A 101,779-nucleotide genomic window follows, 5' to 3' on the forward strand; every position below is an offset into this window, starting at 1 on the left:
ATACTTTTATGTTCATTCTCCTCCCATGAGGCTGTTTTCGGAGGCACATAGTTGATCACAAATTTTCTGCTCTTCTTATCTCGGTCTTCCACTTCTATCATAATCATCTCTACTGTATTCTTTCCATATATGACACCTTTCACGTTTATATCCTTCTTTGTCAGGAACATAACTCCACCCCCTTGTTTTTTCTCTCTGTTTCTAATCCAATAATTGTATGTATCATGTCCTACACTGTTGGGTGGTAGTGGGCCTTTTAATTTTGTTTCTACAATTCCCATTATGTCCGGTTCTTTTTCTTTCAAATAATCATTCAGTTCATTCAATCCTGTTATCAATCCATCTATATTTGTGTAAGACACTCTTAGTTTTCTGCCACTTCCATTGTGTTCTCTGTTTCCCTTATGTTTTTCTTTAGTATGTCGAACTGCTTTATTTTCATGTTCACTACTCTCCAATAGAATCTCTCTTTCTCTGACTCCGTTCTTTCCTCGTTTTTTGCCTTAGCTTCAATTCTTTTCTGCTTTTCTGCCTATCTTTCCTCCTTATTCATTTCTCTTTTTATCCATACCTTTTTATATTGATCATTTGTTGCTAGTTTCCCTGTCTTGGATAGAATTTTCTCTGCCGTTGTTTGTGACCTGAATTTAATCTTAATTGGTCTGGTCTTATCTGTACTATATTTTCCGAGTCTGAATTTTTCCTCAATTTCCTTTATAATTTCTGGTTCATCTTCCTGGACTAATTTTAATAAACTGCTTACCCTTTCATTTTCCTCCTTGATTCTTGCGGTTCTATCTGGGTTATGTTTCTCTTCCATTCCTAATATAATTATACATTTCTTTTTGTCAGCTAATTCTCTTACTATATTCTCCTTCTGTCTCATCACTTTAATAACTGAGTCTTCATTATGTTCTTTCAATTGCTGTTTGACTATGTCAGTGAATGAAACCTTATTCCCTTCTTGAGTTATTCTCCAATTTTTAGCTTCTGTAGCTATTTTCTCACTGTTTTCATTACTATTCTTCTTCAATTTCTCATTCTCCTCCTTTACATTTCCTAACTGTCTTTTTAGGTCCTCTACTTCTTCAGTTAAGTTTCTGTTAGCCTTCTCTAGTTGTTCCAATCTTTCAATTCTTTGGAGAATGGAGCCTACATTACCTAACTTACGTTCCAAGTCCTCGATCACCTTATCAACTCTCTCCTCTAGTCTTATCAGTCTGGGGGGGGGTTGTGTCCCCCCCACCCTCTTTAAATCCCTGGAACATATTCTCGTCACTTTCTACTGTATTTCTCTTCTCTATACTTCTAATCTTTACATTTTTATTTGCCATTTCGTCATCCGGTGGTCGTTTCATGTTGACCTTCCGCCCGTCTGCCTGGGCCAAGTCCTCCACATCCTCATTACCTTCCATTTCCCCAGTAATCCCTCCCCCTCTCCTCTTTCCTTACTTTCCCACTACCTCACGAGCAATTCCCCCCCCCTGCAAATACAAAAAGGCACTTCTCTTTGCGTTGGTATCCTCAATCTGCACTTTTCTTCAGAGCGTTCGTCAAGCCGTCCGTTCGTTGAAAGTGTGTGTGTGTGTGTGTGTGTGTGTGTGTGTGTGTGTGTGTATTTACCTAGTTGTATTTTACGGGAAGGGGAGCTATGCTCGTGGTGTCCCGTCTTCATATCTCATTTTATCTAAACTGTTTTTAAATTCATATATTGTTTTGCATACACCACTTTCTCATCTAACTTGTTCCAAATGTCTATTACTATGTGGGGAAAGCTGTTCTTTTTCAGATCTCTTCTATAACTGTCTTTCTTGATTTTCTTTCCGTATCCTCTTGTATTTCTATCATTCCATTGTATTAGATCCTCTCTATCAATAGTTTCTGTGCCTTTCATGATTCTATAAATAGTTATCAAATAGCCTCTCTCTCTTCTTTGCTCTAAGTTTGCTCTGAGTTCTTAGCTCAAGTTTTGCTAGTCTCGTCTCTCTTCATATGATAGTTTTGAAAGTATTGGTGCCAATTTTGTAATTGCTCTTTGTATTCTTTCAAGTTTTGTTATACATTTTTTTGTACTTGGTGACCACATCGTTGCTGCATATTCCACCATTTCTTCATCCAGGTATGTAAATGCCACTTTGATTGTTCTTATTAAATTATAAGTTGTGTGTGTGTGTGTGTATGTATCCTGTATCTGAAGTGTATTAACCGAATTATTCGCAAGATATTTGTAACAATGCCTTTCTTATTATATTCTAAACTGTAAATAGAAATGACGGTTCACCTAAGGTCATAAGCATAGATATGCAATGAAAGTAGCATGTCTCGTTAATTAGTCGTTTCTTTTTTAATGTACAGTGTGCGAAGTGTATTGTAGGATTTATGTCACTAACTATACAATGGCTGCATTTCAGACACATGGTTTATATAACATCTTGCTAGTCTTCACACAGAAACACAACTATTATATAATCACACACATCTAGTTAATGCGCACCTTCATTACTATGACAAATTTCAAGAAACCATAAAAACTTTAGTTTGACCATTAAAGAGGAATGTGATCACATACTAATACAAGTATATCAAAGTCCATAATATCAATAACATACTTTAAATCATTTGAATATGCTCTACTGGATTTTACGTTATGATAAACATCGTACTTCTGACAGGTGCATTCATCCGCCATTGCAAGTGCATACAAAAATTTCCTCGTGATCACACATTTTACATATATGTAACACCAAAATAGAAAGGAGAAATAAAAAAGAAGATGAAAATAATATGAGCTATATTTCAGTGGTTTTATTTCTTCAAAAATATCATATTGATAATATTGTAGATCTATGTAATCTTTTTTTCCGTTGTCTCTTTCGGATATATATTATTCAGATTAATTTACATACATTAGATTATATCTTACAAAATTAATATTTTGTATATATTGTAATTAAGTTCCAAATCTTTTGGGAAATATTTTAATTCATACGACAATTTTGTCGCAATGGCGTTACCAAAACATTATCGAATGCTGGAGTAGCTGATACACATACATTGTGATTAGCGTGGGTTATAGTGGAGAAAAGTGTAGGTAATTCGTTCTTTCAAATTAATAAGATACGCTCTGGAATATAGTAAAAGAGTGTTGTTGTTATCTAGACTATATCCTACAGGTGATTATTGGAGGAAGTAAGTGTAGCATGAAAGAATACCTCAAGATTTGACTAGTGAAAAGGAGTAATCAAAATCGTTGTTTTTGAGAAACGTTCGTGCTTAGCAACATAAAAGATACTAGTAAGATGATGTTTGAATGTGATTGTTTGCAGTTGTATGAATAGTCGTCGTACGTTTCTTTCCATGTCCAAACTCTTGCATTATAATTATTTTGTGTAATGTGAGTTTAGTGTTGGCATGACCATGTAGATGCGTTTATCCTACTTGGTTTACTTGGTAATTGGGTAACTTGGAGAGGTTCCGAGGTCAGTCCTTACAGCTGAAGTGATCTACCGCTGCTGCCAGTCCTGCTGTCCCTCCTCTCAAGGGACAATTGGTCTGTTATTATCTTATTAATTGTGTTTGAATATGTAATTGAGAAATTTGCTAATTTAGTTCAGGTAAATTGAAACAATTTGGGTAATCGGGAAGACCATATTAATCAATGGTGTACAGTGAGCAGGTGAATTGAGTTGAAATTGAGGTGCACAAGTCTGTAGGCAAGTGCATATGATTTCAAGACATTCATATTTACTTATTGGCATGATCATGATGTGGTCTATCTTGATACTGGCATTGTTTTACATTTACTTACTTATGTTGTTACTGGATACAGGCCATTAGGTAATTTGGCCTTTATATCCAGATCCTCATTGATAATTTTTCTGGTGACATTGAGAGTTGCTTCAAAATTATACTTGACATCTTGTCCATCCCAGTGCTTGTCCCAACGACGTTATAAGGAAGCCTTAGTAGGAACGTTTACAACTAGAGTAGGCAGGCTGTTCCAGATGTCCACAATCCTATATGTAAAATAGTTCTTATGCAACATTTTTTGGGGCTCTCCTCTTGTACAGCTTGTAATCATGTTCCCTTGCCTTGTCATCAAAAGTGGTGCTGCCACTTCTTCATATTTGCCATGCATCATCTTATATAAGGAATACAAAGGATTACAAAGGCTTAGCATGCCGACAGGAGACCTATTGGTCCGTAATTAGGTTGGATACGGAAAAAGATATTATAATGATAAAACAAAAGAAATATAATAAAATAGATAAGATGATAATTATAATCAGATGATAATAAATAAAATAAATAAATAGGTATAATTAAGTAATAAACAAACCAGTAAATAGTAAATAGTAATAAATTGACAGATAAATAATAACTGATAATCAAGCAAATAATAAACCGACAAATAATAACAAACAAATAAATAGTACAAAATAAATGGCAGGCATTACAGCATCTTGCTTAGGTGATTATCTAAACGAACTGAACTACATTGCACTGCCTCTGCAGGAAGTTTATTCCATTCATTAACTACACGGTAGGCCAAGTTGTTTTTACCCACTTCCAAATTGAATCTATTTCCAGACAGTGTGAGACCATCATTTCTTGTCGGATTCTCTTTCGGCTTGAAAGTTTTGTCACTTTTGATGTTGTTAATTCCCTTTAGAATCTTAAAGATCTGTATCAAGTCACCTCTGAGTCTACACTTTTTATATGCCTCTATCATATCTCCACTGGCTCTTCTATAAACTAATGGTAAATCTACTTTTTCAGTCTTTCCTCGTGTGTTAGGTTCTTTAGACCAGGAATCATCTTTGTGGCTCTTCTCTGGACATATTTTAATTCTGCTTGAATTATGCCTTCTGAACTGTTTTAGGTGATATATCTGTGACCATAATTGTTGTCAGCCTGTTGCCCACTTAAATGCATTATTTTACATTTACTTGGATGTAATTTTAGCAGCCACTTATAAAACCAGTCACAGAGGTGTTTTGTCTTCTTGGAATATGTTAATATCATCTGGACCTGATATAGTTCTGAACAGTTTAGCATCACCAGCAAATAGATAAACATCAGATATTATGGCATCTGACAAGTCATTGATATAGATGGTGAAAAGCACTGGTCCTAAAAAACTTCCTTGTGGTGTCCCACTTAACACTCCTTGCCAGTCAGATTCTCCATTAACAATAATTCTGTCTTCTTCCAAGTAAGAATGTCTCAAGCCACCAGTATACATGTCCAGTTATTCCATACATTTTTAATTTGGTCAATAGGCTGTTGTGGAGGACTGTGTCAATTGCTTTCATTATTATTTTACCAGTATACATGTCATTCTTTTAAGTTTTTCAATGTTGTTATGCTGCTGGACCAGACGACTTCCACCTGCAAATCCTAAAATACTGCAAACACCAAGTAGCCTTGTCACTGAAACTACTGTGGGAATAATCATTGGCAGCCAGTTCAGTGCCACACACACTCAAAATTGGTACCATCACACTAATCTTTAAGGGAGGCATCAAGGGCTTGGCAAAAAACTACAGACCATTGGTGCTAACATCACACATAATAAAAATAATTGAAAGACCAATATGAACCAAAATTGTCAGCAGCATGGAAGACATAGAAGTATTCAATGATGTGCAGCATGTCTTCAGAAAGTAACTTAACCTGCCAGTTATAACGGATGTATTTTCCTTGGGGTAGGACACTGCAATATCTCTAACCCATCCAGACATGAACTGGTTATAAGCCTCCAGGCCTTTGTATGCATGCATCTGTTCAGCTGTGTACATTGGGCTTGGTGCAGCACCAAGTGGTTCACCATTTCGATGTATTGCTTGGCAAAGAGTCGGAATGTTGGCTGAATTGACCTATCTGGATAAGATAGAGATGATTATCATCTACAAATTTCAACTTCTGTTAATAAAAAATTCTGTCTTTATCAGACAGTTGCTTTTGAAAGTCGCTCTTGCTGTCATGTATGCCTGTTACCTCCACCATGTTGTTTGTAATCCAACATAGTGGATGGGGATTCTTAGTGATGTCATTGCAAAGCCTTTATATTGGGTATGTTCACTATTCAATATTGGCTACAACTAACTTCTGTGTCTATAAATTTTCTTTTGGAAACATGGAAGCCATAGTAGGTTTCTCAGTTTCTTAAAATAGTGCTGATATATATATAAAAAAAAAAGGGGGATTACTTATTGGTTATTTCTATTATTTCAGAGTTGAAAGATGGAGAACATCGACAGGACTGCAGAAGGTAAGCATGTTTTAGATTCATCTTATCTGTATGATAGAGAAGTAGGGATCTAGGTATCTAAAGTTCTTACATTTCTTTGATGCCTCCCAACAAATTATGATCTAGTTGTACTGGTAATAGTAACTCAGGATTATTCTGCTGCTGCAGAGAATATGTGACTAAGTTGGGTTTACATTGATTTTTTGTTTTACACCAAATTTTGTGGTGGAAGAACATAGTAGCAAGGATGTAGTTCCTTGGATTGATACAGTGCCTTACTTAAGTGAGTGCTCAGTAACCAATGTTTATCTTTCAATTGATTGCTCTTCATGTGACCACTGTCCAGCCCAAATAAGTTATTTAAGTGGAAGGTACAGGTACCTTGGCTCTATCTATGAAAGATTTGATGTTCCCAAGAATGTTCAGCAGATGCTCCCCTGGAGTTGCAGGATAGGAACGAGTTGTAGTAACAACTTCCTATCACCAAGTAATCCTTCATTTTTTGATAGAATATGTGCCAATAGTAGTTAGCTGCAGCCTGTCACACTGCACTGTGGACAGCACCTTGGGGAACCGGAGAGGAAACCTGAGGGCTGAGGGTATGTTCCCTTTTGCCACATGGGCATGTGTGTGTGTGTGTATTGTCTTTGTAAGACATCAGGCTAGCTTGATAGGATGCAAATGTATGTAATGATTATTGATGAAGCTATGTGGCCAATGACAAGTGTGCCAAATGTAATCCTGCAAGATGTAAGGTAGAGAGAATCCTCACCCTTCCATCCATTTTCAAAATTCATCAGCCCCTTGTCTCTATCTAAAGGTGCAACCTTAAAGAGTTGACTCTGTCTCCAGATTTGGCCCAGGCTCTCTCTCAAGGTCAGCTGTATTTCCTCTACCTTTCCACTCAAGGAGAAGTAACATTAGAGGTGACTATCGATTGCTCCCACCTGCTTTCAGCTAGTGATGGACAGTCCCACACTAATACAACACATATTTTAGTCCAGAGTTTCTTCCAAGATGAGATTGATTGAAGAGCCAACCATACAGAACTGCAGGGTTTTAGTCAATGAAACTCGGGCAACACTTTATTTTTATGAACCCTTTCTTACTGGAAACTGGTGGCCCCTTCATTCTGGCAACTGACCTCTTGCCTTCCTACTCTAAGGGAAGAAACTTGGGACTTGTGTTTGTTGTATTAGTATAGGAGTGTGTGTGACTGGCTAATGGGTATAGCAGTAACTCTTTGTTGGCTCTCCTTGTATAAAAAAGCAGAGGAAGTATAAAGTCATGGGCATAGCCCAGAAACCAGGTGGAGGTGAGGATGTTGAAGGGTTTTGAAAAAGGTGGCAAGGAAATGATTCCATAATGTCTGTTTTATATAACCACCCCTTACAGGTACTCAGTGTTGGTCCCTAATTTGATCTTTTCTATGAAAATTTGTCACAATTGGTTAGCTGTGAGAAAATTGCAAGATTTATTGGTGAGCCACTGTTCCTGTCTTCTTCTAAGGAAGATTCTAAAAAGTTTTTAAGAATACAAAGAAATATGGTAAAATACAGAATGATTAATCATTACTTCACACAAGTGCAATCAACTGAATGAATATAAAGAAAAAGAAATAATAGCATCATTGTACCGGGATTCAAACATCTGCAACAACTTACCACCTGTACCACACTGTACATCTACATTCAGTTCACAAAACAAGCTGTGGATGTTTTGCAAGAGAGACCTAAAATATTGAATTAATTGATTGCTAAGTATTTAATAGAAGAGTGACTGACCTGGATCAAAGACTAGGTGCTGACCCTATGGAGTTGTACATTCTTGAGGAAGTGGGGAGTGTTGTACCCAATTGGCATCAGTAGTGATGCTTGGATGTTAGCTTTCCTTATTCTTTGGGGTGAAGGGGTCTTACTCTACAAAGATTACAAAGTGGGAGCATGCCAACAGGAGACCTTTTGGTCCATATCTAGGTCAGATGCAGAAAAAAATCATAATGATAAATAAATGAATAAATGAAAATTATAATAATGTAAATAATAAGTAGAATAAATAAATAAATACATAGGTATAGTTAAATAATAAACAAACAGGTAAATAGTAAATAATAATAATTTTCTCGTCATCTTGGTGCAGCTGTAGCACTAGCACACTTGTGCTTGGGACTCCATCCAGCATTAAAACCGTACTAACATGGTCTAACTACCGATTCAAACTGCTCCAGATGTAGTCATCTCACATCATACTACAATGCCCCATGCTAACAATCCCTAGACAACAACACTTCAATGAGTGAGTTATGGTTCTGCCATAGACTAATGATGGTTACCTGAAAGCCATAGGTCTAAAAGAGACCAGGGAGAACAGATTGATTGATTGATTAATCAAGTTATGATGTCTGGTAAATGAAAACTCTTGTATACTGGATAGTAAATAAACTTGTAAGCAGGAATTGTGGCATCCTAGTAAATTTTGCTATTTCCTTGCAAGCTAAGCAATTGGACTTAACCTTATCAAGAAGACCTTTTTTTTTAAGAATACACCTGAAGTAGAGTGTATAATTGTAGGTGAAGAGAAAATATATGTACCATGTGTTTATATCGGAAGGCAGTGGAATTAATCCCATGTTTCCTCAATTCTTTAGTATTGTTGGATGGGTTGTTAACCCCCAACATGGGAAGATCCACCATAAATTGAAAAATTAAACCTGCTGAAGTAAGCTGTCTTCTTCCATTAACCCCTCACCATTGTAATATAAATGTAACAAAAAATCTTTGATTCCACAGTGTCAGTGGACTATGACACTGTAGTTGTGGGATTTTGAACAGGAAAACTTTTTTTACAGTGTAAGAACAGGATGGGAGAGGTATGCACTTGATGCATACTCACCTGATGGGTGTTAGCAAAGCATTCTACATAAAAGAATCTTTGCTGTGTTGATTTCTAAGTTGATCATTATGCTGTGTTGATTCATAAGTTTATTTTTATGCAGCGTTGACTTACGAGTTCTGAGACATGCATATTCTGGGAATGTAACCAGTTTTTATCCTGTATTCAAGGATGACATGCAGTGTTGACTTACGAGTTCTGAGACATATGCATATTCTGGGAATGTAACCAGTTTTTATCCTGTATTCAAGGATGACGACCATTTATTCTACCTTCGTTCCACCTCTCGACTGCACATGAGTGCTTATTGGTAATTCAAGAATTGCTTTTCACAGACATTAGATATTACAGGTTTTTGTAGTATTTTGTGTTTGAAGTACCGAACTTGATTAAAAACATTTTAGTAGAAGTGTGAAATGAAAATTTAAAACAACTTCCTCATAAATCGTATTTTGGTGTACTGACTTTGCAGTGGTTCTGATAATGCTTCGTAAAACAATCCAATGACCACCAGAGCATACTACTTGCCCAAGCAGTTGAAGCACATTGGGCATAGATTACTATTGAAGCAAAGTTCCTTGTGGTTCAAGCTTCTCACTCGTATATATTTATAATGGTGTACATACTTCGCAACACCTTGAACCCATAACTCCTATGTGTGGCCCTCCTGGCTAAGGCCTTATCTGCTTTGCAGTTATCCACACCAAACTCCTTAATTCCTTCATGGATTTCCATGTAAACCTGGAAGTAAGCATTGAAATTGCATACAAATGAACCATGACTAGAGAATGCCATGTGACTGAGATGAATTCCAGCAAATGCTACTCAAATATCATCACTTGGTTCGCCTTTATTGGGTTTTGTAAAGAACATTGCACATGCTAAGTGATTGGTAGGACTTGCCACTGTAGTTAAACAACGGGTTTTATGCAATTGAATGAAATTGCATTCCAGAAAAATAACCAATTAATGCTCAGCAGGTTGAGTAGCTGGTAAAGTGTAAGTAGTTGGGTAGTACTTCAACTGAATCAATTTTTCTGTTGCAATTCAGGAAGACAAATATTGAACATGAACTTTCTGGGAAAAGGGGCCTAACATCAATTAGCTGCTAACTGTAATTTGCTTTGAGTGTAATCATCATATGGCATTTAGATAATCAGAAACAACTTGTGAAAGTGGATGTGTAGCACTATGCAATTGTATGTTATAATAGATTAACATTCACAACTGAACCTAAAAGGTTTCATGGTTGTTATAAATGAAGGGAGAAGGAACTGGTGAGAACTTTGTCGAGAGTATATGCAACTTTGGTTTTAAGGAAGATAGATTTATTTTTAATCCCAGAAATAGGTCTAAAAAAAATTCAAGGACATATTCCTCTAGTATATATGACACTTGTTCAGCTTTGAATTGTTTTCTACACCATAAGAATGGGGATTAGATAGGTTTAGTGAAGCTAGATGTATACTGGGTATGATTTTGTTCTAGTTGATACAAAATTGAGGGGCAGCCCTCACTCCAAATTATGTTAGTTGCTTGTAGAGTTTGATAAATGGGGAGAGGAGCAGAAAATATTTTAACATGTTGGAGAAAGGTTTGGTAAGGTAATAGGGATACTCCATGCATTCCTGCCAAAGTACCCTGATGTCTCATGTCCATCCACACTTTTCGTGCACTAAACTGATACGGGAAAAGCTGTCAAGTAATGCATATAATAATTATATTAGTATATGGAACAGGGTAAACATGCCTTGTCCATTTACAAATATATTTTCACTGTACTTTACATGCCACCATACACGTATTCATAAAATCAGGAGAATGGGCCATACAAATTTGTTCTAGAAAATATAGTGATGTGTTAAAGAATAAAAAAGAAACAGCCTAGTTTTGAATCTATTCTGCTAATTGTATTAGTTGAGTTTTCAAAAGCATCAACGATATTTTGAATTATTTCATTGTGATGGAGGCAGATGACATAAAACACTAGCATAGAACTTTTGTTGATTTTTAGCCGTGTTTGGTCTCAGGAATATTCCTCATTGCACTGCAAATCTTTCAATATAGAATGTACCACATTCCATGGTATTGTATCTATATCAAAATTGTTTAGGAAATCTTTTGCTGTGTTCATCACTGACTGTCTTGAGATATACCATGAGAATGAACAAGTTTAGCGGTTGGATTTTATTTTTACTTCATTGTTATCTGGAGGTGTTGGTAGGGTGTTTACATTGTGAAATTATATCTTTCTGTTTTTTTTTTTTTCTCATTTTCATTGGCTCATAAAATTGTTCATCTTGGATTTATCCATATACCAAGAGCTTTTCCCCCCATATAAAGGAGGTAGCCACATCTCAGAGCAGTTTCCTGAATTGCAGTCTGAAAATATCCTTGATTATGGATCAGTTGTTTTTGCAATCATAATAAACTTTATTTTTCTTCTGGAGAAGTTTCCCAACACTAATCTAGATTACAAAAGTTTGTCTTACTGTGCAGACAAATTGTGGATGTTGTTGATTGGATGATTTCTTTGACTTGGCAAATTTGGTTCACTTGAGTAGTGCCGCCTGTCCATGTTGTTGTACTTGGTCTATCTTATCGCTAGACTCATCACTCGTTGTTATGACTTAGGATCTGGGATGGTTTATTCCTGACTGTGAGGCATTGGTCGTTTAGGTAATAAATTATTAGGGTATTGAGCAATGTGCTTGGATTTTTATGTGGGACGAGTTTAGGCTTCAATTCTCCTTCCTCTTCCTCCATTAGAAGAATCTTATTGGTAAAGTATATCATTACCATTTGTAATATGAAGAAGACCAAAAGGATCTTAAGGTCTCTGAACTTTAGGAATGGGAAAAGACATAGTGTGTGAATATTTTGTCCTTGCTGTGAGTAGCCTGACACACGTGACACAAGTATGGGGTGTGTGAAATTACATATACAGTACTACCTCTCATTAACGGACGTTTATTAGCTGTGTTTGTGGTGTTTTCGCTGTGTTTCCGGTGTTTTTGGTGCTGTTATTTAGTGCGTGCAATCACTATGCCACCCAAAAAGCACTCCAAATCAATGGATTATTCACATCAATGGACACCGTTACCCCCCTTTTAGTCCGTTAATGAGAGGTAGTACTTATATTGGGTAACTACAGATGTAGCAAAAATTGTTTTGAATCTACATAATATCTTGGCATTATAATGGAAGATGGCATATTAGCACAACACTGGGATACACAAACCTGCAACATGTCAAAAGAGTGGAAAAGGTAGTCTAGACGTTGAGTTCTAACTTAGGAGTGGACAGCGAGTGTTCCATGCTTAATCTGTAGGCCCTTGTTGGTTTGATTTTTTACTAATGCTTTAAAAAACTATTACTCTTCAGAATCAGTTGATATGGTTATTTAACTTTTTTTTTTTTCAATGCTCTGTAGAGCTTTGGTGTTTTATACACATGATTATGTAATCATATATGAGTATTCTGGAATGAAACTATGGGTGCTGGAGAAATTCAGAGACCATATTTGGATTCAGTGTGCAAATGTACACAAGAAACCTATATTTTTCACAACACACAATATTTGTTGACCCATGCAAAGAAGCCTGCCATTAGAATCTGCATTCCATTTTATTTAGTATTATGTTTCAGGCATAGTAATTCCCAACAAATCTGCCAATGCAGTTTTGGAGTGATGAAGTAAATGATGAAAACCAGTAGTGATTTACTATACATGGAAGACTGCTATATGGTCACTCAGAGAAGATGTTCTTAACAAGTTATGTTCTGCAGGAAAAAAAAAGTTTTACTCTACTTGTGAACTGATTGTGTTTTACAGGAATGAAGTGGTGTTCCATCTTTGATTTGTAATGAATTCATGTATGTTCTGTAGTCATAAACTTGAGTGCATACCATGCAGTGAAGCAGTGGGGATAAACCAGCTCATGCTGTAGAGCCCTGCTGTGGAACAGTGCCGTACTGCATTGCTTTTGACCCAAGCAGTATAGGTGTATGGGGCAACACATCCATCCCCACGGTGCTTAAATGGCGCAGTTGAATAATTTTTTTTAGTGGACATAATGATTTCACTTTGCAACTTGCTTTATAAGGAGGAAAGGGCCTTTGGTAGATACACAGACATTAACACTACTTTGCCTACAGTTTATTATGTAGCTTCCAACAACTATTTGGTGTGCTATACATGCAAATACCATAACCCCTTATTTCATTTACCATTTTACACTTGTTTCCTTACAGCAGAATGAAATGGAATTGATGGAAACTTCATTTATTTACACAGCATGATCTTGTCTTTATCATCACCCAACACAAAAACAGTAAAATCACAAAATTGGCCTTATAACACCGCAAGATACCCCCCTCCCTTCCTCCTCCCCTCATTCTCCCCTTTCCCACTTTCACTCCTTTTCACCCTCTTTTCTCACTACCTTTCTCATCCTCTCATTCCCTCCCATCCTCTCCTTACCTCCCCTCTCCTTCCTTTCCCTCTCTCCCCTTCCCCTCTCTCCCTTTCCCCTCTCTCCTCTCTCCCCTCTCCCCTCTCCTCACTTTCCCTCTCTTCCCATCCCCCACTTCCCTCTCTCCTCTTTCCATCTCTTTCTCTTGTTCTTTCACACTTGTCTTTCTTTCTGTTTCTCAGTCTCTCTCTGTTGCTCTCTCCATCTCTCTCTCTTTCTCTTTTTTCCCCTTACAGTCACATAACTCGCAAATAGTGACCGCAATCTATTTGAATAAACTTGTTTTCTAAGTGACCTCAAGTTAGTTACCCCCAAGAAGATGATTTTTTGATACTTAGATGGAACACTACGACCTGTAAAAAAACAGCAGGGCAGGTAGAGAAAAATACTTTACTCCAGAGCATAGAAAAAATATTTCAAGGTGATAAACAGCTGCCCTCCATGCATACATTCACATGTGTGTGTGTGATGTACCTGCACAGTCTCAACCTCGCTGCAGTGTTGCTTTCACTTAGGGCGGACTTCACTTTGTAAGTATCATAACAGTAGTTGTTTGTCATGTGTACATTTTATGTACTATATATAGTTATACCTGCAATTTTTATCTTAACCTTGGCGTCTCTCTGTAAGTTGGTGTGGGTCCCCAACCCAGCCGCTTTGAGGCGGGTCTTGTTGGCCCCAGGAGAGAGGTAGGGAAGGTGAGGGATGGAGAGAGGGAAGTGATGGATAGAACTCCTTTTCATATTACTAAACAAAACCCATATTTGTTTGTTGATGGTTGATATGCATTATCATAATTTTTGGTTACCATTTTATAAGTCTTAATTTCTGTAGAAAATTGAATTGGTCCTCCTTGTTTATTGTTAAATATTCCTTGTAACATTTTTATTTATTTTCGTTGACCTAAGTAGTTTTGTCTCCATGGTTTCCATTTGTTTTATATTCCTGTACATGGACACTTCTATTTTTACAATTGGCCCTCATTTTTCCTACTCATGATGTGTAAACACTTTAACATTTACTCCATATACACTCGCTATATATTTTTGACATGCATTTACCAAATAGATGTAGTTTCCTGTTAGAGGACCTGTGTTTTGATAATTGGGACTGCAAGAAAGTGTTACTAAGATGGTGACATGGCTGTATGTTCATAAGGGTCTAGTTCAGTGTTTCCCAACCTTTTTTGGCTGCGACCCTAAATCCACACTTAGCCTGGAGTCGCGACCCTAAATCCACTCTTAGCCTGGAGTCGCGACCCTAATTGTAATAATAAATTCAACCATTTCATGTTATATTTCTACGTACTTGCATAATGTTTATAAACTTTCGTTTTTATAGTTCAGTTTATATTTACTAGCACAATGAATTTAAATACATTTGAAACTTGAATGAAAAAAAAGTTAAAAAAGTTCTGGCGACCCTCAAAAACACCCTTGCGACCCTAGTTTGGGTCGCGACCCTGGGGTTGGGAACCACTGGTCTAGTTGGTTCAAAACCATTTTCTTATTGTGTTTTTTATAGAACAAGGATTTGTTCCACAATTCATTACATTTTGAGATAATTAGAATTATTGCCTTTTGCTGTCAAGTGTTGGAAGGGAATATTTTTTTAACCTGCATCTTCTTTAAATTATTCAATATTATTTATAAAACCATTTGCTTTTCATCATTGTAATCATACCCTCCATATGTAATTGAATAATTTTACAGTATGAAACTAGGTACTGGCTTTAGTAAATGTTTTGATCATGCTATTTTCTTGCATACAGACTATTTGTTACAGTAAATATATATTGATAGTACAAATTACCATCATTGATTTCTGATATGTTTGGAAGTAGTGTTGTGCACATATACTCAACCCTCCATTTAATGCTCTAAAGGCAGGTACATATTGGTCTTCTTTACATAAATGTTACTTTACATTATGAACATTATGAATTGTTACCATTCCTTACAGCACTTTCTCTCAACTCTTTGTTAGTGTTACATAGCCTACAAATCTTGCCATTCAATCTTTGTCCTGTGCATATCTATACATGCCTCCTGTTATTTCCACTTAGCTAAACTTGGTACTTTGACTCCTGACCAATACATCTTGACATTTTTCTGTGCATTTTTGTCATGGGTTTGCCAAGTTTCAGTAAATATCTCATGTTAGTCTTCCTTGCATGAATGTAACTTTTCATTGTGAATATGTGATGTGGACAACTTCATCCTTCCCTTAAATGTAATGTTGCTTAGTTGCCACATGATCATGATAGTCATCCATTGGTGTTTACCTGTCCTGTCAGTATATTTCTAGATTGTCTTAGGTTGATTTTATGCTCATTGGTCTCTTTACTTGGAAACATGGGCATAACTTTATCATGAATTAGGAAAATGTGTTCCTGCTGTCAAGTGCTTATCTGGAGGGAGTTTTCTGTTATTCCATATATCCAGGAACCATTGCTAGCTGCCGAAGGTTTTCAGTGGTGAAACCTGAGGTAGCCATTATTATTATTCATTTTACCATCATTCTTTTTGTATCATTTGTTGTTGTTCTTGTTCCCTAGACTGTCTGTCCGAGCAGTCCCATCTATCATTTGTTGATTTGTTCACCTGCCTAACTTGTTTGTTTCTGTTCAGATTCATCCCTCTTGCACATTTCTTAATAATTCTGATTTTGTTATGGCTATGACCTTTTATATTTTTTGTTGTGTGGTGGAGGGGAGGTCCCTAGTTTTCATTAATTCCTATCACTGTTACCAAGGGTTTGGAGATGTACCTGTAAGTGGTGGTCCTTTGAGACTGGTGTTAGAAAGTCATCTACCTGGTGGCAGTCTTCAAAATCAGCCAACACCCTTGCCTCCAATTATGTGCAGCTATATGTCAACATTGACAATACTTCCATCATTGTACACAAATAGAGCTAACAGCTGTCAATTACTCTCTTGCAACTATAAGCCAGTTACTTGGAAACAGTTCACACAAATATAACATAGACAGTAAATCTTAACCTCTTCAATACAACTTAAATTCTCTTGAGCAGGATCAGCTGCCTGATGTATGATGATTTGATGATGGATCACAATCTTGCATTATAAAATGGGAAGTTATGGCTATATTACTCGATTCTCTTTCACTTTGAATATAAATAACAACAGAAAATATGATCAACCCAGTTTGCAGAATATGGGAGTCATTCAGCTATAACTACAAAATAAATACAATCAAAGGTGCCAACAGTGGCATCCCCATATACCAATTGCGCTTCATGACGCATACTCAGGTGTCATCATATGGAAGGGGTTGATGCTCCCATTTCTGAGAGATCTATAGGAGGGAATTAAGGACCATTGCTAGCTGCTATGGGGCAGCAGGTTTCCAGTCCATGGTAACAGTTGTTGTATTGCTTTATCACCAACAATGATTTCTTCACCTGCCTCTTCTTTAGTTGAGTAGTTTTTACCTTTATTTTTCCGTGGGGCTCCCTACTCCTATTCATTCTATTTTCCTTATTTTTCTCCATCCTTTGGTCATTCCAGGTCTTGTTCACTGAATGTCTTGTGCTTTTTATTTTTTTTTTTTTTCCAAGTAGTTTTTGCCCAGCAATATTGTCATCCTGAGTTTTTAATTCATGTTCAGTATGTTTGGTGGTACTAGCTTTTTTCCTCCTGATTTCGCACCTTGCATTTAACCAATTCTCTAAACCTTTTCTCAAGCACTTGTTTTGCACAGTTTTTATGCCAACACTTCCACCCCTCTCAGTGTGACCATCCTTCTCTTCTGTGCCAACAGCCTGGAAGCAAGACTCAAAGATAGTAAAACGTTTCCCACCATCACCTATGAGCACATTTGGACTATCCACATCAATGTTTTACTGGCTGCAGTTAAAAACTTACCACCATTCCCACCACCACCCATTTTTTTTGTACTGGTATTTGTGTTGTTACAACCTCCTATTTTCCCCACCAGTGTATTAAGTACGGGCCAGAACACGTTATTGCCTTTACCTCTTGGATTGGTTACTATACTCTGACTTACATGCATATTTATATTTTGATTTGTTGCATTTTGAATCTTGGAATTCATATAGACCATTATAAATGGACTCTGCCATAATGTCACTGTCCTATTATATATTTGAAGAACAAATATTTTCCCCCCACCCATCTGTCCTAGGTAAACTTGTAGGACAATTAGAATTATTTAAGATAACTTGAAAATAGGTTTTTCATAGACATGAATTAATGTTCTTTTCAACTGGGCAGAGATAACATTATAGAAAAAGTTATTATAGCCAAATAAGTCGCAACTTTGGCAAAATGTACACATTAAAAGGAAAAATATAGAGAATGATTATAAATGGTGAAATCTTGAAAGCACAAATTAAGTGTTTAGGAACATTGGTTGACAGTAAAACATCAAAATAAACAGAGTATAGTCTCAGTTAACCTGTACAGCAATAAGGGTGCTGTGTTATACATAGATTGTTGATATGAGGCAGCCATATTCATGTATTAATTTAAGTTCTTGCTTTTGTGTGAATATATTGTTGAAAAAAATTGCTATTACATTATATATAGTAGGAATTTTATTCAAATGATAAAATAATGTTCTTTAAATTTCCCCCCTTACAGAATCGTCATCGGAGTCCGAGACTGAGGAGAACTCCGAACCTGAAGACATAGGATGTAAGACTGTAAAAAAATGCGTAATTTGTACTAAACCAGCTGAATGAAACTTGTTTTTATAGGGTCAGAAAACTACAGATGTATTCTGAAGGCAGCAATATTGTTGGTTTATGTAAATGGGGTTATATAACCTATAAGTTTTGTTGTAGGACTTCTGTTAAACTGTGCATTGCATCTTATTGCAGTCACATGTACATTAATGAGACTTGATAATAGTGTTTAGATTATAGCTGAATTCCTCCTATTTGGTATATTGTGGATTGCAGTCTGCTTGGCTTCCACTTCTGAGGTTTGAGATTGGTAATGTTTTACGTCAGTGTTTATAAAAAGTGTATGTTATAAAGAATGGAATTTAGTTGCTTCTTTTGTGGTCTGTAAGAATGTGTTCTTATTTCCTTCTACATATTTAAGGCTACTTAAGAGCAACTTCAGGTTGAAGGTTGTAATTTAGGAATGGGAAAGGAAATATACAGAAAAGATAATGCAAGTGTCTGTTTCAAAGTGTGACACATTATGGGCAGGTAAGTGCACTTAGTGGTAATTGTATAGCATTGAGAAACTAAAACTACTTTTTCTTCTGGAGATGTGTTGAACTCCACCACTAGGCTCTTCTGATGTTATATTTCTTGGGTTAATGTAATACTTTGATTGGTCAATGTTGTACCATGCGGTTTTAGGTACAGAGTTGTGATACAAATGGCATGATTTTCATGTAGTTACACATGGTGCATGAAGGAAATATTTAAGAACTTTCCCCATCACTGTATGATTGTGAGAATAATTCAGCTAGAGGAAAGGGAAGTGTGAAACCAATTCCCATTCTGTTGGTAGAATGCATGAGAATTGTTCTTGGGTAAACACGATATTAAAACCAAACAAAGCCCATTGTTATTTGTGATGGAAATCACTTTTGGCTGGACATGGATTTGATACCATTGACTTATTATTCTAGTAACTAATGTATAAGTGATTACTAACAACCACTTTTTAAGAATCCTGTATTAGTAAAGTATGAATCATATGGGGACCAATGATTGGTACTTGGTGATGGCCTTGCAAGGTTTGTTTCAGAGAGAATAGCATTCCAGCTGTTTTTGTCCTCAACTTTATCATGAGGTAACAGCCCAAGGAACAACCCCCAAGATCTCTCTTAAATTTGAGAAAGAAGGGTGAGTTACCTTCATCCATAGCACCTTGGCAATCATTAAATGTGTAAGAAAGAAAGAAAGAAAAAGAGTAAGGCTTCTGGAATTTTTAGTTATGGACTTCCCATGTTGGAAGGTAATGAGTTCATAGTCAGCATGGCTTTAAATTTACATAGTTGTCCTTAACTGATGTCTTTATAGTTATGGTCAGCTTTAAGGCATGGTTTTCTCCATGCATCAGCAACTAATGACCAATGTCCTCAGAAGGTAATTACTACTTTTTCCACAGGCAGTTTTGTAGAATGAGCAGCAGGTCAATATTCTCATCATTATCAATGGTGTCATGTATGTACATGGAGCTGGTGGTCATTGCCATTTTGTTTATTGTTGCCTCCAAACAAAGAGAAGGGACAGTACAAGAGGGCAAGCATTTGATGCAGAATTATTAATGACCTGCTGAGATCTGTTATGAGACTATGAGATTTTGAAATGCATATTCACTCTTCTTGAACCACAATCCAAATGCTGGATTGGCACATGAGTACTTAGGATTGGATGTGGGTTTCATAATGACAAGAATTCACTTGCAAGAGGAGCTCCGAAAGTTTATACAGGTCATTGGATAGTGTATATGTTTATCTTAGTCCAACTGACTTAAACAGTCATTTGCTTGCTTAAACACGGCAAGAGAAACATGGACTTGGAGTGAAGTGTTTTTTCCTGACATTTGGTCTACTGACTTTTTCAAGGGAACGAGCATACTGGATTGTGCCGAGTTTATATATATATGAGGTAGCTCATGGAGATGTGAGAGTAGTGTGCTGTGCTCTGCTCTGATTGGCCTGCTGAGACAGCCAATTATGAAGTGCTATGCCTGCTGAGCTTTTTGCCCAGGTGAAGCTCCTTGAGCTACCAAGCATATATATAAACTCTTCATGATCCAGTATGCTCATTCCTTTGAAAAGGTTATAGACTAAGCATCAGGAACAAATGCTTCACTCCCAGTCCATGTTTTCTTTGCAGTGTTAAAGCAATTTGTTCATGTGGATATTAAATTTTGGTCATTTGCTTCCCAGCTTTGTTGCATACATATGCATACCAATCGCTTTTTCCCCCTTACAAGAGAAGTAATCAAAATCAAAGGCATAAATCCACTCCCACCTATTTCATCCCCACATACTCCACTCCCATTCACCACCCCTCCCTCCCTCTTTTCTTGGCTCCTGGATGATGGGTCATCCCTGCATCTCGCCCACTGCCCTGGGACAGAAGAAATGTAGCAAGACATAGCACATCCACATCCCCCTCTCTGTCCTCTCATGCAGAAAAAGAGAAGATGGGGAGAGATCCCCTCAGGCTGCATCAAAATATCATTCACACATACTCCTTCACCCCATGCATCACATCATCATCCATACATAATAATTTTCCACTCACCCCTATCTTCTGTCTTCTCCTTTCCTCAGCAGACATTCCCCTCTTTACCCCATCCATCCATCTCATCCTTGGTTGCCCCCTCATGTTTACTCCTTCCACCTCTGCCTTCCACACCTCTTTTACTAATCTTTCTTCTCTCGTTCTCTCCATGTGTCCAAACTATCCCAATACTCGTCGACCCTATCTCCCAACTTCCTTTCTACCCCTGCTCTCCTCCTCACCTCCATTTCTCACTATCCAGCATAGTAACTCCTACCGTACTTCTCAGGCATTTCATTTCAAACACATTTAAACTCTTCCTCTTTTCATGTTTCTGCCCCATACAGTGCTGTCAGCACAATAATTCCTTCACACAATTTCCTCTTAGCATCCATTCCCAAATATCTATTTCTCATTACACTTTTTAAACCCCCAAGGGATTTACTTGCTTCTGTGAATGCTTGTTTCTTCTTTTCTACAACCTTCTTTGTTTCATCATCCCACCATTCACTGCCCTTCTTTCTATATCCTCCCATCATCCCTGTTCCAAACACTATCTTTGCACACCTTATGACTCCCTCCTTAAAACATCCCCATTCCTCCTAGTTCTACTCTAGTCTTCACTCCTTCCCACTCTTCTCTTAGCATCTTGTACTCCTCCATTTCTTTCTCATTTAAGCAGTTTACTCTAATCACCTCCCTTCTGTCCATTTTCTCTTTCTCCATCTATCCCTCACTCTCAACTTACCTTCCACCAAAAAATGATATGATATTCCTCCCAACTCTCTCCAAAATTCATCGTACTCTTGTGGTTACTACTATATAGTCCATTAAAGCCCTATCTATCACCCTTCCATCCACCACCCTCTTCCATGTGCACTTATGCTTGACTTCCTAAACACTGTATTTGCTATCATCAACTCTCTATACACATCTCCACCATCATCTCTCCACCACAATTTTTTCTTGGAACTCCATATTTCCCAACCACTCGTCCATTGATTTGTCTCCTACGGCATTGAGATCTTCCAGTACTACTACATTGACATCTCTTCCTAACCCTCTATGCACTCATTTAAATCTATCAAAAAACCTCCCTTTCCTCTACACTTTTCTCACTATCAAGCCCATATGGACCTACAAAAAACCCACATCTCCCCAATTTCACTTTCATCCACATTAACCTTGAAGAAACCTCCTTCCAATCCACAACACATTTACCTATCTCTTCACTTACTAGTATAGCCACCCCTTCTCTCCCTTGTCCTCTCTTCATTCCTGACACCCTCCCAACTACACTCCCAAACTCAAACTTGCCCCTCCCTTTCAATTTAGTTTCACTCAATGCCAACACATCCATCTTTCTTCTCACAATCATACTCTTCCCATTTACTCTTATCTATACTACATCCATGCACATTAAAAGACCCAAACCATAGGGTTTTGGTTGAAAACTCCTCCCAAACCCTCTTATGCCTTTGCTTTTTTATGGAATGTTCACTTTGGGGCTACAGAAATTAGGATGCCTATCCCTGTCCTGTCCTGTCCTTTTTTTTTTTTTTTTTTTTTTTCCCCCTCGCCTATTACGACTCAAGTGGGAAGACTTGGTGGCAGTATTCTTTCTCCCCTCTCACAGGGTTTGGTAGAAAAGGAAATGAATATTCAGAGAAGTGGTACAGTACAGCATTAAGAGTGGGGGAACAGTTGCAGTATAATAAAGTAGCAACATTTCTCTAAAAATAAAGATATCCTTTATCACAGACAAAATGATATGTGGCTCTGGTCCATAGGGGCACCTCATATAAATCCTAAAGTCAGCTGCATGCTACTGAGCAGCTTTTAACCCCACAATAACATGCAGCAAATACCCCAGATGGGAACTGCAATTTTAATTTACCTTCATGTGGGTACTGATTACTCCATGCTTGGTCATGATTCACTTATCCATTGTGATTTGTAATATTACTCATCACTACTAATAGAAACTGAAGATGTAAAAGAATTTGGCAGTGGGAATGTATAAAAAGATCCTAAAGGATGGGAGCAAGTGAGACTGTATTTGATACATCAGGCTGATACATGGTTTAGTTGGAAGCTATGAGTTTTGGTAGGCTGGTGGTTAGCAATTTGCCACTATGGTTTGCTGAAAGAAGTCCAAATGATTCATGTACATAATTGTAGCTTTTTGAGGAAAATGTCTCGGGTAATCCATGGTTGGATTAATTGCTGTTTCATATATGGGTGCTGAAAGTGGTGTGGACGGCAGGAAGAGTATTATTTTGCAGTAGAAGTTTGGCTGGAGAACCAGGGTTAATTCCATTGGGTATTTCTCCAGCTAATATGACCACATAAAGCAAAGATGGTTGATTGAATATAGCTATGTACTTTTGTAATTATTTTTTATTTATTTATTTATTTATTTATTTTTTGTCCATTTATTGTCTGATACTACTGTACTGTTGATAAGTAGTAATCTGGACTGGTAGCAAGTTCACCATCATTGTTGATTACCTACTCAAGTGGGATGAAAAGTGTTGGAAAAATCAGATAACCCTTATTAGCATTTTTTAGCCATCGATTGGATCAAAGATGACTTGCAAAAAGTAACGAAATGGTGAGCTGTTTACACTGGAACCTTGAAAATGGAAAAGCATTAACCCGAAGATGTGAAATATTGTAGACAACACTGTCATGAAATGGAATGCATGCCTTCTTTTAGGACAATATTGTTAGCAGTTGTATATAGCCTGCAGCAGCATTGGAATGAACAGACATATGTGAAGTGTTACATCCTGGGCAGCTGTTCACAACACGGTCGTCCAGCCTCTTCTGGTAGCTTAGAAGTGCTGGGTGGTGACCGCATCGCAGTCTGGCCATACCATACAACACATAATGGAAGACTGCATTATACACAATCATGCACGCAAACAACACAACATACACTCTATAAAGGATTTGTGGGAAAACCCAGTTTCGGCTGTGGCCTTCCTTGGGGAGACGGGACTGCTCGGACAGACAGTCTAGGGAACGACAACAACAACAACAACAGACATATGTGATGATTTTAGTTTCATGGATGTTGACCTGACATCGCCATACTGCACCAGTAGTGTAAATGATCATTGGAAAATTTGGTCTATAATTAACAACAGCACATTAAAAAATGTCTTCACTTTACCACATCACGTGACTGCATTACATTTCTCTGTGCCATCACCGTCTTGGCCTTCTATACTGATTATTTTCATTAATGAAAGTAGTTGTGCATAGTAATTACCTACTAGACCCCATGGTATTTTTAATGTTTAGAGTATGTTTGACGTTGGTGATAGTCAGCTTATTGACTGTTTCTGTAAAGTTTATTGGGTGTTCTGTATTACAATGGTTGTAAATGGGAGGAAGACATTTTATACTTTATTTCTGGAACATGAATTTTACACTTATATAGTGTAAGAAGACAAAGGTAAAACAAGTGTAAAATTTTATAGGTTAATGCCTTTGGTGAAAGCCAGGGTTAGTTGTTATTACCCTTGATATGTAGTACATTTTTTTTTCATTGTTTATTGTATAAGTATATGCATGCATATATATATTTACTATTGACAATTTTAAAATGTCTTGTCTACAGATACATGGAAAAGCCATATGTGTTTGTTGGTTGTAGCCACAGCAATACTAAATATGTTATAAGTGCTGATATATCTTTCCAGTTGGGGAAATCCTCAGGGAGCCAATGATATTAAGAGTGTAACACTGCATTAACACTTTACTGAGCTGGTCAGATATTCTCATTTTTATGTGTTTGTGACAACAGTTAAGTATACTGTATCGGCAGGCATACTTTCCATGCGAGACATACCCCATGTATCTGCTAAAGGGATTTACATTGTGTACTCCTGTACATAAATATTTACCTGTTATTAAGAATTTAATTTTGTGAGAAAGTATCGTGGAGTTGCATCAATAGAGGATGGTACCAGCGAGTCCCAGTGTACTGCATGAATAAATCTCGAGTCCTGACAGTACAAGAGTACAAGAGGGCAAACAGGTGTTCCTAGTCAATGGAACAGGTTTAAAATTTACTCATTCACTCTTCAACTGCCCAAGATACAGTAACCACACACAAGACACCGAACACTTTGCCTATATCCTATTCTCACCCTATCTAGTCAACAACACAAAATCTCGTCACTGATGGACTTGTGGCTTGTGGTTGGTTCCCTGGGGACTGCAAGTCTCCACCACACAGGAGACATTGAATACCTTGGTCAACACTACCCTGTTTTCACAGGATCTAGTCAACAACACAAAATCTCTAAACTTGAGTAACTTTTGGGCTGAACAGTGGACTGTGGCTGATTCCATGGGGCTGCAGGTCTACTGCAAGAGGAACCTTAGGTAATGGTGTGATATATCATAGGTTGTCAACCATCCACATCTCAGGATTTTGCCATTAGCTCCATAATCACAATGGGCTATTGCCCTAATACAGCATTTTCATTAGAGAGCAGAAACACAAGATACATTGAGCAGATGGGTTATCTTAGAAATATAAGTGAAACTCTCTTACTCTGTCTTATCCATAAGTATAAAAGTGCTTGTAAACTACAGTTTATGATAACTATCCTCTCCTTCACCATGCCCTTCTCTCTCTCTCTCTCTCTCTCTCTCTCTCTCTCTCTCTCTCTCTCTCTCTCTCTCTCTCTCTCTCTCTCCTCTCTCTCTCTCTCTCTCTCTCTCTCTCTATCTCTCGCTCTCTCTCTCTCTCTCTATCTTTTCTCTCTCTCTCTCTCACTCTCTCTCTCTCTCTCTCTCTCTCTCTCTCTCTCTCTCTCTCTCTCTCTCTCTCTCTCTCTCTCTCTCTCTCTCTCTCTCTCTCTCTCTCTCTCTCTCTCTCTCTCTCTCTCTCTCTCTCTCTCTCTCTCTCTCTCTCTCTCTCTCTCTCTCTCTCTCTCTCTCTCTCTCTCTCTCTCTCTCTCTCTCTCTCTCTCTCTCTCTCTCTCTCTCTCTCTCTCTCTCTCTCTCTCTCTCTCTCTCTCTTAATATCTCTTAATATCTCATATCCCATCATATCTCTCTCTGTCACTCACTTTCTCCATCTGTCTCTGTCTGTCTATCTCAGTCTCAGTCTGTCTCTTTCATTGTCTCAGTTCCTCTTTCTCCATCTCTGTCTCTGTTTCTGTCCCTTTCTCTGTCTGTCACACTTTCTGTTTTACGTTCCCTTTCTCCGTCTGTCTGACTTTCTCCATCTGTCTCACTCAGTCCCTCACAGTCTCTCTCAAGCTCTCTCTCAAGCTCTTTACGGATTCAACAGACTATAAATTTAAACCTTGCCTTTCATATCAAACACCTTGCATGTTTTTCTGCATGTCATGGTGCTCATAAGGATGTTACATCTGCTAGCCTTCATCCATAGTATCTTCCAAAGGCACAGAGGATGGGGCTGAAATGGATGCCAGTGGCACTATGGAAGACGGTTCCATAGTGATTTCCGACACTGCCGAGGATGATACCAGAGACAACATATGTGATGAAGCAGAAGCAGCTGAAATGGAAGAACCAGCAGCAGACACAGGTGAAGCAGGAGCATCATCAGGTGTGGAGCATATGCTTGGCTCTGGTTCGAAAAGAGGAGGTGGAGTTACTGAAGGATGTGATGGTGATGGCATTGGATGAAGGGGGTAGCAGGCTGGAGGATGTCCTGAGGTGAAGCCTGCACATCCCTGATTGCTGGTGCTGGATCGGAGCTCCACAGTCATAGTGGAGTGGAGGCGCCTACAATTTTGGGAGCAGTAGACCAATTTTTTTAGGTGCTTAGTACATTTCATGAGCATATGAAGACTCCAGACCTTTCCTAGGCAAGGAATGTGACTGAGGTCTTGGTCTTCATTGTTGTCTCTCTCTTATTCTTGACAACATTAACTGAAGCAGTCGTCTCTTCATGGTCATTGGCCAGAAACCAGAATACCATGTATCAACTGAACCAATTGTAGTTCATCCTTGACCACCTTTCCAGAGATGGTGAAGCTTCCATCCACAAACCCATCAAGGTCAAGATTTTATTTCTTATCCATCAGCATTGGCAATTTTCTTCAGAGTGGATATGGATACTTTGTCCTATGATTTTGATCCAGTTGAAGATTGTGACATTAAATTGTACTTCTGCAGGTTCTTCAGAGTATGCTTCCCCCTTTATATCCAGATCAGTCTCCTCCTCAAACACCACCATCACTTCCTCCAGCAGCTGCTTATTGTATAACTTCCCAATTCCCACCACAAAAAATACCTTCCCTATTGCAGCCACAAAAAAAGAAATCTTGGAGCTGAATGGATGACATCATATGAACATCCTAATAAATTTTAAGTCAACTGCAGGATGTACATATAGTACACATGTATATCTTTGATAATACATGAAGAAGGAATTGTGATGATTTTCACATGAAATTGCTGTATAAGCTCAGAGCTTACCTGATATTAAATCAACCAGTAGTTTTTCTTTACCTACTACAAATATAATTTTTTTGTTGGCCAGATATGTGGCAGTTTTAAGCATCCTGAAGGCTGGAATGCTGGTTAGAGTTTTTACTGTGCAAGACTTTTTTAGATAACAGTTGTGTACATCTAAAAATACATGACTTCTGGTCAGATTTAAACAGTTCATGCCACAAGTTATATTCCTATTATTTTTCACATCCTAAGCTACAATGACAACAGCCGAGCTGTGTTCATACTAGGTGTAAGGTGTTTTGTTTACATATGTTTTGTAATTTTTAAGTGTCTATTTGTAAGGACTTGGATAGTAATTGCTTTCTCTATATTTTTGTGTTATGATATTTTTAATCTTTTATTATATTATCACAATTCTTTATTATTTTTAAAGGAAATTATTTTCAGAAACATTGTCAAGTAATGATAACAGAATTACTGAATTTAATTGTCAAAACTATAAAATTATGTCATGGTGATGATGCCAATTCTGTTTCCATGGAGATTGAGGAAAGTACTTTAAAATAAAAACTGTGTCCACTAGCCAGCTCTTTAAGAAAGCACAAAAGAGAAAGTGACTTTTCTAATGTTGACCTATGAAGAGTGAATAAATTGAGAGTGCATTGTATGATTCAGTTGTATATGTAATGGAGACAACATCTACCAATTTGTTAAAAGGTATCCAAAGAAGAGATGAACTAGTTCCAACTCATTTTGTAGCAGTGTTTCATTGCTTAAAAGATGAAGGATACCATACAGTTATATATGCCCTCTTCTTGCTAGCTAAATAAACACAAAAAGAAAACCACTTCTCAGTAGTGGTGTGATATTATCCACAAAGATAGATATATTGGTGGACTCTTGTTGATAATGTCATCATTTGAGGATTTACAGCATTAGTACTCAAGAATTGATCATGCAGTTGAGACTATTTTGCTTTGCTATGGAACTCTCTTGAGTTACTAGTTGGTCAATATTGTTTTGGTGTTAATTGAGCTTTATTATCAAGCTCTCTCTTGTAAGCTCATCCTCTCAATCTCCAGTGTCCTAACTCTCAATTTCTCTAACTTTCTCAACCTCTCAAAGCTTTGAAAATCTCTTGTATAGTTTCAACAGACCATAACACAACCTTGCCTTTTATGTCAAACACTTTGGATGTGTTTCTGCATGTCATGGCGCTCATAAGGATGTTGCATTTGCTCTCCCTCATCCCAAGTATCTTCCAAAGGCACAGAAGATGGGTCTAGAATGGGTGCCAGTGGCAATATAGAAGATGGTTCCGTTGTGACCTCCGACACTGCTGAGGAAGATACCAGAGACAACATATATGATGTAGCAGAAGCATCTGACATAGAAGAACCAGCAGCAGACACAGGTGAAACAGGAGCATCATCAGGTGTGGAGCATATGCTTGGCTCTGGTTCGAAAAGAGGAGGTGGAGTTACTGAAGGATGTGATGGTGATGGCATTGAATGAAAGGGGTAGTAGGCTGGAGGATGTTTAGAGATGAAACCTGCACATTCCTGATTATTGGTGCTGGATCAGTGCTCCACAGTCATTGTGGAGTGGAGGTGCCTACAATTTTGGGAGCAGTAGACCAATTTTTTTAGGTGCTTAGTACATATGAGCATATGAAGACTCCAGACCTTTCCTAGGCAAGGAACATGACTGAGGTCTTGGTCTTCATTGTTGCCTCTCTCTCTGTCTTGACAACATTAACTGAAGCACCATCCGTTCATGGTCATTGGCTAGAAACCAGAATACCATGTATCAACTGAACCAGTTTTAGTTCATCCTTGACCACCTTTCCAGAGGTGAAGCTTCCATCCACAAACCCATCAAGGTCAAGATTTTATTTCTTATCCATCAGCATTGGCAAATTTTTTTAAGAGTGGATATGGATACTTTGTCCCATGCTCTGATCCAGTTGAAGATTGTGATGTTATATTATAATTCTATAGGTTCTTAAGATTGTGGTTTCCCCTTGTATCCAGATTAATGTCCTCAAGTACACCATCATTTCGTCCAGGATCTGCTTATGGTATAACTCCCCTATAGCCATCATGTGACCATCCTAAAAGAATATAGTCAACTGCAATATGTACTGTATAGTACATATCCTTTGTAGTCTTGATACATGAAACTGCATTTGTGAGGATTTTCACATTAAATGACCATATAAGCTCAGAGCTTACCAGATATTAGATCAACCAGTAAAAAAAATTCTACTTCATTTATAGATTTTTCTGATGAAATTCATGCCAATTTTGAGCAAGCAGAAGGTGGAATGTTGATAGCTTTTACTTTCTAAGATTCTTTTCTACATTCACAACAGCTGAGTTGTGTTTGTGTACATAAGGTGAAAGATTTTTACTTATTTGTATTTCCTTAAGTTCTTATATTTTGTTTTTCAGATTTTATTTATTTATGTTATTTTATATATATTTTTTTCTCTTTCAAGGAAATTATTTTCAGTAAAATTATAAGAAAAAAATATCCACTACTGACTATTTGTTAAAGTTTAAAATTGCTATGTCAGTAGTGATTGTGCAAATTATGTTCCTTCAAGGAGATTGGGGAAAATGGTTTCAGAGGTGTCCATAAGCTTATTAAAGGTGTGCAAGAAGTCACAAAGTACAAAGTGATAGTTTTCTAATGTCATTGACCAATGGGGATTGAGCAAATTAGTGACTTGAGAGTGCATTGTACAATGCACTTATGTATCTAATGGAGGCATGATTCACGAATGTTTGTTAAAAAATATTCAAAGAAGAGATGAACTAGTTTGAACTCTGGTTTTAGAAACAGTGTTTCATTGCCTCAAAGGATACAATTATGTATGCCCTCTTGTTGCTAGCTAAAACAACAAAATCTTCAAATAATTTTCAGCATTGGTGTGATATTATCCGCAAGGATAGATGCATCAGTTAACTCTTGTTGTTAATATTGATAATTTCATCACCTGACAATATGCAGCATTGGTACTCATGAATTGATCATGGGTTATAAAATTTTGTAGTTCTGTTGTTACTACAAATAAGTCTTCAGGATAAAAAGAATTTGTGCATTTCCAATTTATGCAGTGAATACTTCTGCTTTGCTATGGAATCCTCTTGGGTTGGCAGTTGTTCACCATTGTGATTTCGGTGTTAAGTAAGCTTTGTTATCTAGATTGTCTCTCTCTCAAGCTCTCACTCAGTCACTTTTTCAAGCTCTTCAATTTCAACAGACATCAAGACTAAACCTTACCTTTCATGACCTACATATTGCATGTTTTTTGCATGCCATGGTGATCATTAAGATGTTCTGCTCGTCTTCATCCCTAGTATCTTCCAAAGGCGCAGAGGATGGATCTGGAATGAATGGTAGTGACAATGTAGAAGATGGGTCCGTAGTGATTTTCAACACTGCCGAGGATGTTATCAGAACCAACACATCTGAAGAAGCAGAAGCAGCTGACACAGAAGAACAAGCAGCAGACATAGGTGAAGCAGGAGCATCATCAGGTGTGGAGCATATGCTTGGCTCTGGTTCAAAAAGAGGAGGTGGAATTACTGAAGGTTGTGATGGTGATGGCATTGAATGAAGGGGGAAGTAGGCCGGGGGATGTCCAAAGATGAAGCCTGCACATCCCTGATTGCTGGTGCTGGATCGTTGCTTCACAGGCATTGTGAAGTGGAGGTGGCTACAATTTTGGGAGCAGTATACCAATTTTTTTAGGTGCTTAGTACATTTCATGAGCATATGAAGACTCCAGACCTTTCCTAGGCAAGGAATGTGACTGAGGTCTTGGTCTTCATTGTTGTCTCTCTCTCTGTCTTGACAACATTAACTGAAGCACCTTCTCTTCATGGTCATTGGCTAGAAACCAGAATACCATGCATCAAGTTGAACCAGTTTTAGTTCATCCTTGACCACCTTTCCAGAGGTGGTGAAGCTTCCATCCACAAACCCATCAAGGTCAAGATTTTATTTCTTATTCATCAGCATTGGCAATTTTCTTTAAGAGTGGATATGGATACTTTGTCCTATGCTTTGATCCAGTTGAAAATTGTGACATCATTATAATTCTGCAAGTTCTTCAAAGTATGCTTCCCCCTTATATACAGACTAGTCTCCTCAAGTACACCATCACTTCCTCCAGGAGCTGCTTGTTGTAAAACTTCTTAAAAGGATATTTTTAGTCAACTGCATTATGTACTGTATAGTACATATCCTTCATAGTTTTGATACATGAAACTGCAGTTGTGATGATTTCCACATTAAGTGGCCATATAAGCTCAGAGCTTACCAGATATTAAATCAACCAGTAGCAATTTTGAGCAAGCTTAAGGCTGGAGTGTATATAGCTTTTACAGTGTAAGATTCTTTATTTTATAACAGGTGTGGTCGTATATCTAAGAATATATAACTTATGGTCAGCTTATGTCATAAGTTTAGTATTCCTATTACTTATCACATCTTGAGCTACATTGACAACAGCTAAGTTGTGTTTACTTACATGAGGCATAAGATGTTTACTTATGATTTGTATTTCCAAGTGCCTATGTTTTGCTTTAAATTTTTTATTTATTTGTGTTATTTTCTCTTTTTTCTCTTTTAAGGAAATTATTTTCAGTAAAATTATAGGGAAAAAAGTAACCATTACTGAATTTATTTGTTAAGGTTTAAAATTGCTGTCAGTAGTGATTGTGCAAATTCTGTTCTTTCAAGGAGATTGGGGAAAATAGTTTCGGAGTAGTGTCCACATTCTTATTAAAAGTGTGCAAGAAGGCACAATGGACAAAGTGACATTATCTAATGTCAGTGATCAATGGAGATTGAGCAAATTAGTGACTTGAGAGTGCATTGTATGATGTAGTTATGTATCCAATGGAGGCATGATTCATGGGTATTTGTTCAAAAGTGTTCAAAGAAGAGATGAACTAGTTTGAACTCTGGTTTTATCAGTGTTTCATTGCTTCAAAGATAAAAGATACAATTATGTATGCCCTCTTGTTGCTAGCTAAAACAACAAAATCTTTGTTATTCTCAGCATTGGTGTGATATTATCCACAAGGATAGATGCATCAGTAAACTCTTGTTGATAAAAATGATAATTTCATCACTGACAATTTGCAGCATTGGTACTCATGAGTTGATCATGGGTTGTAAAACTTTGTAGTTCCAGTTGTTACCACAAATAAGTCTTCAGGATAAAAAGAATTTGTGCATTTCCAATTTATGCAGTGAATACTGCTTTGCTATTGAATCCTCTTGGGTTGGCAGTTGGCACCATTGTGATTTGGTGTCAAGTAAGCTTTGTTATCAAGATCTCTCTCTCTCAGTCACTTTTTCAAGCTCTTCAATTTCAACAGACACCAACACTAAACCTTGCCTTTTGTGACCTACATATTGCATGTTTTTTGCATGCCATGGTGATCATTAAGATGTTCTGCTCATCTTCATCACTAGTATCTTCCAAAGGCGCAGAGGATGGAACAGGAATAAATGGCAGTGGCAATGTAGAAGATGGGTCCATAGTGACTTCTGACACTGCCGAGGATGTTATCAGAACCAACACATCTGAAGAAGCAGAAGCAGCTGACATGGAAGAGCCAGCAGCAGACACAGGTGAAGCAGGAGCATCATCAGGTTCAAGAAGAGGAGGTGGAGTTACTGAAGGATGTGATGGTGATGGCATTGGATGAAGGGGGTAGCAGGCTGGAGGATGTCTAGAGATGAAGGCTGCATATTCCTTATTGTTGGTGCTGGATCGGTGCTTCACAGGCATTGTGGAGTGGAGGTGCCTACAATTTTGGGAGAAGTAGACCAATTTTTTTTAGGTGCTTAGTTCATTTCATGAGCATATGAAGACTCCAGACCTTTCCTAGGCAAGGAATGTGACTGAGGTCTTGGTCTTCATTGTTGTCTCTCTCTATGTCTTGACAACATTAACTGAAGCAGTCATCTCTTCATAGTGACTGTCTAGAAACCAGAATACCATGTATCAACTAAACCAGTTTTAGTTCATCCTTGATGGTCAAGATTCCATCCACAAACCCAACAAGGTTCAAGATTTAGTTTCTCATCCGTCAGCATTGTCAATTTTCTTCAGAGTGGATATGGATACTTTATCCCATGTTTTCATCCAGCTGAAGATTGTGACATTAGATTATAATTCTGCAGATTCTTTAGAGTATGCTTCCCCCTGTATCTAGATAAGTGTCCTCCTCAAGCACCATCATTTCCTCCAGGATCTGCTTATGGTATAACTTCCCTATAGCCACCACAAAAAATACCTTCCCTATTGCTCCCACAAAGGAATCTAGGAGCTGGATGATTGACAGAACATCCTAATTGGATATTATTGTCAACTACAGGATACAGCATAGTACATATTCTTCATAATTTTGTTACATGAAAAAGGAATTGTGATGATCTTCACATGAAATTGCTGTATAAGCTATAAGCTCAGCGTTTACCAGCTATTAAATCAGCCAGAAGTGTAGCTTTACTCCACAGGTACAGAATTTTTCTTACCAAATTTATGCCAATTGTGAGCAAGCTGAAGGAGGGATGCTAAGTAAAGCTTTTGCTGTATAAGATTCCTTGTTTTATAGCAGGTGTGGGTATACATCTAAATTATGACTTGGTCAGATTGAAACACTTAATGTCACAAGTTTAGATTCCTATTATTCATCACATCCTTAGTTACATTGATAACAGCTGAGCTGTGTTTATGTACATAAGTGTAAGGTGTTTTGTGTACATATGATTTGTATTTCCTTTTTTTTTTTTTTGTAAATTTCAAGATTTTATTTTAATATCTTTATTTCTTCTTTCCTTTTTCTTTCTTTAATAGAAATAATTTTCAGAAACATTGTCAGAAAATAATAACAGCATTACGGAACTTATTTGTTAAAATTATGATATTGTTCTGTCAATAGTGATTGTACTAATTCTGTTCCTTCATGGAGATTGCGGAAAATGGCTTCAAAACTGTCCACATGCTTATAGCTGCAAAAAGGCATAAAGGACAAAGTGACAATTTTCTAATGTTAACCAATGGGAAGTGATCAAATAAATGACGAGTGCTTTGTATGATGCAGTTTGGCATCTAATGTAGGCACAGTTCATTGATATATAGGCTTGTTCAAAGGTATCCAAAGAAGAAATGATCTTGTTCCAACTTCTAAGATTGTAGCAGTTTTTCATTGCTTTGAAGAGGAAGGATACACTTATATACAGCCTCTTCTTGCTAGCTAAATCAACACCAAAAACATTTTCAGCAGCAGTGTATTGTCTGTAAGGATAGAGGCATTGATTAATGATTAATTTGTTGATAATGATATTTTCATCACTAAGGAAACTTTTAGCATTGATGCTCACGAATTGATCAAGGGTTATAAACTTAGTAATTCTGGTTGTTGAACTACTAATGTCTTCAAGTTCATTGTCCAGAAAAAAAAAAAAACTGGTTTGCTTTGCCATGGAATCCTTTTGAGTTGGCTGTTGGTCAGCATTGTGGTTTCGGCAGTAATTGAGCTTTACTATCAAGCTCTCTTTCTCTCAAGCACACTCAACCTCTCAATCTGAAGCACTCTATTAAGCTCTCATGCTGTCTTTCAAGCTCTCACTCTCTCTTGAACTCTTGAATAGTTTCAGAAAACTATAACAATAAACCTAGCCTTTCGTGTCAAACATTTTGCATGTTTTTCTGCATGCCATGGTGCTCATAAGGATGTTACATCTGCTTGCCTTCATCCCAAGTATCTTTCAAAGGCACAGAGGATGGGGCTGGAATGGATGCCAATGGCACTATGGAAGACGGTTCCGTAGTGATTTCCGACACTGCCGAAGATGATACCAGAGACAACATATGTGATGAAGCAGAAGCAGCTGACATGGAAGAGCCAGCAGCAGACACAGGTGAAGCAGGAGCATCATCAGGTGTGGAGCATATGCTTGGCTCTGGTTCAAAAAGAGGAGTTGGAGTTACTGAAGGATGTGATGGTGATGGCATTGGATGAAGGGGGTAGCAGGCTGGAGGATGTCCTGAGGTGAAACCTGCACATCCCTGATTGCTGGTGCTGGATCGGAGCTCCACAGTCATAGTGGAGTGGAAGTGCCTACAATTTTGGGAGCAGCAAAAAATATATATTTTTAGTGCTTGATGCACTTGATGAGCATATGAAGACTCCAGACCTTTCCTAGGCAAGGAATGTGACTGAGGTCTTGGTCTTCATTGTTGTCTCTCTCTCTCTGTCTTGACAACATTAACTGAAGCAGTCATCTCTTCATGGTCATTGGCTAGAAACCAGAATACCATGTATCAACTGAACCAATTGTAGTTCATCCTTGACCACCTTTCCAGAGGTGGTGAAGCTTCCATCCACAAACCCATCAAGGTCAAGATTTTATTTCTCATCCATCAGCATTGGCAATTTTCTTCAGAGTGGATATGGATACTTTGTCCTATGATTTTGATCCAGTTGAAGATTGTGACATTAAATTGTACTTCTGCAGGTTCTTCAGAGTATGCTTCCCCTTTATATCCAGATCAGTCTCCTCCTCAAACACCACCATCACTTCCTCCAGGAGCTACTTATTGTATAACTTCCTAATAGCCGCCACAAAAAAAATCTGGGTGCTGGATGAATGACATCATATGAACATCCTAATTGGATATCATTGTCAACTACAGGATACAGTATAGTACATCTTCATAAATTTTGATACATGGAAAAGTAATTTTGACGATTTTCACGTGAAGTGGCTGTATAAGCTCAGCTTACCAGATATTAAATCAAACAATAATGTTGCTTTACCTACTACAAGTATAGATTTTTTCTGTCCAGATAGGTTCCAGTTTTGAGCATGCTGAAGGCTGGAATGTTGATTAGAGATTTTGCTGTGTAAAATTGTTTTTTAGCAGGTGTGGAGGAACGTGAAAAAATATGACTTTTGGTCAGATTTAAGCAACATATGTCATACGTTTAGTAACATTATTTATAACATCTTTAGGTATATTGACAACAGCTGAGCTGTATTCACATACATAAGATGTGAGGTGTTTTGTGTATGTATGTTGTGTATGTTATTAATGTCTATTTGTACGGTTTTGGATAGTAATTGATTTTGCATTATATTTTGCTTAATATTTTTTATTTCTTTATTTTTTATATATGGAAATTATTTTAAATTACATTATTGATAAACAATAACAGCATTACTGAATATAGTTAAAAATTATAAAATTGTTCTGTCAGTTGTGATCGTGCCAATTCCTTTCCACTTGTCCATTTTTCTAACGTCACTGACCCATGGAGAGTGAGGAAGTTAGTGACTTGAGTGTTTTGTCTGATGCAGTTCTGCATCTAATGGAGGCATGATTCACTGATGTATCCATTTGTTCAAAGGTATCCGAAGAAGAGATGATGTAATTCCATCTCGTAAGATTGTAGCAGTTTTCCATTGCTTCTAAGATGGATACTATACAATTATATATGACTTTTTCTTGCTAGTCAGATCAACACCAAAATTTAAGTACTTTTCAGTTGTGGCATGATATTGTCCATAACGATAGATGCATTGGTGAACTCTTATTGATATTAATGATAATTTCATCATGTGTGAATTTGCAGCATGGGTACTCTACTTTTGTAGTTCCAGTTGTTGAACTACAAACAAGTCATCTAGGTGATTGTCCAGGATGATGTTAAGAACTTCTCTGTGCATCTGTAATTTATGTAGTGAATATTGTTTTGCTTTGCTGTGGAATTCTCTTGAATTGTGGTTTTGGCATTAATTGAGCTTTTCTCTCCAATTTGTGTTCATTGTGCTTGTGGTCAGTTTTTTATTTCCTGTTTTGTAATCTCTGTTTGATGTCCAAGGTGTGACAGTCTGAAGACTGTAACAGTTAATTGAGTGGATTATCAAAGACTTTCTGGATGGAGTAAGCCAGAAATATGAACCTACTTGTTATTAGGAAGACTGGTTGCTTCTGTGCATGTACATGTGACGAGATGATCGTAGGACTTCAATCATATTACCATATTTTTATTTTTCATAATTGTCACTGATGTGTTTATGGAAAGCTACATCAAGTAGACATTTAACTTGGTACCTCCATAAACTTGAGGTTGTAGGAAAACATAATTTTGTGCTAATAACTACTTTTACAACAGGAATCAAATGGGGGAGGGTCTCTTGAATTACATAACCTGTCTCTTACTAACTTGATCAATTGTAGTGTTGTAAATATTGAAAAAATTCTTGACCATGGCTATGCCATCTGGAATGGATAATGACCAGAAGTCTCTTAATTGTTAGTATACTTGACACTTGCTTTCTCAGTTGATTCTGTTGTACCTTATTTTTGCATTCTTTACTGTTACAACAGAAACTGTGATACTGTTCAGAAAGTTAGTTTTCTATTGCAAGTTGACTCACCCAGCCTCCTAATCATTAAACTCATGAATTTATTTTCAGTACAGGCTGACCCTCAAAATTGTTTTGTCTTCCCACAGATCCATTCATGGTAATAAGTGTATTTCAATTACCATATTTCTTGCTTATTCTTGTTTATTTAACACATATATGAAATGGGGTTGGGTTGCTATATAGTGGAAGTGGTGGAGACTTAGCAGGTTTAGCTGTTGGATCCTTCTGTAAAGGAGCTGTATGTCATATTTTGGAATAAGTCCTCAAGTGCACAGATTAATGTTAGTACTTACACTTTTTTGATACACTGGTGAATAGAATTGAGGGCTTTTGCATAGAACTGTGTGCCAATTATTTTGTGTGTTCTATGGGGTGAATATTAGTTTTTGTTTGCAGATTGTTTATTGGGAGTAGTTTTGGTGCATCCTGTCATTATTCTCAATGTTTTATTAATTTTGTTGGGTGTCTATTTTCTTAATTGTTGGAACTATGGATCTTCTGTAAAGGAGATCTGGGGAGACACTTGATGTTTGTGAATAGAAAGATGGATGTTTTTGTATTGAGTGATACAATGGGGAAAGTGAGTTGGAACATGGTGGGTAGGATGTCAAGAGTGGCAAGATGGTGAGGGAGGGAAGGAGTAGCTTTAATGGTAAATATAAGATAGCTAAGTGTGTAGTGGAATGAAGGAAGTGTTGTTGTTGTTGTTGTTGTTGAGCAGTCCCGTCTCCCCAAGGAAGGCCACAGCCGAAACTGGGTTTTCCCACAAATCCTTTATAGAGTGTATGTTGTGTTGTTTGCGTGCATGATTGTGTATAATGCAGTCTTCCATTATGTGTTGTATGGTATGGGAAGTGTTGTTGTGGACGTTGGCAAAGGATGAGAGATGTGGACATTAGTGAATGTATATGATTTTGGTACAGGTCTAAGCTCCCAAACTTGGCACATGTAGAATTTTGGGAGAATATAAATTTAGTGGTGTTTAGGGATCTTAATGCTTGAGTCAGAGGTAAGCCAATAGGTGGAGTAGGGAAGTATGGGAAGACAGGAAAGAATGGCAGTTGAAAGGTGTACAGGATTGTGTACTGAAAGTGAAATTGATAGTAAACAAGATATGTTCATGAGGGTGTTTAGTGGGAGGGTATTGAAAGGGCATTAATGGACTGTAGTGGTGCCCAAGAGAAGGAATGGAAGAATTCTGGATGCCAATGTGCTCAGGGGAGAGTACAGTAATTGTCGCATCATTATCAAGTGGAAGGGAAATTGATAGTAGATATTTAGTGGAAAAAAAAAAAGGAAAAGGAGGGACATGTTTTGAAGGCAAAAGACGGAGAAATGTGGAATACTAGTTAAAGCTAGGAGTTGTATGGGAAGGAGTGTGGGATAAGAGAGAAATATGTATAGAAGAGGAATGAATGTGTTTGAAGGTGCTAAATTGAAAAAAAAAAAAAACATTGTGGAATAAGGAGAATGGGGGGAGAACATGAAAGGTAGTGAATTATAGAATGAATAGATGGTGGTGGTTGGCAGTAATGAAGGGATTGTATAATGAAGGTTATAAAGAAATGGGGGAGCTTATGATGGGAAGCATAATGCAAGATGATACTGTAAAATGCTTGGCCATTCCACTAATAAAGGGATGGGATCTTTTGGTGTATTGGTATGATGCTGCTCACCAGACATGGTAGCAGCAGCAGGGGGTGATGGGGGTTTTTCCTAATCCCTCTAACTTTTACATTGCATACAATAAAGGTACATCAAGCAAACTGGAAAATTTGTCTTTGTGGTACACTTTTATATCGGTTGTGTGAAAATATTTGTATTGTTTATGTAATGACATCCAAAATTTGTATTAAACCTTACTTTTTACTTTTTGCATTTGAATTCATGTAACATGCTTTAAAACTTACTATTGTGCAATATAGCTGTGTTAATGTTCAACTATAAAGGTCAGCAGGATACTTGAGTATGAACACAGCAGTTCTTGGCTCACACCTACCAGTGTTAAATATTGGTGTAAACCAGAATCGAGGATGAACCAAATTGAGTAAATGTAGAAAAATAACATCCTCTGCTGAATATGTGTGACTTACAGACCCACCCTGTAAAGATAAAAACTTGGTAGTACATTTCATTTGCTAAGGGTTTCTCTAGGATGTGAGAAAATTCCAAAGAGCAGAATGTACTATTATTTTCTCACAAAGTGTTTTCTCTGCCATATTTGTTGATAGTTGCTATTTTCAAACATGTTTGGACTTCACTTAGTCTATACACAAACTTGTCAAGGTTGAAACCTGCCTTTAAATGATGGAGTACATTTTGCTTGTAGATGTAAATTTGTGATTTTTTATTTATGATGTACTTCATATTGATAATGTAATGTACCAAATTTTTGGGATGGGAAGGGCTGTAGCCCTTTACCATTCCTTTACCTCATGAGAAAAGCAGGCACAGCTTCCTCAGGTAATATTTATATTAAATAACAGTATCCCCAGGTAGAATTCTTGTGAAGACAAATAAGCATCAGTTATAGATGTACACCTGAAGTTTTATGTGAATCTTAAGACTTTACATTTATTGGGAGTAAGTTGTACCTGGGTGCTTACACACAGCAGACCAAATAATGTGTGTATAAGGGAGGGTTAATGCCATTACATATATATATATATATATATATATATATATATATATATATGGAATGGGTGGGAATGATTTTATGCCTTTTCCTTTTTGGCTACCTCCCTTGTAAGGGGAAAAAAGCCTTGGTGTATGTATGTATATATATATGTGTGTGTGTGTGTGTAATAAAACCACTTGGAAAATAAAATGAAAGGTGACTGAACATTTTTGTCTAAGACATTTTCAAAAACCTTTGAAAATGTCTTAAATAGGTGAAAACCTTTGGTCACCTTTCATTTTATTTTCCAATTGGTTTTATTACACATTTTGTGAATCACGTGTTTTTGTGATTTATTCGCATATATATATATATATATATATATATATATATATATATATATATATATATATATATATATATATATATATATATATATATATACACACACACATATACACACATTCATGCACATGCATAGTACAGTAGTTTATAATGAAAAGAAATAATGGGTAGATGCTCAGCATGCAAGAAATGTAAAAATAGAAGAAATGTGTAGCAATTCAAAAGGTTAAAAAAGACTGTGCCGTTTTGAAACTACTGCAGTATTTTAAACTTTAATCTTTGATAGGCAGAGAAGTTTCAAACATTAGTTTAGCCTTCCTTACAAGGGAGGGGAAATGTAGCACACGTAAGTGTACTGCATAAGGTACTTAAACTAATATAACTTATTGATTTCCACAGAACCTATGGAGGCAGAACCCTCACAGGAGGTAGTGGATTTGGAAGGTACTGTATTCCCATGTTTTTGAGTTGGAAATATTTTGGGGTGGTAATAGATTAGTGTTTAACAAAGTTAAGTCAAGTAGCATGAGGTGAGAGGACAGACAGATCTAAATTGTGGTAGTGCATGTAAATGGAGTTTGGGTCCAGGAAATAGGTGCACTCTAGAAGGAAGTTCATTGTTTTGTATTATTGCTGCATTAGATATTATACTTATGTGCACATACACTTATGTGCAGGGACACAGTGGATAAAAAAAAATGCATAGTGGTATATGGCACAAAAGAAAAACACAATATAGCTAGGTACTAGAGAAAAAGAGGAGAAAGAAATAGCAAAATAAATTCTGAAAGAGGTACAAGATGATGGGCAAGAGATGGAAAAGGAAATAAAGAATGCATTGAATAGGACAATACTATAAAGAAAAGAATTTACCTTTAAAAATTAAACTAAGGTCAAATGATAATAGAAGAAGTATTAACAAAAACAGCAAAGTTGGCAAAAAGTGGAAACTACAAAAATATATGGATAAAAAAGGAAATGAGCGATGAGGAAAAAGAGAGGAAAACAACACCAAAAAATGAAGCTAATGAAAAAAATGAGAGAAGAACGGAGACCAAAAAGAACAAGTTTTTTGAGAGTGCAGGACTTAAGGCTGAGAAAATGGTATATCAAAAGAAGGGAAACACAGGAAAAAGAAAAAAATTAAAAGTAACCTATACTAACATAGATGGTCTGATTTCAGGATTAAATTAATCAAATGATTAAATATCTGGCAGAAAAAAAACTCAGATATAAAGGGAATTGTCATCTGGCAAAAAAAAAAAAGCTCAGATATAAAGGGAATTGTGATGAAATTAAAAGGTCCACTACCACTAAATGGTGTTGAAAAAACTGGGTGGAGGAGTTATGTTTTTGACTAAGAATGGCTTAAATGTGACAAAGATCACAGAAGGAAATAATGTGGAATTGATTATGATAAAAGTTGAAAATAGTGAAATGAAAAGTAAAAAGATTGTGGTGATATATGTCCCCCCCCCCCAAAACACATTCTTGGAAAGAGAGTGACAGTTCTAAAATGTTGGAAGACACAAGGCATGCATTAAATAAAATACTGAAAGGAGGAAATTTAGTAATTATGGGTGACTTTAACTCTAAAGAAATATGTTGGGAGATGACAGTATAGGGTGGAGAGGACCTTTGGGGAAACATACTACTGAACTTGACCATTGAATACACAATGACTCAATGGGTAAAAGAGAATAACAGAAATAATGAAGAGCTGTCGAGACTAGATTTTATATTTATGTTGAGCCTGAAATTGTGGATAAAATGGAATACAAGACACCAATTGGGAAGAGTGACTGCATACTACTTCAGCTCAAACTAAAAGAGGAAATATATTTGGGAAGAAATGAGAAATGCTGAAAAGGAAGACTTATAACAAAACAGATTTAGGGAAACTCAGAAAATTCTTTCAAGAAGCGAGTTGGGAAAACTCCGTTAATGAAGAAACACAGGTGGAACAGAAATGGACGATATTGAAAGAAATCTATAATGAAGGAGTGCATAAATATGTCCCAAAACAAAAACTGGAAAAGGTGGACATTAAGTGTTGGTATAACAAAAAAATGTACTGAGGCAAAAGATAGAAACAGAGCTTGGAAAAGATGGAAAAAAGAAAAAATCCTGGAAAGTTGCAAATATATATCAAACTAAGAAAGGAATGTGTAAAAATATGCAGGGAAGAAAAAAGAAACTACAAAAAAGACATAATAGACAAATGTAAAGATTCTCTCTCTCTCTCTCTCTCTCTCTCTCTCTCTCTCTCTCTCTCTCTCTCTCTCTCTCTCTCTCTGTCTCTCCTGTCTGTCTCTCTATCTCTCCACTCTCTCTTCCTTATCTCTCCTTTCTCTCTTCCCAATATCTCCTTTCTCTCTCTCTCTCTCTCTCTCTCTCTCTCTCTCTCTCTCTCTCTCTCTCTCTCTCTCCTCTCTCCCCTCTCCACTCTCTCTCCCCTCTCCACTCTCTCTCCCCTCTCTCCCCTCTCTCTCTCTCTCCCCTCTCTCCACTCTCTCTCCACTCTCCTCTCTCTCTTCCCTCTCTTCTCTCTCTTCCCTCTCTTCTCTCACTCCACTCTCCTCTCTCCACTCTCCTCTCTCCACTCTCCTCTCTCCACTCTCTCTCCACTCTCTCTCTCTCTCTCTCTCTCTCTCTCTCTCTCTCTCTCTCTCTCTCTCTCTCTCTCTCTCTCTCTCTCTCTCTTTTCCTTTTGTTCCCTCTTTCCTTGCAAAGCTTTTTTTTTCTTTTTCTTTTTTTTCCTTTTCCACCATTTTTACTCCATACCTCTCATGCTTCTTCATTTCTTTGTAATTCTTCCTCATATACCTCCCCTCTTTTCTATTACTGCTGCCCATTAAGAATTGTAGTTGCATAATCTATTATATTTATTGAGCAGTATGGTATCCCTGGGAATACCGTATACAATTTGTGAACAGGTGATTGTGAGTTTGATTCCTGGGACCCCTTGCTGGCTTGCTGCATTGTTTCCTGATAGCCATAGCCATGTGGGGAGGCAACTCAACATTGGCCAAAAAAACCCAGGGGCTTGCTGCAACTGACAGGGTCTTTGACTTGCCACAGCATAAGTGGGTTGGGGGTTGGGATGGTTATTTTTGAGTTCACTTGCCCATTAGCTTCCAGCAGTCTACTTAAATTGGGAATGAAGCTAGGTGTTATCGTGAAAATTTGTTTTAGCTTGTGTTCCTGAGTGTGTTTATGGGCAGGAGACAAATAAACCCTTCATCCATGAAGAGCTAAAATGAGAGGGTGGATGGGAGTTGAGTAGGTGGGTGTGGGTCTTTGACTTAGCTACCTCCCTTATAAGGGGATATATAGATATCCTTGGCCCTTAGTATATAGATATATAATAGGTTGTGTTCATGGATGAGATGCCTTGTTTTTCCACCATTCAGGCCATTGCTTAGGGAAGTGTGTGTGTGTCAAGGTGTAAAAGGGAGAACTTCATCTAATTTTTTTCCATTTCAGCAGAGAAAATGGACCAAGATGGTTCACAGGAAGAAGTAGAAGGTAATACGCTATTTTGGATTACAAGGTTGACTCAAAACATGTATGCGTCAGATTTTGATGTCTGAAACTAATGCTTGTGCATCTGGGGTAGTGTTTATTAATGTATTGCCCTAACCTGTTAACAGCCATGTAAATACAGCCCATAGAATGCTTGTTACTCCATATTGTCATAAGACCTATTTATTATTCAATACAATGAAGCAACTTTGCTTGGTATGTAATCTTTGCACTTGCTGAAGTGGCAGAATTTGCATGTAGGCACCCAGCTTACAGCTCAACCATGCTTTTTGTAAATGTGTATTTGTGTTTGTGTCCAGTAAGAAAAGATGAATCCCTTCATGCATGCAAGATAAAAGAGTCACAAAGATTTTGCTGTAGATATGGTATGCTACAAGCGTAACAAATTGGTGACATCACATGTTGTTTAGCATGTCTAAGATAGATCATTACAGTTTTCCCACATATGTTGATAGGGTTTAAGTTATGTACTGTTTTGGGTACCATTGTTTTAACAGAATGTAAACCAGTTGGAATACATGAGCCTCAAGATTTGATTGGGACTTGGGTATTTATGGGTGGTTGAATTGGTGTTAAATATTGATAGTGTTATTGTTGCACTTAGAGCAACAATTTTGTTATAGAACTACAAAAACCTGTACAAAAAGCAAAGAAGTCTTCAGATACAGTGGGATTTTATAGGAGCTCCATGCTATTGGTTGGGATTTGACAAAATGGAGAAGAAATTGTCAAAGGCAAAGTGCATTCATTCGTACATGCATTTTGTAAGACTTTGCAGACTACTTTGTAACTAAAGCAAATGGGTAGCACTCCATTTTGCTCTGAAAACTTAATTACAATTGCTTGAATGAATCGGCATTATATTTCCAAGAATAGTTATCATATTTTGATTCAGAAATATGACTGGTTAAGGAATGATATTAAAAATTATTGAGATTATGTTGGGTAAAGAAAAAAAAAAAGAGTTTTTACCCCAGAGGAATGTAGCTTGATGACATCCAGAATATAACTCATTTTGTCCCTCAGTGTCTGCATTCTAAGGCTTGTTATGTATGTGTGTGGGGAGGGGTGTCATAATAGATGGTGATTCTTAATATGCTCTTTTGAATTGTTTTCCAGGGGTAAAACCGAAAGAAGAAGCAAGTGAGGCTGAAGTAATAACAATTGAAGATGAAAGTGCCAAAGATGACACCAAGGAAGAAAAGAGCAAAGAAAAGGAGGAAAGCAAAGAGGACAAAGACAAGGACAAGGATGGTAAAAAGGATCCATACTCTTACACAAAAAGAGATGAATTCACATCCGAGACATTCAAGATTGAATTGAGTGGCTTACCACGGTATTTCCCAATTGGAGTAAGTTACGTGATTACATTTTTGTATATTTATCTGTAGTAAGATTTGCATATTGGAAGTGAGTATTAAGGGAGAAAAACTGGAGGAAGTGGATAGCTGAACCACTTCAGTATGAGTCAAATTCTCATGCACAGCATCGGCTGCAATATGAACGATGCATCACATTACTCGCATTATAAGATATAAAGTCACTGCTGTATTACTCATTCTCTCTTATGCTGAATAATAATACATATACCAAAGGCTTTTTCCCCCTTACACGGGGGGTAGCCAAAAAGAAAAAGGCATAGAAATCACTCCCACCCTTTTTATTTCCCATATATTCCACTCCCCTCCATCCTCCTCCCTCCCTCCTATCTTGGCACCTCCTGGATGACGGGTCATCCCTGCATCCTCTCCACTCCCCTGGGGTCAGAAGCAGTGTCGCAAGACAGCACATCCACAGCAAGGCCGCTTCATAAATTCGGCAACCCCCCCTCTCCGTCCCCTCATGCAGAAAAGTAGATGGGGAGAAATCCCTTCGGGCTGCGTCAAATTTTTTCTCATACATACTTCCTCACCCCTCATGCATCACAGCCTCATCTATACACAACCCTTCTCCATTCATCCCTATCTTCTGTCCTCTCCCGTCCTTCCTCCACAGACATTCCTCTCTTTTGTAAAGCCCCTTTCACCCCATCCATCCATCTCATCCTAGGACACCCCCTCATATTCACTCCTTCCACCTCTGCCTTCCACACTTCTTTTACTAATCTTTCTTCACTCATTCTTTCCATGTGTCCAAACCATCCTAATACTCTTTCATCAACCCTATCTCCCAGCTTCCTTTCCACTCCTGTTCTCCTCACCTCCTCATTTTTCACTATCTAGCCTAGTAACCCCAATCATACTTCTCAGACATTTCATCTCAAACACATTCAAACTCCTTCTCTCTTCCTCTCTCATGTTCCATGTTTCTGCCCCGTACATTGCTGTTGGCACAATCACTCCTTTATATAACCTCGTCTTAGCATCCATTCCCAAATGTCTCTCATTACACTTTTTAATCCACCAAGGCATTTACTCACTTCTCTCAATCTACATTCTACCTCCACCCCCACTCCTCCCTTTCCTGTCACATTTGCACCCAAGTATCTGAAACTATCCACTTCCAGTTTCTCACCCTTAATGCTCACTTCCAGCCTACTGTCACTCTCACCCCTTGTACATCTCATCACCTTACTTTTGCCCACATTTATCTTCAGCTTCCTTCTTTCACACACCTTCTCAAACTCTGTCACTAACTTCCTCAATCCCTCCTCTGATCCACCTCCCACTTTTCTCCGTTTTCTTTAATCATCTCCAACCCCTGACCCACTACCCTTGCATTCACCTCTCACACCACCCCATCCATGTAAAGATTGAACAGCCAGGGCGACATAACACATCCCTGACGAAGTCCCACCTTTACCTCAAACCATTCACTCTCCATTTCTAATCCTAATGCAAGCTCTACTACTCTCATAAAAACTCTTGACTGCTCTTAACAGCTTTCCTCCTATCCCATATATCTGCAATACCTCCCACAGTGCCTTCCTGTCTACCGTCATAAGCCTTTTTCAAATCCATAAAACCCCAAAAAACATCCTTACCTTTTCCCATAATTTTTTTACATGTCTGCCTTACCACAAAAATCTGATCTACACATCCCATACCTGCCCAAAAACCCCACTGTTCCTCACCAATTCCTCCCTCTGTTCGTCTCCTAATCCTCTCAATCAAGACCCTCCCATAAGCCTTCCCGACTACACTCAACAAGCTGATCCCTCTGTAACTACTACACTCACACTTGTCCCCCTTTCCTTTGTAAAGTGGAACTATACAGGCACTCCTCCAGTCCTCCGGTACTCTACCCTCTCTTAAACAAACATTAAATAACCTCACCAGCCAGTCCACCATAACTGTACCTCCTTTCTTCAGACATTCTGCATGGCATCCATCCAACCCAGGTGCCTTACCAGCTCTCATCATCTTAACAGCTGTTTTCACTTCATCCTTCCCTATTTCTCCTCCAGCTGAATAATAATAAACACAGAAAATGTGATCAAAGTAGTTCACAGAATCTGGGGATAATTCATGTACAACTACAAATATATATACTGAAGACACCGACACTATCATCCATATGTACTCACTCGCACCTCATGACACTTATGTAGGCATCATTGTAATGAAGTGGTTAAAAGGGGGAAAGGAATTTGTGACAAATGCATGTGTATGTATGGTGGATTTCACCCTACCACATTATGCCTTTTGTTTTTTGGCTACCTCCCTTGTAAAGGGAAAAAGCGTTTGGTATATGTATGTATGTGCACATGTTCTCATTTCCCACCAATTTTTCCCAATTCGATTGTTCTCACTATTTGCAATGTACTTAAAGTTTTAGCAAAAACTTGTTAGGACTCCATTTGGTTAAGGTCTACATTCTATCACATGTTTTAGTGACAACAGAAGAATGATTAAATATGCATGTAATTTTATTTCAGCAACTAAAGAAACTCTTAAACCAGACATTGAAACTTAGTGCCCATAAAGTAAAACCAGCAGGTGTTGGGAAAAGCACAGCCTATGTTAACTTCAAAGAGGAAGCTGCAAGACAAAAAGCTCTTCAGAAATTGGAAGGCTACAAGTGGAAGAAGTGCACTCTTCATGCACAGGTAAATATTGGGGATATGAAGTTATTTACCTAACTGAAAATGTTCAGCAAAGTTTCAAGCATTCATTTTGAATATTAAGTTTAGGTGGTAATGTTGTTTGATGGTAAACTTATGTGTATTGTAGCCTGCAAAACCTGTGAAGGATCCTTTGATTGAGAAAGCCAACAATGAAGAACCTGAAGAAGATGATGGATTGACGGTAGAGGAAAAAGTTGCCAAATCTGTCACTCCTTTGGCTCACCTTCCTTACGAAGAACAGGTTTGTAATTTGAAGAGTTGAAATCTGTAATGTGAATATCTTGTTATTTAATTTCATTGATATTTATAAGTTAATTATTTTCTAGCTGGTGGAAAAGGAAAAATCAGCTGAAAAGGCAATTCGTAAATTTGGTGCCGAGCTTGCTCATGCCAACACAGAAATATCCGAGTGGATTCGCTGGCAGAAAGTAAGAAGAGGAGGTTTAGTGTGTGAAACTGAAAAGATTGTGCCATCTCCAATCACAGAAGGTTACCGGAACAAGTGTGAATTCAGTATTGGTATGTATCAATTTGTATGAAGTACAATAATGAAGGGATGCTTACTGGTTGAGTGGATCAGGGTGTTGCTACTTGCGGGGGAGATCAAGGTGATGGTAGTTCGAACCTTATCACAGGCGAGTTGGACCAAGGGCATGGTTTATTAAATTTTACATTACAAAGTCCTCTGTAAGGGTGACTGTCCTAGCCTTCTAATAGAGGGGAGTTTTGCAACATTAAACTGAATTGATGATCAATCAATCACTATTTACCAAGAGCTTTTTTCCCCCCTTATCAGGGTTGATGAAAGAATATTAGGATGGTTTGGACACATGTTTTGGACACATGGAAAGAATGAGTGAAGAAAGACTAGTAAAAGAGGTATGGAAGGCAGATGTGGAGGGAGTGAACATGAGGGGACGTCCTAGGATGAGGTGGATGGATGGGGTGAAGGGGGCTTTGGGGAAGAGGGGAATGTCTGTTGAGGAAGGAAGGGAGAGGACGGAAGACAGAGGTGAGTGGAGAATGGTTGTATATGGATGATGTTGTGACTGCATGAGGAGGAATGGGCGGGGGGGGTGGGGGGTGGGGTAGTATGTGTGAGTAAATTTTGACGCAGCCCGAAGGGATTTCTCCCCGTCCTCGCCTTATATGCAAAGGGGGACGGAGAGGGGGGGTCGCCGATTAAATGAAGCGGCCTTGCTGTGGATGTACTGTGTCTTGCGACACTGCTTCTGACCCAGGGCGGTGGGCAGGGTGCAGGGATGACCCGTCATCCAGGAGGTGCTCAGATGAGAGGAAGGGTGGGAGGGGTGTGGAGTGTATTTAGGGATGAAATGGGTGGGAGTGTTTTTATGCCTTTCCCTTTTAGGCTACCTCCCTTGGAAGGGGGAAAAAGCCTTGGTAAATGTATGTATGTATGTAGGTAAGTCAGAGGCATATACTTATTCCTACCTGTTTCATTCCTCTCCACCACAATTTCCACCCCTCCCATCACAGCTCCTCATGGAGGATGGGTCATCTGTGTATCCCCCAAGTGCCCTGGGTCAAATGCAGTGCAGCAAGACACAGTACATCCACAGCAAGGCCATATCACTTAATCGCAACCCCTCTTTTCCATGCCCTCATACAGAAAAAGAGGTGGGGAGAAATTCCCTTCAGGCTGTGTCACATACCTTCCCAATCACATACATACATACATATACCAAGGCTTTTTCCCCCTTACAAAGAAAATGAGAGTGATGAGTGAGGAGAACGGAGGAGAAATAAGGAAGGATGAGGTGAAGGCAGTTGTAAAGATGATGAAAGCAGGTAAGGCACCTGGTCTGGATGGATGTCATGCAGAATGTCTGAAAAAGGGAGGTTCAGTGATGGTGGACTGGTTGGTGAGATTATTTAATGTTTGCTGGAGAGAGGGTAAAGTACCGGAGGACTGGAGTAGTGCCTGTATAGTTCCTCTTTACAAGGGAAAAGGGGACAAGTGTGAATGTAGTAATTTCAGAGGGATTAGCCTGTTGAGTGTAGTAGGGAAGGCTTATGGGAGAATCTTAATTGAGAGGATTAGGAGAGGAACAGAAGGAGTAATTGGTGAGGAACAGTGTGGATTTAGGACGGGTAGAGGTTGTGTAGATCAGATCTTTGTGGTAAGACAGATATGTGAGAAAGCTATAGGAAAGGGGAAGGATTTTTTTTGGGCTTTTATGGATCTGGAAAAGGCTTATGATAGGGTAGACAGAAAGGCACTGTGGGAGGTTATGCAGATTTATGGGATAGGAGGAAAGCTTTTGGGAGCTGTCAAGAGTTTTTATGTGAGTAGTAGAGCATGTGTTAGGATTGGAAATGGAGAGAGTGAGTGGTTTGAAGTAAAGGTGGGACTTCGTCAAGGATGCGTTATGTCGCCCTGGCTGTTCAACTTATACATGGATGGGGTGGTGCGAGAGGTGAATGCTAGGGTAGTGAGTCAGGGATTGGAGATGGTTAAAGAAAATGGAGAAAAGTGGGAGGTGAGCCAGCTGTTGTTTGCGGACGACACTGCGCTTGTGGCAGGGTCAGAGGAGGGATTGAGGAAGCTGGTGGCAGAGTTTGGAGAGTATGTGATAGAAGAAAGCTAAAGATAAATGTGGGTAAAAGTAAGGTGATGAGATGTACAAGGGGTGAAAGTGGCAGTAGACTGGAAGTGAACATTAAGGGAGAGCGACTGGAGGAAGTGGATAGTTTTAGATACTTGGGTGCAAGTGTAGCAGGAAAAGGTGGAGTGAAGGTGGAGGTAGAATGTAGATTGAGAGAAGCGAGTAAATGCCTTGGTGGTTTAAAGAGTGTAATGAGAAATAGACATTTGGGAATGGATGCGAAGAGGAGACTGTATGAAGGAGTGATTGTGCCAACAGCACTGTATGGGGCAGAAACGTGGAACATAAGAGAAGAAGAGAGAAGGAGTTTGAATGTGTTTGAGATGAGGTGTTTGAGAAGTATGGTGGGGGTTACTAGGCTAGATAGAGTGAGAAATGAGGAGGTGAGGAGGAGAACAGGGGTGAAAAAGGATTTGGGAGAGAGGGTTGATGAAAGAATATTAGGATGGTTTGGACACATGGAAAGAATGAGTGACGAAAGACTAGTAAAAGAGGTATGGAAGGCAGATGTGGAGGGAGTGAACATGAGGGGACGTCCTAGGATGAGGTGGATGGATGGGGTGAAGGGGGCTTTGGGGAAGAGGGGAATGTCTGTTGAGGAAGGAAGGGAGAGGACGGAAGACAGAGGTGAGTGGAGAATGGTTGTATATGGATGATGTTGTGACGACATGAGGAGGAATAGGCGGGGGGGTGGGGGGTGGGGTAGTGTGTGTGAGTAAATTTTGACGCAGCCCGAAGGGATTTCTCCCCGTCCTCTCCTTATATGCAAAGGGGGACGGAGAGGGGGGGTCGCCGATTAAATGAAGCGGCCTTGCTGTGGATGTACTGTGTCTTGCGACACTGCTTCTGACCCAGGGCGGTGGGCAGGGTGCAGGGATGACCCGTCATCCAGGAGGTGCTCAGATGAGAGGAAGGGTGGGAGGGGTGTGGAGTGTATTTAGGGATGAAATGGGTGGGAGTGTTTTTATGCCTTTCCTTTTGTGGCTACCTCCCTTGGAAGGGGGAAAAAGCCTTGGTATATGTATGTATGTATGTACAAGGGAGGTAGCCAAAAAGAAAAAGGCATAAAAACCATTCCCACCCATTCCATCCCTAATACACTCCACTCCCCTCCACCCTCCCTCTTATCTTAGCACCTCCTGGATGACGGGTCATCCCTGCACCTTGTCCACTCCCCTGGGTCACGAGCAGTGTCGCAAGACACAGCACATCCACAGCAAGGCCGCTTCATTAAATCGGCGACCCCCCCCCCTCTCCATCCCCCCATGCATAAAAGGAGAAGACGGGGAGAAATCCCCTCGGGCTGTGTCAAATTTTGCTCGCACATATTACCTCACCCCCCATCTCCCCACCCATTCCACCTCATGCATCACAACATCATCCATATACAACCATTTTCCATTCACCCATCTTCTGTTCTCTCCCGTCCTTCCTCAACAGACATTCCCCTCTTCCCCAAAGCCCCCTACACCCCATCCACCCACCTCATCGTAGGATGTCCCCTCATGTTCACTCCCTCCACATCTGCCTTCCAAGGTGTGGAGTGTATTCAGGGATGGAATGGGTGGGATTAATTTTATGCCTTTTCCTTTTTGGCTACCTCCCTTGTAAGGGGGAAAAAGCCTTGATATATGTATGTATATTTCATAGATTTTGATATAACTACTAACTTCAAGTGACCTGAATCATTTAATGAATGGTTTTAATAAAACACATGTGCAGAGTGTAAAATTTATTAATCAATTTCTTAATCCTAACTTAATAGTAAAACCTAAACCTAACTCAGTCTCTACTAATATTTACCTATGGAATGTGGGAAATGGCCTTTTTTTTTTTTCTCTCTCCTCCTACTCCCATAAGGCATAAAATCCAAAAAGGAACAAAAAAATTTGATAAGCTGACTCACCTGAGTACTGCTGCATTCCATGGTTTAACAGTCAAAGTTAAACATTTGCAAATTGAAGTTCAATAGCGTCAATTTCTCCCCTGTTTCTGGAGTCAACCAGTTATGGTGCTGAAGAGTCGTTCACTCTCCACTGAAGATCAAGGAGAGCACAGCATTTTGTTGGCAACTTTTCTAAGTTTTCTGAGTTGTGGCTGTCTCTCCACCAACTTAAGGAATCCAAGTCACGTGGTTCCAGTGGGAGGGAATGAAATTTATCAACTTCTCTTTGTAGTGTCAGAACAAATGAAGATTTTATTTTTTTTTATTTTTGATTTATATATATAGATATGCTGGTCCATTGTGACAAGTTGATGAAGGTGGAAAAAGAAGTCATGGGAACTAGACCCGTGACTTCTTTTTCCACCTTCATCAACATATATAGATATATATATATATTTTTTCTTTCTTTCTTTCTTTCTTTGAAGTTTCACTTTGTCCAAATTTGGGTGGGCCTGCAATTATATATATTTCATTTTGCTGCATTACCTCATGAACCACAAGATACTAAAATGGGAAGGGAAGTGAAGCCTTTGAGTCAGTGTATGGCCATTAACATATTGCAACTGAAGAATGCCATAAAATCCTTCCATTGTTATAGAATTATGTGTCTCCTCTTAGGTATGCATCCAACCTCGGAAGAACGAACAGTTGGCTTCAGACTGTCAAGTTACAAAAAGGGGTCAGTCAGTGTAGGACCCGTAGCACATTTACGTCACATACCAGACTCTATGAAAGTCGTTGTTAGGGTGAGTTTTATTTGGTATTATTTTAGATTTGAGATTCTGTGTCTATGCTATACTGTGTTTAATTATTATAATGGTTAAGGTAAAAATGGTCAGTTTAGGTGTAATGTATTGAAGTATAATATTTTTTTAATCTGATATATTTGTTAGTATGAAGTCGTGTAAATATTCATTTTTGAATTTTCATTTAAAGGTATTTGAGCAGTATGTGCGTGCATCTCCCCATAAGCCTTTTGACCCAACAAACCATGAAGGAGTGTGGAGACAACTCACAGTCAGAACCAGTAACAATGGAGATCTCCTTATTGTTGTAGTGGTATGAATTTTCTTTTATTTTCATTTATTTATTTTTTTATTCTAGATATTCTTTGTGAATGGAAGGAACTTGAGAATATCAAGAATGAGATGGATGGACTGGGTAAATGGCCCATTGGATACAAAACGAGTTTCCTGTGACATAAGAAAGGGATGACTGCTTAGAGTGTGAGGCAGCAAATGGTGGAATTTGGGAGGGTATGTGAGAGAAGAAAGCTGAATGTAAATGTGGGCAGAAGTAAGTTGATGATATACAAGGGGATGGGGTGGCAGTGAGTTGGAGATAGAATTCAAAGGAAAGTGAAGGGAGATAGGTTGTAAATGGATAAGGAAATGATGTGGCCAAACATTTTGCATGGGGAAAGAGGCCTTTGTATGTGTGCATAATTGACTTGTTTTTCTCGTAGATACATCCTCAAGACATGACCGAGGACAACTTGAAGGAGCTGAAGGAAGATATTGTCAAGTTCTTCACAGAAGGTGATGGCAGGGAAGCCAATGTAACATCAATATTTTACCAAGCTCAAGCTCAGAAGTAAGTTATGTGGCATATGAAAGATGAGCCTAGTGGATATTGGATATTGGTGATTTTCTTTCTGTCTTTCCTCCCAATTTTGAGTACTTTCAATTGTGAATAAAGATTTATTTAAGTATTTTTTATTTTTTATTATTATTATTTATTTATTTTTGTTAATAAAGGAAGAAGCCAGCCAAGGCATGCCTCTGACCCCCACCCAACCCTCTCCAATCTGTCACCCATTTCTCTTTAATAGTGTTATCTTTAGTGGATGAAGGGTCATCCCTACCTGCTGCCCTGCCTGGGTCACAAGCAGTGTAGCAAGACAGCACATCCACAGCAGGACCTATCGTTTCATGTACTTAGCGACCCTCCCTCCTTTGATTGCATGCTTTGTAAACATAGAACTTTCCCCAGTATTACATAACCTCCCACCAATCTATGTATTCTAAAAGGCCTTTTTTTTTTTTTATTTAATTTTTTATTTTACTAGTAAAAGAGGTATGGAAGGCAGATGTGGAGGGAGTGAACATGAGGGGACGTCCTAGGATGAGGTGGATGGATGGGGTGAAGGGGGCTTTGGGGAAGAGGGGAATGTCTGTTGAGGAAGGAAGGGAGAGGACGGAAGACAGAGGTGAGTGGAGAATGGTTGTATATGGATGATGTTGTGACTGCATGAGGAGGAATGGGCGGGGAAGTGGGGGGTGGGGTAGTATGTGTGAGTAAATTTTGACGCAGCCCGAAGGGATTTCTCCCCGTCCTCGCCTTATATGCAAAGGGGGACGGAGAGGGGGGGTCGCCGATTAAATGAAGCGGCCTCGCTGTGGATGTACTGTGTCTTGCGACACTACTTCTGACCCAGGGCGGTGGGCAGGGTGCAGGGATGACCCGTCATCCAGGAGGTGCTCAGATGAGAGGAAGGGTGGGAGGGGTGTGGAGTGTATTTAGGGATGAAATGGGTGGGAGTGTTTTTATGCCTTTCCCTTTTTGGCTACCTCCCTTGGAAGGGGGAAAAAGCCTTGGTATATGTATGTATGTATTTTTTATTTTTTATTTTTAGGGAATCTGGTGAAACTGAAGAGTTTGAACATTTGTGGGGTGGGAAGACCATCACAGAAACCGTCCTGGGCAAGAAGTTCCGGGTTTCTGCCAATGCTTTCTTGCAGGTAAGTTTCTTGTTACTGTTGTTATAGTGACATTCCATAAGTGAAGTAAATGTCAGATTGGGAGAATATCCATAAGGGGAAGGGGTAATTGAGATGGATAAGTCCATTTGCTATGCAATGCTCCTTAAGGATCACTAATAGGTATCTGTGTGAGGTGGTTGCATGAAAAGTATGTTTTCTCCCAGCCACCCTTCTTCAAACCCTGTCAACTTCCTTGCCTCTGTTTGTAGATACAGCCCATATTGGCTGACAATTAGTCTATGGACTTGGCCCAAGTTCTTGCTTTGTCAATTGTCTGTATTTTCTCCACTTTAAATGTGAGGAGAGGTGACAACTGGTGGGTGAGGAGAGATGATAACTGGTGGTTGCTCTTCTCCCTGTACTACTTTCAACAAGTGACAAAGATAAACCCACACTAATACGGTGCAGATATCCGAGTGGTGTTGATCACAGTGGAAGTGGGGTTCTCCGTTCTTTCCCAGATAATGCAAAAGGTCAATCAATCCAATTGCTTGTGGACTCTCATGCAAAAGAACTGTGGCCTTCAGGAAACTGGTATCAGCCAATGGGTGGGACCATCAGTCACTTCAGAGATATTGTTTTGTAGTCTGGGTATTAGTGTGGGACATTGTAGTATAAGGTGTTTTTTGTTGAGTAGACTTGAAAGGGAGTTGGTGTAGGATGCGGGATGAGGGAGTATGTGTGAAAAAATAATTTGGTAGAGCCCGAAGGGATTTCTTCCAATCTTCTCTTTTTCTGCATGAAGGGATAGGGAGGTGGTTCGCTGATTTAATGAAGTGGCCTTGCTGAGGATGTGCTGTGTCTTCCAACACTGCTTCTGACCCAGGGCAGTGGGTGATATGCAAGGATGACCTGTCATCCAGGAGGACCCAAGAAAAGAGAGGGAGGGAATGGGGTGAATGGGAGTGGAGTATGTGCGGATGGAATGGGTGGGAGTGGATTTTATGCCATGTATTTTGGCTACCTCCCTTGTTAGGGGGAAAGGGACTTTGGTGTATGTATTTATCTAGTTGTATTTTACGGGATGAGAGCTATGCTCGTAGTGACCCGTTTTTGTATCTCTCTGCATCCAGTTTATTCTTAAAATCGTGTATAGTTTTGGCATTTAGAAAGTAACCGTTTGATAAATGATAGCCAACATGGTTTCAGACGGAAACGTTCTTGCGTGACTAACTTACTCGAATTCTACAACACAGTTGTCTCGAATTTTGACAAAAGAAACAATATAGATTTAATATATCTAGACTTTGCAAAAGCTTTTGATACCGTCCCACACGAAAGACTTCTTACTAAATTAGCTTTGCATGGAATAAGTGGTAGCCTATTAGGTTGGACTAGTAATTGGTTGAAAGGTCGAAAACAGAGTTGTTTTAAATGGAAAAACTTCTGGATGGAAAAGTGTTGCAAGTGGAGTTCCTCAGGGTTCCGTTCTTGGGCCACTTCTATTCATAGTATATATAAATGATATAGACCATGGACTAAAATCTACTGTTTCCAAATTTGCTGATGATACAAAACTGTGCGGAGTGGCAAATGATCACTCAAACCAATTAGATATTCAAGAAGATTTAGATCAATTACAGCAATGGTCTGAAAAGTGGCTAATGAAATTTAATACAAGTAAATGCAAGGTAATGCACATAGGTAAAAATAACAGCAAGTACGATTACAAGTTATTTGGAAATTCGCTAACAAAAGTGGATAGTGAAAAAGATCTCGGCGTAATTATCAGTAACGACCTCAAATCATCCAAGCAGTGTATTTCAGCCTCTGAGAAAGCAAATAAGATTCTGGGACTGATTGCGCGATCTTTTGATTTCAAAAGTCCATCACTCATTAACAAGCTATATAAATCGTTAGTTCGTCCACATTTGGAATATGCTGTTTCCGTATGGTCACCGAATCTCATTAAAGACATTGACAGACTGGAAAAAGTACAACGGCGAGCCACAAAACTGATTCCAAATATCAAAAATAAATCATACGAAAATCGACTTAAGCACATGAATCTGTTTTCCCTAAAAAAGCGTAGACTCAGAGGTGACTTGATACAGGTCTTTAAGATTTTAAAGGGAATTGACAACATCAAAAGTGACCAAATTTTCACATTGAATGAGAACCAGACAAGAAACAATGGTCTCAAACTGTCCGGAAATAGATTCAATTTGGAAGTAGGTAGAAACAACTTTGCCAACCGTGTAGTTAATGAATGGAATAAACTTCCTGCACAGGTAGTGCAATGTAGTTCAGTTCGAAGCTTTAAGAATCATTTAGATAAATACCTAAGTAAGATGCTGTAATTATTATAATTTATGTTATATTATTTGTTTTTGTTTTGTTATAATTTGTCTCTGATTTTCATTTATTATTAGTTATATGTCAATTTATTATCATTTACTATTTACCTGTTTGTTTGTTATTCAACTATACCAATGCATTTATTTATGTATTTTAATTGTTATTTACATTGTTATAGTTTTAATTTATTATTAATTTTTTGCATCCGACCTAGATATGGATCAAAAGGTCTCCTGTCGGCATGCTTTGCCTTTGTAATCCTTTGTAATCCTTCTCTGTTCATTTTGTTCCAGACATCAATTACTCTCTGTGGGAAGCTATTCTATTTCATGTCTCTTCTATGTGGGAAGCTATTCTATTTCATGTCTCTTCTATAAGTGTCCATCTTTAGTTTCTTTTCATGTCCTCTTGTTTCTCTTCTGTCCCACTTTAATAAGTCATCCCTATCTTATGTATGTAGACTTGGAAGCTATATGTCTCCTACAATGGTTTGAATTTGATCACAGGTGAACACTCCAGCAGCTGAGGTACTGTACAACAAGATTGGTGAATTGGCCGAGCTGGACCAGACTAACATTCTGCTTGATATCTGCAGTGGCACTGGCACCATTGGGATTGCTTTAGCCGAGGTATGTTACCTTAAACTGAATGTTTGACTTGTTTATCATCTTTCTGTACCATGTATAGTCAGTCACATTACATATTGTATGTTGGTCTGCAGCCACCTGGTAACTGTAGGTGTGAGTGGAAAGTGATTGTGAACAGATGATAAGTTAATGTGGTCCAAAGGGATTTTTCCTTGTCTTCTCTGTATTAATTACGAGTGCACAAGGAAGGGGAGGGTTGTCATGTAATGAAGTGGTGATGGTGAACCAGCATCTGTTGTCAGACCGTACTGAGGAAATGCTCTTTCTTGTGGCATTGCTTTTGACCCAGTCAGTGAAGCAAAGATTTAAAAAAAAAAAAAAAAAAAGGTGGTTGAATACCTTGATTGGCCACCTCCCTTGTAAGGGGGAAGTGGCCTTTTGGTGTATGCATGTACATGTATATCAAGGACTCTTTCTCTAGTTAAAATGGTTGGGTGAGTTAAAGAATAAACCCAGTCTTATCTGTTTTTTCCAAATACAGTATAAAACATTTCAGTTTATTATATTAGCCAAGACATGAAAGTTGCTAGTGCTTACTAGTGTATCAAAGGAAACACTATGTGAAGACAGCATTTATTTCTGTAGAGCTTTATCAGGTACTCAAATGAGTGAAACCTCGTAACAGTTTCATTCTCACATGTTTTTATCTCTGTCATAGCTAGGACATAGTTACTTCTAAACACCAGAAACACCTGTCTCTATTTCAAGGTTTAAGGTAATTACAAGGAATAGGCACTTACATAACATTTCTCATCTGTAGGAATGCTTCAAAGTGTACGGAGTTGAAATGGTTGAAAGTGCTGTAGAGGATGCAAAGTTTAATGCCAGTTCAAATGCCTTGGCCAATGTGAATTATTTTGCTGGACGGGCAGAAGAAGTTTTGCCAACTGTCGTCAACCGTGCAGAACAGTATAATACTGTCGGTGTTGTAGACCCTCCAAGAGCTGGATTAAGTAAGTGGATTCTTTGTTGACAGTTTTTGAATGTGCATTTATGGGCTTGGTTAATGGTTTGAATATTAAAGTCTTAACATAACATAAGAACATAAGAATAAGGAGACTGCAAGAGACCATAAGGCCTACACTAGGCAGCTCCGTATCCATCACCACCTGTCATCCCCATCCATAAAGTTGTCTAATCATTTCTTAAAACAACTGATAGTTTCAGCGCTTACTACTTGGCTTGTTAAAGTTGTCTGGTTTTAGATTGTGAATATGGAGCATAGATTTAAGCAATAGTTTTGGGGAAGTTATTATTGTGCATTTGTTGTTGTCCAGGATGAGCCAAGATAAGAGGGAGGGAAGGGGGTGGATGGGAGTTGAGTATGTGGAAAGGAATGGGTAGGAGTGATTTTTATGTGTTTGTTTTTTGGCCAACTCCCTTGTAAGGGGAAAAAAGCCTTTGGTATATGTATGTAGAAGAAAGACATATTTTGTAGACATAGGAAAATTAAGAAAGTTTGATGGAAATTTGGGGAGGCAGAACATACCCCAGAGTAGCTGTCTTATGATTCATATGATTAGAAATTGTAGGAGGTTATAAGGGAAAGTGGAACCAGGCTCATGCAGCCTAAGTTAGTATTAGCTTACCATACAGTAGACTAACTTCTAGATATATTCAGGATTCAGTCTTGCATCAATATCTGCTGTACATATTCTAGGACAAATATATATTGAATGTAATAGATAAATACAATATGTTATTATGTTATTATTGGTGTCTAATGAGAGAAATTCTTATGAACTGTAGATAACAAAGTGACTCACACATTACGAAAGTGTACAAATATGAGGCGCCTGGTGTACATCTCTTGCGACCCCTTAAACGCAGTAAAGAACTTCATTGAACTTGGAAGGCCCAAGAGTAAGCAGTACAAGGGTGAATTCTTCATTCCAATCAAGTAAGCGATGGATTCTGTTTAATATGTTTATACTTATATGGAAATATGTAATAGTGGACTTTTCATTAGTGAACACTTGCTACTTGCATATCTTTCTTTGCTTCATGCATTCCCTTCTTTCTTTAGATATTTTCTTACCCTCGCTTTGTCCTTTGTCCTTCCTCCAGCATTCTTCTCTACTTCTTCTCCTCCTCCAATCCTAATAATTTTTATCATTCTCTGAAATTTCTTTCCTTGTCTTTCTTTTCCTTTCTCTATTACTTGTATTAATGTGTCTCTCCCTCACCATCTTTCTTCACCATGTTCCCCACCTTAGATCTTTATCTCCCACTCCATCGTTACCTTCCTCCCTCTATCCCTCTCCACTCATATTACTGCCCAATATCTCTTGCCATACTCTCTCATTTCCCCCCACCTTATCTCTTCTCTACATCCCTCTTTCATACATACATACATATACCAAAGGCTTTTTCCCGCTTACACGGGGGGTAGCCAAAAAGAAAAAGGCATAGAAATCACCCCCACCCATTTCATATCCCATATATTCCACTCCCCTCTACCCTCCTCCCTCCCTCCTATCTTGGCACCTCCTCTTTCACGCTTACTAATATCCAATCAAGAGTGCTGGTCGCATTTAATTTTTACCGCACCTCTATAGATTTCTTCACCTCTATGACGCCACTGCAGACTTCACCCCTTCTGTTTGATATTGTTTTCAAGGATAAAGTTCTGGTTATTTCTGACAAAATACTAAAATTATTTTCCCCTTATCTCAAACCTCACCTCTTCTCTTCTCTCTGTCTCTTTCAAGTCTGCATCTCAACATTAATCTTTGAAATTCACAGGGCAATTCCTGTTGACCTGTTTCCCCACACACCTCACATTGAACTGATTATACTGTTCGAGAGATATGATGAACTGAAGTGGAGGCGCATGATTGAAGGTGAGTTTTCTTTTTCTTGGACAAATCCTTAAGGGTAGTGTCACATACACACCTACCTACCTACCTATCTACCTACCTATGTAGGTTTTCCCACTAGTAAGTGGGATGGCTTAGACAAAGTATATACACTCAACCCTTGAATTTGCGGACTTTCGATTTAGTGGACAAAAAAAGTGTGTCCGGTAGTAATAGTGAAATTCCAGACAAAGTCTGTAAAATGAAAATTATAGGTGCCCGGTAGTAACATATGTGCTCGCCGAAACCTATGTAATATACATCATTATACATATGTACTGTAGCTTTTTATTACATATCTAATATGTATGTGCACGCTGAAACCTAACAGACCATTTTCTATGTAATGGACATATGTCCGATAGGTGTCCGGTAGTTACGTATCTGCATGCCGAAACCTAATGGCGTGGTTCAATTTCTTCATTATATGTAATGTACATCATTATACATATGTACTGTAGCTTTATATTACATATCTAATACGTATGTGTAAGCCGAAACCTAACGGACAATTTTCTACATAAGGGACTTTGTCTGATAGGTGTCCAGTAGTAACGTGTGCACGCCGAAACCTAATGGCCTATTTCAATTTCTTCTTAATATGTAATGTACATCATTATACATAAGTACTGTAGCTTTTTATTACATATCTGATACGTATGTGCACGCCGAAACTTAACAGACAATATTCTATGTAAGTTATCCAGTACTGGTAATGGACAGACCCAATATTCAAATAATAGACTTTTGCAAATAACGGACAAGGGTCTGATCCCATTTGTCCATTAAATCGAGGGTTAAGTGTACAGCAATTTCATGATTTATGCGAGGGATGTGTTCCTGAAGAGATCGTGTAATGTAAAAATCGCATGAAATGAACAGTTAAATTTTACAATTGGTTCTAAATAATCTGTGTAATATGAAAAAATGACTAGGTTTTTTTTTACCTCATGTTATTCCAAAATCACCAGGAGGTGCTAAGATAAGAGGGAGGGTGGAGTGTATTTAGAGATAGAATGGGTGGGAATGGATTTATGCCTTTTTCTTTTTGGCTACCTCCCTTGTAAGGTATATGTTTGTATGTACATATTCTAAACATGCATAAATTGAGTGCATATGCTGTTTTGTTCGTGGTGCTGGTAGGGTGGAGATAGAGGCTTATTGAAAAGGAACTCTAATTGGGTCATATTTTTAAATTGCAGGTAATCCATTGCCAAGGGATGAGGAGTACTATAAACGCATTCCTGTCCTCTCCATCAAAGAAATGCTAGAAATGGAACAGAAAGTTCAGGTATGATCACTTTTTCTTTAGTACTTACAAACCTCTTCACTTCTCAATGTGAACATGTGTATCAAGAGTTCAGTTGTTTACAATTAAGCATGCATTAAAACATATTAATCAAGTGGAAACCATGTTTGGTGAATGTATCAGACCAGGCATTATTTTTTTTTTTAAATTAAATTGTTGGTACCACTCAAAAGTTCCAGTAGCGGGAGAAAATTGGATACAGTACGGATTTCTGCCACTAGGTAAAGTAGAGCGAGCTGCTCCTACTCCCTGCATCATGATGCTATATGTATGTTACTGAAGGGAACTATGGATCCCCTACATAGAAAAGTGAAGGCATAATCTTTGCCTAAGTGGACTGGGAATCTGCAATGCTACATTGGCTGGTAATGATTCACAGGCCCCTACATAGATTTACTGGGGTAGGAAAATTGGACCATTGTCATGTTGTATTAGTACAGGATTATTTCTATGCTGCTGGCTTGTAGTAGTAGTAGTAGTAGTTAGTAGTATGGGAGCAGTGATCAAATGGTGGAGGAAATGCAATCAGTTGAAGGATATCTTGAGTTTGGTTACATCTTCGGGTGGAGGTGAGGGTGTTGATGGGGCCAATGTGCAGATATCAGGTGTTTGTCCTGTGAAGGCTGTTGCTGCATAACATGTTCAGTTAGTCGTGGGTTGACAATACTCTGTTGATAATGAATGCTCAATTAACACAAACTAGTAGTCCTGTTTTCTCAATAATCATTACATCTAGTTTCACTGATGAAACATACAGTATAATAATAGCTGATGATGGTCCATCCATAGATCTCATTGGGAAGGAAATTTGGACTCGTGTCTGTGTTCTATTATTGTAGGACTTCTGGAGTAAGAACAGGGGAGTAGTTGTAGGTTATCAGATCTTAATGTGCAAAGGTGAAGGGAAAACAAGAAATTGATCGAGATCTTGAGCCTGAGCCTTGGCCACGTGCACCCTCATACGGAGGTCATGGGCTTGATGGCTATTGAGTTTGGGAGCAGGGATATGATTCTCTGCTATCCATCTTAGAGGACCACCATTACTAGCAGGTGCCTAATATTGGTCACTCCTGATTTCTTAACGAGTCATTGTCATCCATAACCATTGTACCACCTCCATTGCCATTGGAAACAGTAAATAAGTCTGTCATATCATACCTATGAAATTTGTATTTTTAAGTATCGTCAGTATGTCACAGGCATTCCACAGTAGTACACTGCTAATGGAATGTGTGTTTGATCATACAAGTCTCTGTGGTATGTTGGAGACTGATCTCTGAGAAGCTTAGCAGTTTGTCTCCTTATTCCAGTTTAGTTTTAATCTAACTGGCTCTAATGTAAAATTATTTACCTTGCTATTGGTTTTATTCATTTGGCCAGAATAGCATAAGAGTAAGGGGGAACAGAGACTTGGAACAGAGTTTCTGAGGTGTCTCTGAGGTCCAGTGCCATACATGAGCACCCAATTTGGATACCTTGCCCTCAATCTGCAACAATAGCCTTGCATATTCTTTTAATGTCTTGAGACAGACATTGGTCTTTCCCAGAAGCACTTAAAAACCCTCCCTCAAGAAAAAAAAGCTTTGGGATATGGTGTTGTTGGCCCAGGCTTTCAGAAGCAATCTTTAATTTTTGCAGCTCTCTTTGGTTTTGAAACAAAACATGGAGGTGTTTTGCTCTGGAATGGTTACATGCACTAAATGTGTTTTTTTCCCCCCTTGTAAAGGGGATGGACCTGCTCAAGACAGTATCCATACTTCACCTATTTCACATTTGTTGTCCCTGTTATTGTAGTTCCTTGTGGATGAAGGATCATCTCAGTCCCCTGCTGGGTTCAGAAGCAGTGCAGCAAGACACAGCATTTGTGGGCTGTGTCACTGAACTACCACGAGATGCTACAAAATAAAAGAAACTTGACATACCCACTCATGCTCCTGTCCATTGAGAGACAAACTGACAACAGATATGGCTAGCTTAACCTAGGAGCAGGAAGCCATGTTGTACTCTGGTTTAATCCCACCATTGAAATTACTGGAACTTTTGTGTAGGACCTCAGATAGTGGAGGATAAAATACAAAATTTGTCATGTACCTTTCATATCTTTATTTAGATTCAAAAGATATGTTTTGAATTTGATTACTGTGAGAACAGATTCTCACAGTAGTAGTTGTATTTTTGATAATAGAAAAGGGGAAAGGCCACTGGTTGTATACATTCATGCATGGACTTGGATGTTCACCAGGAACTAAGTATACAATATATTTGGGACAAATGCATGGCATTTGAGGTAGCTGCTGCTGATCACACAATATCTTGGACATGCCCCACTTCATTTGAGAAAATATAGGGTCAAGTGAGTGTCCTCTTTTTACCACATAGTGACCTACCTTCAACCATGCCCTGTCAGTAGATGGCATCATTTCACTCAGGTGAAAACGTAGTATCGTGAAAGAATTCCCCCCCCCACCTCTCTCTTTGTCTCTCACTATATTTCTTGCACTGTCTATCTCTTTCCTTGCTTGCACTCACTATCTTTCTCTTTCCCCCCTCTCATTCACAGTTTTTCTCTTCTCCCCCCCCCTCACTCACTCGGTCTTTCTCTACCCCCTCTCATTCACTCAGTCTTTCTCTTCCCCCTCTCTCACTCATTATATCATTCTCCCCTCCCACTCACTCTCTTTCTCCCCCCCTCACTCAATCTTTCTTCCCTCTCTCACTTGATCTTCCTCCTCCTCAGTGTTTTTCCCCCTCTTTCTCTACCCCCCATTCTCTCTCTCACTACTGCTCCTTGTGCTGTTGTCTTATCATTCATATGATTGTTCTTTTTTTTTTTCACAAATGCTTTTTGTACTCAGGTGGAGGAAGACAAAGAGTATGAAGAGGAACTGCGAAGTACGAAGAAAGGCAAGAAACTCCTACAAGAATTAGAGCATGCTAAGAAGGATCGTGGGAGATCCTTCTATGGAGGTGGCTCAGAGTATTCAGACTATGCCAGAGGCTATTACCAAGAATCTGACGTGAACAGCGAGGTACGGCGTGAGCTAAAACGTATTCTGGAGAAGGATCTGGAGCGAAATTTGGAGCGTGTGTTAGAAGAACAGGGTTTGAGTCGAGATTTGCTGAACGAGTATCGTCCAAGTGTCGACATTGGTCCTGAATATAACCGGGAACATGGTGGTCAAGGTTATGGTGGGGGATATGCCTCAGGTTATGGCTCAGACATGGCTGCGGGGTACGGATCTGGCTACGGCCGTGGTGGTTCCAATTATGGACATGATGGTTCGAACTATGGCCATGCGGGCAATGACTCAGGATCTAGTTTCAGTAATGCTGGCTACGGTAACTCCAGTTTTCGCTCATTGCTTGGCAATTACACTCCTTTCAGTAATTTCAACCCACGGTTTGGTCACGAGCTCAGTCCTCTTCGATTTGGCCGCAATAATCGGGATGGTAATGACCCCAATGCATACTATGGTGGGTCTGGTGATAGGCCATACAAGATGCCTCGTTATTAGATGATTAAGTGGTCCCCATTTATTAACAAAATATGTACATCCTTATTTTTAGTTTGTAGCATACATAAGTGTGGATAGTCTTTAAAAGCAAATAGCCTTCTTTAAGAATTTTCTAGCCTAGAATTTTTCCATGTAATCACATAAAATTATGTACACACAGGCAAATTGATTTAATAAATCGTTTGAGTGTGTCTGGTTGTGATTTTTTAAATTCCTCAAACATCACTTATTATTGTGGAAACATGTCATGGTAAACACATCAAACAAGGGTTGTCAATGGATGATCAAGTTAAAGAAAAAATGAATTCTAATAAAGATAGGTAAGTTTTTGGTTTGTGTATTTTAGTTGTAGTAAGCTTGGAGAGTTCTTTCTCTGTTCCCAGAGGTAACCTGAATTTTGTGTACGTGTGTGTGTATTTACCTAGTTGTATTTTGCGGGAGAAGAACTATGCTCGTAGGGACCCGCAGTTATATCTTTCCGCATCCAGTTCTTTCTTAAAGTCGTGTATAGTTTTAGCACTCACTGTTTTCTCTTTCAATTTATTACATGATCTGTATGTGTCAAGATGTGAACCAGTAGAACGGGACAAGCTTTAGAACAAATTCTGTGTGTGTGCATGCGTCTGTGTCTGTGTGTGTAATTATGCTGCCGTTGTACAGGATTTTGGTTTTCATGTATTCAATTTGTCTAGTGTTTATAGATGTGGATAGAAAATAATTTATAGTGTTGTTCTCAAGTTCTTTTCACTTTCTTTTATATATATTTTTCCTTCTATGGTAATCTTTATAGGGTAGTGGTCTGGAGAAAGGATGAGTGCATTGTGAAATTAGAAGTTTCTTGTTGGTTACATTGGGGAAATTGTTTAGTGTGGTGGTTGCAGGAATTTAAATCTGGGTTAGGAAGCTGTATTTTGTGTATTTCTTGATCAGCTTGTGTGTTTAGCCAATTTGGGTGGTGGTCTTTAAACCTGTCACTATGCTCACCAGTTTGTGAACAAATTGAGAACTTGAGGATGAAGATTGTAGCTTTAGGGGACCGATGTGGGTGGTGTATATTGGCATATACATAGTCTTTCTCCGAGTTTGGGTTATGATTATCTCAGTTGTGTTATCTGTTAGTATTTGTTTAGTTTAAAGTTGTCTTCACTAATTGTCATTCATTTTGTGAATATAGGTTAACTGTGTTGTTACTTTTGTTTCCTGTATTAGTGCAATCCCTTCCCTTCAGAACTAAGATGAAAGGGAAATAAATGGGATGGGTGGGGGGTGGTTGCATGTCTTGGCTGGCTACCTCCCTTGAAGTGGGAGGAAGCCTTTGGTATAGATAATAATGCAATATTTCTATTGTTTTATGTACTAATTGAAACACCTGCTTAGTAGGCCCAGAGGCAATTGAAAGAGCATTGTGTGTGGAGGCAGTATTTCCTTATATCTAGAGTACCCTACTTACGGGTGGAATCTAGCAAGAGTAGATTTTAGTGTAGAGGGTTGAGATCTTTCACCATTTAGCCCACCCTACCCAGCAGTGGACTTGTATTCTTGTTCATAAGTTTAAAAAAATACCTACATCCTCGTGGAACTGTGTGGTGAAAGCAGTCAGGATCTGTCTCCCACAGACACAGTTCATTGGCCCCTCTCTCGCCAATGACTGTTCCTAAGTCATCCCATAGTCCTGGGAGGTTGACTACTCCCACACTTGTTGAATGTTGCATGTGGTTCCTCTTGGACTGTGGCATCAGCAAGGCTCAAGGACAGGACTGCTGTATTGGGTTCTTGATTGTAGCTCTACTATTAGGGATCCCTAAAATTGGGACCAGATTTAATGGGGTTTTCTTTATGAAGTCTCTTATTTAAAATTATATTGTGCTGCAAAGGATGGTCCACTGGTAGTGTTTAGGACCAAGAATCATGGCTAACCAAGTCAGGGTCTGTTTGATCTGTATGTGTCAAAATGAGAACCAGTAGAATGGGGCAAGTTTTAGAACAAATTCTGTTGTATTGGCAGCAGTGATTTATTTCCCTCATTGAGGTGAGTAATCACCTATGTGTCATCAAGTAAACTTGTTCTAGATGTAATGTGTAAATGAAGTGGCTGGCCCTACAGTGGATGTGCTGTGTCTTGCTGCATTGCTTGTAACCCGAGCAGTGGGCATGAGACTGGAATAACCCTTTATCTACAAGGAGCTAAGATAAAAGGGAAATTGGTAACATGGGAGTGGGAGGGTTTGTGTATGTCTTGCCTGGCTACCCCCCTTATGAGGGAAAGAAGCCTTTTGATAGATAGGATGTAACGTAGTCTTCATTGCTCATCTGATGGGGCAAGGGTGCAGCCGAAGGGCTTTGTTGCTGCTTCATCCTTGTTTTAGTACATAATATTCCAAAGGCTTTTTCCCCCTTATAAGGAAGGTAACCAAAAAAGACAAAGGCATAGAAACCACTCCCACCCATTCCATCCCTATCATACTCCTCTTCCCTTCCTCTTGTCTTGGCACCTAATGGATGATGGGTCATCCCTGCATCTTGCCCACTGCCACAGTTAGGCAACTTCCTAATCAAGTGAAAGGTTGAAAGGGTAATTTATACCTTTTCCAACCCCCCCCCTCCCCCTTCCATCATGGGGTTACTGTAGATCCTAACGAGGGCTACTATAAGGTCCTGATACAATAATGATAGACAGTAAACAGAGTTGGCTCAAAGTTGTGACTAGGGGCCTCCAGAGGTCATCATATTATGCTCCCACTATCAACAACAGATTGTGTTAATAAAGTTATTGTTAGATAAGAGGAAAGTGTTGATGTAACTGAACATACTGTCAGTCTTGGTCACACTTCACATTTGGTATCAGGTTACTGGTACTGGTAATAGTAAACCCTAAGGGGGAACTGGGAGGTAATGGTAAGGTAGCAGTTAGCCTTTCTCGAGGAAAGAAAGTCTGGAAGAATGCCCAGCCCACAAATCTTTACTCTATTTTGCAATAAAGCATGTTTATTTGTAAATATCTGAACTATCTGCATGTGTTCACATTAAAAAATGGTTTGTGTGTACTAATAGGAAAGTGATCACAGGGGTCAATGATGGGTCATCAGATCCCATCTACACCCAGGATGTTACACTTCACCCCACTATTCAACACATCATGGAAGACTATTATACACAATCACGCATGGAAACAACACAACATACACTCTATAAAAGGACTTGTGGGAAAACCCTGTTTTGACTGTGGCATTCCTTGGGGAGACGTGACTGCTCGGACAGACAGTCTAAGGAACAACAACAACACCCTCAGCTCCATCTGGAGGTCTGCGAGGGGTTAGTACTCAAAGTCTGTATCATACTCAAGATCTCTCACAACTTCAACATATTTTTCCTCACCCTTTTTTTTCACAGTAGAGTTGACATCAAGCAACTGCTTTCCCCTTCCTCCTACCTGCTGGTGACTGAAACAGACCCACACTTACATATCATAGACACCTTGCCTGTGTTTCTTTCTAGACAGGTCTGTGGATCTGAAGACCATTGCTGACCACTGTGAAACTGTGGGTTCAATCTGAGGAACTTTGTGCAACAAATATTATCACTGATCACACCTGAATTTTTTGTATTGCATTCTAAGATTTCTTTGATGGCAAACGTGAATGCATTTATTTGTGTGTATTTATATGTTATCTATTTTCATCAACAGCATCTGTTCAGGAGACCAGGTACTAACCTCCAAGGGCTGCATCTCTTGAGTAGAGGTGCGGTTGAGTTGAAGTGCTTTGATTGATTTACATTTGTTGGGTCCCAGATGGACTGCTACTTCAGTCACTTGGCTCAGGACTGCTGTGGGAAGGTGCATTTCATCGGTCCCTGCACACAAATCCATTCCCCTCGCATCACATCATGCCAGCCCAGGTCACAGAACTCAATGCCAAATTATCCTCAGTACTTGGAACATGGAACATAAGAAAGGAAGAGAGGAGTAGTTTGAATTTGTTGAGATGAGGTGCCTGAGAAGTATGATAGGGGTTACCAGGCTGGATAGAGTGAGAAATGAGGAGAACGGGGGTGGAAAGGGAGTTGGGAGATAGGGTTGATGAAAGAGTATTGGAACAGTTTGGACACATGGAAAGAATGAGTGAAGAAAGATTAGTAAAAGAGGTGTGGAAGGCAGAGGTGGAGGAAGTGAACATGAGGGGGCGACCAAGGATGAGATTGTTGGAATGGGGTAAAAGGGGCATTGGGAAAGGGGAATGTCTGTTGAGGAAGGATGGGAGAAGATAGAAGATAGGGGTGAATGGAGAAGGGTTGTGTATGGATGACGCTGTGATGCATGAAAGGGAGTGGGTGAGGGATGGGGGATGAAGGAGCATGTGTGATAAGATAATTTAATGCAGCCCGTCTTCTCTCTTTCTGCATGAGAGAACAGAGAGGTGGGTCACCGATTTAATGAAGAAGCCTTACTGTGGATGTGCTGTGTCTTGCGACACTGCTTCTGACCCAGGGCAGTGGGCGAGATGCAGGGATGACCAGTCATCCAGGAAGAGCCAAGATAAGAGGGAGGGAGTGGAGTATGTGGGGATGGAATGGATGGCTACTTTCCTTCCAAGGGGGAAAGAGCCTTTGGTATATGTATGTATATACCATTAGCCTTTTCCCCCCTATAAAGGTAGTTACCAGCCAAGGCTACTCACATCAATTGTTTATTTTATTTTTTCAGGCAGTTAGAAAATAAATCTTTCATTGTCTCATTCCAGCTGATAAAGGAACTGGGAACAAAGATGGAAAAGAAACTGGCCCACAAACAGATTACACCCCTAACAAGAAAGCTAGAAAGTTCTAGTGCTTAGCCTTGATGACATGAGTAGGCATACTAGTTAAGAGGTAAGCTGAGCCAGCTATGAAACTGCCAAACAGTACTCAGTTTTCATCAGGCTTGTGGATCATAAAATCTATGCACCAATGACTTGGCAAAATGGCTTAACTTCATGTATGTATATTGTGCAAGCTGAAAATTTCCAGTAAAAGTAGTTATTTGTCATTTCATCCAATTCATATATATATTTCAGCATCAATCACTCCAGTATGTGACAGCTCAGCCTATTTTTCAGAAGTCAGTATGTAATATTTTGATCTTCAAATTTTATTAATGAATAGGTAGTTATGAACACATTAAACTAGTATTTGTTCAGAGAATTTTTAAAAACGATTTTTAAAATACCTTTTAAAATACCGAAGTGCATGTTCTTGTTGAACAAGAAAAGTTTATTTTTCTATAACTATTGAATTCAAGCATATAAAAGACTATAACTACTGGATAATAAACATTACTGGCTTGTTATGTTTTGTTTGTTCTTACCTTAATGTGGGTGGCAGGGGCCAATGACAAGTACTTGCATGTGGTAGTCATGCAAGATGGACAGTAAAGATGCCCATTTTCAAAACTCAACTTTCATCTTGCAGGACCACACTTGTGTGCATGAGCATATACTCATCTGACATTTGTCTTCCCCTTAATTTAGCTGCTCCTTATGTATGAAGGACCATCCCTGCCCTGATGGTGGTTCATGCGTCTAGAAAGAATTGATAACAAATGCAGTGTTAGGAAGAAATTTGAGCATAAGAACACATGGGAGAGGGTGGTGGATGGAAGGGTGGTAGAGCATTAATGGACTATATAGTGGTAACCAGGAGTATAGTAGGAAGAGTTAAGGATGTGCATGTTCTAAGGGGAGAGAGTGGGGGAATATCAGATTATTTTTTGGTAGAAGGGAAATTGAAAGTGGAGGATAGATGAAGAAAGGTGAAAAGTAAAGAAGGTAGGGAGGTGCTTTGAGTGAACTGCTTAAATGAGAAAGAAAAGTACAAGCAGCAGCTGGGAAAGGAGTGGGAGTGAAGGTTAGATTAGAACTAGGAGTGGAGGAGGAATGGGGATGGTTCAAGGAGAGAGTCACAAGGTATGCAAAGATGTGTGGAACAAGGATGGGAGGAAATAGAAAGAAGGGTAGCGAGTGGTGGGATGAGGAACCAAAGAAGGCTGTAGAAGAGAAGAAGCATGTACTCACAGATTGGTCACAAAATAGGACAAGGGAATTATAAAAGAGATACAAAGAAAAGAGAAGTAAAGCATAACATAAAGGAGACAAAGAGGAGAGCAGATGTGAATAGGGGGTAAGAGTATGATAGAAAATTTTTAAAGTAATAAAAAAATGTTTTGGAAAGAAATTAAGAGAGGAAGAGGAGGCAAATCAAATAGAGAAGAAAAGGTAAAAGGTGGTTCTGACCCAGGGCAGTAGGCGAGATGCAGGGATGACCTGTCATCCAGGAGGTGCCAAGATAAGAGGGAGGGGAGTACAGTAGGATATGTTACAGATGGAATGGATGGGAGTGATTTTTATGCCTTTGTTTTTTGGCTACCTCCTTTATATGTACAATACCTTTGGATATTTGGGGTTGCATTTTGTAGGAAAGGAGTGGAGGTAAATTGTAAATTGAGAGAAGCAACTAAATGCCTTGGGGGATTAAAAAGTGTAATGAGAAATGGGCATTTGGGAATGGATGCAAAAAGGACATAATGAAAGGGATGATTATGCCAACAACACTGTATAGGGAAGACTTAAGAGGCAGAGAAGAAGAGGTTGAATGTGAGATGAAAATCTGAGAAGTATAGTAGGGGTTACAAGGTTGGACAGAGTAAGAAATGAGGTGAGAGCTGGGGTGGTAAAGGAGATGGCAAATAGGGCTGATGAAAGAGTACTGGGATGGTTTGGACACATGGAAAGAAGGAGTGAAGAAAGATTAGTAAACGAGATGTGGAAGGCAGAGGTGGGGGGGAGTGAACTTGAGGGGATGACTGAGGATGAGATGGATAGATGGGGTGAAAGGGGCATTGGGAAAGAGGGGAATCTCTGTTGAGCAAGGAAGGGGAAGACAGGAGATAGGGGTGAATGGAGAATGGCTGTGTATAGATGATACTGTGATGCAAGGAAAGGAGGTGGTGGGGGATGGGGGGAGGGGTTAAGGAGAGTGGTTATGTTTTAAGGATATTTTCATGCAGCCCGAAGGGATTTCTCCCAGTCTTCTCTTTTTCTGCATAAGGGGATGGAGAGGAGGGTCACCGATTAAGTGAAGCGCCCTTGCTGTGGATTTGCTGTGTCTTGATGCTTTGCTTCTGACCCAGGGCAGTGGGCGGGATACAGGTACGACCTGTCATCCATGAGGAGCCAAGATGAAAGGGAGGAATGGGTGGGAGTGGGTATATACCTTTTAACATGGCTACCTCTCTGGTAAGAGGGAAAAGGCCTTTGGGATATAGACAGACATATACAATCAAGTAAGTTTAATATATTCAAAAACTCATTTACATCAGTATCCACCTCCTAGTTATTAGATGGATGCATATGATTTTCACATCCTTACAACATATGCAAAAGTACAAAAATAAACTTTCAAAGTACTACAGAAAATCAAAATTTATCACAATCCAATTATGAGGCCCTCTGGACGCTCAAGTCCGCCTATTCCATATACACATGCGATCAAATTCTCACTGTGTAATGAGACAGGGAGAAAATACAAGTAATACACAACTCAACTTCAAAAATGTGTAACAAGTATTCTACAGCTACCTTAAATTAAATTAAATCTTCTTGAATGACTAGAACTTTTCCTAGTAAATAATGTATGACTAGAACCAGCAACGAGTTTTTCTGCCATGAAGTCCGAGAGTTTAATTAGGTCCGTCTCCTAGCTTCTAATGTAAGGTTTGTAGCAAGACAAATTTATTATAAAAAATGCTATTTCCACAAAGAAGTTTTCCCATATGCCTGAAGTTTTCACAAGCCCTGAGATACCTGTAAAATTATTAGTGCAGTTTAGATTACCTCTACTTAGGCATGAAGGTTAGTCAAGGCAATTCAAGGCTGCCTGGTTGAGCAAGTTCGTAGTAAGAGACTACATTAAACTCTACTTCAAAGAGTCTTCCTTAAAGAAGCACCATCCTAGTCCTCTCAAAGAGGAGCTTGAGATTTTAAATTGAATCATTGGTGTAATGGACATTACTTCAGTTTCTACAACATATCTATCCAATTCCAAGAACTATTCCCCACATTGAACTATACAACGATCCAACATCAATGGATACAAGTGAAAGATTTCTAGAGCTACAGGATTTTGAATTAAAGTAACAAACTAATACTCTAAGTAGGAGTAACAAACTACTACAGGTGACCACCCATTAGCACAAAAGACATATGAAACACTCCAGAAAATTACTACAACATTATCCAGACTATTCTACCACCCCGATCCAATCACATTAACACAAAAATATACAAACAGTAATTACATAGCTCTAGCTAGTCTAGAAACCAACAGAATCCTTGGCCACCCTACACCTCGTGTACATAAATCTAACGCTCAGTTAAACAACAGACTAGTTTCCTGTGTTCCACATTGACACCATGATCAATTCTTTGTAAAATAAACATTACAGAGGGATGCAAAGGTGAACAGACAGAATAATTGCAAGATAAAGCACAAAATGAAATGCAGGGAAGGGAAGATGGAGAATCCTGAAAATGGAGTTTCTTCAGAGTACTGTTATCTCTCCATATCCACGTTTTCAGTACATAAGACAGAACACTAACTTCAAGAAAGAAAAATTACTTTTGAAGCTGGCAATCACATATGAAGGAAAAGAAAAATGTATAAAATACCTCCATGTTAAACCTACAAGACACCATAAATTGAATTAAACCCAATTTGGTTTAATGAAAAGAAAAATGTATAAAATACCTCGGTTAAACCTACAAGACACCATAAATTGAATTAAACCCAATTTGGTTTAATACATGTAAGTGTAGCATTAATTACAAACCAATGTCCATAATATGCAATGTGAATCATCCAATTCTACCAATTTTGAAAATAACACCTAACTGTAATAAGGCATTATCAGTAAAAATGAAAAACTTCCAACAAGAAGGCAAACTGAATGAACTTAATGTAACAAGGTTTACATGTCTCGTTACATGTCTGACAAATTGACATTAGCAGATTTTGGGGGAGGTTGGTTCCATGGGTCCGTCAGGTGTGTTGATGTCCCTCTGTAATTCCTTACAGTTTTTTCAATATGGTGGCTGTATAGTAGTTGGCTCACAAGAGCTTGCAAGCTGAATACATACTGTTATGCAACTGAATACAATTGGCAGAGGACACACAGTGATTATGCATTCCTTACACTAGAAGATGTGGAGTTGACACTACCAATGCAACCACCCAACTCTCTATCAACTAAGCTGGGGACTAATCTTTAGAACAATTGGTAGAGTGCTGGACTTGAGGCCCATGTGGCTTTAGATAAAATCATAGCAGCTCTATGGTTTTACCTACATGCTTTCTCTGCACATTCAGGCATGGGACAACAGTTTTTGTAATCAATGTGTATCCTTTGCCACAAATGTGCTCAGTTGCTTAACAGTTTCTATTCAGTTTGCAAACATTTGTAAACCACACAAGTCCATACAACCACTACAGTGAAACAACTGGAAAGAATTACAGAAGGGTACCAATATACCTGCTTAGGAAACCTGCCCCCCTCCTCCCAGAATAGTGGTTTAGATTAACTGATGAAGATTAATAAATGTTTATGATAAAGTTATGTAAAAGGTTGTATGGCATAACTTAGGACTAAGGGATAGCTATGATGATGGCCTGGAAAAAAAGAAAAAGAATCAAATCATCTTTGGTAACAAAATGTGGAGTTTTAAACCACTTAACACAACTGTGGGAAAATAAACAAGCCTCTGAAAACCAAACCAACATCTAATAAATCCAGAGTGAAAAATTTGGGACTCCCGCCAGCAACACAAAAGTAGGAAAGGCATCAAAAAGACGAAATTAGTACCGAGAGTTTGGATATGATACAGCAATGGAGACAAATATACTGGACCATAAGAATGTAGCTATTTTCTTATAAATTACATTCTTACCAATAATCATACCATAAGACCTTTTTCCTTTTGTAAGAAGGATGGCCGATTTAATGAAGTGGCCTTGCTGTGGATGTGCTGTGTCTTGTGACACTGCTTTTGACCCAGAGCAGTGGGCGAGATACAGGGATGACCTGTTATTCAGGAGGTGCCAAGATAAGAGGGAGGGAAGAGGGTAGAGTGGAGTGTGATGGGGATGGAATGGGTGGGAGTGGTTTTTATGCCTTTGTTTTTTGGCTACCTCCCTTATAAGGGGGAAGAGACTTTGGTATATGCAAGAAGGATGGTCGAGTCAGAAGCTTACATCTATCCTACAACCATCCCACATCCATCTAAAACCTATTCCTTATCCTTCCCATCTGACCACCATGGAGGATGGGTCATCCCTGTTCTCCACCACACTGCTGGAGTTGGGCAATGCAATGAGACAGTGCTTCCACAAGAGGGCCTGACATTTGAACCTGGTTTTCCATTACATGGAGTCACTTGACCTATAAGAAGGAAAATGTATTTTGGTATGTAATGTGTGTGATTCACCATGGTCTTGGATCACTTGCTGGACTCCTGACTGACAGCTATTACCCTTCTGGACGAGAGCTCAAAGCTCATATGTACCTGATCTGTGTATGTATGCATGTAGTCAGTGCATTCTCTGACTCAGCTCCCTTTTATGAGGGGGGGAAGGGCCTTTTGGTATGTACTGGCATAGATTTGTTATACAGTTCTTCCTTTTCTGAAAAGGATACAAGTGATGAACTGCTGGAAATGGTAACAATTCTTTTTCTGAAACCAAACTGATTATCTGCCAAGCCCCCGTCTCCTCAGTGGACATCATAAATGAATTCAAAGCAAAGTTTGATAAATGAAGATAGAGAGAAGGGAACCCATAAGCACAACTCCAATCCTTGATATTACAATGAGGAAAATTAAACCCACATATAATTGGACAGTTGACAAATACAATTAAGCGCAGCAAGACACAACCCCCTCCCAGGTCTTGTAAACAAAAGTGATAAATCTGGTGGGCTATTGTTTATGCAGATACTGGCTACTATAAACAAAATTATTTCTACCTAGCTCAATTCCATGATACTATAAATTAACTTCAACCTCATTATACAAGTATTCAAACTAAAATTATTGGGAAAAAATCTAAGATAAATATCTTTGTTCTTTGTCCAATTCTTGTAAGAAGTAGTAACCATTCCTAAGCTCATGTTTCTATTTGGATTTTTTTTAAAGAAACTTTAAATAAGAGTATTAATGGTGAGTAATGCCAACAACTATTATTTCTGTAGGGCTTGGAATTATCATTGCTATCCACTGTTCATCACTGAAAACTCTTAGTCATTCTCAATCTGTTACATTACAGTTCCTTACAGTCTAGGCATCTTAATATAAACATTTATCATACCATTTGTCACATTTCATCACTGAATGATGAAATACTTTGCTTTAAATTTCTTTTTTCTAAACATTCTTTACTGAAGGATGGGAGGAGATTCTTGTATGCCTGTTTTATATGATAGCAAAGAGTAATTAACAGTTCAAAATGAACAGCAAGCATTTAAAAACCGTGCATTAATTTTTAAAGTATGATGCTAAATGGTATTCATTCAAGGCTAGGAAAGTCCAATGGAGTGCTACCAAGTACTTCCACCAAACTTACAAGACTCGTCCTCTCACCAACCAAACAATTAAAGTAAAAAATAAATATGTAAGAGAAACTTGTTATCACAAATGTAATTATGTTACATATAAAGGCTGTGACAAAAATGTCACAAAAGGAGAAAGTTGAAGATACAGTAACAATCAAACACATACCAATTATGCAATTCAGCAGTTGCATTTTGCCCCAAAATATTTGTCTTTATGTACAATGTGCACTCTTATGAAACTAATATCTACGTACATCATCAAAACTATTAGGAAAGCATGTATAGCGACTGTGAATAAAGGTATCAAGCCATTAAACATATAGTGAAGGGAAAATATGCCATAAAAAACAAGTCACTGGGAGGACTGCTGAATTAGATTTGACTAAGCAGTAGGAAAACCTTGCAACATAATCTAAAAAATTTGCAAGTTTCATTTATCACTACAAGAATAGCTGGTTAAAAATGAGCTCATTAAATAACTAAGCAATATTAACTTGACGTTTGAACAATGTTTACAGCAGTTGGCCAATAGTAGTGCCATGATCTCGAGTCAATAAATCATATTATTACTTTCCTGATTATTGATAATTTATATAGCTAATTAGATCTAGGTAGCACATATTTTCCTAAAATCGCATCTCATTTTAAAAAGAATTTCCGATACCTAAATGACAAAATCTGCTACTGTGCCATAAAACTAAAACAGAAAAATTTATTTTGGCGTTACAACACAAAGCTGAAATATCTTTATTCAGTCTATAGGAACAATTGTATCTTTTACAATTTATATGATTTTTGTCAGATTCTGCCAACTTCAGTTATAACTGGGAGGAGGCCTTTGGGTATTATGTATGTATGTATAACATTTTACATGGTTCCAAATTAAGCACTAGTCTTTAAGCATGATTCTAAACTTTTTATACTTCAGGATTTAGTTTCCAATTTAATAATAGAATGCCAATATGTTTATTGGCCTAAGTGTTTTTCAAGAGAGGAACAGAAAAAAGGAAGCAAGAGAATAAGAAAAAGTGAATCGTCTACTTACAGTTTATAGAAGTCTAAACAGTATTCTTGGTTATAACCAAGTAAGTAATTTCAGAAATTGGAAGAAGAATGATTTATTTGTTCAATATAAATGAAAAAAGTACGCTCACATACTGGCACATTTACCATTGTATCAGGTAAAGATTGCTACCTATCATTACATAACGAGCTTCTGCTATATACATTTTAGTTCTGACTACAGCTGACGAAATAACTGGAGAACTAAATAATTAAGGCACTAATATTGTGTACAGTGAAATCCATTAGAAAACTGCAAAGAACTAGCTATGATTGTTCACTATCATCAGTCAGAGAATAGCCACTACAAAGTGCTTCAACTGGTGGTGTTGACGCTAATGACTCTGGTGAAGCGTCCGTGGCTGGTGATGTTGGTGTACTCTGTAGGCTATTTGAATGCCCACTACCATGGCCCGAGTCAGGTGTGTTACACAAAGTACCCTTAACTCCAGATTCGTATATTCTAGGAAGAAATGGGGAACATTTGTCAAAGTATGCAACATATAAAATACTACAATATCTAATACTAAGTGTTCAAGCTCAAAATTTCATAAAAATTAAACACACAAGTTTATATAAATTCAAGAGTCAATAAACCAATTTGTTGCCTTAAGTTTCAATGAATGGAAACTTGCAACTCCAAAGTGGACAGCAATGGTCCTTAGGCCTCAAATCTCTCTTGGGAGGAACTTTGGATTGTTGTCTATTGTATTTGTGGGGGGAATTCTTTTTGTCACCAGCTATGTGAGAAAGCTATAGGAAAGGGGAAGGGTGTTTTTTGGGCTTTTATGGATCTGGAAAAGGCTTATGATAGGGTAGACAGAAAGGCACTGTGGGAGGTTATGCAGATTTATGGGATAGGAGGAAAGCTTTTGGGAGCTGTCAAGAGTTTTTATGAGAGTAGTAGAGCATGTGTCAGGATTAGAAATGGAGAGAGTGAGTGGTTTGATGTAAAGGTGGGACTTCGTCAAGGATGCGTTATGTCGCCTTGGCTGTTCAACTTATACATGGATGGGGTGGTGCGAGAGGTGAATGCTAGGGTAGTGGGTCAGGGATTGGAGATGGTTAAAGAAAATGGAGAAAAGTGGGAGGTGAGCCAGCTGTTGTTTGTGGACGACACTGCGCTTGTGGCAGGGTCAGAGGAGGGATTGAGGAAGCTGGTGGCAGAGTTTGGGAGAGTATGTGATAGAAGAAAGCTAAAGATAAATGTGGGTAAAAGTAAGGTGATGAGATGTACAAGGGGTGAAAGTGGCAGTAGACTGGAAGTGAACATTAAGGGAGAGCGACTGGAGGAAGTGGATAGTTTTAGATACTTGGGTGCAAGTGTAGCAGGAAAAGGTGGAGTGAAGGTGGAGGTAGAATGTAGATTGAGAGAAGCGAGTAAATGCCTTGGTGGTTTAAAGAGTGTAATGAGGAATAGACATTTGGGAATGGATGCAAAGAGGAGACTGTATGAAGGAGTGATTGTGCCAACAGCACTGTATGGGGCAGAAACGTGGAATATAAGAGAAGAAGAGAGAAGGAGTTTGAATGTGTTTGAGATGAGGTGTCTGAGAAGTATGGTGGGGGTTACTAGGCTGGATAGAGTGAGAAATGAGGAGGTGAGGAGGAAAACAGGGGTGAAAAAGGATTTGGGAGATAGGGTTGATGAAAGAATATTAGGATGGTTTGGACACATGGAAAGAATGAGTGAAGAAAGACTAGTAAAAGAGGTATGGAAGGCAGATGTGGAGGGAGTGAACATGAGGGGACGTCCTAGGATGAGGTGGATGGATGGGGTGAAGGGGGCTTTGGGGAAGAGGGGAATGTCTGTTGAGGAAGGAAGGGAGAGGACGGAAGACAGAGGTGAGTGGAGAATGGTTGTATATGGATGATGTTGTGACTGCATGAGGAGGAATGGGCGGGGGGGTGGGGGGTGGGGTAGTATGTGTGAGTAAATTTTGACGCAGCCCGAAGGGATTTCTCCCCGTCCTCGCCTTATATGCAAAGGGGGACGGAGAGGGGGGGGTCGCCGATTAAATGAAGCGGCCTTGCTGTGGATGTACTGTGTCTTGCGACACTGCTTCTGACCCAGGGTGGTGGGCAGGGTGCAGGGATGACCCGTCATCCAGGAGGTGCTCAGATGAGAGGGAGGGTGGGAGGGGTGTGGAGTGTATTTAGGGATGAAATGGGTGGGAGTGTTTTTATGCCTTTCCCTTTTTGGCTACCTCCCTTGGAAGGGGGAAAAAGCCTTGGTATATGTATGTATGTACCAGCTTACATTAGTAGGAGGGAAGCAATCACCAGTTGTCAACTCTCCTCACATGAAAAGGTAGAGGAAATGCAGTTTAAGTTGATATGAAGTAATGTCAGCCTCTCTGAATTCAGCTGGAGGCAAGGATGCTGATAGGTTTTGAAGACGAGTGGCAAGAAGATTCTCCGACATTCATTTCGCAAGACCACCACTAGCAAAAAGTAGTCACTGGTCCCACATGGGCAAATGCTAGGTAACATTTTAAGTCCTATTAACTCTTACCTGAGCAGAAGGTCCATAAGCTGAGAAAGTGTGCTGAGCTCATATCCAGAGATGTTTTGTAAGTGCTCCGGCCAAGTTGGTAGCAGATGGCTATACAGTCGCCCACATGCTACACAAGCAGCTGCTACTTGTGAGCATTGCCATTGAAGAAATACTCTATCTGCCATGGAGGAAAATTGAAAATATTTCACAAGTTTCACACTTATTCTTTATTTTTCATATGGTGGCTAAGCATGAACCCTACAAGTTTCTTAAAATTAATTGTTAGAATCTGCGAATATGAATTTCATGGATGGGGATGACAGGTGGTAATGGACTGAAACTGCCTAATGTATGCTTCTTTCTTATGTTCTTCACTTGTAAGTTATCTTTTTGTGAAAAAGTACGTGTGGAAGGGTGGGGGGGTAATAAGTATCAAACCCTCGGTCTTAAATGAAGATGATGTCTTTGGTAGATTTTGAGGACAGATGGCAGCGAGATGACTAATTTTCAACTTGCAAAACCACCACTTATTTCCAAGGACGTATACTATTCTATATTTTATAAAATTGAACAAAATTGGGTTGTACCAAAAGAAAGAAAGAAAAGGAAGAAGAAGAAGAAGAAGAAAAAAAAATTATTCACTGTTTAGACACTCCGCACTCTTTCTGAAACCCAATGCTATTTAACAAAGAGCATCTCACCTAATCATTATAAATGTAAAATTCTCTGTATACTACATGATCACAAACTCTACAACTCCATACAGTATATACAATTCACCCACGCTCAACCAATACATCTTGAGTGCCAAACATCTTACCCTGTAAAGAGACATCAAGGAGCTGAGCAGTGAATCTCCAGAGGATTGCACGAGCATTTGCGATTGAGGTGACAGGCACTCCTCCTATAGTGTCAACAGGAGACACACCATATGCCAGGTAATGTTCTGCAAAGTGTGCTGCTGTCACACACCCTGTTATCAAAGCAGTGAAGTATAGTTATTAACATGTTAGAGTTCAGTAGGGTATTTATGAAATGTCATTGAAGAACATCTGATTACAGCATGACTATATTCTAAGGTACCTTTACATGATCAGAAAAAGTTTACACACAATCTAAACAATAATGATGACTTGCCTACAAAAAAGATGTCAGCACTGATGATGAGAATAATATAAGGATAATGAAACTGCTTCTTGTAAAACCGCTTCTACAATAATGTAAAAAGAAAGAAAAAAAAATGACATAATCTAAAGTAAATGACGACAGCAAATATGAAATGGGAAATGTCACGAAGATTTCTTGGGCTGCGTAAAAAATCATAAACATTCCTGATCATACAGAAAACTGACAAATTAAACAATAAGGGATATAAAAGGATTGCTGCTATTTTTCAACATCTTTGTATTATTCTTATATAGTACCAAGCTTTTGGTACCATATTCTTACAAAAGTAAATAGTTTCATTTCACTCTAAGCAGGAGGCTGGACTATTTCAAAGAAATGGCAGAGGTCATAAAGAAAACAGAGATGCCAAGCAAGAACCTTAAACTCGAGACAATAGATCAAAACGTGGACGGAGGGAGGGAAGGTCAGGAGTGGGGGGTGTGTGAGAGAGAATGAGAAAATGATAACTGTTGCCTCAAGTTTCACCGAGTGGAAAACCTGGAGCGCCATAATGGCTGGCTAGAGTCCTCAGACCTTCTCACAAATCTCTCAGACTGTGATCTGTGTTGTATTACCATAGGGCTATTTCAATCTCACCAACTGGTACAGGAAGGGAAGTAGTTGCCAACTGTCAGATCTCCATTTGTGTAAGAAATAGAGCTGAAGTCAATGATACATCGAGTCAAGAGATGGAGTGTCAGCCCCTCTTGAGGGAGGTGAGGAAGTTCATGGGTTTTGAAAATGGGCAGCTTTGGTGTCCATCTTGCAGGCCTACCCCATGCAGGTACCCATCATTAGTCCTTGATGAGGGATAGAGAGGGATGAATGGGAGAGGGATAAGAACATAAGAATGAAGGAAACTGCAAGAGACCATAAGGTCTACACTAGACAGTGCCATGTCCATTACTATCTGTCATCCATATCCACAAAGTTGTCTAAGCCTATTCCATTCATTGATCACTACTGGTAAACCAGTTCCTGCTTATTTCCTTCTTAAATCTAAATATGTCCAATTCAAATCCATTACTGCAAATCCTGCTCTGTTACCTTAAAATGATGACCTTGTTTGCATCACCCTTGTTAAATCCTTTGATCCACTTGAACATCTCTATTAGATCACCCCACATTCTGCATCTTTCCAGAGAGTTTAAGTTAAGGTGCCTAAGCCTGTTCTTGTAAGGTAAATTTCTGAGCCCATGTATCATTTTGGTCATTCTCCTCTGTACTGATTCTTGTGAATTGATATCCATTCTATAGGATGGAGACCAAAACTGTACTGCATGATCAAAGATGAGTCTAACACAAGATAGAGTTTGATAACCTTTGCACTTTTATTTGTAACCATCCTAGCAATGAAACCTAATGCTCTGTTAGCTCTATTCCTGGCACTAATGCACTGTTTCCTGGATTCAAGGTCAGGACTCACTAGAACTCCCAAGTCTCTCTTGCACTCTGTTTTCTCTAAAAAAAGTGTCATCTAAGCTATACCTGCTTTCTAGGTTCTGTAAACCTATATTTAACACACTGGACTTTGAGATACTGAAATTCATTTGCCATTTCACCAACCATGTGAACAATTTGTTAGATCCTCTTGCAGAATCTCAGTGTCTTCTCCTGATCTAATTAATTGAGTGGGGGAGGGAGAGGGATGAAAAGGAGAGAGAGAAAAGAATGAATGGGTGAAGGAGAGGGATGAATGGGGGAGAAAGAAGGATGAATGGAGGAGAGAGGGACAAACAAAGGTGAGAGGGAAGATTGGAATAGAGAGGGATCAATGGGGGTGAGAGGTATGAATGGGGGAGAGGTGGATGAACGGTGTGGTGAAGCAAGCATCATCACACTGGTGAAGTACCCTAACAGGCAGCAGAAATTGTAAGGACTGTACACGCAATTGATCGGTGGTACTTCTCCCTCTCCTGGGCAGTGGAGCTACCACTTAGAGAGGAGCAAGTGCTGGGCCCACCAAACAAAATGAACATCAACTAACCATTGTGTTGTATGGCATAGGACAGCTACCAGTGGCCACTCAAAGGTCAGTATGATGCGGAAAGCAATGTATTGGGTGAATCTTAGTGCGGGCCCTCAGTACCCCAATGTACCAGCTCAAGGTTAGTATGGAGCACTAACCAATGTGCCAGTTGAAGAATTTAAGCATAAAGGCTTCCATGGAGTTGAAGATTCCGATGCTGTAGCACGAGTTCGCAAACAAGTTCAGCTCAGAAATGCGTGGGACATTTGCGTCTTTCTCCTCAAACTTAGCTGCATGAATTGGAATTAAACAATTACAACATTATCTAAAATGGGAAGATTAAGCTTCAAGTTATGAGACATTTATTTATTGTAAACAGATCTAAAACATACATTTGTATATCACAATATTTTGCAACAAGAACCCACTGTGTTGGATAAGAAATTAAATAGATGATATCCATATATTTCGATCATGTACTGTGATCCTCTTCAGTGGAATACAGAGTAATGGAGAAAAATACATGTCTAATATACAGAGAAAGAAAAGGAACGTGGGCAGGGCTAAAGTGGCGTCTAATGCTTTGCACGGCAAATCACTCGCCTTCACCAAAGATGGTAATAATTTATTGACTGCCCAGTCAATAAATTATCACCATCTTTGGTAAAAGCGGGTGATTTGCCACGTAGAGCATTAGAGGCCACTTGCCCTGCCCACGTTCCTTCTCTTTCTCTGTATATTAGACACTTATTTTTCTCCATTACTCTGTATTCCACTGAAGAGGATCACAGTCCGTGATCGAAATATATGGATATCGTCTATTTAATTTCTTCTTATCCAATACAGTGGGTTCTTGTTGAAATTTACGAATGTGTTACGACATTACTTTGTAGTTATATCACGATATGTACATCAAACAGAATCCCTTGATAACAACAAAATATCTTTTCCGAGTGAAATTTGGTCCCGCTCGGAGGTTGTTGCCGATTTCTTGATGGTCACAGGTTTTCTGCAAGAGACCAGGGGCAATGGATTGACTGATCAAACACAACTGCCAAACCAAATCCAATAACTCTCTTAACAATCTGGGAAATTTTCTATAGTAAGGAAGCAACTGGGTTGGTTGAAGTCTACAGCCCTAATTCCCGTTTTCTACGATTGTCAACATCACATAAGAGCAACTTAGTTTTCATTCGTTTTGCCATTGTAACTATTATGGAACACATCACTAGTTGCAGCGATGTAATTCAAATAATCAAACGCGGCCGTCATGAAACCCCAAACGCGGGTCCCTCTAATCGTATTTGATTTAGCTTCTTTTACTTTCTGTAGCAAGATACCAGCGAGCGGGACTCACGAAGAAATACACAAGAAATAAAGTCTACAAAAGCTATACATAACCCTTGTCAACAAAAACGCCCTTACTACATGTGGAAAGAAAAACAACTTGACAAGTGAAATGCCATTTCATCCTACCTGCAAGTAACACCGCCGTGAGAGCAGTTAGCCGTAACTGGTTATCCGATATGTGATGTGCATCCATGAAACGGTCGAGAAGGTACACGGACAAGTGAGTGGTCGTCACAGCAAGCCGAAGCCTCTCGCACACCATCTGAACAAAGTCGACCATAGCACCGCGCATAGAAAGCTGAGGGAAGCAATGTGAAGCGAAATGTTATCTTAAATACATACTGATAAGTAGCTACTGTATATTTGAAAAGAAAGTAAACAAAGTAATGAGAAAGAGAGAGAGAGAGAGAGAGAGGGGGGGGGGGATAGAGAAGGACAGAAAGAGGGAGGGAGGAAAAGAGGGGAAGAGAGAGAGAGAGGGGGAGGGAGAGAGAGAGGGGGAAGAGAGAGAGAGGGAGAAGAGAGAGGGGGAAGAGGGGGGGAAGAGAGGGGGAAGAGAGAGAGAGAGGGGGAAGAGAGAGATGGGGAAGAGAGGGCGAGAGTGTGAAAGAAAGAGGAAGAGAGAAAATGGAAGAAAGAGAGTGGGGGAGAGGGGGAAGAGAGAGACAGAGAGAAGAAAGAGGAGAAGAGAGGACGAGAGAGAGAGAGAGGGGGGAAGAGAGGGTGAGAGAGAGATAGATGGAGGGAGAGTGAGAGGGAGAGAGATAGATAGATGGAGGGAGAGTGAGAAGGAGAGAGATAGATGGAGGGAGAGTGAGAGGGAGAGAGATAGATGGAGGGAGGGTGAGAGGGAGAGAGATAGATGGAGGGAGAGTGAGAGGGAGAGAGGAGGGGAAGGAAGGGGGAGAGGAGGAAGGAAGGGGGAGAGGAAGAGGAAGGAAGGGGGAGAGGAAGAGGAAGGAAGGGGGAGAGGAAGAGGAAGGAAGGGGGAGAGGAAGAGGAAGGAAGGGGGAGAGGAAGAGGAAGGAAGGGGGAGAGGAAGAGGAAGGAAGGGGGAGAGGTAGGGAAGAAAGGGGAAGAAGAAGGGGAAGAGGAGGGGAAGAGGAGGGGAAGGAAGGAAGGAGGGAGAGGAGAGGAAGGAGGGGAGAGTGAGAGGGGGAAGACAAATAAGAGTTACATGAATTAAAAAATTGGTATTGTTTAATGGAGAAGAGACCAGACTCCACGAGTATAGGACTTTTCCTGCATATATGCATTACAATTAGCTAAATACACAAGTGGGTCTTCTTGATGTCCTATTTCTTATGTTTGTAAACATCTCTGCACCCAGAGAGACACTGGGCCATGACTGACTTGGAGACGAGTATTTCTTATGTCAACAGTGTATACAACTCTCTATGCTTTTTTTAATTATTTTAACTCAACCGTATATACAACTCTATACGTATGTTTTTATTTATTTAATTCTTTTAACTTATGGACTATACAGACTTCCCCAAACCGTCTGACTTAGATACTTAATAAAAATTAAATATTAGTATTTTGTCAGAAATACTCGTAGCCAAGAAATATCTTAGGATAAAAAGTGACCAGAATTCTTTTTCGAGTGCATTCGCACATTGTATATGTATATACATATGTAAACATACTGTATATCACATACACCACAACGATGACTGGCATTTTTGAAAACGGTTGTTTTTTCCTACCATAAGGTTGAAGATAAAACTACATCACATCGTTGGGTTGCATTTGGTGTAGGCTACGTACCCACACAAGTTGCTTACAAGTATGAAAGTACTTGGCATTGCATCAATATACATGAAATGCAGATAATTGAAAGAATACAGTTCGAAATAACAATTACAATTGCCGAGGTATCAATGAATAGAAAAATATTAGTAATAATAAAAATGATAATAACAACAATAATAATAATGATAATTATAATAAAAGTAGTTTACTACAGCGGGTTGCAAAGAAAAACTGATGGTAATGAAGAAATCAAACTATTTGTTTACACTGGACAAAGTAATTGGTTGATAACTTGGACTAGGTACAAATAATAAAGTAACGAGGCATGTTAATAAATAAATAGATAAAAATAAATAAACTGTGAGTGACATCTTTTATATCAATTCGGGCTACCACCATGCAGTTTTCATCAGTCATGGACGAATCCCCTTTTATCGTGAAAATTGTGAAAACAAGGGTATAACCTGCAATTAAGGTAAATACAATAGACACTGTACATACACACACATTATATATATATATATATATATATATATATATAATATATATATATATATATATACATACATACACACACATCCACACATATACACAACACGCCAAAACTGATCACGGAAAAAAAATTCCTAGCGACAAAACCAGCCAGGGCAACTAACCTATTCACCTGCTAAACTAGTTTAAGAAAAAAGGAAAAACAAAACTTACGAAAAAAATCATTGTGGACCAGTCGGCGGCTCTGCGCTTGGCTCCGCTTCAACGACTGCGCGAGTGGGCGACAGGAAAAGACAAGACAAGACAAGACAGCGATGCGAACGCGCGGGAAAAGGAAAGGGGGTGAGGAAGGTGTTAAAGCAGATGGGGAGAAGGGTAGTGAATAGGAAAGGGAGGAGGGAAGAGTAGGAGGGAGGGAGGGATGTAGACGAAAGAAAGTGTAGGAGTGTGTGTGTGTGTATTTACCTAGTTGTATTTACCTAGTTGTATTTTGCGGGAAGGGGAGCTATGCTCGTGTTGTCCCGCCTTTGTATCTTGCAGTGTCTAGTTTGTTTTTAAACTCATGAATGGTTTTTGCGCATACTATTTCATTGTCCAGTTTGTTCCAAGTGTCCAAAACTCTATGAGGAAAACTGTTTTTCTTCAGTTCTCTTCTATAGCTATGTTTTTTTATTTTCTTTCCATGTCCTCTTGTGTTTCTTTTGTCCCAGTTAAGTAAGTTCTCACTATCGAGTACCTCTGTGCCTTTCATGATTCTGTAGATGGTCAATAGGTCACCTCTCTCTCTTCTTTGCTCCAGTGTCGGTAACTCCAGTTTAGCCAATCTCTCTTCGTATGATAGGTTTGCAAGTGCAGGTGCCATTTTTGTAGCTGCTCTTTGGATTCTTTCTATTTTCTTTATATTCTTTTTGGTACTGGGGGACCACAATGTCGCTGCATACTCTAGTCTAGGCCTTATCAATGTAACCAATATTTTTTTCATCATGTCTTCGTCCAAGTATGTAAACGCCACTTTTATTGATCTTAGCAAGTTGTAAGTCTCCCCGACAATTTTGTTAATCTGTGTATCATAGGACAAGTCGTTCGTGATAATTACTCCCAAATCTTTTTCGGATCCTACTTTCTTTACTTCTTTGGTTCCAATTGTATATTTTCCTGATATTCTGTTTTTGCTTTTTCCAAACTCCATTACGCTACACTTCTTAGTATTAAAGTCCACTTCCCATTTCTGACTCCAGTTCCATACCCTATTTAGGTCTTCTTGCAGTGCTTCACAGTCCTCATCAGTTTCTATTTTCCTTAGCAGTTTGGCGTCATCGGCAAAGAAGCTCATGTAGCAGTTCACGTCCTCATCCATGTCATTCATATAGATAGCAAACACAGCACAGCACAGATCCTTGCGGTACTCCACTGATCACCTCTTTCCAGTCTGAATATTTTTCTCTGAGCACTACTCTCATCTTTCTACCAGTCAGAAAGTCCTCTATCCATTTTAGTAGGTTTCCCTGTATTCCTCCTATGTGTTCCAGTTTTTTTAGTAGTTTTCTGTGTGGTACTTTGTCAAAGGCTTTTTGCAAGTCTAGGAATGCACAATCAGCCCATCCATTTCTTTCTTGCACTATGTCTATTAGTCTTGAGTAAAAGCATATTAAGTTTGTGGAGCATGATCTTCCTTGTCTGAATCCGAATTGTCTTGGGTTTAATATGTCATTGTCTTCCAGATGTTTTACCCATCTATTCTTGATTATTTTCTCACAAATTTTGGCAATGGTGCTTGTTAGTGATACTGGCCTATAGTTGGTGGGTTCTTCTTTGTTTCCTCCTTTGTGTATTGGTACAATGTTAGCGTTTTTCCAGTCCTCGGGTATCTTTCCTTCTTTGAGTGAGCTGTTTATTAAGATGTGTATTTTGTCTGTTAGTTCTTCTTTGCACTCCTTTAGAATCCAATTTGCAATACCGTCCGGGCCATGTGATTTTCTGACATCCAGCCTTGATAAATGTTCTGATATTTCCTTTAGTGATGCTGTAAACTCATTCATGAGGGGAGATTTCTTGTTTTTGTCTATGTCACAATTCGGTATTTTCTCTCTGGTGAAAACAGATTTAAAGTGATTGTTCATGACTTCGGCCATCTCTAAATCTTCTGTGTATTCTATGTTTCCTTGGCATAGTTTCACCAATTCCTGTTTGTTTTTAAGTTTACCATTCACATACCGATAGAATAGTTTGGGTTGCTCTTTGCATTTGTCTATAATATCCTTCTCATGGTTCCTTTTCTCCTCTCTTCTCACATTAACATACTCATTTCTATAGTTAACATAAATTTGCCATTTGCTTTGTTTTTTGTCTTTTCTCCACTTTTTCCAAGCTTTGTCCCTTCTGTCTTTTGCCTCACTGCATCTTTTGTTGAACCAACATTTAATGTACTCTCTCTCTCGCTTTTGTCTTGGTACATGCCTGTTTACCCCTTCATTGTAGTTTTCCATCAATATATTCCATTTCTCTTCCACTGCTGTTTCTTCCCTGTAAAATATTTCCCAGTTTGCATTCCGGAAGAATGTCTTTAGTTTTGTAAAGTCCGTTTTGTTGTACTTCAGTCTTCCTTTCCTGTGCTTTTCGTTCCTCTCTATGTCTATTTCTTCCTTTAGTATAGTTTCGATGAGTACATGGTCACTCTTTCCAATTGGTGTCTCATTACTGGACTTTATGCACTATTTCAGGCTCTGTTGTAAATATTAGATCTAGTTTCGATGGCTCTTCATTATTTCTGTACCTTGTGTTTTCATGGACCCATTGGGTCATTGTGTACTCCATGGTCATATCTAGCAGTACATTGCCCCACGAGTCATCTCCTCCTTGCACTGTCATGCTGTCCCAACAAATTTCTTTGCAATTGAAGTCCCCCATAACTACCAGATTACCCTTACCCATTAGTATCTCATTGAGTGATTTTCTTGTGTCATCTAGCATTTTTTTATGTTCAATTTCTTTCCAAGCGCTTGTTTTTGGAGGCACATAAGTCACCACAAACTTTCTACTTTTCATATTCTTGCCTTCGACTTTTATCATGATCAATTCAGCATTACCTTTGCCCTCTGCAATTTTTGTCACCTTTAGGTGTGTGTGTGTGTGTGTGTGTGTGTGTGTGTGTGTGAGAGAGAGAGAGAGAGAGAGAGAGAGAGAGAGAGAGAGAGAGAGAGAGAGAGACAACTAGTGAGAAGATGTAGTGGGGTATGGAGAGGAGGAGGTAGGGGATAGGCGGAGGGAAAGGGAGGTGGTAGACGGTGGAGGGAGGAAAGAGAGGCAGAGGGATAGGCAGAGGGAGAGGGAGGTGAGAGACGGAGGAGGGAGAGGGAGAAAAGAGTGGGCCGAGGGATTGTGAGAAGGTAGAGAAAGGAGGGAAGAAAAAGGGAGAGGAAGGAGGGAAGGAAAAGGGAGGTGGGGAGGGTGCGAGAAAGTGAGGGGGAGGTAAGGGCAGGTGAGGGGAAGGTTAGGGAGAGGTGCGGGAAGGTGAGGAGGGAGATACGGGAAGGTGAGGGGGGAGATACGGGAAGGTGAGGGGGGAGATACGGGAAGGTGAGGGGGGAGATACGGGAAGGTGAGGGGGGAGATACGGGAAGGTGAGGGGGGAGATACGGGAAGGTGAGGGTGAGGTGCGAGAAGGTGAGGGTGAGGTGTGGGAAGGTGAGGGGAGGTAGGGGTAGGTGAGGGGAGGTAGGGGTAGGTGAGGGGGAGGTAGGGGCAGGTGAAGGGGAGTTGAGAGAAGGTGAGGAGGTGCGGGAAAGTGAGGGGGGGTGGGAAGGTGAGGGGGGGTGGGAAGGTGAGGGGGAGGTGCGAGAAGGTGAGGGGCAGATGCGGGAAGGTGAGGGAGACTTGCGGGAAAGTGAGGGAGACTTGCGGGAAAGTGAGGGGGAGGTGCGGGAAAGTGAGGGGGGGTGCGGGAAGGGGAGGGGGAGGTGCGGAAAGGTGATGGGGAGGCGCGGAAAGGTGAGGGGAAGGTGCGGGAAGGTGAGGGGAGGTGCGGGAAGGTGAGGGGGAGGTGCGGGAAGGTGAGGGGGAGGTGCGGAAAGGTGAGGGGGAGGTGCGGGAAGGTGAGGGGGAGGTGCGGGAAGGTGAGGGGAAGGTGCGGGAAGGTGAGGGGCAGGTGCGGGAAGGTGAGGGGCACGTGCGGGAAGGTGAGGGGCAGGTGCGGGAAGGTGAGGGGCAGGTGCGGGAAGGTGAGGGGCAGGTGCGGGAAGGTGAGGGGCAGGTGCGGGAAGGTGAGGGGCACGTGCGGGAAGGTGAGGGGCAGGTGCGGGAAGGTGAGGGAGACTTGCGGGAAAGTGAGGGAGACTTGCGGGAAAGTGAGGGGGAGGTGCGGGAAAGTGAGGGGGAGGTGCGGGAAGGTGAGGGAGACTTGCGGGAAGGTGAGGGGGAGGTGTGGGAAGGTGAGGGGGAGGTGCGGGAAGGTGAGGGGGAGGTGCGGGAAGGTGAGGTGGTGTAGGAAGGTGAGGTGGTGTAGGAAGGTGAGGGGCAGGTGCGGGAAGGTGAGGGGGAGGTGTGGGAAGGCGAGGGGCAGGTGCGGGAAGGTGAGGTGGAGGTGCGGGAAGGTCAGGAGGTGTGGGAAGGTGAGGGGGAGGTGTGGGAAGGTGAGGGGGAGGTTGGGGAAGGTGAGGGGGAGGTTTGGGAAGGTGAGGGGGGAGGTGCGGGAAAATGAGGGGGAGGTGCGGGAAAATGAGGGGGAGGTGCGGGAAAATGAGGGGGAGGTGCGGGAAGGTGCGGGGCAGGTGCAGGAATTTGAGGGAGACTTGCGGGAAGGTGAGGGAAAGTGAGGGGAGGTGTGGGAAGGTGAGGGTGAGGTGCGGAAAGGTGAGGGGGAGGTGCGGGAAGGTGAGGGGGAGGTGCGGGAAGGTGCGGGAAGGTGCGGGGCAGGTGCAGGAATTTGTGGGAGACTTTCGGGAAGGTGAGGGAAAGTGAGGGGAGGTGTGGGAAGGTGAGGGGGAGGTTTGGGAAGGTGAGGGGGGAGGTGCGGGAAGGCGAGGGGGAGGTGCGGGAAGGTGAGGGGGAGGTGCGGGAAGGTGAGGGGGAGGTGCGGGAAGGTGAGGGGGAGGTGCGGGAAAATGAGGGGGAGGTGCGGGAAGGTGAGGGGGAGGTGCGGGAAAATGAGGGGGAGGTGCGGGAAAATGAGGGGGAGGTGCGGGAAGATGCGGGGCAGGTGCAGGAATTTGAGGGAGACTTGCGGGAAGGTGAGGGAAAGTGAGGGGAGGTGTGGGAAGGTGAGGGGGAGGTGCGGGAAGGTGAGGGGGAGGTGCGGGAAGGTGAGGGGGAGGTGAGGGGGAGGTGCGGGAAGGTGAGGGGGAGGTGCGGGGCAGGTGCAGGAATTTGAGGGAGACTTGCGGGAAGGTGAGGGAAAGTGAGGGGAGGTGTGGGAAGGTGAGGAGGAGGTGCGGGAAGGTGAGGGGGAGGTGCGGGAAGGTGAGGGGGAGGTTCGGGAAGGTGAGGGGGAGGTGCGGGAAGGTGAGGGGGAGGTGCGGGAAGGTGAGGGGGAGGTGCGGGAAGGTGAGGGGCAGGTGCGGGAAGGTGAGGGCCAGGTGCGGGAAGGTGAGGTGGTGGAGACGGAAAGAGATGGGGAGGTGCGGAAAAGAGAGGGGGAGGTGCGGGAAAGTGAGGGGGAGGTGCGGGAAGTGAGGGAGACTTGCGGGAAGGTGAGGGAAAGTGAGGGGGAGGTGTGGGAAGGTGAGGGGGAGGTGCGGGAAGGTGAGGGGGAGGTGTGGGAAGGTGAGGGGGAGGTGCGGGAAGGTGAGGGGGAGGTGCGGGAAGGTGAGGGGGAGGTGCGGGAAGGTGAGGGGGAGGTGCGGGAAGGTGAGGGGGAGGTGCGAGAAAGTGAGTGGGAGGTGCGGGAAGGTGAGGGGGAGGTGCGGGAAGGTGAGGGGCAGAAGCGGGAAGGTGAGGGAAAGTGAGGGGAGGTGTGGGAAGGTGAGTGGGAGGTGCAGGAAGGTGAGGAGGAGGTGCGGGAAGATGAGGGGCAGGTGCGGGAAGGTGAAGGAGATTTGCGGGAAGGTAAGGGGGAGGTGCGGGAAGGTGAGGGGGAGGTGTGGAAAGATGGGGAGGTGTGGAAAGATGGGGAGGTGCGGAAAAGTGAGGGGGAGGTGCGGGAAAGTGAGGGGGAGGGAAGGTGCGGGAATGTGAGGGGGAGGTGCGGGAAGGTGAGGGCCAGGTGCGGAAAAGTGAGGGAGACTTGCGGGAAGGTGAGGGAAAGTGAGGGGGAGGTGTGGGAAGGTGAGGGGGAGGTGTGGGAAGATGGGGAGGTGCGGAAAAGTGAGGGGGAGGTGCGGGAAAGTGAGGGGGAGGTGCGGGAAGGTGAGGGGCAGGTGCGGAAAAGTGAGGGAGACTTGCGGGAAGGTGAAGGAAAGTGAGGGGGAGGTGTGGGAAGGTGAGGGGGAGGAGCGGGAAAGTGAGGTGGAGGTGTGGGAAGGTGAGAGGGAGGTGCGGGAAGGTGAGAGGGAGGTGCAGGAAGGTGAGGGAGACTTGCGGGAAAGTGAGGTAGACTTGCGGGAAAGTGAGGGGGAGGTGCGGGAAGGTGAGGGGGAGGTGCGGGAAGGTGAGGGGGAGGTGCGGGAAGGTGAGGGGGAGGTAAGGGCAGGTGAGGGGAAGTTGAGGGGGAAGTGCGGGAAGGTGAGAGGGGAGATCCGGGAAGGTGAGAGTGAGGTGCGAGAAGGTGAGGTGTGGGAAGGTGAGGGGGAGGTGTGGGTAGGTGCGGGGGAGGTAGGGGCAGGTGAGGGGGAGGTAGGGGCAGGTGAAGGGGAGTTGCGAGAAGGTGAGGAGGAGTTGCGAGGTGAGGGGGAGGAGTTGCGAGGTGAGGGGGAGGTGCGGGAAAGTGAGGGGGAGGTGCGGGAAGTGAGGGGGAGGTGCGGGAAAGTGAGGGGGAGGTGTGGGAAGGTGAGGGGGAGGTGCGGTAAGGTGAGGGGCAGGTGCGGGAAGGTGAGGGGAAGGTGAGGGGCAGGTGCGGGAAAGTGAGGGGGAGGAGAGGGGAAGGTGAGGTGGAGGTGTGGGAAGGTGAGGGGCAGGTGCGGGAAGGTGAGGGGCAGGTGCGGGAAGGTGAGGGGCAGGTGCGGGAAGGTGAGGGGCAGGTGCGGGAAGGTGAGGGAAGGTGAGGGGGAGGTGCGGGATGGTGAGGGGGAGGTGAGGGAAGATGAGGGGGAGGTGAGGTAGAGATGCGGGAAGGTGAGAGAAGGTAGGGGCAGATGATGGGGAGGTAGTGGCACGTGAGGGGGAGGTGCGGTAAGGGGAGGGTGAGGCGCGGTAAGGGGAGGGGGAAGTGCGGGAAGGGGAGGGAGAGGTGCGGGAAGGTGAGGGGGGGGTGCAGTATGTCCTAGGTTAGGGGAAGTGGGAGACTGGGAAAATATAAGCTGGGGGAGCAGTGGGAGGTGGTTGAAATGTGCGTGGGGGGGGGGATTGCGGGAACTAGGGAAAGTGCGAAGTGAGGGAAAGTGGGAGATGGGTGACGTGGGGGAAAGTGGGAGGCGAGGAAAGTGGGAGGTGGAGGGAAAGTGAGATGAGGCAAAGGTGGAGGAAAGCGTCACTAAAATCACTAAAGTACTGATTACATAAAACTTATCAAGTCAGTACCCCTATGCAAGGACGGAGGGGAAAGGTGGAATACGGTAGAGGGGGGGGGGAATTCAGGAGAGGGGATGGGGAGGATGGCGAAGGGCGAGGGGATGGGAGGTGGAATAGGAACGGAAAGAGGAAGAGGGGAAGGAGGAAGGGAGGGAGGGGGAGGAGATAGAGGAAGGGAGGGAGGGGGAGGAGAAGGAAGGAAAGGAGGGGAAAGGGGAGGAGGAGGAAGAGAAGGAGGAGGAAGGGGGTGAGGAGAAAGGGGAGGATGGGGAAGAGGAAGGGGAGGAGGAAGAAGAGTAAGAGAGGGAGGAGGCCAACTAATCACTTCAATCCGGCGACACCAACAAATTACTTCAGGGTCCCTGAAGGGGACATGGGGTCTCGACCCCGAACGACCTCGTTCAGTCCAGGACCCCCATTACCCAAAACAAAACAAGTCTTGTGTCCTCCAAGAGCGTCGCAGTGTTGAAGAGGTCAAGGGACAGAATCCAAGGAGGACCTCCAGCGATGGCGCCCGAAGAACAAGTTCTTGGAGGATCACTTACCCACTCCCCCTCCTGCAGCAGGTGCAACAACTGCCTTTCACCGATAAATTTCTCTTCATATTATCGGGCCTCGAGGCACTAAAGTCCTCCCAATTTATTTTTTATTTATCTTATTACGAGATTACCCCTTTTTTCGAAGTTTGCAGGGCTGGTATCCGCTCGGACCTCAACCTTGCCAGGGTTCCAGAACTTTTCATACATGAACGCAGGAGACGGTGTCCACGCTATAGCCACATCAGTGACGATACCCGGACACTGATGCATCACACACACAGTGACGTCACCAAGTCACCTCAAGTACTAGGTGAGCAGGGGTCAGGGGCCATTACTTGGGGTGGATGCCCTTCCTAACCTCTGCGTCGCGGGCAGGATTCGAACAAACGCCGAATTCACCACGCGGTCACCAGAATCGCGCTCTACCAAACGAGCCACGGCAGGCTCTCGAAGAGATTACCGTTAACTGACTGACTTGGAGAGGGGAATGTGCTTTGTTGTGGTTGTAGATACGTTTCACCCTTATACTTCTCACTGATCTGTCTATTTGCTTTAGCTAATTCATTCTAGGAAATTCTTCGACTGGAAACGAACCCGCCGCCTCGAGGAAGCCGGCAACGGTCACTGGGATCTCTGTGAGGAAAATGTAGTTACCCACAAGCTGAGGAATGTCGTCTTGTGTCTTAGGCGCGATGTGGATGTCCAAAGTTCGGTCAGTTTTGTGTCCGTATTGTTTCAGTAATGGGTGATTTTATTTATTGTGTGTGTGTGTGTGTGTGTGTGTGTGTGTGTGTGTGTGTGTGTGTGTGTGTGTGTGTGTGTGTGTGTGTTTGACTTAGAAATTTATTTGTCTGATCCATTCTGAGGTGTTTTGTGATCTGTGTAACGTTTCTGTGCGGGTGTGTCTTGGGGGGGGGGAACTGGGGTACTTGGTACAGTTACAGTACTTGGTACATCGTTGTCCTTGGTACACCTACGAGTTGAGCTTTCCCCAAAAAAACTTTTATCTTGCATTAATATTTAATATCCATTTACTTTATTAATCTTTGTTCTGTAGGTTGTGGTTCTTGTACGTGACAGGACTCGAGGCCTGTGGCATACAAACGTATTTATCTAGTGAGAAGAACCTTCACTTCTATCCGAAAGCGCCCGATCGCTGTTCTTCAGGCTTTGTTTTGATATCTGCAGTCAAGAAGTTCAGCTTCTGTTCGGCTCCTGCAGGTCAGTGACCTAACTGGTGAGAGGCATTCCTCTTCCAAACAGAAGCAGGAGGAGGAGGAGGAGGAGGAGGAGGAGGAGGAGGAGGACGAGGAGCAGGAGGAGGAGGAGGAGGAGGAGGAGGAGGAGGAGGAGGAGGAGGAGGAGGAGGACGAGGAGGAGGACGAGGAGGAGGGGAAGAAAAAGAAGAAAAGGAGAAGTAAAGAGAAAAGATGAAATGAAGAAGAAAAGGAGAAAAGAAAAAGAAAAGAGAACAGAGAGAGAGAGAGAGAGAGGAAACGCTAGAAGATTCCGTTTAACTGACAGATAGGACGCGATACTATACTGACTGGGTTGCATTCAACGGTAGATTGAGTTCTCGAGTTCCTTGGTTGGACCCCCCCCCCCCCCCGAATGCGAGGGGTAGGCTCTAAAGTGGAGGAGTGGCTACATACTTTCTTTTGGTCAACACCACATTCAGCTCAAGAACAATCCGATTAAGGATTATAAAGTTAGAGACAGGAGGCCTTTTGGTCCATAACTAAGTCGGATGCGGAAAAAATAAACAAATAATGATAAATAATGAACAAAATAAATAAATGACAATAGTTTATAATAAAAATTGACAAATAATAAATACAATAAAATAAATGGCTGGCATTACAGTATTTTGTTTAGGTGTTTTTCTAAACGATTCTTAAAACTTTGAAGTGTGCTATATTACGCTGCCTCTGCAAGAAGTTTTTTCCATTCATTTTCTACACAACCGGCGAATTTGTTTCAACTCGCTTCCAAATTAAATCTACTTCCGGACAGTTTAAGACCATTATATCTTGTCTGATTCGATGAGAACATTGAAGATTTTAAATTCGCCATGGGTGATCCGTGCGATACACCACGATACGCATTTAAAAACTCAACCCATTTTGATTGTATATCTATTCATTTATTTACTTGTTTTAACTTCGGCTGACGCTTGGCAAACGCCGTGACGTCACGTCATATAGCTTGAAAACAGCAGCTTGAAGTGACTACATCGAAGAACCCAAACGAAAGAAAAATAAAAAAAAAGAAAAATATATTATATATATATATGATAAAAAATGAATAAATAGATAAAATAAAATAAAGAATAAAAAAATAAAAAAAATTAATAGAAATAATAAAACAAAACAAAATAGAATAAATTAATAAAATAAAACAAAATAATAATATCCACTCTTGGCACTCCAATAAACGTTCATTTTCATTAGTGATAATGCGCTTTTGGGTGACGAGAACAGAAACCCACATTGAGAATACGACTAGACACTAAGTAGATTTTGCTGTGCCACGCGTCCGACTATCTAATTATATATCTTCGATACTATCCTTTGCAGGAACGATGTCTCAATCGATCGAGACCCCGTTCAGAGCAAGGCAAACACCTGAAGTCCATAACAAAAGATCCTGAGGTTCAGAATAAAAGGGTTCTCATATAACTTCGTCACAATACATTAAAAAATAATCTCTGAATAGATGGATGAGCCACACATCGGATGGGCGGCAATCCGTTCGACGACAACGACGACGACGTCAAACGGGAGGAGAAAGTGGTTGAGGGACTTGCCCGGCAGGTTAGATGGCAGAATGGATTACCTGGTCGGTTAGTTGACTGATTGGTCGGTCTGTCGGTCGGATGGTAGAGGGCGTGAGTCTTCCAAGGAAGGTACTCCGCTGGCCGGCCGCCGCAGATAATAGAGCTGTAGGCAGAAAGGAACGAGAGAAGGGAGGGGACAAAAGAACAATGGGGAAGAGGATAGGAGCCGAGACTGGGAAGGGAAGTAGAGGGAAGGAAGGGAGACGAGAGGGAAGGAGGGGAGACGAGGGTGGGGAGACGAGACGAGAGGGGAGGAGGGGAGGAAGGGAGAAGAGAGGAGAAGAGAGGAGCGGGGAGGAAGGGAGAAGAGAGGGGAGGAGGGGGGGGAGGAGGGGGGAGAGGAGGGAGGGGAGGAGGGGGGAGAGGAGGGGGGAGAGGAGGGGGGGAGAGGAGGGGGAGAGGGAGGGGGGAGAGGAGGGGAGGAAGGGAGGGGAGAGAGGAGAAGAGAGGAGCGGAGGGAAAGGAGAAGAGAGGAGTGGGAGGGGGGAGGAGAGGAGTGGAGAGGGGAGGAGGGGGGAGGAGAGGAGAGGGGAGGAGGGGAGAGAAGAGAAGAGGGGAGGTGGGGAGAGATGAGGGAAGGAGGAGAGAGGTGAGGGAAAAAGGGGAGTGGAGGAGGGGAGAGAGGGGAGGAGAGGAGAGGGGAGAGGGGAGGGGAGGGGAGGAGAGGGAAGGAGGGGAGGGGAGGAGAGGGGAGGAGAGGGAAGGAGGGGAGGAGAGGGAAGGAGGGTGAAAGAGGGGAGGAGAGGGAAGGAGGGTGAAAGAGGGGAGGAGAGGGAAGGAGGGTGAAAGAGGAGAGGAGGGGGGAAGAGGGGAGAGGAAAGGAAAGGAGGGAGAGGGGAAGAGGGGAGAGGAGAGGGAAGGAGGGGAGAGGAGAGGGAAGGAGGGGAGAGGAGAGGGAAGGAGAAGAGGGGAAACGAGGGAAGGCGAGTGGAGACGAAGGGAGTAGGAAAGAAGTGGATACGTATGAAAGGGGAGAGACGAGACGTGGGAGCAAGATTTCGAGTACGAGAGAGGGGAAAAGATGAAGAGGGAAGAGGAAGGAAGAGGGGGGACGAGGAAGTTGAAAAGGGAAAAGCGAAATGGTGGAGGAAAATGTAAGAAAATGGGATAAAGGTGGAGGGAAGAAGAGGGGAGAGGATTTTGGCACGGGGGGATGAGGGGGGAGGAAGAGGATGCGAGAAGAGGGAATAGGGGAGGAGAAGGGGAGAGGTGGGAAGGTGCGGGGGAGGGTGGAGGGTGGAGGGGGATGAGGGACAGTGTACTACCAATACATACTTAGGACCTTTGCCGCTGTGGCGCATTGGGTGCGACCTCGCACAGACACTACGAAGGGCTCGTTTCGTTCGATCCCGAGAGCCAAATGCCTCGGCTACCCGAGCACAAAGGGCAAAGGTGACTGCACAGGTTCCAGGTGGTAACCTCTTCAGTTTGTGTGTGTGTGTGTGTGTGTGTGTGTGTGTGTGTGTGTGTGTGTGTGTGTGTGTGTGTGTGTGTGTGTAAGGTCACAGCATTATCCACAGATCGGTCATAAACGAGCTGAGCTCTCATCTATAAGGGTAATGGCTGTCGATCACGAGTCCAACACGTGGTCCAAAGACGGTGGCGAATCACTCACAGGAGAGCATAAAGAAGAGAAAGCAAGAATTAAACTTCAATTTTACGACACGAAACCCGATAGGAGCCAGAGCACGCGCACTCGCGCACGCAAACCACACTGATACAAGAAGACCTGAGAATTTATGTGCACATGTCGAGGATAACACGTACACAGAACTTCAAATCATGTGTACATACACACGCATCAAACAAAGCTCACGAAAAGGGACGTTACACACTGTGCACGCTTGTCGTACACCAGTATACACACGAATGAAAACGCACACGCATGCACATATATTTGACACATGGGCACAAACTAGTTAAGATAGTGCGCGCGCGCGCGCACACCCACATATATACACACACACACACACACGGGAACATACACAAATCTCCAAAAGCATTAGTTGCATCTTATCACCAAATTTCGAGTTCAAAAAGAAATCACCGAAGAAGAAAGAAGAACGAGAAGAATGAGAAAATGAATGCCAAGTATGAATGACAAGAATTAGACGAAAAAGGATCAAAAGAAATAGGTAGAGTAAGGGGTGAGCACAGATTATGATTGACGAGTTATGAGAAGAGAGTAGTAGGAGGAAGAGAGAGGATGAGAGGAGGATGAGGAGGAAGAGGAAGGAGGAGGAAGACGTGGAGGAGGAGGAAGGCTTGCGGGATTATTCGTACTACGAAACTGGCTCCATTACTGCAAGCCAACCATGACAAGTACAACACACACACACTCACACAAATATAAAACAAAAATGTACAAACATGTCACCACCTGCACACGCTGCGAATTCCAGCACAAAAGACGCATGTCGATGATCAAAAGATGATGGTCTCACAAATTTCAATTAACATAATTTGAAAAAGAAAAATCGTTAACACTGCCCCACCTCCTACCAGCTCAAAGAATCAAAGGCGAATATTTTAGTAGGCTTTCTTTATTCCTTATTTCAAGTTCCTGATAATAC

General features: G+C 40.6%; 2 protein-coding genes across 34 annotated transcripts; one reads left to right on the top strand and one right to left on the bottom strand.

Annotated features, from left to right (window-relative positions):
• The first annotated feature begins 3,000 nt into the window (after window positions 1-3,000).
• LOC143028527 (tRNA (uracil-5-)-methyltransferase homolog A-like) lies at window positions 3,001-71,610 on the top strand. Of its 33 annotated transcripts, none has more exons than XM_076190780.1 (22): window positions 3,006-3,087; window positions 6,238-6,274; window positions 18,245-18,298; window positions 26,288-26,455; window positions 30,687-30,854; window positions 35,113-35,280; window positions 41,135-41,179; window positions 44,222-44,263; window positions 45,401-45,633; window positions 48,159-48,329; window positions 48,454-48,588; window positions 48,674-48,866; window positions 53,538-53,665; window positions 53,856-53,978; window positions 54,385-54,512; window positions 55,555-55,660; window positions 58,486-58,608; window positions 59,387-59,579; window positions 60,376-60,526; window positions 61,372-61,469; window positions 71,048-71,174; window positions 71,360-71,609. In XM_076190780.1, the coding sequence occupies exons 2-21, from the start codon at window positions 6,247-6,249 to the stop codon at window positions 71,131-71,133; spliced, it is 2,541 nt and encodes an 846-aa protein (XP_076046895.1). In that variant the 5' UTR covers window positions 3,006-3,087; window positions 6,238-6,246; the 3' UTR covers window positions 71,134-71,174; window positions 71,360-71,609. The 33 variants fall into 33 exon arrangements, with proteins under 33 accessions (XP_076046885.1, XP_076046895.1, XP_076046894.1 ...); XM_076190749.1 differs by lacking the exons at window positions 30,687-30,854; window positions 71,048-71,174; window positions 71,360-71,609 and adding exons at window positions 28,577-28,723; window positions 62,687-62,775; window positions 65,649-66,499 and having other exon boundaries at window positions 3,013-3,087; XM_076190747.1 differs by lacking the exons at window positions 71,048-71,174; window positions 71,360-71,609 and adding exons at window positions 62,687-62,775; window positions 65,649-66,499 and having other exon boundaries at window positions 3,013-3,087.
• Window positions 71,611-78,205: 6,595 nt separating this feature from the next.
• Window positions 78,206-86,278, bottom strand: LOC143028530 (cyclin-J-like). Its single transcript, XM_076190782.1, has 5 exons — window positions 86,112-86,278; window positions 84,794-84,925; window positions 82,320-82,472; window positions 81,518-81,677; window positions 78,206-79,465 (listed from the first exon to the last, which is right to left on the bottom strand). Exons 1-5 carry the CDS (start codon window positions 86,275-86,277, stop codon window positions 79,270-79,272), a joined length of 807 nt encoding a protein of 268 aa, XP_076046897.1. The 5' UTR covers window position 86,278; the 3' UTR covers window positions 78,206-79,269.
• Window positions 86,279-101,779: the final 15,501 nt, after the last annotated feature.

Source organism: Oratosquilla oratoria, chromosome 9, assembly GCF_046742065.1.
Source record: "Oratosquilla oratoria isolate Oo_2021 chromosome 9, ASM4674206v1, whole genome shotgun sequence".
In the NCBI taxonomy this organism is placed as follows: Eukaryota; Metazoa; Arthropoda; class Malacostraca; order Stomatopoda; family Squillidae; genus Oratosquilla; species Oratosquilla oratoria.

Bases quoted from the DNA above. Each gene is read 5' to 3' on its own strand.
- LOC143028530 (XM_076190782.1), bottom strand. From the start codon at position 86,277: ATGCGCGGTGCTATGGTCGACTTTGTTCAGATGGTGTGCGAGAGGCTT. The intron at 84,926-86,111 runs GTAGGATGAAAT...CAATTCATGCAG, and splicing joins CACGGCGGTGTTACTTGCAG to CTAAGTTTGAGGAGAAAGAC. The intron at 81,678-82,319 runs GTAAGATGTTTG...CCTCCATGGCAG, and splicing joins CCTTGATGTCTCTTTACAGG to ATAGAGTATTTCTTCAATGG.
- LOC143028527 (XM_076190747.1), top strand. From the start codon at position 6,247: ATGGAGAACATCGACAGGACTGCAGAAG. The intron at 55,661-58,485 runs GTAAGTTTCTTG...ATTTGATCACAG, and splicing joins CTGCCAATGCTTTCTTGCAG to GTGAACACTCCAGCAGCTGA. The intron at 59,580-60,375 runs GTAAGTGGATTC...TATGAACTGTAG, and splicing joins CCCTCCAAGAGCTGGATTAA to ATAACAAAGTGACTCACACA.